Genomic DNA, 124,354 nt, shown 5'->3' with positions numbered 1-124,354 from the left:
TGTTAAATGGTTTGGCTATGTGCACCATCGAAAGGGATATCTTGGACACTATTGATCTTAATACCGTTCTCGATGATTTTGCATCAAGAAATGTCCGAAGAAATATATTTATATAAAAAGCAATGAATATGACGAAATTCTATTTTTTGTCAAGGTAATCATATTAGTTCTAAAAGTACAAATATATTGCTTTTTAATCTACATTGTTTCTCGCTATTGATAATTATCAGACATATTAATTTTAAATATTGATTTCCCTTTACAAACAAAAATAGCCTATATATTATAGACTAGAGAGGTCATCGCGACGAGCTCGCCAGAGGGCCCTCGAAATCGTAGGGCCGGCGCTGCATGCCAGTGCCATTGGAGGGCATGGCATCAACAAGTCCCCAGGATTCTTTCTTTCTTTGGAGCTCAGCAGCGCGCCGCGTCAAGATTTGGAGGAGACGAATTGAAACGGGACGGGACGGAGGTGCCGACGGACGGCACGGGTGTTGGATGTCAAAAGATTCTTTCTTTGCACTCACTTGTATTGTATGGCTGCCAAGTTGGGAGTTTGAGAATACTATGAAGGATACAGTCAGATTACTATAATCACCAGCAACATCAGCGAGCAGTAGTCGAGCACGTACCCTACCCCCGAAGACGTCGACGGAATCTAAATCCCAGACTATCCCATGGGAGATTTTGTTGATAAGAGTTTGATGCGACGAGTACACCAACTAACTTTATTTGGTCGTTCAACACGTATGTATATATATACTAGTATAATACTGTTGGAGATTAGCTGACTTGCTCAGTTGCTCCCATCCTTAATCCTTAACAGTAGTAGTACACCTTTGCACCCCCGCGATCTTTAAAGCGAGTTTAAGTACACCGAATGTCGGCTCTTGTTGCCTGTCATCAGAGCGGCACTGACAGGTGTTGATCGCCTGATCGCGCTGTCTGTCCACCAACCCAACTGCGTACGACGCCTAGCCCACTCCGCTCTCCCTCTCCTCTCCTGCAGATGGAATAATGACACCTGTGGCCTCGCAAAAAGGCGTCGCGATCGAAAGGGACTCGTTCGGTCACTGCCGTTGATCACCGTCTCGCTGTGCTGTGCAGTGTGCACTGCTGTGAAGGAGGGCCTCCTGAGGGAGAAAAAATCTCTGCCATTGCATTCGGCATGTGGTGGTCGGAGCTCCGGCCACCTGGGGGCGTAAAAGTCTGACAGCGACGGTGTACAGGTCTTCAGCGCTAATCCCTGTCCTGTGGTCTGTGGGTTTATCTTGCGGCGGCCCGTCCAAAGCCTTGTTTAATTTCCAAAAAAATTTACAAAATTTTGTACCATAACATCGAATATTGCGGTACATAAATAAAATATTAAATATAGATAAAAATAATAACTAATTGTAAAGTTTATCTATAATTTGCGAGATTAATCTTTTGAGCTAGTTAGTCTATGGTTAGATAATATTTGTTAACTACAAACGAAAATACTATAGTATGCAATTTTGTAAAAAAAAAATAAAACTAAACAAGGTCCAAAGTTTCCGGGACCTCACCGCGGTCCAGATTTGCAGGATACGCAGCGGTACGCACACCAGGAGTGTGGACTACCCCGATCACGATCACGAATTCACGATCACAAGGTACCACCACAGATCCGAGGGCACGAGATCTTTTTTCCATGTGGTTTCAGTGGTTTCCAACTGACAGTCTGACACCGTGATCGCTGCAATCGTAGCGATTGTCCTTCTGACTTGTCGAGTACCCTTTCGCGATGTCAATTCAAACCATATAGCACGAGAGCTCTAACTCTGTCATTGCTTTTTTTTTATTGGGACCAGAATTATGTAGCATCATGTAATCTTCAAACAACTTATCAGACATTTTGTATAATAAATTGTAACTCATAATTCTTTAATTTATGCATTGTAAGAAAGCAATGCTACGAGTTGTATAACAAAAGCAACTCATACAAATGATGGTGCAAAATCTACTTTAATACTTCTGAACTATAGCTTATGTAGCATCATGTAAGGGAGAATCCCTGTTGCGTAGCCACGAGTCTAGCAAACGTCATCGAGTCTTGGGGCAGCATCCTCCTAGTGGTATATAGAGCAGCTCCAACATTTTTGGTAAATAACTTTTTATCTATAATTTTTTTAGTAAAATAAGAAAAAAAACTCTCTCCAACAGTTTGGTTTATCAATTCTCCATATTTTTCAACTTAGCATATCTTCCTGTCTAGCATGCAAATATATGCGCAGGTTTCATGTCTAGCATCAACGCTCTTCTCGGATGTGGAGGAGGGCCGTACCCAACGGTGACGCTCAACTCATAGGTTGCAATGTTGCTCTTAGCTTGCTTATAGACCATTTATGTAATGTTAGGTTTGAAATTGTTTGCTAGGACGGTTGTTCTTAGTTTGCTAGGACTGTAAGCAGAGGTTGAACCAGGAGGCTAGCAGGGGCGTGCCCCCCAACGCAGTACTAAGGGGGTGTTTGGGACTGTTTCACAATCTCTGCTCCACAAACTCCACCGTGGAGCAGCTCCACAAAAAACTGGAGTTTGTGGAGTACCTCTTTAGGTGCTCTCACAACTCCACGCTTTTTCGTCGAACTGAGTGCGTGAAGTTGAAACCGTTTGGCTAAAAAACGTGAAGCGGGAGCTGAAAAACGTGGAGCAGAGCAGTCCCAAACACCCCCTAAATACATTCATTTTCACAGCATAACAATACATCAAATTAACCATTTTTATGATAATTTTATAATTTTTCTTTATAAATACTAAATACATATGTAAACATTTTGTAAAAGACTTTTTTTATTATAATTTCTGCATTGCTGTAGGGGTGTTCCCTCCTTAAAAAAATTGTTGAGAATGTTTCACATTTAGATATGTTATTATATTTGTTCGGTCCCTTTAATTAAAATGGCTGGTTTCGCCTTTGACTGTAAGAGTAGGGTGTTTGGTAGAAGCACGTTGCTTGTATGGTTGAACTCTTCTTCTTAAATGATATGTAAATTTTCTGTGTATTCAAGAAAAAAACATGTTGCATTAGAAATGCGCGGGGGCATGAGGGTTAGAAAATTGAGGCAGGTGTAAGGAGTTGGTAGTGAATTTTGAAACAATCAAGGGATAATGGGATCTTTGGAAATTGAGTGATATACTCATCTTGAAAGAACATTCATGCATACGACTATGGCCTTGTTTACTTGGAAAAAAATTTGTAAAATAGGAATAGTAGTACTTTCGTTTATATTTGACAAATATTGTTCAATTATGGACTAACTAAGCTCAAAAGATTCGTCTCGTCAATTCCGACCAAACTGTGCAATTAGTTTTTATTTTCATCTATATTTAATACTTCATACATACGTCTAAAGATTCGATGTGACGGAAGAATCTGAAAAATTTTGCAAAATTTTTGCGAACTAAACAAGGCCTATGAAAAAAAAATATGAAAAGGGTACACATGATGCAAAAGCTCCGATGCTGCCATGCATCTCAAAATCATCATCATGGATTCTGGAAAATATGGCTAGGAGATCGAGAGATCATCGGCCCATATGGCCGGCCATGGCCTGTGGTGGAGTGGAGGAATGCTAGGGTGGGACGGGACGGGACGGGAGGAAGGAGGCAGGGAGCAGGGAGATAAGTTGGGAGCTGGCGGTGAATAGAAAAACTAGATACGCAATCTTCCCCGTATCTCCCACACCCCCCGACCCCGTTCCGCCTCCCTCTCTCTCCGCGGGCGGCCGCCCCCACCGCAGACCCAACCGCATCTCCGCCCCGGCGCCCCCCACCGCTCTTACAAATACGCGACCCACCCCACCTCGACCGTCTCTTTCTCGCATCGCCGCGCCGCTCCGCTCCGCTCGGCTCCCTCCCGTCCGTTCGTCGCCGTCGCCTCGCGGTCGCGCCACCGCCGACGCGCTCCGTCCTCCTCGCCACCCTCGTAAGTCGCTGCCACCTCCTCCCCCAATCGCACCCCCTTCCCCTCCCCTCACCTCCCGTCCGAATCGCCGCCACGCCGCGCCGGTTGGCCTCCCCACGTGCGGTGGCAATCCGGACTTCCGGAGCGATTCGGGTCGGAGGGCGTCCGCGGATCAATCTATCTCGCGCGGCGTCGCCGTGGAAATGGGTGTTGGGTTTGTGCGCAGGCTGACGACGGGCCCATGTGATTTTGCTGCGGTGCAGGGTTGCTGCCCGGGCCGGCCAGGCGGGAGGAGCAGATGGGGGTGTATCTCAGCACGCCCAAGACGGACAAGCTCTCCGCCGATGGAGAGAACAGCCGCGTCCGCTTCGGCCTCTCGTCCATGCAGGGGTGGCGGACCACCATGGAGGACGCGGTGAGTTGCTTCCGCTTCCCTTCGCGGCTTCCGATTGGGTTGGAATGGGATTGCCTCCGCGATTGCTGTTCCGTTCCGTGCTGGCACAGCTGGGATGGGAATGATTTGAGGGCGAGATGCGTCTGTGCCTGTGCGAATTTGTGGCTGCCTAGTGTCCGATGCGCGATCCTGTTATTATGTGTCTATAGATTTGCATGATGAACCAAGTGACCAATTGTTGTCTCCCATGGTCAACCTAGAATAAACCATGTCGTGATTTGATCGGCCAATGGTGTCCCTCTCTATTATAAGCAAAAAGCCTGAGTGGTCTGTTGCATTCGCATTGGGACCTCACTACTAGTGCTGATGGATTGATTCTCAGTTGATTTATGACGAAAGCTGGCACACACCAGCTTGTTTACATCGTTTTGAATGGATCATTAGCATGTCTACTCTGCTTTAAAAGCTTATGATCTCTCGTGCATTGTGTTGCAGCATGCTGCGTTTCCAGACCTTGATGACTGCACATCCTTTTTTGGTGTTTATGATGGCCATGGTGGTAAGTCGTGATTATTTCCTATTCAGGTTATGATATTGGCTTCATCTGTACTGATCATTTGGTGAATGAATCTGCATTGTTTTGAGCTTAACGAGGAGTGTGTTTATTGGATTCACATCATCTATGTTCTGTCATCTGATCCTGTTAATAGTTAGATATTGATGCTTAAATTCTATGTATGATTGAAGGTCCTAAATTCAGTATTGCTTCTATGTGGACATGGATGGTAAGATACCACAGCAACATTGCTGTGGTCCATGAAGTGTGCTGATCTTCTTTTGTGTGTGTGCTTAGCAACAGTGCATATGTAATCAACCAGTGATGAATGTAGACATAATGCCTGGCGGAGAAGTGTTATGTGCATGCTTCTTGGAAGCACTTACTATAAGATATTGTCATTAACTGTTTGAATAATATCAAATGGATAACAACTAGCATTGATTTTGGTCTTATTCTGAAATATAGTTGACCAAAAAAAATACTAAGCTCCTAGTGTGGCAGTAATGAATCAAAATATACATGTCTGCTCTATTGAGTTGCTCTAGCTGTGAGTAAGCACTGTAAATATCACTTGTCAATGGACACATGTGCCTTTTTTTTTAATTCCTGTCTAGCTATGCTTCATATGAGTATTCGTTCTTCTCTGGTAGAATGACATAATACCCCGTTTTTACTTCAGGAAAAGGCGTATCAAAATTCTGTGCGAGGCATTTGCATAAACAAGTGCTTATAAATGATGCAAATTCATCCGGTGATTTGCCGGCTTCTGTCCATAAAGCTTTCTTAAGGTAAGTTTCTTGCTTCTTGTTTAGAATGAAGTCAGTTTTGTAAAATTGACACACTTTTTTGTTGGTTTAGTGGGTCTTAATGACATTTGGATCTTTCAGGATGGATGAGATGATGAAAGGGCAGAGGGGTTGGAGAGAACTAACTGAGTTGGGAGATAAGGGAAACAAGATCTCAGGTATGCTAGAGGGCATAATATGGCCTCCCAAGGGTGGTGATTCAGATAAGATAGAGGAAGATTGGGATAATGAGGAGGTAAAACATCTGTTCTGTTTTCCATCATGAAACAATACTTTTCTGGTGCATGAAAATTCCAGTCATTACATTTTTTGGAGTGGGGCTCTGAAATATTTTTAGAATACACATTTCATGGGTAATAAAGCTTTTTCTACGCTTAGAGCTATCTCTTCCAGCTTACTCTCTTCTATATTAGATATATTAGATATCTTTAAACTATAAAGGTAAAATGAATTGAATCATTACTGAAGGTTCTTGCATCTTAGGTCCAGGTTAGGCATCAGTAGATATGGTTCCCATCTGTTCAGCTGGCTATAATGCTGAACATGTCTAATGAGCTGGGGCGGATCCAGGAATGGGATAAGCCATGCTAATGAGCTTAGGCTATTCGCGGTGACAACTGGCAACTATAGTGTACAACATTTTTGTACCATTATTTCCATGTACCCTATCCAAAGTCCTTTTGTATAATTAAATGGAAATGTTGTTTTAGTATGGGTATTAGGCCTTGTTTAGTTCACGCCAAAACCCAAAAACTTTTCAAAATTCCCCGTCACATCGAATCTTGCGTCACATGCATGGAACATTAAATATAGATAAAAAATAACTAATTGCACAGTTTGTATGTAATTTGCGAGACGAATCTTTTGAGTCTAGTTAGTCCGTGGTTGAACAATAATCGACAAATAAAATGAAAGTGCTACAGTATCCAAAAACTTTTCACCTCCCCAACTAAACAAGGCCTTACTTTCGTGTACCATAGTTTCTTTCTTTCATTTTTGGGTTAAATTCAAGTAAACTCAGTGTATCTGTTTTAACGAAATTACTATATCAGGGTCCAAATTCGAATTTTCCTGGACCAACATCTGGAAGCACAGCTTGTGTGGCTGTCATAAGAAATGATCAGCTAATTGTTGCAAATGCTGGGGATTCGCGGTGTGTTATCTCACGGAAGGGTCAGGTACTTTAGATTTTCTAAACATGGTTTTAGTTCTATTGCCAAACATAAATCATAATACTAGAATATGTTTTGCTTACTCATCTGCTGTGCAGGCTTACAATTTGTCAACAGATCACAAACCAGATCTTGAGGGAGAGAAAGAGAGGATTTTGGGTGCTGGCGGATTTGTTGTTGCCGGACGGGTCAATGGAAGTTTGAACTTATCTAGGGCAATAGGTATTTACTCTTCTTCAAGCGGAAATTATTGTGTTGTTACATGCAGCCTTACTTATTTTCGTCTACTAGGTGACATGGAACTGAAGCAAAATGAACTTCTGCCGGCCGAGAGGCAAATCGTGACAGCTGAACCCGAATTAAAAACAGTGTGTTTTGGCGGCCCCTTTCTATCAGTATTTTTTTTCTTGAAATCTTGAACAAAACTTACTAAGGGTTGCTTTGGCTTCTGATCAGGTCCAGCTCTCAGAGGATGACGAATTCATTGTTTTAGCTTGTGATGGAATTTGGTATGATTTATATTTCTCTACTGAATGTAAATTTGCTATAACTCAATTGTTTTCTTATACTCGTATACGTTTGCATTCATTTTTTTGTGTCATTACTAGAATAAACAAACTATCTGCTTGAGGGACAGAATCCTTGAAGAGAGGATGCCACAATTGGCTTCCTCAGTTTTCATGTGTTATAACTCTGGGGAAAAGATAATGAAATCACTCTTTTGCCATGGCTGTGTATGTAGTGCTACAGGAACAATTCTTAGGACGTTTACCAATCAATAGATCATAGAAAACCCTGAATACACAATTTTAACTAGCCAACAATGTTCTTTGGGCAAAAATCATCTTATTGACCATGAAACTATTTACCTTGAAAATGTTATTCAGCCCAACCAAACAACGATGAGTTTTGGAATCCAGACTGAAGCAAAGCTTAGTGCATTAGCAGCTGTGAACCTTAAGTAAATAGAACACAGTAACTTGTTATACAGATACTGTTTCAAATAAGTAACAGCATGTGTGTATTTAATCTGTATTTGTGATGCCACCCATCTAATTTGAGTTTGAATTAATCTCTTGGAAGTACTCCCTCTGTCCTGAAATTTAAGTTTTGCCCCAAGCCATCTTAAGTTGCGAGAGAAGTGTATACTCCCTCTATTCCAAATTGTAAAACGTTTTGGCTTTTCTAGATACATTGCTTTTACTATGCATCTAGACAGTGTATATCTAAGTGTGTAACAAAAGCTACGTATCTAGAAAAGCTAAAACGTCTTATAGTTTGGGATGGAGGAAGTACTATATAAACTTGGTCAGACTAAGGACAACTCAAATCCCTTATTTCAGGGCGGAGGAAGTAACTCGCAAAACAGAGTTTGCAGTTGCTGATATGCAACTAAGTAAAATAGAACACTGCAAATTGTCATACAGATATTGTATCAAATAAGTAAACAGCTTGTGTATCTAATCTGTACTTGTGGTGCCACACATCTAATTTGGATTTGTCCTAATCTCTTGGAAATAGCTCGCACACCAGGGTTTGCAGTTGCTGATATGTAACTGCCAATTTTAGCATACTTCTGACTGTTGATGGATATATGTATGTTGTATCCATATCGTATACAATTTAATGAAATTCTAACCCGGGAATGCTTATTTGTTTTGCCTACATTAGCTAGATAGTTAGATCAATACGAAAGCCATGTCTGTACGACAGGCTTTAGGTTGGAAAACTGACAATTTGGTTACAAGTATCCATGCTGGCAGGGATAATTTTGGCATCAGCACTTTGATTTTAGATTTAGTTGGTGAACTTCATTTGTGCTGTCTACTCTGCTTATTGTATTATTGTTATTGAACAATTTTTCTTATTACAGGGATTGCATGTCAAGTCAAGAAGTAGTTGATTTTGTACATAAACAGCTAAAGACTGTAAGTGGAGTGCATTGCTGTGTTTGATACCTTTACGCTTCAAATTTGTTCCCTCATCAGCCTAATAACTTAACAGGAGGATAAGCTATCCAGTGTGTGTGAGAAGATGCTCAACCGCTGTGTGGCACCTACATCTGGTGGTGAAGGATGTGATAACATGACCGTTATTGTGGTTCAGTTCAAGAAACCAGCTTCAGCTGTTGCCACTTCCAGCACCGAGCAATCTTCTGCCACTGCAGAAGAGATGCGGCCCAAGTAAGTTTTCCTTGGACTGAAGCTATTACACTACCAGTGTTTGAAATCTCAGCCTTGTGAAATTCCAAGTTCCTCTTTCAGAATTTGAGCCCTTGCCTTTGTGAACAGCGAGCTGGATGGCCCAGACAACCCCCCGAAGTAGGCGTAAGTGGCACACCGTGCTGTGGAGCTCTAACCGGTGGATGATAGACAAAAAGGATAGTGAGTGGTGTATATAAGAAAAGGGATTCTATTCGACAATCTCTTATAGGGTTTGTTCCTTCCTTCTTTCTAGTGTTCAGAGCCGTCGCAACCTGTAATACATGGCATGTTGGTTCATAAACTGGGGTTTTGTGAAATGCATTGATGAGTTGTCAGAAAGTTAGCTTGGCTTCTCAAAATCGCTTGGCGGTGGCACAGGATTGTTTGAATCAGTAGTAAATTCTTAGCTTAGCATTACTCATGACAAGCAGATTTACTTGCAGAGGAGTTAAAAAACACAAATGACATGGCGACAAAAGCAAACCACAAAATACTACAGTAGAACAATGCTCAGAGAATGCTTGGAATAAAGCTCCTAGCAGATAGCAGACACTGCGGCGACTGCGAGCGTCGCCAGCCACGCGGCGCTCCTGGCCCCAAGCGCCGCCGCGGCGGCCTCTTCCTGTGCGCCGGTGCCCCCACGGGTGCTGGAGCCCTTGGAGGTGGCGTTGTGCGGGAGCGGGTGGACGGTGATGGCGACCTTCATGCCTTGCAGGCAGAAGCCGTTGCCGCAGATGAAGTAGTAGCGGCGGGCCTCGGGGAGCGGGATGAAGTCCTTGCCGGAGGTCCAGTTGCCGGCGACCCCGGCCATGGTGCAGTTGTCGTACCCCGTCTCGTTCACCTCGAACACGTTGTGCGTCCCCTTCTGGTACCGGAACGCTGCACAGCAACATTGCGGCGGCGTTAGCAGCATTCAGGGCTCCAAATGGAAGCTCAGCAGCTCTGCTCACTATGGAATGGATCTAATGCGGCAGGGGGGGCAGCCAGCAGGGCGAAGAGCTGCTTGTTTGGAGAGCTTTACAGATGAGGTCTCCGACGTAGAAGGTCTGGTTGCCGGACCAGAGGGAGTAGTTGATGTTGGGGTTCCACCCATGGTTGGCGCCCACGATGTGGTCCGTGCCCGCGGACGGACCAAGCGCGAAGCCGGCAAGCACCGCGACGACCAGGAGCCACGACATTGCGGCTGCGGGCGAGCTCCGCGTCAGGGAGACGGCCGTGGTTCCGTGAGCACAAGAGCGAAGAGGACCAGTGGAAGTGGTGTCAGGCACGAGGAGACGAGGACGAGGAGTATGGTTTTGCTGCGGAGTGTGACCCACTTTTTGTTGGGATATACCACGGATTCGGGATTTCAGCAGATTTGGCGGGAATTGAGTCCCTTGTACGCAGTGGCTGCCTGCTGATTTGGCGGGAATTTTGAGTCCCTTGTACGCGCCATGACTGGCTGCCTGCTGTCTGGCTCCCTGGCCAGGCCCCAGCGAAGTCTGAGACAGAGCAGGTGCGCCATTCACTCTCTGAGTCACAGGTCGCAGCTGGAAATCGCGGCAAAGAGGAATGCAGCAAGCATGGCATCTGCCGAACCCGAGAGAGAAGCAACTCCAGCAGGTTTCTCCATACCATGCTTGGCCAGTTTGGCATGGGCTCTCACAGTCACAGGTCGCAGCTAGAGATCGCCACAAAGAGGAATACAGCAGGCATGGCATCTGCCGAACCCGAGAGAGAAGCAACTCGCAGGTTTCTCCATATGACCATACCAACAATATGGTTGGCCAGTTTGGCATGGCTCTGGGCCTCTGGCAGCAGCTTCTAAACAACACTTCAAAAAGGCACACACTTGAGGAGAAACCATGTTTGTGCCAAACAAGCCCTTAATTTCGTTTCCCTTTGGTGCACAACAAATGAGCATTGCTGGAACAAAGATTTTTGCAAGTTCAAGCGCCAGCTCTGGTTTCTAAGCCAACTGAGGTTACATTCTTGCCAATTGCCATCAGGGTATTTCATACTGGTCCTGGAGCCTTACAGTAATTCACCAGTACAAGCATACCGGTCATAATGAATTGAATTTATATAGAGCCCCACAAAAAATGTCAAAAGGTACAGCCTCATCACAATGTGTTTACCCTTATACTTTTTCTCAGTTTCAAATCACTAAAGTGTATAATCTGACAACAACAAAACATAAACCATTCATAAACTAAACCCTAAAAAGTAACCCTTTTTTTTCCTGAATCTTAAAAGGGGGGTAATTCCCCAATCCACATTAATCATACAATTCTCTTGTCTCCATCACTGAACATGTGACATGTGCTATTCTGTCATATTGGCACCTAATCGATCTTCACTGACGAGTAAATCAACCTAGTGAACCAGAAGCAGGCACAGAAACCAATTGTGCCAGTGAGCACAAAGAAGGCATAGGAGGCGAGAAGCATGTAGCCGAAGTACAAGATGCCAGACACCAGCTTAGTAATCTGCAGTTTCGTGAAGAAGTAGAAAGCAGCATACAGGAAGAGATACAGGGCAGAGGATCCTGAGGTAAGGTAAGACCTCCACCACCACATGTAGTCCTCACTGCAGAGCTGGAAATAGCAGAGCACAATTGTGATCTCGGCACAGGTGATGATAAGGATCACAAACACAAGGAAGAGGAAGCCAAAGATGTAATAGAACTGGTGCAGCCAGATGGAGGTGAGGATGAAGAAGAGTTCAATGAAAACTGCTCCAAATGGAAGGACCCCACCGATCAGAATAGTGAAAAGCGGATTCATGTACCAAGCCTGCTCAGGGATCTGCCGTGGAATCTTGTTTGTCTTGACTGGAGCTTCCATGGCAGGTTTCTTGAACCCAAGATAGCTCCCAACAAAGACAAGGGGTACTGAGATGCCAAACCAGAGGAGGACCAAGGCAAACATTGTGGTGAAAGGAACAGCACCAGATGACTTCTCCCCCCATATAAGAGCATTCAAGATGAAGAAAATAACAAATGCAACCCCAGGAAACAGGAAAGCCGTTTGCAGTGTAATCTTCTTCCACTCTGAACCTTTGAACATCTTGTAGAGGCGTGAAGAAGAATAGCCAGCAAGCAGCCCCATCAAAACCCAGACAAGAAGCATTGCAGTCATCAGTCCTCCCCGGTTTGATGGAGAAAGGAAACCCAACACAGCGAAGATCATTGTAACTAGGAGCATGCCAAAGAATTGGACGCCAGTGCCAACATAAACACAGAGTAAGTCAGAGTAGGTTGGAGGACGGAACACATCCCCATGAACAAGCTTCCAGCCTGTTTCCTCTTGTGCTTCTTCTTGAGTTTCAAGCTGATTGTATCTAGAGATATCTCTGTAGAGGGTGCGAAGCATTATCATGGCAACCATGCCAGATAGGAAAAGCACGATCATGAGAGAGTTCACGATAGAAAACCAGTGAATCTGATCATCAGTCATCAACAGGTAGGTGTCCCATCGAGATGCCCACTTGATCTCACTCTCCTGCAAAATTAGTGGAGGTTCCATTAAAATCATCACAAATAAACATTCGAAGAGTACACTGCAGCAGCTAAACTAAGCAATTCTTAACCCTAGTCTCGTACCTCAAAATGAACATCATATGTGAATATGATTTCCTTGTCAGTTTCAACTTCCTGAGGATTATCAGAGTTTGTTACAAATTTGCTCGCATGAGGATCACAAGTGCTCAAGCGAGTGTCTACACCATTCCATTTATCATCAACCTGATGCTTGACACTGTCAACATATGTAACAAAATACCTTAGGTCCATTTCATAAATAACAAGAAGAATAAAATCCTGCCAAACAGAGTTAGAAGTAAACCTGTGTGGGTTGACCTCAAATCCCACTATTCTAGAAAGTCCTGAATTTTCATCCCTGTGATACTTCACCGCAAATGACAAATGGTTGTGGATGAAGTATTTCTCATCCTTAGTCTGAAAAAAAAGCATTTGTGTATTGAGAATTTATTAGTCCAGAGTCCAGACAAATAGATAAAGGATTCCAACAAAGAATTAAAGATTGCATGCATAAAAGAAAAGGTAAACATTAACAGAGCATAAGGACTTACTCCAGAATACAGGCCTTTAAGACCAACATGATATCCACCTTGATAAGCAATACTGTTCTTATCTTGCCTTTTAACAGGAACAACAAGCGGGAGGTTGTCTAGAATCCTGTGATGCAATTTATATAAGGTATAGGAAATTAATGTGTCAACTTAAGTATAACACTACCCACATAGGTTCATAGTCCTTACATGTTCACTCGATATTCATCCTCTATCTTTTCCTTGAGCTCTTTGGCTTCTTTCTCACCGATCTTCGCTTTGCAGACAATCTGACACATCTTGGGCTCTCCCATTTTGAACTATACCCCAAATAACAAGCAGAAGTAAACATTTTACACGATGCACATACCCGAGGACAAAACCTCAATCTGTTATGTCATATAAGGTACTAACCACATAAGGAGAGTTCTCAATGCGATCACCACGAAGAACCTCACCAAGATTTTCGGCACTGTCGATTATGGTATCTGGCTTGCAGAATGGAAGGGAGTAATATGTGTACGGGAGTTGAGTCTTGATAGATGTCAACTTATTCACCTTCACTGGAAGCAGATCACCCTGTGGACAAATTTAAAGCGTGAATAAAATGCTATCATATCAGTAATCACGAAATGACACTACTTTGTTATAGGATTACACAGCGAATGCCATTCCTTTGCCATGAGTGATCCTCTACAAGATACCTTATTACATGATCTAGCACCTCATTTAGGATTTAGGGGTTGACACCAATTTAAACTATGGTGTAGGTCCTGCCACAGCTCCAGCACCTGCCTAAGCTGCCTTGCTTCGCCATTTTGAGGAGAGATAAAAAAAGGAGAAGCAGGAGCTCCACCAAACGGGAGCTGAAGCAGAAACTACCAAAGTCTAAGCTTCTACCTAACCTTCGGATCAAGGACCATCATCTGGGAGACAGATTCAAGTTATCTATATGGTGTACAAATACAAAATGGCATGCGTTGACTTTTCCATGCAGGGCACAATTCTGATCACATCAAAATCTAGCGGTTATTTTTCAGATGAGGACAAAGATCACAACAGCACATAGAAAGGCTGCAAAAGTGCGCGAATTGAGGTGCAGCATGTGAATCCCAAGCCCAGCGATGGAACCATGCTAACAGAACCGGATGAACGAATCGAGGACTCTGCAAACCACACACGAAACCCTCGAGCTGGATCTGCGGATACCATCCCCTGTACCGGCACCCCGCACCCCGTTGACTAGATCCAGCTCCGAACACGAACACAGTTACACAAGCACTCCAAGGTGCACCAAGGTGGGGAAGGGAATCGCAGGGACCCAACAAACCTTGGCGAAATCGCTCGGGGCGACGCCAGGGAGGTAGAACCCGGCGGCCGGCGCGGCGACGGCGAGCAGGACCGCGAGCGCCGCGGCCCACCGGAGCATCGCCGGCGTCCGCATCGGTGATGGGGCGGGAGAATCACCGCCCGGTGCCGGTGGGAGGGTAAGCTCCCGAGATCTGCGCGGCGAGGCGGTGGGTGGGGGTGATGGCTCGCAGGCTCGGCGTGGCGCGCGAGGTCGGGTCTCGGGGTGGGTGGAGACGACGACGCGCGGCGCGCTGCGAGGAGGAAGCTTCGGGTGACGGGTGGATCTTCCGGGGGTTTTTATTGATAAATAGTTTATTGACGCTTAGGTCCCTGGTTAAACGTTTAATTGCTCGGATGGTGTCGGTTAGTTTGGTCCCAGTTTGACTTTGATCCACGTGCGAGGCGCGAGGGAGGTGGTGCTTTGTCTGACGTGACCCGGTAGTTCGGGACGCGGTAATTTTTTGATGTGGCACAAAGGCCTTGTTTAGTTTAAAAAAAATTCAAAATTTCCCGTCACATCGAATCTTGTAACACATGTATGAAATATTAAATGTAGACAAAAACAAATACTAATTACACAATTTAACTGTAATTCGCAAGATGAATCTTTTGAGTCTAGTTAGTCTATGATTAGACAATATTTGTCACAAACAAACGAAAGTGCTACAGTAGCGAAAACCAAAAATTTTTCCAAACTGAACAAGGCCAAAGTACGATTCTCTAAGCGCTTCTATTTTGATTTTTTTAGCCCAAAAAAGATCTAACAGTTTGGTGAAAGTGCTAGCTTTTAAAATAAAATAATATCAAATATTCTCTAATTAGCTTGTAAGTTTCCGTAGTCGAGATGAACTTTATATCCGTTCTTCATCACATTTTTTTGGTAGGTATGAGTAAATTGGACGCAAAGGTAAATTAAGAAAATAGAGAGAGAGACAAAGAAATTAGTAAAAAGGATTTGGTTGGGTAATTTTTCTTGAAAGGTTAGAAATAATTCAGGGTTCTAATACAAAGGTCGTATAGAAAGCTAATATAGGAAATTATTGAAGAGAAAAATAATTGGGTTCTTATTTTCAACTCACTAAACTTATTTGTTTAATGAGTAAATTAAAGAAAACATCTCGAACTGCTCTTCTATGGGACGTGATAAGTTTTCTTAGTTTCTTCCCAATGTTAATATGATTTTTTTAAAAAAAAATACCAATGCGTCAGTAGCTTGAAGATAATAAGAGGGTGCGTAGTTTTTTTTCCATTTGATGAAGCTTGATAGTGAACCTATCACTGATAAAACTGTTTTTAGTGTTGAAAAGGATATGGCAGATGTATCATTCCACAAAACAAAGACTAATGATACATGTTTTTAGTATTACCTACCGTCGTAATAGTTCTTCATCTTTAAGTTCCATTCGAATTAACATTTGTTTTATGCCGTAAAAAACAAGAAGAGCAATGTTTTTCACTCACACCTCTTCTCCTTGTCCCCCCCACCCCCTATGGCGCATCTTTATCTGTCTAACCATGCTTACATGTCCAACTAATGTTAGATATATAACATAAAAAAAAACTAGCTGCCTACTGCCTAGTTTGAAATGAATATAGGACACAACGGATGGTTAACTACAATCAGCTAGACACTTGGCACAGGCACAAATATTACCAAGTTTAAATGGCTAGGGGTGAATTTAGTTGCAGATTCGATAAAAATAAACAAATTTCTTAATAAAATATTATTCATCCTAAATTTTAAGTGCATCACTAAATAAAATGGACCTGGAAATGGTGCTTAACAATATATACTCATTGGAAAAAGTCTACATAATCCCCCAAACTATCTAGGGTGGACTACTTTATCCTCTGAACTATAATACCAGATATTTAACCCCCTAAACTTTCAAAATCGGTCAAATAACCTCCTCGAGTGGTTTTGGAGAGTGGTTTTATTTTTTCTTTTTTTATTTATTTTTGCTAAATCTTTAAGAAATCATAATAAATCGTAGAAAAATCATAAAATAAAAAATTCAATTTTGTTGGACTCCTAATGAGTAGATCTACACAGTGAATATATAATATGGTATATTTTAGTACAATTTTTTTTGTTGTACCTTTAAATCTATATTTTTCTGTAATTAATTCGAATAATTTATATATGTAGTTTCTATGGTTCAATTGTGGTAAATTTTTTATGGTGGGCTCATTATTATATGCTTGAACTATGGTAAAAATTTCATACTCATTGGATCACGTATAACTTAGTTATAGATAATGAGACCACCATAAAAAATTCTCCACAATCGGACCATAAAGACTGCATATATTAATTATTCAAATTAATTACAAAAAAATATAGATTTAAAGCTCCTACAAAAACTATATACTAAAGTGTACCATATTATATATTTAGTGTAGATCTACTCATCAGGAGTCTAGCAAAATTAAAATTTTCATTTTATGATTTTCTATGATTTATTATGATTTTTCAAAGATTCAACAGAAATAAATAAAAAAAGAAAAATACAAAACCACCATCCAAAACCACTCGAGGGGGTTATTTGACTGGTTTTGAAAGTTGGGCTAGAATATCCGGTTTTATTTTTCGGGGATGAAGTAGTCTACGTTTAGAGAGTTATGTAGACTTTTTTCCTATACTCATTGGTTACTTTAGTGGAAATATATGTGGAACCAATCCTCTAGTCTAAGGCCTTGTTTAGTTCTCAAAAAATTTTGTAAATTTTTTCAGATTCTCTGTCACATCGAATCTTTAGACGCATGCATGGAGTATTAAATATAGAAAAAATAAAAACTAAATGCACAGTTTGGCCGGAATTGACGAGACAAATCTCTTAAGCCTAGTTAGTGCATGATTGGACAATATCTGTCAAATACAAACGAAAGTACTACGGTATCGATTTCCTAACAAATTTTGGAACTACCGAAATCCAAAAAGTTTTCAAGATTCCCTATCACATCGAATCTTGCGGCACATGCATGAAGCATTAAATATAGACGAAAACAAAACTAATTACACAGTTTGTCTGTAAATCACGAGACGAATCTTTTGATCCTAGTTAGTTTATAATTGGATAATATTTGTCAAATAAAAATGAAAGTGATACTGTAGCAAAATTCGAAATTTTTTCGAAACTAAACATGGCCAAGGCCTAAGTTTTAGTATAATCTCTTTTCCCTCTTGGTCAAGCAAGGAATCTCTTTAAGCGGTCAGAACAAGTTGCTAATCCAGCGATCATTGGTGCCTTTAAGCTTCCCGGTACATATGAGTCCTTCACTTGGATTTGTTTTAAACGAGACAAAATAACACAAATATCATAACCTTGGGACAATTTTTAAGTAGTACGCTATTTGGAAAAGAATATAATTCTAACATAAATATTAAATAAGTGTATTTACATTTGCTATGAGATATTATCTTTATAGTATACCTATTTTGGTGTAATAAACACTAATATTTCATTTATATATTTCATCAAACTTTAAACATTTTAGAATGTATTTTTTAGTTTATCTCTGAGTACATCAGTTTTCTATAATGGAGGCAAGAAAATTAACGAGATTTGTACCAGGAATTTCCTTGGCTCGCAGTGCGGTCTACTCGCTCGTGGCTCGTGGTTGCCGAGCGGCACCGCACGATGGGGCGCACCCGCAGCAGTTGCCCACCCCACCAGCACACTACCGCGCGCCTGGCCTGACCTCTCCCCCAAAACCGAAGTGGATCTCGGCCAGTTGCCGGCCAGCCAGCGAGCCGCCCACCTCCTGCGACCGGACCACTCCCTGCGACTGCGAATATCCCGCCCGCGCCGCCCGGTCGCCTCCGCAAGCACCGCACCGCATCGCATCGCTGCCGAGCTCCTTCCCCAGAAACCCAGCCCAACCCCTCCGCTTCCAGATCCCTCCACCACCTGCCGCCCCAGATCCCGATCCGCCGGCCCGCCGCTGCCGCCGCCGCGTCGGCCGCGGCCATGGCGGCCGATCCCCTGCTCGCGCTCCTCGCGGGCGCGCTGCTCGCCGCGGCGCTCGCCGCAGCCGCGGCGGCGGCCCCGTCGTGCCCGCACACCAACCTGACGGCCAACTTCTCCGCCGACCTCACCATGCTGCAGCACCAGCTCCGCGGCACGGTGCGCCTGGCCGACGACGGCAAGTGCGCGCTCGAGCTCACCCGCTTCGACCTCCTCGCCGCCTCCCCCTCCGCGCGCTTCTGGGCCGCCGACGGCCCCGCCATGGCCGACCTCGCCGCCGGCCGCGCCTTCTCGCCGCTCCCGCTCAACAAAACCTTCCGGAACGCCTCCCTCGAGCTCCCCTTCGCCCGCCCGCTCCCGCGCCTCCTCGCGCTCTACGACCCCGACACCTCCTCCGACTTCGGCCACGTCTTCCTCCCCAACGGCACGGGCCCCGACCTCGATACCGCCGCCGATCCGGCGCCCACCATGTTTGACAACTGCATCCCTCTCTCCGAGACGGAGACCTACCGGCTCCGCTGGACGCTGAATGCATCCGCCGGCACCGTCGAGATCGGCCTCGAGGCGGCCGTGGGCTCCGAGTACTACATGGCGTTCGGGTGGACGGACCCCAAGGCCAACTCCCCCGCGATGATCCACGCCGATGTCGTTGTCGCCGGCTTCACGGAGGAAGGTACCCCATTTGCCGAGGATTATTACATAAGCGACTACACTGAGTGCACGCTGGGGAAGGAGGACTCGCCCGTGTCAGGGGTTTGCCCAGATAAGGCCTATGAGGACGGGAAGAACGATTCAATCCTGGTGTATGGCCACCGGCGGGATGGAGTGTCCTTCGTGAGGTATGTGAGGAAGCTTGATGCTGAGGATGCCAAGTATGATGTGCCAGTGGGTGCCACGGAGGAGATGGCGGTGCTTTGGTCCATTGGTAAGTTGCGGCCACCGGACACAATGCACCCGCACTACCTCCCACAGAACCATGGGGGGCCAAGGGACACAACCTTTGGGTTTGCCCGGTTGAATTTGTCTGAGACGGTGGACAATTGCCTTGGACCGTTGGATGCTGACAATAAGGAGGATCAGGAGAGGATCATTGCCGATCGCAAGACACCACTTGTGGTGACATCTGCTCCAGCCGTGCGCTACCCAAACCCACCAAACCCTGACAAGGTGCTTTACATCAACAAGAAGGAGGCGCCGCTGCTAAAGGTTGAGAGGGGTGTGCCAGTGAAGTTCTCAGTGCAGGCTGGGCATGACGTGGCACTCTATATCACTTCAGATCCCATTGGTGGTAATGCTACGCTGAGGAACAAAACAGAGGTCATATATGCTGGTGGGCCTGATGCTCATGGTGTCCTAGCAACCCCAAAAGAGCTTGTTTGGTTGCCTGATCGAAATACGCCTGACCTAGTCTATTACCAGTCACTGTATGACCAGAAGATGGGATGGAAGGTTCAAGTGGTTGATGGAGGCCTTAGCGACATGTATAATAACAGTGTTATTTTGGATGATCAACAGGTTACTTTGTTTTGGACTCTCTCCACAGATTATAAATCTATATCTATAGCAGCCCGAGGTGAGAAGAAAAGTGGATATCTTGCTATTGGGTTTGGGAGTGGGATGGTGAATAGCTTCACCTATGTTGCTTGGGTGGGCAATGATGGTGTTGGGCGAGTGAAAACTTATTGGATTGATGGAAAGAGTGCAACAGGTATCCACCCAACATCTGAGAACATCACATTTGTCCGGTGTAAGTCAGAAAATGGCATTATTACATTTGAATTTACTCGCCCTCTTAACCCTTCTTGTACCGGGAAGGTAGAATGCAAGAACATCATTGATCCAACTACACCCCTTAAGGTTGTCTGGGCCATGGGTGCAAGCTGGTCGGGAGATGATCTGACAGACAGTAACATGCATTCAGTCACAAGCAGTCGGCCAATACGTGTTCTGTTGTTGAGAGGTTCAGCTGAGGCAGAACAGGATTTGCGTCCTGTCCTGGCTGTTCATGGGTTTATGATGTTTGTTGCCTGGGGTATCTTGCTTCCTGGTGGAACAATGGCTGCCCGGTATTTGAAGAGCTTGAAAGGAGATGGGTGGTTCCAGATACATGTCTATCTGCAGTATTCAGGAATTTCTATAATGTTTCTTGGCGTCCTTTTTGCTGCAGCTGAGCTACGTGGCTTCTTTGTCAGCTCAGTGCATGTTAAGTTTGGTGTGCTGGCCCTATTACTGGCAGTTTTGCAGCCACTTAATGCTAAATTTCGGCCTAGTAAGCCAGCTAATGGGGAGGTTCCATCTCGCAATCGAATCCTATGGGAGTACCTGCATGTTATCACAGGGAGGTCGGCAATTATTGTAGGAATCGTTGCGCTTTTCACAGGAATGAAGCATTTAGGCCATAGGTATGACAGTGAGAATGTAGAGGAGCTCACTTGGGCCTTAATGCTGTGGGTGCTTTCAGTTATCGTTGTTGTGCTGTGCTTGGAATATAAGGAGGTCAAAAGAAGGATCAGTGACAGAAGCGCCAGAGGGCACTGGGTATTAGGCAACACCGAGGAAGATGATTCAGTTGATCTTTTGCATCCTGATGGTACAGCTAGGAATTCCGAATCTAGCGCTGGAGTAATGGAGGTGCAGCTTGAACCTCTCACTAGATGATGTAGATCAATCTGTCAGATACAAATACACCCGTTCCATATTTTCTTATACGGATAATAGGTCCACTGGCATGGAATTTTCTGGTTCAGAGGAGGCTGAGCTGCAATTCTGATGGTTGTTTTGTTATAGCAGAATGGTTCCAGTCTAGATAAGATGTTCAAATTCTGTCATAATTTCGTGCATCACACTGTTTACATTGTATAGTGTACATTTTTGACAATAGACAGGTATAATTTGTCACGTTGTCCTAGCGATTCTTTTTACTATTCAGATTTATAGAGGAAAAGAATTAATTGAGGTGCTCATTGCAATTCACAGCAGCAATGTGTGTTGGGTCTTGTTTTTTCAAGAGGGAATGCCATGACTTCTGTATCATATCCTATCCATTGAGAAATTCGATTTGTTAATCCTGAAATGAAGCTGATTTGTTAATCCTGAAATGAAGCAAAAATAGGTTGATGTACTACAGGAAGATTGTTTTCGCTTAGTGTCTCCAGATGTAAAATGTACTTGAAATACCCCCAAATCCTTCTCCACAAGCATTGGAGCTCAGTTCCATATGATGGCAATGGCAGTACGCCTTTTTGGTGCCACAGATGAGATGTATTGATTCTTTGCGAGTTGCAAAAGAAGATATTTCTGCATTCCTCCAGTTTGGCGCGTATCATTGTTTTGCGTGCGCGCTGAATTCGTTCGTGTTGACCCCGGATTCCAGTTCTAGTTTGTGAACAGGCCTTGAGGTTCCAGCTGCACTTTTGCTACTTCAAGGCCATCGGCTGTGCAGCTGATGCACTCTGCTGCTTTTGCCGCGGAGGCCGGGAGGGTGTGAAGTGGCGGAACCAACAAAGAAGGAGACCGGAGACGGACGGAGCGCCGTGCCGTGCCGTGCGCGGTGGTTCCGGTTCCCGGAATCCCGGCTTCCCGTGTCGGTGCGGGTAGGCTGGCGTGGCGGGTGGCGGCATCGGCCGTTAGCGCAGGCGAGACACGAGACCGCCCGGCGCCCGCCTTCGCCTGCGTCACTGGCACTGCGTGTGGGAGACCTGCGGGGCAAGCCAATGCTTTCCGATTTTGGACAGAACAGCGTCGTCTCACATGGGCGCGTGCACCACGCCGGCCAAGGCAGGTGGGTGGTGAGCAATGGTTTTCTCGTGCGCTACCGCCCCCTCCTGATCGGTTGCCTGACCAAACACGCCGGAGCGGTCAACGAAACGCGGAAAGGATGGATATCGGTTGCGTCTGCGATACAACCTTAGTTTAGTTCGTGAAAATTTTAGAATTTAGCTAAAGATTATGTAATCATAAATTCAAAAGATTCGTCTCGCAAATTACAGGTAAATTGTATAATTAGTTATTTTTTTTATCTATATTTAATGTTTCTTGCATGCGTCCAAAGATTTGATATAATGAGAAATCTTGAAAAAAATTTAGAACTAAACAAGGTCTAAACATCTATAACAAATAACTTTCCAGTATTAAAAAAAGAAAAATTCCCTTCTTAGTTTCTTTTTTGGTCCGTCTGTCCCTTCACTTCTCTGAGCATAAAAATCCTGATCGACTACTACTGCAAATAGTGGTATGTGATGAATTAAGCGAACTTATTATTTTTTTCCATGATCTGAAATCAAGATTGTTTTATTTTCCGTGATATAAAATCACGATCCATACAAATACTCACTCTGCTGCAACACACGAGCATAAAAATGAGAAAAATTCCACTCCAAATTTTCGTCCGTCACTGTCTCTCTCCAGGTCTCTCCGTCCCTCCACTCTCGCGAGCATATTGAATTTTAGTGATAAAAGCCTTACCTGGTTCCCATGCGTAACTTATCTATGACCATGCTCGTTTATGAGTTAGAATAGTATAGAGTTTGATTTTATAAATGTATTGAAACAGATGTACTGCCTGTCATTTGTTGCAATGTACGGGCAAAGAATTAATATAATCATGTATAGATTTCTCGATGAGGCGTATGTGGAGACACAAAGACCCAGTGGCGAAGCTAGAGCAAATTGGAGGGGGGTGCACGTAGCTTGTGGGTGCATAGACATCTTCTGTAGGGGTACATATATGGTGAAATTTTGGATCTAATCACTGTTTTTATAAATTTTGGGGGGTGCATTTGCACCCCCTAATTATTTTCCTAAAAAGTTTTGCAAAATTTTTCAGATTCTCCGTCACATTCAATGTTTAGACGTATGCATAGAGTATTAAATATAGATGAAAATAAAAACTAATTGCACAGTTTGGTCGAAATTGACGAGACGAATCTTTTGAGCCTAGTTAATCTATGATTAAACAATATTTATCAAATACAAACGAAAATGCTACCGTGTCGATTTTGTAAAAAATTTTTTTACTAAACAAGGCCGTAGCTTCGCCACTGCAAGGACCCACAACAGAGGGACCCCGTCCGTCCGTCCGTCCGTGCACGCATACGCGCAGGACCACCAACTCACACCAACCATGTCCATTATAGTCAGAGCGTGGACTTGCATCTGGTTGAGCTTTCGAGTCACAAAGCCCAGGGAATTGCAGTTGCAGGCAGCAGGCAGTGGAGCATGGACAAGGAAGGCGGCGGCCACCATCACCACCACACCATCCGAGTCCCATCCCCAACCCCAGGTCCGATTCCTGATTCATCCGCTCTCCTCGCTTCCTCCCAGCACAAATTCAGCCATCTCTTCTAGGGTTTGAATTATTCTCGTATCACCTCCCCGAACCAGGGCTCTGCTCTGCGTGGTTTGGGGCTTCAACTTGATCGTCTCGCTGGTTGCTGTTTTTCCTGTAGTTTCTAGCGCAAAGAGTCTCAAAGATAGTTGGATTCTGCTGAATGGCTACATCCAGCAGTTTCTATGGGCAACGGGCATTTTTTTTGTTCCCCTTTAATTTTGAGTTCTCAGTGGCATGGGAATCGCGATTTGAGTGCACACACACCTCCCCTTTTTTTTTTTGGAACTTTTTCTTATTTCAGTTAAATAAACTCACTAAGCAGACCCTGAAACATGTTGTCCCGCAGAAGAATAATTTGTTATTGCCGTACACGGATGATTGGAAGTGATTCGGCATTTTCCCCCAACGACCACGTGGAACAACATATATTATAATATATTCGTGTGAACAATATGATACTACGTACGTACTATAGGTTTTTTTTTCAGAACCTAAATAATATCATGAAACTCAATCCCTGTTTCTACCTTCCAATTTATGTACACATCTTATGAAATATCTTAGTTGTGTTTCAAACTCTTCGCAAGAGGCGAAAGACTTCAGTTACCTGAAGTTTGCCACAAACTCTGAATATATCCTAATTCTGAACTGACCAAATCAGTCCATATGTTCATTCCTTCTCAAACCACACTCATCACTGTAATTCGTAGCAATGCTGGACTATACATCATAGAACTGGTCATCAGTAATTACTAGAACCAAGAAATCTGGAACTTCCTGTTTTTTCTCCTTTTTTTATTTTGCCAGCGTCTCTGAATTTCCAGTTTCCTTTGCTGTGTCTAATAGATAATAATATAGCAATGGGGGAGGAGACCTCGCAGGCAAATGGCTCAACGACGACGTCGCTGAGACGGAAAGCGGCCGAGGTGATCGCCACCTCCCTGGAGACGTACCGGAGCAAGCCGTTCTCCTTCTGGTTACTCCTGTTCCTGAGCAGCGGCGCCATGCTCACCGCGTTCCCGGCGTCGAGCCTGCTCTCGCGGCTCTACTACACCGACGGCGGGCAGAGCAAGTGGATTCTGTCGTGGGCGGCCGTCGCCGGCTGGCCCCTGCCCGCGCTGCTCCTGCTGCCGCTCTACGCCCTCGGCAAGGCGTCGCCGACGCCGCTGTCGCTGACGCTGTGCTTCTGGTACGCGCTCCTCGGCTTCCTCAGCGCCGCCGACAACCTTATGTACGCGTGGGCGTACGCGTACCTCCCGGCGTCCACGGCGTCGCTCGTCGCGGCGTCGTCGCTCGCGTTCTCGGCGCTCTTCGGCCGCGCCATCGCCAAGAACACGCTGAACATGTCCTCGCTCAACGCCGTCGTGGTGATCACGGCGGGCGTGGTGATCGTCGCGCTGGACTCCGGGTCGGACAGGCCCCCCGGCGTCACGCCGCGCCAGTACGCGCTCGGCTTTGTCCTGGACGTGCTCGGGTCGGCGCTCCACGGCCTCATATTCGCGCTCTCGGAGCTCGTCTTCGCCAGGGTCCTCGGCAGGCGCTCCTTCCACGTGGTGCTGGAGCAGCAGGCGGCCGTGTCGCTCTGCGCGTTCGCCTTCACCTCCGCGGGGCTCGCCGTCGCCGAGGGCTTCCCGGCGATGCGGCGCGAGGCGGCGCGGTTTGCGCACGGTGGCGAGGCCGCGTACGCGAACGTGATGGTGTGGACGGCGGTCACGTTCCAGCTGGGCGTCCTCGGCGGCACCGGCGTGCTGTTCCTGGCGTCCACCGTACTCGCCGGAGTGCTGAACGCTGTCAGGGTGCCCCTCACGAGCATCGCCGCGGTGATCTGGTTCCATGACCCCATGAGCGGGTTCAAGATCTTGGCTCTGGTCATCACTGTGTGGGGGTTCGCGTCCTACATGGTTGGCCACTCCTCTGTTAGAAAAACGTCAAGAAGTTGATATATTACCTTTGAGTAATGTGTTTGGTTTTCGTCTTAATGAAACACGGGCCCTAAACCCCGTTCGCGAAAAACAGTAAGGCTTTGTTTGGATGTAGTCGGATTCACATCAATCCACATGTATTGGGGTGGGTTGGAGTGGAACCTAAATTCCACCCCAATCCACTCCAACACATGTGGATTGAGGTGAATCCGACAACATCCAAACAAAGCCTAATGTGTTTGGTTGGGGACATGGCAATGGCCAAGTGAGACACAATATCCCATTTCATTTTGGTGTTTGGTTAGAGAAGTGGGGGTCGCAGGCTCGCAGCCCCATGGCCATCAGCCTCCTGCTCGCGCCCACTCCTCTCTCCCGCACAGCTGAGCCAAGCGGCCGCACAACTGTGCCTAGGTGACCGCACCCGCTCTTGCACCGACAACGACGACAATGCCTGGGCAGCCACGTCTCCCAGCCATGGTAAAGGGAATTTTCTTAGATAAATATTTTTTTGAATAGATTAAAAGATGAGTTGAATTTAAGTCCTAATCGAATTCAACACAAGATTATTCCACTCATTTTATATTTTATCTAAATAAAACCCTAACTCTATCTTCTCTCATGGCATTTTTATGATTTTTCTGTGTTTTTCTATGAATTTTAGATTTTTGCAAAAAGAAAAGGAAAATCGAAATGAAAAAGGATAAAAGGTCCGCCATGGACCAGATTCGGCCCACTCGGTCCAGGCTGGATCTGAGGCCCATCAGGAAGAGGCCCATGCAAAAAAAGGAAAAAAAAAGGAAGTTTTGCAACAGGAGCCCTAGGTTTTGCCAAAATCCATTTTGACCTTTTCTTTTTCTCCTGCACTTGTACACCATGGACCCAATTCTTGTTTCTATTCCTTCCCCATTCTCCATCTTCACAAAATCCGAAAAACACATAGGTGCTCCAAGCCTGCGGCATGGGATTCGAAATATCTAGAACCCGAACGTCCGGAGCACGCCTCGCATCCGGACGCCCCTCAAACCGCTTAGCCCTCGCGTGCACTTCCCGAACCTGACACGCGCGCATGTTCCTAGCCTAGTCCGAGGTGCGCCCCACAACCTGCCACGTTCGCCCCACGCGTGACCAGCACGCCCCAAATGTCCCCTAGCCACAACACCTGCGCGATGAGCACGTCCTAGCACCCTTGGCCACAGCAATTGCATCTGTTGCCCCCTAGCACCTCCGTCCACTAGGCCCCTAGCGAGCCATGCGCTCTCGTCCGCCCGACTTGCCCCTCTTTGACCTAACAACATAAAAAACTTAAATATAACACTTGCAACAACACAGAACAACCGCTGCAACATTAGGTTGAAGGGACTGAAATATTTGGAACATATTATTGCAACATTACTATGAAGTGTATGAAACAATAATCGATTAAAAACACTTGCAAATAACATAGAATAACTGCTACAACATAGGATTGGAGCAATTTAGGCATATAAAAACATCCAGATCAGAAACGATTGCAACATTGTGTAGAAACAGGTGAAACAGTTTGAACAAAAGTGTTGTTGCAACAATCCTTTGAAACACTTGCAACATATCAACAAAAAGTGCGAATATCCTGATCTACTTTTGTAATATCCATTGATTCTACTACAACATACCTTTGAAGTTCTAAAACAATTGAAAGATACAATTGCAACATTGGACGAGAGAAGAGAGCGTGGTGTGGGGAGCGCCATGGCTGCCAGATCTGCAGGCGTCGAGAGCTCCTTGTGGGGAGGACGCCGGTGAGGGGAGAGGGAGGGGCGCCGCTGAGGTAGGGAAGGAGCACGCTGGGGTGCAGGAAAGAGCCACCATAGAGGAGGACGCGAGGGTCAGGGAAGAAGCAGCTTTAGCGAGGGCGACGCCACGTGAGCAGCTCAAGAGGGGTGCGCCAATGAATGACTCGTTGCTACCGTGAGTGGGGGCGCATGGCTCGGGCGGGGGCGGCGCCGGCGCCGGCGAGCGGCTCGAGAGGGAGTGGCAATGAGCGTCTCATTGCTATTCGAGCAGGGGGCGCACCGCATAGAGTTGGCCGTGCGATGGTGGCAAGTGGGTGAGGATAAGGCACGACGTCTGAACTCTGGATGGGAAATGACGCAAACCAATGGAGGAGCGCGAGCCACGTCTGAAGATGAAGTCACGGATCGGACACCCGATATATATATATCATTAGCCTATGGGATTGGATCCATGTCCACAGAGGAGCACCATCAAAAGTAGCATTCTGAATGTTTTACTTCTCCTTGCTAGAAATGCAGAACAGACAGCAGATAAAGTGAACACGCACCTTGTAATTTAAGCACGGTGTCACATAGAGCACAAATTAAACTAAATCAGCAGTAGCGCACATCCTCTAGAGAGCCACCAGCCATATTCTCTGAGTTAGGAGTCCGAAAGTTTTGACATTTTCACTTGTATGAAACCTATTAAGACAACAGAATAGTCCACAATCAGCACCATTTTGACAGAATAATGGGTTGTTTTCAGAACTTAGACTTAGATTCTTGCAGCAGAAAAACATTGCACATAAATTTGTAATATAGAACCTGATGCTTATCTACAACTTATTTTTTTTGAGGTTTCAAGTTCAACCAATCACACAGTAGACTGCTAAGGCATATTTTAATAACACATTTCCTCCTAAGCCTCTACATCTAAAATTTTGCTGCACACGAGATGTAGCCTGAACTGAACATGCTGCCTACCATCCAAAATTCCTCCTAATTATCATGCAAATCTAGTAGGGTAAATGGCAAATTAACAAGCCTATGAGGCATAACCAGTAGACCACTTATAAGTATGCACGAGTATACCAATGATGCCAGATCTAGAACAACAATTAACTAGACAACACAACCTCAATCTACAGACAGAGAGGAGAGGACCAAAAGGGGGGGCGTGATTGCTTATCTCGCTAGGGTTTCGACCCAGCATGTCTTTGAGACCCATCGTCTCCTCTCAGGCGACCTGTGAGAGCCGCCGACACTCATCCGTGACTTGTGCATGGGAGACGCGTCCTGGGAGGGAGGGGATCTTCCTGGGAGGGAGGGAGACCGACGACCTCGTGTGCCCTTTGCCTCGACCGGCGATCTGTAGAGGTAGTAAGGTACGGTGGGCTGCAGCGGCTGTGGCAATGAAGGAGCGGCGACGGTGGATGCGGCGGCGGCTATTCCCTAAAGGAGCCACGAGGAGCACAGGAGTGAAGTATGTGAGACCTTTAGGGTTTCGTTCAGTGGATGAGGCTTAAGTATGAGCCAACTTTTTTCTACCAACATCTCCTGGCCGTTCATCTTAGAGATCGATGGATCACATTCATTAGGGTTTTGTAAATCTGGCCATATGACAGAAGCCCATGGGCTACTGCTGGGCTAAATTGTTATAGGCTGATGAATCAAGTTTTGCTATTATTTCCAAACTAAATTTATTTTATATTTGTTTAATAAACAATTCAAAGTTTGAATTTTAAAATATGAGAATTTCGAAAAAAAAGTTTTGGGATGGTAAATGATTTGAAATGAAAAGGTTGTAAGCAATAAATTGAAAACTCTTTGAGATCTACAACTTTTGTTTTGGTCAATTCTCTTGGTTCAAATAATTTAAATTTTGAATTTTAAAATATTAGAACTTTAGACAAGATTTTGGGCAGTAAATGATTTCAAATGGAAAAGTCATCAACAACAAAGTTGTAGAGATCACCAAGATCTATAACTTTTATTTTGGTAATTTTTTCATCTGACATAATTAGAATAAAGTGGTAGTATACATCTACAAATGGATACATCTCTCGTATAGTTTCACATAACTAATGGGAGATGTATTATTTGTGAATAATGTAGATTACCACCTCGTTAAAAAAGTTTAATGTAATGCTGATATACCAAAAAAATATTGTCATACAAGTTTATAGATTTTTATAACCAAGTTTACATATTATTATATTGATTCAATGGTAATTCAATAAATAATTACAATAATTACTAAATTTGGTTAGAATTCTTCAAATTGACACAACAACATATTTTGGATCCATAAGCATTGTATAAAAATTTCACACAATTTTAATAAAATGGGACTATACATCCTTCACATGTAGAACCATCTCTCACTTAGTCACCTGACTTTTTACAGTTTACTCTTCACATGTAAAATCCTGTAGCAACGCGCGGGGAATTCACCGAGTTCCTAATATGACGGAAGGAAAAACAAAATAATATAGTGGAAGAGTAATTTATGCATGCAGATATTAGGTGATGATTTTCCCTTCCATCCAAATTCCAGGACAAATAAAGTCAGATAGCCCTATTGCATACAATTCGAAAGTTGTCTTATTGGCTAGCTCGCACGCTTTGGAAGCAAGAGGGCACATGTTCGAACCCCCTTATACACCTGTTTTTTTGATTGGTTTTTCCCCCACCATCCCGGTAGCATATAGAAGTCAGAACGCTTAAATAACAAGGTTCAAGACCCAACGCCACATATTTTATATACCAGTTTTCCTTTTTTTTTAATGTTTTTTTTCTTTCCATCCAGACTCTATAGAACAAATAAATTCAGAATGCTGCAGCGGGCACCATAAAACGATGGTCCATTTGGTTTACTACTCATCTAAGCCTTGTTTAGTTCCAAAATATTTTGTAAAATCGACACTGTAGCTTTTTCGTTTGTATTTGACAAATATTGTTCAATCATAGACTAACTAGGCTCAAAAGATTCGTCTCGTCAATTTCGACCAAACTGTGCAATTAGTTTTTATTTTTGTCTATATTTAATACTTCATGCATGTGTCTAAAGATTCGATGTGACGGGGAATCTGAAAAATTTTGCAAAATTTTTTTGGAACTAAACAAGGCCTAGTTTACCATACCAAAAGAGCATGTGTTCAAAGCTCGTCAAAATCCCATTTTTTGCTTTTCTTTTTTGAAAATTTTCCCATCAATCCTAAGACTTAGAGTTGACGTGGATGGAAAAAGTTCACCTAGAACCAGCAGCTATGTAGAATAAGAGAATATTTTGTAAAAAAATTATAGTAGTCCTATATTTTTTATGACGATCAACTATTGTCATGATCTATCATCGCAAAGGCCATGCTGAGTATACTGTGACGACGTTTATGACGAACACACAGCTTGGTCACAGACAGTTGTCATCATATGAACAATCGTCATAAACAGTCTCTGTTTATGACAAATAGATGCTCTGTTATCTGACAATCGTCATAGAAGCCCAGATTTCTTGTAGTGATATATCATTAGCCTATGGGATTGGATCCATGTCCACAGAGGGCGTGCGGGGGCGTGGGGGCGTACGGCGTTGAAGCCCATTTGCAAGATGATCCAAAGAGACTTAATGATGTCGAAATCATACATGGGTACAAAATATTTAGTGCATAATGCATGGTTGAACTTTCTTAGCCGGGGACACAAATCGTGGGGTGTACCGAGCTTTATTTTGAGTGTCCCTTCATTGTGTAGATCGAAGATAAAGAAATATTTGTTTCTAGATATAACAAGAAAAATAAACGAAAAAAAACGACGCTCGAATGGAGCACGTACGAAATAAACGATGAATCACATGACTCTCGGACTTGTTGGCCGGTGGGAAATAATGCCATCACTGCACATGTTACATCGAAAATGAGCGCGTAAATATATAGTCGTCACTTGTTACTAAAGTCAGCAACGCAAACTATGGAAGTTGATTGCCTCGCACAGCGTGTTGTCTTTTGCTTGCTTGTCTTGCGAAAAAGCAGGTTCGGACGTTACAATGCTCCGCCGCCGCGAGTTTCTCTTTGCGAAACTATCAAAGAGAGATGATTACGCATGCATGTGCACACCCGTGACCCACCCAGCTAGCTAGCCGAGATCGATCTCGAGAGGCCGGGTCGAGTTGATCGAAACGATATAGATGATATGCTCGGAGATGCAAATATCCTTGGTTTGTTTACACATGCAGTCTGGTTGCTTTCAGACTCCCTCGGCTGTTGTCCAGTGTACTATAAATCCTGCCCCCCTTGGCTAACGGCTCTGCGCTGTAACCGGATCGCCGGATCCTCTTGAGCCTCGCTCGACACAAGCTCTGCGCCCAAACGATAGTCACTGGAGAGCAAGCAACGACTTTTATTGCCTCATTTCAGATCGTCTATATATTCCGTTATTGCCCTATACAGAGGTAATAAGCAGGCATGCATGCATGTAATAAGGTCACGCCAATCCGAGGTATAATTAGTATTGTATGCATATATGGTATCATCATGAGTTAAATTTGATATGAAGATATGCAGGCGCCGTCTCAGTACGTCTTGTTCGGGTATTTAGACCAACCGTCTCTGAATTATATAAGACGGATCTAGATATCGACCGTCTCAAATAATTAGTCATCACAGACAGATATACTGTGAACGACTAAATCAGCGACGGTGTACTTATTTTAACCGTCGCAAAACGTTTTTCTGTGACGGGTCGTACAAGCCGTCTCTGAAGCACCCGTCATCTTTGTACATATCTGTACTAGTGACAGCTTCTTTGAAAAGCGTCTCTCTCTCAGAATGAAGTGCAAATAATTTATAATTTAGAGTGAAGGAAGTACTACTTAATTATTTTACGAACGATGATGATGGTTCACAAATGCCAATTGCCATTCCTTCTCATTGGCGCTTGTGTGGATCCAATGCAAGTGTTCCAGGCGGTCACGGTCACGTGATGGGTGGTATATTTTGAACTCGCAATCTGTTGAAATGAATTGGCTAACTGGATCGCCATAAGTTTACTCCGTCACGATTTATTTACTTCATAATTTTAAAAAACACATCTGAGAAATCTATGGTGCTAAGAACGTAACGGAGAGAAAGAGGGAACTCGCTGGAACACAAGAGAGAGATATAAGCATCGTGTTCTCCGAAGCCCGCCGGATTTCACTAAGCTCTCCACAGATTTGTCCTAAGTGACCACGAAAAACTGATTTATGAAAGACAATATTTTTCATAGACTAGCAAACAAGTCTGTGCATTACGAGGGAAGCCAACATGTATAGTATATAGGAATCGGGATTTGGTATCATCGCAGATTATAACTTCGGATCATATATATGATATACAGTAAAACACGAACTAGTATACAAATCGGACTTCGTATTCCATCATTAATTATTAAACGCGAGTTGTTATAACTTGTACCGTATGTATATAAATTCGGGTCACGTATGAGACATGGAGGACATGATGATTGATGAGTGTAGTTTGGAAAGTAAAAAGAAAAAAAATGACGGAAGAAACTCTCCACTACTCGATATAGCCTTGTTTTTTATAGCGTTTGTAACCATGTCAACAAACCGATATAGCCTTTTGTGATAGGAGGAACGAAGCATTATATCTTTTCTCCCCCTGTAGAGACAAACAATGCAATTTCCTCTCTTGCATCGCATCCCATTGGACCCTGATCATGGGACACGCCTACAGTACCCTATACGTGGAGTATATATATCTCCCGACTCAATACCTCGTGCCCCTCCCCCACTCTCTGCAACTGCAATAATCAACAAGCCATTCCTCTGCTTTTTTCTGGTGTAAGCCTAAATAAGCAAAGTGAATAAAGTCATAACCCCCCCTAATCAATGGACGGCTACTCTGCTCTGGCCATGGTTATCGTCGGCCTTGCCTTTGGCGAAACCCTCTGGATGGATCATCTCGTGCCGCCGCCGTTCTACGTGATCGCCTCCGCCGTGTTCACGTGCGCGGCCTTCTTCCTCGGCGTGGCATCGATCCACGCTAGAGCTGCCGCTGTGTTCCGTCTTCAGAGGTTCCTAGTCACGACGGCGACAGCTGCCTCCATGGCTGCTGTCGTCGCCCGGTGCGTGGCCCCTGGCCCTGGCGCGTGTGAATAAGACGAGCAGTGCGGACGACGCACGCACGCACGGACGTCTACTGAAGCAAGATAGCCTGATAAGTGTGTACTGCACTCCGATCCGCTGTTGTCATCGGGAATCATCCTCTTTTACCTGCTGAACTATACTCCTGCATGTGTCTTTCGTTTTCTTTTCGTCAGTCAGTATATATGGCATGCATGCAGAGACGTAGATATATATGTCTCGTTCGTATAGTATATGCATGAAAATTAAAGGGCAGCATGCATACAGGTCATCAGAGTGAATTGCGGCGATAAGTTGGCCAGCCCGTGTGTAGTGCTGTAGACTGTAGTGTTGTCTGTTGTGTGGTGACGCGTGTCTCGCAGCTTCACTAGCTTGCGTATATAGGCGATCTGTTGTAAGCTGTTTATACTAAGTGAAATATTATACATGCATGTCATATCGTATAATGTGAAATCATAACCATGTAACAATCTGAAGTTTACTCTTTTATATAGTACTTCCACCGTTTCGAACTGTACCCTCTCTGTTTCCTCAAAGCTTCAATACCTAAAATCCATCGTCAATCAAACTTTTTTAAATTTGATCAATATTATAGAAAAAACATCAGTATTTATGACATAAAATGAGTATCTTATAAAAATATATTATATAGTAAATCTAATAGTAGATCTAATTGATATATGCCTGATCCGTTTGATATGATAAATCTTTTTATTTTGTAACTTTGGACATGATATAATTTGTTCAGATCAAACTGCCATGACAGTATTGTTCATTTGGCTGATAAGTCATGGCAGAAAGTATTGTTGGCTGATTTATTGTGATAGAAAAACATTGCTGATAAAATAATAGGTAAGTGAAGAAATTCAAATAAAAATGGTAGAAAACTAATAGCCATTTTGCTTTATCAATATTTTTAGAATTACAAAATCATCACAAAGTAGATATTAAATTATTTTTGTATATAACATATAGACAAGGGTAGCTCATAAAAATAATATAATTACAATAAATATTTAATAATTAAATAATATCAACTAATCAATCAATACTATGTTTATATAAGTATTTATCATGAAATTATAAATTCTATAAATAATTTACATCATAAATAAATAAAATAAAGTATTTAATTTACATCAACAAATATATGATATTTAAACTAAATTAAACTATTCTTTATGTATCATTAATAAATTTAAATTAATACTAAAATTTATTTATAGATATACTATTAAATGATTTTAATGCATCATTAGTAATAATGAAGTAAATAATTGGTCACTCGTTATGGAAAGAAAAATTTTAAATTGGTTCATACCTTATTTTCATTGTAGATACACATACTGTCGGATATTGTCAAATATGAATTTAGAATCGGATAGAGAAAAATACTGAAAAACAAATTCTGATATACCCATTTAGTTACCATATTAGAAACAAATACAAATACAGGTATCCATATGACAAGTTTTAATATCGGATAATTCAGATATCCATTTCGATTTTCCATCCTTATCTCTAAGTTTGGGCTTAGAAAAGTACTCATCAGACGGTTTGTAGCCACAAAAAGATATGCACCGAACAATCCTATACAACTAGGAAAACAAAGAAGAGAAAGGAGCGCATTAGGCAAACAATCCTATTGCGCCTGCTAAGACTAGAGAAAGAGAACTTTGTTGGAAGGTCTGCATGGGACAAAGATCTTAGGCGTCAAATAGTCTGGTCCGTTGAAACAATAAAGAAGAGTATAAACACAGACAATCCGCACAATAGAGGAGGAAGAACAATGGAGTGGAAGCACCTGCACCTCAAACTTGTCCAGTTGTGACTGATGAGCAAGAGGAAAAAGGTGAATGACTGTCTAGGGAAGATGAAGGCAACTGTTAATATTGCAACATTTGTGGGTGAATAATGAGAGGAATCTTCTTAGATATTGGAGTCGTACAAGTTGCAAGTTGCATTGTTGGAGGTGGAGTTACTGGTGATGGTGTTTCAAGGATGCATTAGGTTGCTCTTCGTGAAGCAACAAGGTCGTTAACTCGAGTCTGGAGTACATGATGGTTCCACACGACAAGCTTCAAGTTCGCACATACTCGCCAAGGTGGAGATTATTGAGAAATGTGTCAAATATTTTTGTAGTAAATTTGGACTTATGTTGTAATTAGCAATAGTGGGTACATTAGGTATAACTAAGTGTTGGGCACTTGTAAGCCGACCTGTCTACAAAAGAGAAAGGGATGTACTTATAACAAAAAGAAAAGGTGACAGACGATGCCCCGGACAGCCGGTGTCGTGGTTTCAAGGAGGAACATTCATAGGCAATGCCCTACGGACATAAGCTTTGGCCGAACCTCGTTACTATATCTCAAGTCCACGGTTTGTTGTGTGATATTCTATATGATGATGGCCTATGTAGATTCAAGTAATCACTTTCAAATCAGATGTTAGTATCGCAACAATTTACATAATTTGTATCACATGACTCGTGAGTTGTGACCAACAAAACAATATTCAGTGTAACCCTTGTTTCTTTATTATTGTCAACAACCATATCGACACATCTGTGATGACTTTTTTTGACCGAATCAGTAGGGAAGTCACCTACCTATATTTGTTTTGCTTTGTCTATTAAATGAAAGAATGTTATGTACAGCACGGAGAAAGAGGAAAAACAGAAGGCATCTAGGCCCAAAAGGAAAAAAGGCAGCGGGAGAGGTCGCAGGTGGGCGGCGGCAGGCCGGAGACATTGTAGAGGTCGGCGTCCGGGTAGAGGTAGTCGTCGATGGAGAGCTCAGCGATGGTGCGCGCGTCCTCGCCGTACATGACGAGCGCGAGCAGGAAGAAGGCGGCGGCAAGCGTGGTCACCGGGGAGCGCCGCGCCGACGCGAGGATGGTGCGCGCGGAGGCGGCGAGTGGGGCGAGGAGGCCCGCGGCGGCGGGGCGGGGCGACGACTTGGGGGCTGAGGTAGTGGTGGTTGGGAGCGCGGGGTCGGAGGTGGTGGAGGTGGAGGTGGGTGGCGGTGTCTTGGCCATGGCGTCAGTTGGTGAGTGGGTGGGTCGCCATAGTCAAACTCACTGCTGGCGGCGACGTTCGCTTCCCAGCGAACGCGCGAAGGAAACAGACTCACCACGCGAGGCCGCGCGTGAGATTTGGCGACGGAATCCGCCGCGCGGAGAACTGGACGCGCGGAACAAAGTTTTGGCAAGTTAAGGATTTTGGCAACTGTGAATAGCAAATTGTTGGAGAACATTTTTTGCAACTTTTGCCAAATTTTGTAGTATACCAAGTGGAATAGCAAACTCTTGGAGATGCTCTAAGCCGACCTGTCTACAAAAGAGAAAGGGATGTACTTATAACAAAAAGAAAAGGTGACAGACGATGCCCCGGGCAGCCGGTGTCGTGGTTTCAAGGAGGAGCATTCATAGGCAATGCCCTACGGACATAAGCTTTGGCTGAACCTCGTTACTATATCTCGAGTCCACGGTTTGTTGTGTGATATTCTATATGATGATGGCCTATGTAGATTCAAGTAATCACTTTCAAATCAGATGTTAGTATCGCAACAATTTACATAATGTGTATCACATGACTCGTGAGTTGTGACCAACAAAACAATATTCAGTGTAACCCTTGTTTCTTTATTATTGTCAACAACCATATCGACACATCTGTGATGACTTTTTTTGACCGAATCAGTAGGGAAGTCACCTACCTATATTTGTTTTGCTTTGTCTATTAAATGAAAGAATGTTATGTACAGCAGGGAGAAAGAGGAAAAACAGAAGGCATCTAGGCCTAAAAGGAAAAAGGCCGCGGGAGAGGTCGCAGGTGGGCGGCGGCAGGCCGGAGACGTTGTAGAGGTCGGCGTCCGGGTAGAGGTAGTCGTTGATGGAGAGCTCGGCGATGGTGCGCGCGTCCTCGCCGTATATGACGAGCGCGAGCAGGAAGAAGGCGGCGGCAAGCGTGGTCACCGGGGAGCGCCGCGCCGACGCGAGGATGGTGCGCGCGGAGGCGGCGAGTGGGGCGAGGAGGCCCGCGGCGGCGGGGCGGGGCGACGACTTGGGGGCTGAGGTAGTGGTGGTTGGGAGCGCGGGGTCGGAGGTGGAGGTGGAGGTGGAGGTGGGCGGCGGTGTCTTGGCCATGGCGTCAGTTGGTGAGTGGGTGGGTCGCCATAGTCAAACTCACTGCTGGCGGCGACGTTCACTTCCCAGCGAACGCGCGAAGGAAACAAACTCACCAGGCGAGGCCGCGCGTGAGATTTGGCGACGGAATCCGCCGCGCGGAGAACTGGACGCGCGGAACAAAGTTTTGGCAAGTTAAGGATTTTGGCAACTGTGAATAGCAAATTGTTGGAACGTTTTTTGTAACTTTTGCCAAATTTTGTAGTATACCAAGTGGAATAGCAAACTCTTAGAAATGCTCTAAGCCGACCTGTCTACAAAAGAGAAAGGGATGTACTTATAACAAAAAGAAAAAAGAAAAGGTGACAGAACGATGCTCCGGGCAGCCGGTGTCGTGGTTTCAAGGAGGAACATTCATAGGCAATGCCCTACGGACATAAGCTTTGGCCGAACCTCGTTACTATATCTCGAGTCCACGGTTTGTTGTGTGATATTCTATATGATGATGGCCTATGTAGATTCAAGTAATCACTTTCAAATCAGATGTTAGTATCGTAACAATTTACATAATGTGTATCACATGACTCGTGAGTTGTGACCAACAAAACAATATTCAGTGTAACCCTTGTTTCTTTATTATTGTCAACAACCATATCGACACATTTGTGATGACTTTTTTTGACCGAATCAGTAGGGAAGTCACCTACCTATATTTGTTTTGCTTTGTCTATTAAATGAAAGACTGTTATGTACAACAGGGAGAAAGAGGAAAAACAGAAGGCATCTAGGCCCAAAAGGAAAAAAACGGGGAAAATACATCATAAGTGACTATCTCCCCATAAATTGAGCTCTACTTGCTTCGCAGGTCTAGCCTGCCTATTCACGTGTTTGAAAAGTCATAGTTGAAAGTAACTTCGCTAATTTATTATGAGAGAAAAATATTATTGGTTGGTAGAAGACGTATGGCTTATCCAGTGGTGGTAGATTCAGGTTCCATGTAATATCAATCAAGTTCCAACAAGAGTGACTGAATGAGCACCGGAAGAAAAGATGGAAACTTGTTTCTTCCTGACCACTGTTGCATAGCACACAGTTGTAATCATCCAACTGCATGTTCTTCCTTCGCAGGAGATTTCTAGTATTAAGTTTGTCTCTCAACAGGAGCAGGGACGAAGCCAGAAAAAAATTTAGGGGGGCTGAGCAAAAGTTCTACATCGACTTAGCTCTACTATTATCGCTCTTAAATATACATTAATTATGAAGTTCACAAAATATATTAAAAAATAAAGTTCTTAGTCCACCCTACCTTATAAATTTATTTATATCTAAAATTAAAAGGGGACACTAGAAATACCGCTGCTGGCCAGCAGCGGTAGGGGGCTGGAGCCTCCCTAGCCCCGCTGCTGGCTTCGTCGCTGAACAGGAGCCAAAAGAAGAATATGTGGTGACTTTGTCGACTTTGAGATCTACTTATGTCGAGTATTTTTTTTTTCATATGCTCTGTATTACTGCTTCTAGATACAGCTTACATGACATGTCGCGGTATACTTATTATGTCTGCCTACCCGTAGCATTTGTTTACATAGTTGACAGTAGTATGATTTACTAAATATGCATGTAAACAAAATCTGGTAGCTAGAGAGTAACATGCATATTTCCAACAATCTGTCCACCCCTTTATTTCGTTCGAGTAGAGCAGATCTGTTAATTCTTAGGAAAATATAACCTAGTGTCCCAGAAGGCCAGAATCTAGGCTAACTTTATATCATCATTATATTATTGGAGACGTTGAGCACGAGGCAATTATGTACTCCTATTTGCCACAGAATTGCAATTTGTTTTTTTTTTAAAAAAGGATTGCAAGTTTTCTTTGAACCCATATCACGGTAACTAGCAGCTAGGGAAATCATAACGTCAGCCACATGGACGCTCTGATCGGCCTCAAAAGACTGTCAAACCGCATGTTGTGATGCAGTGTCAGTTCTTGTCAACTGTCAAACCGAGTGCATGTTGTGATGGACCGCAGCTGCAAATTAGTGTAGGCTCTGCTCGGGCAGATTAATCGAACCCTTCCAAGTTTTGCCAAGATTAACTAATTCCAAGAAGCTTCTGCTTTGCATCTGAAAGAAAACTACATGCTGAACATGAAAACTCACAATCGGTTGCGTAAAGATTTTTTAGCTGAATGCACCCAGGTAAAACGAACGGGGCACAGACGGATCAGAAACTCATTTCTGCGCCGTGGCTTGGTAAATTAAAAAAGCTATGAAGCCGGCCGGCCGATAGGCGACGAGATTTGCTGGTAACAACAAAGATGAAAACATTGAGGATTGTGATGGAATGTACTATAAACAAACGAGGTCTCCTCGGACTTGGCTCCTCCGTTGTTTTTAGAGATAGATGCTTTGGATTTGCACATACCTCCATTAAGTTTAGGCCTTGTTTAGTTCACCTCCAAAACCAAAAATTTTTCAAGATTCTCCATCACATTAAATCTTGTGGCACACGCATGGAGCATTATATATATATACGAAAACAAAAACTAATTGCACAGTTTGCTTGTAAATCATGAGACGAATCTTTTAAACCTAGTTACTTTATAATTGGACGATATTTGTCAAATAAAAATAAAAGTGCTACAATGTCCAAATCTAAAAACTTTTTCGATCTAAACAAGACCTTAATATAAGATTTATGGAATAGAAATGCTAAGGTTATGTATCTGCATCTAAAATAACACAAAGCTACGGTGGTGCGCCCGGGTTCAACATCGGTCGTCACGAATACAGAGCTCTTGTCCTGACGGCTGACGCTACTCCATTCCGTCAAACGCATGGTCCCTGTTGCTTTCCTGTCAGCGTAAATTAGGCGTGTCTGCCCATCCCATATCCGCATCCACTGCATATATATGGTCGCCCTCGTCGTGGAACTTTAGCTTCCCCCTGCACTCGACCCTCCATATGGTCACCTTGTGGTGCCCGATGGCATGGTGTGGACAGCGGTGGAAGCCTGGAAGGATGCTTCGGGAGAATTGGAGAAGGGGTTGAGGAGCAAGAGCACATACTCAACATTGGTAGGGCACCGAGGGCGAACGGCACCTTTCGGTAATACTACTGTAGAGTTTTTACTTTGTTCATTCTTATCTCAATCTTCTGCAGAGATAGCTACTTCTGCATTGCGCCCGTCAGGAAGCTCATCAGACGCAACGCGCGCAACGAGCCTGCGGACGCCAGGGTGGACGACGGCCCAGGCATCACATGCGGTCATGCACTCACGCGGCCGCGCCAGCCGTGTCGTCGGGCTACTGCGAGGCTCCCTGCTCCTCACGCTGTGAGCAAGCCGGCCTTATTTAGTTTCCACTTAAAAACTTTTTATCTCATGTTATCAAATATTACATATAACATTAAAGTGAAATTTTACAGTGCTTGAAAATAATAAGAGCCCTTCATCTAGCAAGATCTAACGATTTTAAAATTGAAAGTACCGATTGGAAGGAACTTAAGTGAGGGACCGGAACCTAAAATAACTAGGCCTGAAACCTATTTCTAATTTAATATAGGAAGGACATAATAGTAATTAGGATTCTCCATCTTGATTGCCATCAGTGTTGCCGACGCACGTATAGTACATGACTTCTGTCATGGCCTGGGCACCGCCTCATGCTCCTAGATGCGTATGACTTCATCGCCATGGGCTCATATGGAACTACAAGGAGGTGATATCGTCGCATGCGGCCTTGGCAGACACAACCACAAGAACCTGGACTTGCTGAGTTGGGATCGACTATAATCTGCCTTCCAATTGAGCTCGCTTTCTGTCCACGATGGTTGGGTGCAGGTGGTTCATTTTGTCGGTCAGAGCCTAGTCTGTGCCATGCCACCGTACGTCCATGGTGATCCTCAATTCCTCATCACATCAGCGGCTTCCTCCTAGCAGCCCCACTACTCACTCCATGCAGGTCCATGGCAGTCGAACAACAACAAGTGGAAGCCAGACGGCGGGATCGCAGCACCCGTGGTGTCCGACCTGTTGCAGGAGCAGGACAACAGTTCGCTTCGGTGGGCATGCGCGCGCCACCGCCAGTGGCGCTGCTGGTGCTTGACGGTCGGAGAGGTGGCGGGAAGAGGAGAAGGACTAAATTACCCTTCAGTAAAATAAATTAATTTTCGTAATTAGTAGGTGCGGTAAATATTTTTCACCAGAGAAACCGATAGTTCCTCTCAAGCACCGTAACAAAGCTCAACACTAAATATAGATAAATAAACTAACTAATAATTACATAATTTGTGTAAGACGAATTTTTTAAGTCTAATGAATTCATGATTTGAAACTAATTACTATAGTTACAAATATGGTACGGTACCTGAAAAAATTAATTTCCCACAAACTAATCAAGAGGCGAGCTGCTTCTCTCTTGCATGCTCGCCAGCACGGGTGGAGCTACGCAGCGTCACCATATGTGACTACCCGTTGACGCTTTCCCTCCTCCTCATGCGCCTGGCCTGTGTCCATGTGCGACTACCCACTGATGAGTGGATCCCCTGTGTTATTGTTTGGATTGATCCTGGAGTGGAAGCCAAATGTTGGCCCGATAAAAATAGCGGATTGTGGTATTACTGTGCAGCACCTCATTGTTGCCGTTGATGTAAGATGCGGATCAACGTGCAGCTGCTGGAGTTCGACCACAGACTGCGGGCTGCAAAAAGGACCAGCCGACCGACGCGCTGCAGGATCTCAGCTTTGATGGGTGCAGTTTTCGTGCTTCCGCACGGCGTCTACTTCGGGCTGGCAAAACCAAAAATGGTGGAGGCCGTAGGACGGCATACAAATCCGAGGCTGGCAGCAGTCGGAATCGAAGCCGGAGCAGGCCGGATTCAAACTCGCCGCGTCCAGCCGGCGAGCCGCGCGTCATTTTACGCCGCCCTGAACAAGGAGTCACACAAGGTGTTTCGATTTTGGGGACTGGCCGAACAGGCATTTGTACCGTTATATTTATGCAGTGTACTAGTACTCTCTCCATATCGTAATTAGAAGTCGTTTTGGACATATTGTAATTACCAAGGAGTCAATAATTAGGATGGATTTTTCCTTGTCTACCCCTATTAAAATAGGGCTGCGGATGCATTCTATCTTAGAATCCTTGTGGTTAGTGCATTGAGTTTTTAGTTGTGCGAGGTGAGTTCGAAACCTGGCGTCCGGGGGCCAGCAGCGTCCAGCACATCGCTAATTACTCCTCGCACGAGAGCAGCGCATGCGTCGCAGCGCGGGAGCCTAAGCACCAGAGGCAATGACGTCTAAAGTATACGTTCAGCCAGAGAACGACTTCTTTTCTTCAACTTAGTTCCAAGTACAGAACGACTTGTAAATATGATCGTTGATAATAATAATATAGAAAATGATTCCCTAGTAAGAAAAATTATGAAAGAATTTTAGTCTGCCTCGCCCGTATCTGTTTTGCGTGGAAATCAAGGAATACAAATAATTTTAATCATCGCGGAGATATATATAGGAGCTGCCGGCCCGCCCATGTGTCTTGAAATTATCTGAACAATGCTTAGAGAAAACCGCCAGGCGAAAGGATCGGAGCAATGTTACACTAGGGAAGGAGAGCGCACCAAACCTAACGCCATATATATAGACACGCTGGGGGCTGAGACACCAAAGGTCCAATCTCAGCAATATTAATATTCGTGTTATCTAAGCAAGACTTCTTTCGTTTTTTTATAAGTAGTATTTTTTTTTGTTAGCCAACAATATTGACACGCGCTGGGCCAAGGCACCAAGGTCCATGTCAATAATATTCTAAAAAATAAGGTCCATGCCAATAATATTAATTCATGTTATATGCCGAACCATTCATTTGGAAAAACCGAAAGCCAAAAGTAGAGGCCAAGGTACGAAAATTGTAATATACGGAAACAACTCCTTGGTACTAAATAATGGCCATTTCCTTCTACTACATTTCGGTCACTGCCATGTATGTTAAGTGCCTAATTTCTGCGTTAACATTGATTAAGTCATTCAGGTCTGCACCGATTCAATTATTCAAAGGAACGTGCGGTACAGTGCTAACCACGTGTCCACGTAAATGTAATTGCCCGAACAAAAGGTTGTGTGTCCTGATATAAACAAGATCGGAGTGTGGCAGCTGGGCATCAGGGCATGAGAGTGTGCACTTGTTCTCTAATGAATTAGTACCATGTCATTTATAGTACTATATATATGTATATGTCATGTATGTTGTGTGATTACATATGTGGTGAGAGTTTAAATTACCTTTAAAGCATGTTCTTTGGTCTGAAAGTATTATTCGTTGATTTGTTATGAGAGAAAAACATAGTTAAAGGACTGTTATATTGGACAAATAAGCTCAAGCGAACAAGATGATCCCCACTATGCACTTACTCCGTAATTCCTAGTTATTATGTTTAACCCCTGCGTTGTGCAATGTGTATATTTAATCCTTTCCTTCTGTTCTGTACAAACCAGTCATTTTTTGTTACAGAAAAACGACACACATTTCCTTCTGTTTTATATAAACCGCGTCCACCCGGGAGCTCTCCACCTGGCCAAGCCCACAGCACACCCCTCATCGGTCCGAGCCAACAGTACGTCCCGCGCGAGACGCGGCCCCGCAGGCCCGCACGAATGGCCAACCAGGGAGAGATGCTGCCTAACCACCAGCACCAGGTGGACGCCAACGTCCAAGCAGGCCACGCCGCACGCGTGCTGATGCTGCTAGGAGCAGCCGCCGTCGTCTCAACCGTGTACAACTGCAACGCCGACGCCGACGCCGACGCCTCGCAGGTCTTCATTGCTATCATCGGTTTCCTTGCCTGGCTGCTCGGTGTCTGCCTCCTTTGGTTGGTGTTACCGTTTCGCTGGAACTGAGGCTGTTTGGTTCCAAGCCTCTCAGGCAAGGATCTGTGCCTGGGTAGAAGGCGGTGACCAGTGAAGCAGGCGGTGGCGGTATGCTTTACCGTGCTTTTATTATGCTGGCCTAAGCTTGTTCGCTTATAAGCTGTACTTTTTTTTGTCAGCCAACAGTGTTTTTCTCTCATAATAAATCAGCGAACAGTATTTTCAGCTATAACTTTTCAAACCAGCGAACAAGCTTCCCTCGGTACCCTGTCTTTCAAAGCATGTACTATTATGTCCAACTTGTATAATGTAACAACACTCTATGGGTGTTAATGTAGTACTATTTATGTTCACCTGGTATATAAGTGTTATTTAGTATTTGGTTAAACTTGCATCGTCAGTTATGCTCTGAGGGTGTCAATGTTAAATGGGCTGAGAAGGTAGAAAATCATATGTCGACTGGCAACAACTAAAGACCCTGGTTAGGACGCACCCAAGGCCACCCCCCACTACCGCAGGCTCTGCCCCATCACTGTTGGTTCCACATAAATTGTCTTATAGATTTGGGATTGAGATTTTGATTCTTCTTTTGTCTAATAAAATGTTAAATGTGATGTACAACTATAGTATAAGTTTTTTTTGTGGATCTATAATATAAGTTGGTGCCAACAATCTAGACGTTAAGCCTCAGTTTCGCCGGCCCAATCAGCCCAGGATAGTTGAGGTCCGGGCATGAAGCGTTAGCAGGATATATACCAGGCTTATGTAAATTAAAGCCCATCCTAACTTGCCAACAAGACTCATCAACGTTGGACCGTGACACAAATAGTCAATCGCCACGAAAGAGTCTATATTAGCTTCCTGAACTCTCACAAACGTTTGTCTTGACTCCAAAATCAGACAAACATTTTCCTCAACTTTTAAAACTGTTCATATTACCTCTCTAACCGGGACATTTTTAAGGTGGTTTTGTTTTATTTTTTTTATTTTGGCTAAAATCATAGAAAAAACATAAAATAGAAAGTCTAATTTTATTGGGCTCAACATGTGTAGATCTACACATTTAACATATAATATAATATAATATAATTTAGTACAAATTTTTTGCTATAGCCTTAGATCTATGCTTTTATGTAATTAAATAGAATAATTTGTAGTTGTAGTTTCTATAGTCCAATTGTGATAAACTTTTTATGGAGAGCTAACTATTGTATGCTTAAATTGTAAAAATTTCATACTCATTAGATCAAGTATAACTTAGTTATAAATTTATTTATATTTAACAAGCATATAAATATAAATAAATTTATAACTTAGCTATACATGATCCAATGAGTATGAAATTTTTACTATAGTTCATACAATAATTAGCTCAGCTTAAAAAATTCATCACAATTGGACCATTAAAATTGCAACTATGAATTATTCCAAATATAGAAAAGCATAAATCTAAAGCCAAAGCAAAAAATTTATACTAAAGTATCATATTATATATTCACTTTCATCTACTTATATGAAGTCAAAAAAAATTAAAGTTTCCATTTTATGATATTTTTATGATTTACTATGATTTCAAAGATTTAGTCAAAATAAATAAAAAAAAATAAAAAACAAAACCGTCTTCAAAACTGCTTCTAACAGGACTAGATAGATAAGATGAATGATTTTAAAAGTTGAGAAAGATATTTTATCTGGTTTTGAAAATTAGGAAAAAAAAATGAACAAAGTTGAGAGAGGTAATATAATCTTTTTCCAACGGCCAACTGTGCACGCAATGGGCTGCCGAACGGGCACAGCCGCAGAGGCATTGCTGGTCTAGCCCAACGACGAAACTACGTGGGCCCGTCGTCACAAAGAGACCATCGGTCCGCATCCCGCATCCTGCAGAGGCAAAGCGTCGAACAAATGGCGTGCGCGATCCTCCGCCGCGCGCGCTCTATCACCGCCGCCGGCGCCCACGCGACCCCCCGACTCGCCGCAGCCTTCGCTTCCACTTCCTCCTCGTCCTCCGTCGTCGCGCCTCTGCGTTCCCCACTAGATGACCGCCTTCTCCGCCTCCTCCGTTCCGAGATCACATACCTCGCGGAGCGTCGCCCTCCCTACCCGGTAAGGCAGTAATTCCCTCCCTCCCCCTTCCCCGCGCACGATTGACGCCCCACGTCCTCTGCAAACACCGCTCACGGCTTCCTCCTCTTCGTGCAGCTGCCGAGTAGCTTCAAGTCGTTCGCCGTGGAGGACCGCCCGGGGGAGCAGTGGGTGCGCCTCCGCGCCACGCGCACCAGCGCGGGAGCTGGAGCCGAGGAGGTGAAGGTCGAGGCCACCATGTTCGACGGCGCCGCTGAGCCTGTCCCCGACGACGCGCCCCTCTTCCGCCGCGTCGAGTCGCTGGAACGCGGGCCCCGCCTCCACCTCAGCCTCATCGTCGAGGTCACCCGGGGCGACCGCGTCCTCGGCTTCATCTGCTCCGCCTGGCCCGACGACCTCGCCGTCCGCCACGTGCTCACCCTCAGGGCTGGCGGCAGTGCCGGTCGTGGTGGGCGAGATTTCGAGTATGGAATTACTGCGCGGTGCAGTGAAGTGAGTGTCCAGCAGTTTGTTCGTTCGTTTCCTGAGGTTTGTATGATTTGGTTCACAGGAAACTGGGGGCTGAGGAGAGGGAAGCGGTGACGAAATTCTTGAAGGAGAGGGAGGTGGACGACGAGCTCGCCGGATTCTTGCACGACTACATGGCAAACAAGGAGAAGATGGAACTGCTCCGGTGGTTGAAGACTATCGAATCATTCCTTATCAAGGTGTAGGATAAGAGCGCACACAGCAGGTAATGTGGGCGATGAATATGAATATCTCCTTGATTGTATGTAAATTTAGAAATGATTTCATGTTAAAGGCCACTTTGTTGGAAAAAGGTCGAAGTATAAATTGCCATGTTTGGTACATGGTCCCAAGTAAGCCCTGAGTGTTGAGGGAGGGGGAAAACAAACAATCCATCTGTATTGTGGGTATCCCCGCTTAGTCTTGGTGGGGACGAGCTAGCAGCTGTTTGGCAGTCACCAGAAATGTTGATGATACAGTATTTTGCTTTGTCTCTATATTTTGTTGAATAATAGACCTAAGAGAGAAATGGAAAGGAAAGTGCAAGTACCTTTGTTGATAAAATTTATACCCACACAGCACCTGTTCTGTAAATTCAAGCTGCTTGTGGGTTTTAACCTCTATAGTGTGTGTAGTTTAGTTTCTGAAAGAAAACAGAATACATGTGGTTCAACAAGACTGTCAAATGATATACAGCCGTTTAACCATGGCCTACCTATGTAATTTTCAGTAGGTTACTGCTGTTAAATTGTTGTAGCCAACCTGTGGCAATCCACAACCAGAAGCCTGGAAAATCTTCAATTTTTCATAACTGGATTGAGGAATTTGATGCAACTATGCACCAGATAACCTGTTTTCTATTTCTATTCTGTATCCACAATAAACCATACTAATCATTAATTGGCGCCCTGAAATCTCTGAACCCTTAACTTGCAGACACACTGATGATGTAAGCGCGGTTACTCCCTGAATTGCGAATGAATAGGCTCCTACGACCGGTGATGGTCTCCTGCAGTCCTGTGATGATCCACCCCTATGTGCTATCTGGCTATTGTATGCTGAAAAATGTTTTTTTTATAATCAGTTTAGATAGCTCAGTGCTCTTGACAAATGTTGATCTGGATATCTTACTGTATTATTATTCTTTGTGATAAGATTGATCTCAACGGTATATCTTTTAAAATATCTCACATTCATTTTTTTAAATTTTCTTTTTTGCAATGCCAAATCTGTTCATTTTGGATTTCCATGGAGTTGTTACGTGCGTGCTAGTGTAATCTGCTCTTCCAAATTCTGATAGTCCAATGTCAAAGGGCCTGCAACGGTTGGATTAAGCGGGGTGAGGGTTCAGACTTCAGAGGTCAGAAGGGCCTCATCACATGGACCTCAATCCAACAGTCGCATATGCAAGGGAAGCTGCCAGTGCCAGGTAGATATTGGGGACAGGCCGCAGGCGTGAGGTGCGTCCTTATGACCTCACTGACAAGTGGGGTCCATCTGCAGATTCAACCCTCCCCTCAACGGCTAGTTTCCACCCCCGCAGCCGTTGGGACAAAAGCCAAACAAAACCAGAGGGACCTCTCTCACCAAACCACACCACCCACCTCTCCTCTCCCTCCAAGAACCATCACTCTGTGACGCTCCCTTGCTCAGCTTCTCGAGAGATCGCCAAAGAAGCGGCGCCGACAGCAAAGCTCTGCGGCGATGGGGTACACGTACACGCCGACGTACTACTCGGGCCTGCAGGACACCATCGCGTCGCTCTGCAAGTCCATCCTGCCCTCCTTCCGCGTGGGCCGGCGGCTCACCGCCGACCAGGCCGCGGCGCGGCGCCACGCCGAGCAGCTCAAGTGGCAGCAGGAGTCCTTCCACCGCATCCTCCACCTCGCGGCGCTCCACCGCGAGGGCATCGTCCCGGCCTCCGACGTCGCCGCCTTCCGCGGCACCATGCTCGCGGCGCTCGTCGCGCCGCCGCAGCACCCCGAGCAGCCCGCGGTGCTCCGCGACAAGCTCCTCTTCCTCCAGGAGCTGCTCTACGCCAAGTGCGTCTCCGCGGCGGAGTACAACGCGTCCAAGGCGCCCCTCGTGCAGCGGCTCGCCGCGTTCGGCGTCGTCGTCGACTGCCCCGACGCCGAGGTCTCGGCCGAGGAGTGGTCTGAGATCGACCTCCGTGACCCGCCGCCTCCCCCCGCTACTGCGGCGGCCTCCGACAAGCCGAAGCACAAGGCCTTCATCACGCCGTGGAAGAGCAGATCCAAGAAGGACCAGGACGTGAACAGCAGCGCATCGAGGCCGCCGCTGGCCCCGGTGGACGCCAACAACGCGTCAGTCCTCATGGCCGAGAGCTCGCCGTCGGAAGCGGTGCCCTCCGGGAAGGCCGAGAAGGGGAAGAGGAGGCATCTGGCGGGGATGTTCCACAGCGGCGGCAATGGCACCGAGAACAAGGAGCCTGCGGGGGAGGAAGGGGTCGACGAGAAAGAGACGGTGAAAGGTAAGAAGAAAAGCTCGTGGGGGTTCGATGGCATCAAGAAGTGGAAGAAAGCTGGTGCCTGTAACAGTGGCGAGGCGGCAGCCACCGGTGAGCAGCCGCAGCGTGCTCCTCCGCGCTCATCCTACAGCGAGTGCCAGCTGGAGGCGAGCCCCATGGCTGCCTCTAGCCCGGATGCCAAGAGGGCCAAGACGAGGCTGCACTCGAACACGGATGATGACTCTGCTTCCGAGCTGCTGCGTGATAAGGTAATGTGAATTGCTGACTCCTCTTCGTCCTGTATAAGCTTTTTCAAGGAGTAGCACTGATAAAGTTACAAAATGCATCTGGAATCACTGAAGGTGCTGGTGGAGAACACAAAGAAAGAGCTCTCAAGGATTCAGGCTGAGCTATCATCTACAAATCGGAACTTGAACTTCTCGTAAGTTGTAGTTCACTCTGTTCTTAGTGAATGTAATTTCTTTCGATCTTCTGTTGATCAAAGATGGTTGACTCTTGGATTTTGTAGCAATCAGCAGATCGAGGCCATCTCAACAAAGCTTCCAGTGGACAAATCTGACCTCAAGCCCTTCTTCCCAAAGTAGATCACACTGGGCCATCCACCATTCAGATTAGGCACATGATTTCTCATAACTGAGATGGTGACATTTTTTTTATTTTTATTTTGCAGGGCATGGTGCGATCAGCATGGGGATGGCGTGATCACCGCCGCTAAGAAAGAGTTCAAGGAGCACGTCGAAGAGATGGAGAAGCAGAGGGACATCACTGACAGTGAGGGCTGGGCTACCTTTGAGGACATCGACCTCGATGACAATTTCAACCCCAGGACCTTCTCTCAGCATCAGTCGGACTCGGTGGTGAAAGGGAAGAAAGTCAATGAAAGCCTCACCAGCAGTTTCACAAATCCCTTCTACAACGAGAAGAACCCGTTCTTGAACACAAACTACAACTGAATGATGTTGGACCCTTTTGCGTTGGGATGTATCAGTTCGTTTTATATTTTCGTTACTGGTATAATGGCATTACTGTACTTAGGGTTCAATTGTTACATTGGACCAGGGTTGCTGTTTATGGCGTAAGAAGTTGTATGATTGGAGCTTGTACGTCCCTTGATTATCCTTGATATCTATGAATGCACATCAGTTTTTTTTTTCCTTTCCCGTTGATCATTTACCCGACATGGAACTTTCGTGTCACATGGACTATACGGTCTTACATACAGCTTCATAACATCTGACTTCACAGTTCTACATACAAATTCCTACAGTTTATATACAGCAGACATGAACTGCAGTCCGAAACAATGAAAAGAAATGTTATATAGACATGTTACGCCACAATGGCACACCGGGAACTAATTGAGGTACCGCCTGCAGTATCTTGATCTACAAAAGCAAGGGATCCTCTGGCCTTCATCTTCCCGGTTGAAGTGGTAATCGTAAGTAATTTCCTCCCCTGGGTTTATGTGCCGTTCTGCAAAGAACATTACCTGGATGAACATAGAAATACCAAGTTGTGAGAACCCTGTGGCTTAACATATATACTCCCTCCGGCCTCCGCTCCAAATTGTAGTTCACTTTGGCTTTGTCAAACTTCTCTAACTTTAACCATGTTTTTATAAAAATATATATATGTCAATATCTACAAGTTCAAATAAATTCTCCATTGAAATATCGCGTGAAAAAACTAATGAAACAAATTTGATGTCGGATGTTATTAGTTTCTTTTACAAACCTAGTCAAAATTAAAGAAGTTTGACTTAGGACAAAACCAAAGTGAATTACTCCCTCAGTCCCAAATTAAATCAACTTCTAACCAAATTTATAGAAAAGAGCAAGGTGATTCCATGAATTTATATTTATTTTGGGATGGAGGGAGTACAATTTAAGTCGGAGGTAGGAGATATTTATTTAGGTTTCTAATGAGGCTGATGCAAGGCATTTAGACTAAAATTTACAATGTGGAAGATAAATTTTATAAGAAAAATAAACAAACATAGGCAAAAGGAGTACCTTCTTTTCATTCCTGATAGAGATTATTTTCGCAACGCAGTTTGGCTGATCCAACAAAGATTGAACGAATTTAATGAATATAAATGCATAAATTAGAATAATAAGCAGTAACTGGATGATTCAGCCCTGTTTGAAACACAAGTTCCATGCACACTAGAATCTGAAAAGTCATCATGTTCCAAGGGGGGTCTAAAGAATGTTCACACACAAGTTATTTACCTGGCATGAATGATTGACGAATCTTGCAATCCCACCTTTGCGGGTGGCATCAACAATGTGCTCCCTGTCAATCTTAAAGAAATAACATGCACTCTTATATTGTTGCCGTTTCCCGGACTGGTATTCGATCTCTCTTTTGTCAGCAACCCGTTGCCCAACAATTTCACCCACATACTCTACAACCTGAAATATTTTTATGCAAGACCTGAGAATGGTTTTATTTGCTAAAGGAAAAGGTCGAAATTACTCCCATGAAGTTTGGCCAAAGTCCAGATAACCCCCTAAACTATCAATTGGTCCGATTTACTACCCTCAACCATCTCAATTGGTCCGATTTGCCCCTTAACAAGATTTATCTTTTTTTTTGTTTCTCCACAGAGAAGTTGAGTTTTAATTTCAGATTTTGTGAAGTGATAATGCATGTCATGATTTATTTTTTTAAAAAAATTACATTATAAATTTTTCAGCGTTATGTTTGATACAATTTTGTATTTCTAGTATTAATTTATTATTAGATGTCCTAACCGGTCAAAATAATAATAAAATATGATGTATATTTGTAACATAAATTCCTCACAGATTTTGGAATTAAAAAAAATCAACTTGGATGTGGAGAAAAAAAAATGGAAACAGATGAAATAGTCGAGGGGACTAAACCAAATGAAAGGCTAGTTTTGGCCTTTGGGGGTTATCTGGAGTCTGGACATATGCCAAACTTGGGGGTAGTAATTTGACTTTTTACTAAATTCCCATATCAGCTGAATTACCATAGAGCCGCGTGGAATAAAGACTGATGTGTAGAGACCAAGTCCATGTATGCCAGATTTGTACACAACCAAATGGTTCCACCCTTTTAACTGCTTGTAATGGATGTACTCCTTCTGAAATGGAAAAATGACATGCATAGAACATTTAGTGCTTTGTCCCAGCAGTTGATTCTGTAAGATTTATCTCCATTCCAAAATGTAAGATGATTTAGTTTTGTCCTTTTTGAACCAGGAAAAACAGCAGGGGAGGCCCCCACTGTTAGATTTTATTAAGACACAAAAACAACCACAGTACAATACAGAAAGGAATCCTCCAGCTATGCCTGAGCAAGGCAGGGGCAGAGCTTGTTTAAGACCAAGTTGTCCCATCCCATCCCCCGCCCCCCCTGTTCGTTTGGTCAAGCTCCACCACTTGTCCCAAGTCATACTTCTCTAAGTTTGACCAAGTTTACGGAAAAATATATTAACATCTAATTACCAAATAAATGCACTATCAAGACATATTTCATGATGGATTTAATGAAATTAATTTGATGGTGTAGAGCACGTGCATTTTTCTACAAACTTGGTCAAAGAGAAGTTTGACTTAGTACGAAACTAAAACATCTTACAATTTTGGAACTGAGGGAGAATGCTGCAAGCTATGATGTGTCACTACAGTATATATACGAAGCTACAGAGTACAATGAAACATAACTGAAAGAAAATACCTGTCCTCTTCCGCAAGGCTTTGAACCATTTATGCGTAACCAAGCATTTATCTGTTCTTGGGAAACACTGAACTCACCACTGTACTCTTCATATTTCTTACGGCTACTATCAAAAAAGCCTTCTCCCTTTCGACCTTTAAAACCCTGTTTCAAATAACACATAGCTATACAGTCATACAGAAAAGCCTTCTCCCTTTCGTATGAGGTATTAAAAAAGTATTACCTCTGTACGTGCAATAGAAATGTTCAAAAAGTATTACCTCTGTACGTGCACATGTCCAATTGTTGCTTCTCAAGTATTCTTTCTTAGGATCAACGTGACTAGAAAAATCAATGGTGTGATCCATGCATCGCCCATAAAAGCCAACATTTTCATTGTGCTCACCTTCAGGCTCACTTTGCAGCAAACCCTGTTGAGATATAACAAGCAAACACGGACATGGAAAATATAAACTCCACAAATGTAATATTAGATGCAACCATTGAGTCGCAGACATTTTCTCTCTTTTTTCTGCGAGTACGAAATTGAAGATCTGAGAAATTACAAAAGGTCCAACTATGGTTTTACAACCAAACAGAAAAAAAAAACAGAATGCTGAGAAAAAGAAACAGGAACCTTTTTGTTACTATTGGAAAGCACATGACTTGTATCATCCTAAAGAATCATGCTGCATGGAAACTATGTACAACAAAACACCCCCCTTATTCCTTGCATTGCTTGAAGAACATGCAGAGAATTTCAGGCATTCTGTGTTTACATAATATAGAATATACAAAAACAATAAGTTGTAACCGAAGTTTCAAACCATTTCCTATGAGTGTGCAGTAAGTAAAGGTGAGGGACATTTTTAGCAAAAAGAAAAAAAAGTATATGCACAGATATCATACCCTCTGATGTGCACACCAAGCATGAAAGAGTACCGAACAATTTACATCTCGGCACTTGATAAATGAGCCCCCAGTTCTGTCACATATTGAACATGCCTGATGAAAAAAAAATTGCAACAGTCAAGGTAAAGAAAAAGTTTATTAAGGGCCTGTTTGGATCCTATGAATAACCAATATCTAGAAAGTGCTTCTCATTTTATTATTAGATTATTTTCCAATTCCTTTCAATTCCTGGGAACCAAACATGGCCTTAGGGTAATTCCATGGTCAAAATATGCATGTATGGAACTCACAGTATTTCTCTTGGCAGGTGAAGCACCTGAAACATCAAAAGCGCTCATTGTGGTGGCATTTGGGCATTTTGTGCCAGGTGTCCACAGCCCGCAGACCATGTGAACCCACTGCATTGTTCGTGGTCCAAGTAAACTCGAATTGTGTTTAACAGAGGTCCAGGAATTGCTGGTGATGTTCTCCGCATTCATAATGCTATCCCCATGTGCACTGTCTACTGCATTTCGCGAGCCTGTTGCAAACAAAATGTTCAAAGCTTGTTGATTTGGAAGCTCAAGTTATGTTCGACACCTTCCCCATGTAAATACTCACTTGTACACTCACTGCTTGCATTTCCTAAGGAATCAACATAATTTTCTGATCTTTCTGTAGTCATCAAACCTTTGAGCAAACTTTTCAGAATGTTCTTGGTTTTCAGTGCCCTTGTCATAGCTCCACCTCCATAACCACACAGCACACAGACCTGGAAACAGATGCAATGAGAGACTGGTAGGCTGAACAAACTTTTTGTTCCTTAGAAACAATTATTCTCTATGTGATGGATTTTAGGTAAACCAAAGGTAGGCTGTATCATGAGGGTCTGAGTAAAAAAATGTTGTAACATGAACAAATGTTTTCCCTAAGGCAAGACGGTACAGGAATGGCCGACCACTAGAAAATGCTTGCAAAGTTTCAGTTAAGGTAGTTGGGTCCACAGTTCAGATCAATAAGGCACAGTCGCACAGATGCATTTAAACATAACCAAAGTCGATAGAATAAACTTTGTGCTTCTTTAATATAATAATATGCAGCTCGCCTGCATGTTTGAGGGAAAAAAAAAAACTCTGGCCACGGAGTAAAAAGAACGCAGTGGGAAAAAAAAAACACTGCATCCATGTAGACAGCTCCTTTTCCTTTTCCTGAAATCAAATCTGCGGATCAAGCAGACTGGAGATTTACTGATATATTATAAAGAAACTTGCCACTTTTGTAAAGTAACAACAGTTAGGAATATTGTTGGTACTGGTGAAAGAAATGACTAATTCCCTAATTATATTCTTTCCAGATACCATATTCGGATACTCCCGAGTTCCAGTGTCAAAAAATTATTGTCGGGAAGCACCATATCTAGGTCCATTTGCAGGAAGAACCATCAAATGATTTTTGTTTTTAAGCAGCACGCTGAGCTCATAAATCATTGTGACATGGCATTTCCTTGGCTTTATTTCCTAAGGACAGCAAGAATGGGGAATATAATTTTTTTAGGTAGTATATACTCAAAGCAAAGAAATCAATGTGCATAATTAGCGATGAAGAAGATGAACTGGAGAAGCCATTGCACATATGACACGTTATGCTAAATAAATCACCACAAGGATGCATTCACTAATCTATCTCGTGACATACTAAATGCTTAAATAAATTATTTTCTGAAAATGATTTTGCTTACTGTGTTCATGGTATTAGCCTTGCAGGGTCTGCAAAACCATTGACCTCTAGGAACTTTTAGAACACCATAGCAGGCTTGGTGCACCTACAGAAAATACAGTCCTCTATAAATATGCGGTAATACTAGGGCACAGGTACAGAGTAGTATGAAATACTTTGATATAACACTTGCTGCACTCTATCAATCGATTGCAAGGCTCCAGGTCTGAGATCGCACAAACACAGCATGAAGCATCTGAGTTGAGCCTTCCACTGTATCTGCATAAGATATTAAGCAGAATTTGTCAGATCAGTTAGTGATGAAAGAAATTAGATAAACATAGGGTGTTCTCCCAAGAATGTATCCTTTCTTGGAAAATAAATATATAAGATGCATATAATGGAACCACAACCTCGTAGCATTCACTTCCTGGGCTAGCGCAGCATTGTCTTTGTCACTGCCAGAATAGCATGTCGATTTGCTTCTGAACTTCTTATGCCTCCTAATCCTAGTAAGGGATACACTTGTTCTTCGATTCTTAGTTCCTGTACATAGTTGGAATACTAGGTTAGTAAAATAAAAGTGCTGTTTACTAGTGCATCCTGATACATTTTTTATGTACAAAATACATCTGTTGCTCATGTGAATAGTTAATACATAATCTAAGGTATGTAATTTTTCAGTGAAAACAAAAGAGCAGCAGTTATGTGGCATAAATCGGTTGTGTTATGCTGTTTCAAGGGAAAAAAGGTTTCTTACCAGTTCTGTAAGTCGTTGAAAAAATAATAATTTAACTGTTTACTACATGGTGAACCACAATCAATCTTTTTTTTTCCTGAAATGACTTCAAAGTTTCTAAAAATACTAAAAAGTGCTAACTACAGAGCATATAGAGAAACATCTTCCATCTTATGGAACATAATTGGTTTCACTAATATACAGCCAAGCATACTATGGTACTTTTCTCGTACCATTACTTGATGATGATATTGACAGGTGATTTGTTTCCACATCTGTTAGACCAAGAGGGCCATCTTCTCCAATAACTGAAATGAGATGCCTTTTCATATTCCTAGTATTCTAAGAGAAAATCAAAGCAAGCTACATGCTCAAACTAGTTGAAAAGAATGTTCTCGAACCATACCACTAGATGTTCTTTTGCGGTGAGCCACATGTGACCTCAAATCATTAGATGAATACCTACTCCTTTTGTAATCCTGCAGTTCATATTCAGCTTGTGGACTGCAATTTTCATCATCAACAGAATACTTATCTATAGAATAATCTGAGCTGTTCACAGAACAATCTGAGCTTTTCTCCTCATACAAGTGGGTGCTTTCTGTCTTGCAGAGTTTAACGGCATGGCATCTCTTAGCCTTTTTAAGAACCAGACTGAGAGGAACAATTTTGGGAGATTTCCGGTTATCATTTGTAATCCCTGTAGCAATTAAACTAGAATCAATCCCACCACTCCCACTGCAAGTACCTTCACTGTTAGTGTTAGGTTCATTAACAATGCAATTCAGAGACACATATTTAGGCAGTTTGCGGACAAATGCTCGACTCCCTTCCTGGTGATGCTTTGTTCTATCTGGAGTGCTCATATCCTCTACTTGCCTTTTTCTATCAGAGGAATTTAATCCACCAAGAAAATTGCCCTTGGCATCTGGTTGCTCATCACTTTCGAAAAAATTGTTCTGGCTGTGAAGCCGTTTCACAGGCTTATTCAGATGCATAATAGGATGTTTCCGCTTGGTTCTCAACACCCTGCAAGAAAATGAGTTAACCTCATTTTGTGGTTGATAACCCCCCTTTTGGGTCGACTGGGAACTAGCTCTAGTACAATCATCTGATTCAGAACCTTTAACAGGGCACCTCAACGTTCTAGTCTTTTTTGGCAGTTCAAAACAATGCTCCTCTTTATCCTTTTCTTCCAGTCTCCTTCCCTCAGAAATATGATTACATTTGCGCTTCACTCTAGATGGGCCCAGCTCAGATTTGGCAAAACTATTCAGGGGTTCTTCACATCCTGTACTTGTAGGAACATAGCTGGATGCTGAACATTTCTCAATTCTTGATCCTTCATCACATAGATTTTTATGTTTGCTATGTTTAGCAGTAGAGGAGGATATATTGTTAAATTCAGGTGACGTCTGAAACTTTGTTACTATAATGCTTGACGATCCAGATGAGAAACCAAAATTTGGCTGTCCTTTAGATACTACAGAATCTCTATAGGCATCCTTTGTCTCTGCTACAGCTTTGGATGAACTGTCATCGGCCACTGAGGCTTCAGATACATTCTCCAGTCTCTCCGGTATAGCAATGGAAGGCTGGTTCATTACTTTATCGGAGGCATCTTTACAATGAGAAGTTTGAGACAAGTTTCTTACAGCTATTTTATTGCTTAAGCATTGGCATGTTAACTTCTCGTTCTCCCCCAGTGTGCAGCATCTGGTAGGCATTTGCAGCTGATGTTTGCCTTTAGGTGCAGCATGAGCTGTTTGATCAATTCTGACATCACAGTGTTTTGTAAAGCCACAACTAGACAAACATTTTGGGACTACAGAGTAGCAGCATCTTCCATTGCAACAAGAACCTCGTTCTTTTGTATTAAGAGCATCAAATAGAGAGTGTTTTGTTAAGCTATCTGCTGCATGTCCCATAGAACTGTAATAAACAGAAGTACATGAATAGAAGCATGGAGATAGGTACAGAAGCACATTCATGAGGTCTGAAATATGATGCAAATGTGGCTATGGTAAAAGAACTAAGTGCAGTAACATTAAAAACCAAGATTTAAGTACTAAGAGAATTATACTGTTTCCTGATCCAAATTAGAAGTCCATTAGGACATCGAGACGGTCTCCAATATTTCATATTGACTAGCAATTTAAATGGAAACTGCTTTAATTTTTCATGACAAATCTAATAACATCGATTTATGTCAATTTATATTATGTTTTAGATATGGATGGCTAAAATTAAAAAGATTTGACTGACAAAAATCCTAAATGAACTTTGGGATCAGATCAAGTACAGAGTACAAAATGGTAAAACAATAGTTGCAAAAAAGGGAAGGAAAAAAAGAAAGACAACCCAGATAGATCCTTATTGCAAAGCGTTGTGGCATCTTAGTCTGGCACAGATGCTACAGTAATATATCCTTGCAATCAGAAAAAATCAGGAAGGATCACAGCTCAGAATGGATATTATAATTTGAATTGAAGGATGGAAAAAGTGTGCCAGACCCCTGAACTATTAAAGCATCTCCAAGTCCAAGAGTTCCCATATCCAACATTTAAAGTCAGAATTAAGGTTTATACAACAAAAATCGCCCTCCAACAATCCCCCTATCCGAATTTGGGGTGATATGTTGTCTACCTTGTATGTTATATGGGATAGGGGAACTGTTAGAGGAGAGAAGTATTTAGAGGGGATTTTTTTTAGGATGCCCCTATATCAGAATACAGGGGAATTACATTTAGGATGGCTTGTGGAGATGACCTTAGGGTGACTCTAAACCCCTAAACTATAAAACTTTCACAAATAATTTAAATCAAATTATGGTATGTAAGCTGCTAGAATAAATAATTAGATGTTATATAAAATGAGGAAAAAAAAACAAATAACCAGAAAAAGGCAGGAATTGATCACAACCATAATATTGCATCTTGGTAACAATCATGGTGCTAAAACATTGATGGCAATAACCAGCAAGAATAGCAACAAGGAAAACAGAAGGATCAAATAAACCAGTTTACCTTCTGCAGTGCAGTCCATCAATGGGACATGAGTAACAGGAAGACTGCAAGATGTATTCCCGAGAACATAATGATGATCTTTGTGTAAAAGTGGAGCAAGCACAAAATTCATCTAGCCCTGAAACAAAAAAAAAGAAAAGGTGTTACAATGAATTAAGACATGGAAACATTTAAACAATTGTCCATCATAGAAACAAACATTATAGACAAAGAAAGCAACCTTCAAGAGTAGGCTTATTGGCTAGAACTGGACCAACATCACTAGAAAAATGAGTTCTGCACAAGTGACCAGGTATAAAACCAAGCTTGGAAACTTCTTCCTGAATTTTGCAACAGCATCCACAAATCGATTTTCCCGGTGTTGACTGATCATTTTGGCAAAAGCTAGGTAGAAGCTCCCGAGAAGAACAGCAAGATTTCCCATTCTCGCAGCTGATTTTTGCAAAAGCTCTCAAACTTCTATGTGTGCAGTCATCAACTCGCTCAAAAGTACCATGGCCCGGGGCCTGCACAAAATGCATGGATTATAGAAAAGTAACAAAGAACAACCGTTTTGATGGATGTGCTTGTTGTTGCTTCTGCTATGTGCAACAAGGTCAACTTACCATTTTGTCATAGAAAAAGGGAATCCCAATCTCACCATGTGCAACCTGATGGGATTTATTACCCATGTGAGTGCAGCTCATGCAATTTGCATGACATGAAACTCTTGCAGAAATTTTCGAGATTCCAGTGTTAGGTTGACTAGGCAGCAAATGTGACAGGGAATCACCATGAACCAAATGTTCCTGACTCTTAGGATGGGATGCATCTTGAGGATTATATCCAGAAGCCGCTGAAAGAGAAATGCCCTCTGATCTCCTTTTCATATGAACAATGGCTGAGGTCAACTTTGAGTGATTGTCATTAGCCGCCCTTGTTTCAATCTGTCTAGTGGCACTTTCTGGATGATCAGAACCACATGCAACATCCAGGGCCTTAGGAAGATAGTGCTCATTACTGTTGAGAATGTCATCGATGGGTTCAGGTGTATTATTCCTCTCAAGGTGTGAAAGAAATAATGAGATAAATGAATTCTTGGATGTGTCATCCGTAAGCTCATCACCTTCAGAATGCTTCGTGCCATTAACAACTTCAAGTGGTCGCTTCTTATTTCCAGTACTAATGGATGGTTCATTATGTTCAGATAGACTTTTGTTGATCTTTGTTGCTTGCTTTGGACAAGGATCTGCACCGCATGATCATGGTGTTACATGTCATGTCATATGTGTTCCACAAGCAGAAAATGCCTCAAGTCTCAAAGAATGTGCACATATAATTATGGATCAAATCAGATGTTTCTACTATGATGCTCCAAATCATACAAAAAAAAAAGTCGATATATATCAATAAAAAAAACTAACAGTTCCTAATTGTCACCTTTGAATTTGATACTTACAAAGTCTTGGCATGGCGAAGCAGAGACAAAATTGTAGATGCTTTTTTGATAATTATCCTAGTCAGCTTCTAATGTTGTACCTTTGAATAACAATGCACAAAGAAAATAATGAAAGAAGCACAATAAGAAAGGTAAGCTCACTCTGATTTATCGGTGGCCTATGTGTCTGAGGTTTCTGAAATTCAATCATCATTGACTGCCCCAATGGGAAAAGAGGAGTCATAGATTGATGATAAGAAGATTGCCCAAGCTTTAATTCAGTGTTTGAAGCATTGCTCACCGTGTCCTGGAATGTTTTATGGGGGAAATTTGGTTTGCACGCCCTATTATCATGGTTCAGAACTCCTGTAGAACGTGGCATAGGATTACAAAAGGATGCATCAAAGTTTTTCTCCAAACGGATTCCATAACTATGGGCCAAATGATTTCCATTGTAATGTCTTCCCATGCTTGCTTCAAAGTGTGAGCTTCCACTAGGAGTGGTAAGCGGGTTCAAGTCCAACGCATGAACTGGATGGTTTTTAGCGAGCCCTAAATTCATCGTAGCGGAATTCTGAAGCAAAGCAGAGTTCTTTGTAAAAGCTTCGCGCACATCAACATTCTTTCTGTAATATGTTTCATCTGACCCGTTTACTAGCTTCTCAACATTAGTGCGTCCTCCACCCTCAATGGACAGATCACCGGAATAAGCTGGTTTGTTCATAGATCCAGTGATTTTTCCATATCTACCAAATAACCCCATTTTTCCTGTTCCGCTGTTTCTTGATGCAAGACTTTTCAATATGTGTTCTTCTGGAAAACTTTTCATACATGCCCATTCCGGCCAATCCCACCTGGTGTTAGCAATAGATCCTCCCACCTAGATACATACAAAAGGGCGGAAATGTAATGACAGCTCTGCATAAATGTTTGAACTCCAACAAAAAAGGTTGTTCATAACGTGTACATGACTGGTCATGCTGGAACTGGGCATGTGAAGAAAACATATTTCCCTAAGCTTTGTTTTGTCCATCCAGAGACAAAAATGTCTGAAATAAAAAGATGTGCAGGAAGAGCAAATTCATTGTTGTAGTAAGTCTTTTACATGTGTAATATTTTGCAACTAATTCATGGACAAAGGGTATTTAGTTCTATTAATATGTAACTTGGACCAATCAAACTAAAACAGATGGGACCACGGCTGGATGTAATACTCACCCCTATGTCGCAAAAAAAAAAAAAAAAAAAATACTCACCCCTATGCAGAATTTGAACCATTGTGCAATACTCATGCCATTCTCCACACGGACAATTTCACCAGCATTTTCTGGAGTTCCTCCAGCATGCTGTAACAAGCATATGCAAGTACAAAACATCATTTTTTCAGGCATAAAGTGGATAACTTTACCAGCAGAAAAATAAATAGCCAGAGTGTTCAAATGTGGAGCAAAAAAATAGTTAGGACAATCCTTTAGCACCTCACAGAATTTAGCTACAGACATTCGCAACCGATGACACAAGCAAATGACTCCGAAAAGCCCAGCTTCACCCAGAAAGAACTCTCCACCTATTCAAGCACCATGGGCATGTCAGAAGAATTCAACAATGCATGTCAAGTAAGGATAATTGATTTAGGAAACAGCATCAAGATATTGCTACTAAGTATCAACCAATAGTAATCTCAACATTTCTCACTTTTACCAAACAGATTGCTATTAAAATGCTGAAAGCAGGAACATTGTCCAATAGCTGGGTACAAATGTTTTAATTGCACACAACTAATCATGCATATTCAAATGGTTGCTTGAGTCTTGAGGACATTCCAGGTATAGATTTTGGATGTGGCAAAAAATGCTCAATAATGTAACTTTGTAGCCATTTAAAAGACTACCTCCACAGTGATACTGTGGTAGTCAAGTCAGGTTGTAACAACATTGGAAGTTGAACCCACCAACATTCAGACAGGCGACACGAATACGATCACCAGGCAGTGTAGGATGCTGATGAGTAATCGATTTGAATGGCAATTTCTGCAGTGCATGCACGCTTGAGTCCGGAAACTGCACACCACCATTTGCTATTCCTGCAAGTTGAAATTGTCGTGAATGGTCAGATCACAGGAAAGCTACAATTGCGGACATCTAGTCATTGCCTCCAAATTCAATAGAACCTTACCTTGGTTAGCCAAACTTTCCCCGGTAAAAGCACCCATTCCATTAGCACTTTTGTTCAGGAAAAGTGCTCCAACAGAGGACTGCTCATTGCTACTGCTAGCTGACAATCCATGTCTCGGATACTTGGGCAGAGTGGCGGCACTGCTGGGCGGAGCAGCCCGAGTAAGATCAATGATATCAGCAGCAGCATTGCTCGCATTTGCCCGAGTAAGGTCCGGCGCAAGACCGAAAGTGGAATAGCTCCCCGGAACTTGAGCAAGCAACTCATTGCTCGGCCCCGCTCTCGTAGGCAGGCTGGATTGCGAGGTCGAATGGTTTGCGACCAGCTGCTCTGGCGCTGCTGCCGCTCGGCCGGCCGCCGCGGCCTCCTGCGCGGCGAAGGGGCGGAGCAGGTGGCGCAGAGTGACGCCGTCCATCTGCATTTACACGCACGGTATGTATAACGCCATGTTCGGTAGCGGCAACGTATGAGCACTCGGAAATGGAACGGCTAAGACAACCCCGTATGGCAGCATTTCAACTCCAAAATCGCGAACACGCCATTCGCGAGCCACCGCGAAAGCACCTCCCGAACTGTTTAGGTGTCGAACACGAACAGAAAACCGCTCCTAAACCCCCCCGCATTAAACGATCGAACCCAAAAATCCCCACCGAGATGCGCACGAGGGACGTACCTGGCTCGGCAGCGATGGCACCGGCGCAGCGGGGGCCGCCGGCGGAGGCCACCGCGAGGGCCACGACGCGCCGTCCATGGCGCGGCGCCGCGGCAGCGAGGGGAGTGGTTCAGTTCAGTCGGTGGTTGGTGACTGGCAAAGTGGCAACCGCAGATGAGGGAGGGGAGGGGAGGGGAGGATGAGAATGCGAGGGGTGAAAAGTGATTTCGCAAGCGTGGGGTAGGTACTAGTACTGCCGGGCTGCTGGCGTGGGGCTGGGGACGTGGAGTAATGGGGTAAGCTGCGGTCGCGCAGCGGCGGGTACAGTGCCGCACTGCAGCAGCGTGGGGGGTGGTGGGGACGCATGGCGCTTTGGTCGGGCTGGCTTTTGATTGTATTGTCGCGTCAGGCGCTCAGGCCAGGGTTCGCAGTGGTTCTTGTCTCCATGGACCTCGTCCATTGGACGGCCTGATAGCAGGCCGGCGAATCGCCGCCGGTGACGCCTGACGCGCTGCGGCGCACCGGCCGACAGTGGTGTCAGCGGTCTAAGCACTGATTGATTCCCACTGTCTTCTTTCATCAGTGATGTGTGTGTGGTCCTACTTTTGCACCGGAGCTACTCTTTCTGTTCTAAAAAAAAATAACATTTTGACTTTTATATTTGACTATTTATTTTATTAAAAAATTTATATAAATTATAAAATAAATTAATTATAAGTAAAGTATCTCTAATAATAAAATAAGTCTTAATAAAATATATAATATTTATATAAAAATTTTGAATAAAATAAATGATCAAATAAGATATCTAAAATTCAAGAAGTCCATAACTATCATTTTTTATCCGAGATGTTAAAGTTTAATAATAATATATTATTTTTTATTTTATTTAATAATTAGTATTTAATTATATATTACTTAAGAAAAATATCTCGTAAATTATGGAGAGTTAAAGTTTAATAACTACACCAACCACCTAGGTTCATGTAGACCCAGTGCAGCAACCATTCTTACGCAGTGCCATGGGCCCACGGCACGAGGAGCGGGCCCGGTAACAGTTCAAGGGCGTAGTATACGAACCCGAACAAGTGTCTTCAAAGACCCGGGTTTTCCATAAACCGTGCAGGATTATAGATCGGTTGCTGGTGCGCAGGTCCCACCAGCAGTGACACGTTGCCCACAATCGATCGAGACTGTGAACTTGTTTGGATTTTATTTTCTTTACAAAAGGACTCAAAATATATTAGAGCAACTCCAACAGATATGCTATCCATATTATCTAGGCTATTTTTATATTTTTAAAGCAAAAATTAAACTCCAACAGGTGTGCTATCTGGTTTGCTAAAATAGCAAGTTTGCTATTCTAAATTTTTGCTTGTCATATATAGCATGTCGTCCTCACTAGCTATCCTATACAAAGATTGTTGTGGAACTCTATGTTTTGGAAAAAGTTTTTTATTTTACACAATGGCTAAATCTTGTAGTTTAGAATATAATTTTAACTAGTCTCTTGGAGATGCTCTTGAGCATTTATATACGAGTAAAACCAGAGTACAAACTTCTGGAGTTCCATCCCAGTGACCTGTAGTCGTGGCTAGGGATACGGTAGTATTTTCTCCGTCTAAAAAGAATATTATTTTACAATTTCAGACACCTTCTTTTGACTATTTGTTTTATTTATTTTTTATATAAATATTATATTTTATTAATACTTATTTTATTATGACAGATACTTTACTGATATTTTATTTATTTTATAATTAAAAATGAATAAAACAAACAGTCAAACAAGATATTTAAAAATTAAAATGATATTTTTATTGAGATGGAGGGAGGACACATTATTGTCGATAGAAGAGGAAGTGGAATTCGAGAGGCTAGTCACATCATTGGCTTGCTAAATGGGTTCCTTTAGCAACTCCAACAGCTTGACTATTCTTGTTATGAAGACTATTTTAGAATTTACATAATAAAAGGTAGACTCCAACAGATATACTATCTAGTGTTGTAAAATAGAAAGTTGGCTATTCCTTGATTTTTGCTGGCCATATATAGCTAACCACAGACACAAGCTATATGATTTTATAAAATAGCATGACTGTTGTGGATCTCTTCTTTTTTAAGAAGTTTTCTACTCTACAAAACGGCTAAACAATAGAATTTGGCTACTAATTTTAAGTCTTGTTTAGTTCACCCCAAAACCAAAAAGTTTTCAAGATTCCCCGTCACATCAAATCTTGCGGCACATGCATAGAGCATTAAATATAGACAAAAATAAAAACTAATTGCACAGTTTGCCTGTAAACCACGAGATGAATCTTTTTGAGTCGTCCATGATTACACAATGTTTGTCAAATAAAAACAAAAATGCTACAGTACCTCGAACCAAAAATTTTTGCGAACTAAACAAGGCCTTAGCCAAGCTCTTGAGTTGCTCTTAGCACACGCTAGGCTTCATGCATTGTTGTCACCCTCTTCATTATCCACTTGTATATGTGATGTTCAGGGGCGGAGCTTCCCATATGGCAAGGTATGGCACTTGCCATACCTCAATTTCTCAGCAATTCTCCCTTCTAAATCGTCCTCCACCGTGAACGTTTGGAAGAGATCGCGAGCTGCTGGTCTGAAGTGCTACGAGAGGAAGAACAGAACGTTTTTGAGCGTATATATAATTTGTCGAGAACCTGCTCGCGATCGATCCGATCATCCTTTGGGCGTCGCCCTGCACTCCGCTGTTCTGCACATCGTGCCTCACTGCCTTGTTGAGTTCCAGTCAATCATCAGACATCAGTCGATCTATCCCTAATTCCTAGCTCCATGGCTTATCGGTCGTATGCCCGTATTTGCGTCTAAGGACTACGCCAGGAGCTAGGAGGCAAGAACACAATACCCACGGCCCTTGTCCCCTGTCCAATTCCAGCAGCCCATCAGGATAAGCTAATTTGATTTTTTTCATTTATTTATTTAATTTTAATTGCTGGTTTGGTTTTTAAAAAAACTGCGGACAGAGCTCACTGCTCAGGTCATACCACGAGAAGCTTGCACTTGTTAGTTGATTATAATTTACGAAGCATATTGATTTAGTGAACATAATTAACTAAACATGGATCAAAGGAAAAGGCAAGAGCAATATCTAAAGATCCAAAACAAGATGTACATATTGTAATCTTGTAGGTGGCCAATTTAAATTAATTGCAATTTCTACTTTTAATACAGTTTTATCTATATATATATATATATATATATATATATATATATATATATATATTATTCATATGTTCAATGTTCTTGTTCATATATTCCATACTTGACGAATGAAAATCAATTCATTTTGTATGTATATTTGTAAATTTTAGTTTAATTTGAAATCTTATGCTACCTACCTTGATACTTCGCCACACCTTAATTTAGTTCCTTCCTCCGCCACTGGTGATGTTCCTTTTCTTTATTGTTGTTGTAGCAATTGTCTCCTAAACAAGTATGTTCCTCGTTACTCTTTCCGGCAGCCCGACCATTTTAAGGGTTTGTTTGATTCACCCCTTGTAACTAATCTTTAATCACTTTTAGTCACTAAAATATCAAACATGTTCACTAAATTTAATGGTTTTAATGACCAAAAAGTAATTAAAAGTGACTAAAATATACATAAGACAACTATTTTATTGGGTAAATAAATAAAAGTCATTAAACTTTAGTAGGTGAAACCAAACAGACCCTAATTCTAATTGCTTCTCTATCTCGCTTGTCCTAAATCATACAAACTTAACATTGAAAACTGCTAGTGTATTACACGTGATTATGTGAAGGTAATATTAGCGAGTGATTTTTTTAACAGCATGAGAAAAAAATAGGTTTCACAACTTGCCACCTTTTTATTTTTCTTAGAATTAAATATCATTAATAGTTATTTTAGTAACTCCGGAAGCCTCTTTGTATCTTCCTATATCAATAGTAACATAGATTTTTTATGAAAAATACTCACAACTATTGTTTTAGTCAAATATCCAAATATCTACAACTTCTATTCTAGATTTCTACTAAGACTGTCTCTAACAGCATAGGCATTAGGAAACCCAAACCCAAAATGCATGATTCACAAGGAAAAATCATCCTCCAACAGAGTAGGCAAACCAATAGCTATTTTTGCGTGGGAGGAGAGAGGGAACCCAAATATGCGTCGCCAATCTCCACGACACAAATCTCTGGCGCACGGCAAGAAAGACTTTAGCGGGCCGCGACCGGCACAGCCAGGCGAATCCGCGGCGGGGCACAACCAGCTCGGCGAGGAGAGGCCGGCGTGGCGAGGTGAGACCAACACGGCGAGGAGACGCCGGCACGGCGAGGCGGATCCGCGGCGGGATGCATCTAGCTTGGTGAGGAGGAGCTGCGACGGGTAGGGGCCGGCGAGGCGAGGCGGGGCAAATCCTCGGTTAGCTCGGCAAGGAGAGGCTGACGCAGCGCAGCGGGTCGGTGGCTCCTTTTGTGGTTGTCCATTGCAGATGCTTTTGCCTTGCTTGTTGCCTTCACTGTTGGAGAACGCGGGTTTTGGGTGGCCAACCTTTTTCCTGTACATGACCCAAATGAACGAATGGGTATCGTGTATAGGTGAGGGCTGTTAGAGACAGTCTAACCAAATACGAAGAGTGGTAATGCCTCTTCAGTGTACACGAGATATTGAAAAGTTATTGACTTTATTTGAAGTTGGTGAAGAAAATCAACAAACTGCCTCCAAAATCCAAATGGATTTGATTCTCTTGCTGTTTTTTTTTCCGCGCTTCCGCTCCCTATGCCCTTTATACATAAAATTAGAATCAATCAATTGAGTGTGAGTTTGTGGGAAATCCCGTTGACCCCCCAGTTGTGTTTACCCTTCATCTTGTCCTTGTACTCAGCAACGCCTACACTTATATCTTCCTCCTTCTCCGCGTGTAGCGCTCGTGCCTCCTTCACGTGCCGCTTCCTTCCCTCATGTGAGCACCCGCACCTTCCTCCTCCTTCGTGCTTGCTTGTGGTTGAAGGGTTAGGGCTAAACACAAGTTTGAAGCATCGGGTGCTAGATCAAAATTGTTTCATTGGCACACCGCCGTCCGAAGCAACACAGTCTTGTTGGTCGATGCTGAAGTTATTGCACGAGTGACACAACTTCGACGAGTTAACTTGCAATCAACTTCGTGAAAAAGGCCCGCCGCTGATGAACGCGTGGACGACCTCCTCACACTCCCTCCTTGCCGAGCTCCGTCTCGGCCTTTCTCTTGTCGAGCTCTACTGACCCTAAAGGAGAAGCTTATTTATATTATTTTTCTCCGAAAATCTAGCTTATTAATAGAATAACTTTACCAATTAGAGCAATTGGAGTATGATAAGTTATAAAAAACAGTTTTGTTTAAATAACTATCTAAATCAATTTAGAGCGTGAGTTTAAAGAAAACTATTGTATAGGATTACGCTGAATAGAAGTCAATGTCTCAATGAGAAACACAGGGTTCCCACAAAATTGAGCTAATCGGAAGGCTATCCACAATCCCTGGTCGGCTGGTCCTCAGCTCCTCGCGCGTACCCTGCCGCTAGCCCGCTACTACCCAGAAAGATGGCGGCGGCGATGGCCAGGCGTGCCGCTGGCCTTCTCCCTCTCCTCCTCCTCTCTTCGCGGTCCGGTGCTCGCATAGCCCTCCACCGGGCGGTATCCCAGATCCCTCCGCCTCGCTCCTATCGCCTACTCTCGCAGCAAGCCAATCCCTCCCCATCCTCATCATTCTCCGCCTCCGCATCCGCATCGAATGGCACGGCTGCAGAGAGAACCCGGGAGCTGCATCTGTACAACACAAAGTCGCGGAAAAAGGAGCAGTTTCGGCCGCGTGATCCAGGCGGGGAGGTCGGCATGTACGTCTGCGGCGTCACTCCCTACGACGACAGTCACATCGGCCATGCCCGCGCATACGTAGCCTTTGACGTCCTCTACAGGTTTCCCTCCCCCTATGGTTCATGATTCGGTTATTTCCTGCAACTGCGAGCTCTGTTAATCTGACGGCACACTTGATTCATTCACTGGAGATAATGTATTGTAGATTCGTAGTTCTAGTGCAGTCTTAAAAACTTGCGGGGCTGCCTAAGCACATAATATATTTATTGAGCGAACTGATGATTGGCATGATTTCCATTGAAAGTGATATACGTTTGTATGCTTTGAGTCGTTTGTTACTCCTGCTCTAAAGAAGCTGGGCTGTCCACATTAACATTCAGTTGGCAATTGCCTATTTGTGTTTTAACGGGCTTGGTTCAGGATAAACACCACAGTGACATGGCTAAAGCACCTCGAAATCTCTGTTCTGTTATCTTATCAACTTACATATTTCCATTGCATTCTTAGGAAATATTTGCATATGCTTACTGTACTGCCTTGATAGGTACTTGCGCTATTTGGACTATGAAGTTCGCTATGTTCGGAACTTCACCGACATTGATGACAAGGTGACTTTCAGGCAAATTTGTTTCCAAATATATGTGAAGCTGAGTTACCTGTTTCTGATATAGAAATGGAGTTGCAGTTATTATTTCTAACATCTTTGCTGTTTACAAGATATTGAAAATCATAGCTTTATTGTCTACAAAAATTGCATTGTCCTGAATTTAAATTAGACAAGACAGAGATCTCGTTTGAATGTTCACACATTATGAAACATTTGATGTCATGTTTTTTTGTTCTGGATTTAACTAGATATCTTTATTTGTATTATTTTCTTCTGAAACTGTATTAAGCTATTTTACATAGAAAACTAGAATGAAATATTTAAACACGATTTGCTAATCTGCACAGGAGACCTGAGTTGCACTTCTGGAATTCTGTAGATAATTGCAAGAGCAAATCAGCTGGGGGAAGATCCTTTTAGCTTAAGCAAAAGGTTCTCTGATGACTTCCTGTCAGACATGGCCAATCTTCAATGTTTACCACCATCTGTGGAGCCCCGTGTTTCAGATCATATTCATGAGATTATAAATATGATTAAACAGGTATTTATACTTGATGTTGTGTGATTATGCAGTTTCTTTTTGCTATCCTCTTGTGAAAATTATTTACTGATTTCCGTACCAGGCTCGATTGGAGGTTTGATCTCAGATTGGTTGGAAGTTCCTTGCTTTCACATAATTTAGTTCGGATCGAATTACATATGCTATTAAGCTGACAATAGTTAAATGTTTGCTTTTCTGTGGCCCTGACTTGTCAATCCATTATAGGTTTCATGTAAAAATGACACCCAATCCCAAGCTGGTTTATTAGCATTGTTAGTGCAATTTACGAATTTGTTATGTGGTTAAGTGGTAATCTCTCAAGTTGAAAAAGTTGCACAATGCTGTGTCCATGTTTATATGCAAGTTTTCAATGTGATCATGTCATATTTATGCAGTTGTGAACATAAAGAACATCATGTTTGATTCTATTGATGTAAGATATGTACTGTTAATGATTAATATATATAGTCTTTAGTGTTTTCATACTGTGTCTGACTCTCATTTTGATCTGTTCACATACCTAAAACAGCTCACAAAGTGCTATTGTACAGATATTGAATTCCTGTTCTTTTGGTACTATTTCTTTTTGCACTATGTTACTTGACTTATTTTTTATTTGAGCAGATCCTTGATAATAGTTGCGCATATGTAGTGGGTGGGGATGTTTATTTCTCTGTAGAAAATTTTCCTGAGTACGGAGAATTGTCTGGTCGGAAACTAGATGATAATAGAGCTGGTGAAAGGGTTGCTGTTGATGAGAGGAAGAGAAATCCAGCTGATTTTGCTCTATGGAAGGTACAAGATGTCCCAAATGCTAGTATGCAACACCCTTTGTATTCCATTCCTGTGGAAATGATTTAGTTCAACATCAATTAGTTTATTTCACGTTAACTGCAGGCCGCAAAAGATGGGGAGCCATGGTGGGATAGCCCGTGGGGCCCAGGAAGGCCAGGATGGCACATCGAATGCAGTGCCATGAGTGCGCATTATTTGGGTCATTCTTTTGACATACATGGTGGTGGGGAGGATCTCATCTTTCCACACCATGAGAATGAGATTGCTCAGAGCCGTGCAGCATGTTGTGACAGTACCATAAATTACTGGATACACAACGGTTTTGTCAATGTAAATAGCCAAAAGATGTCTAAATCACTTGGTAATTTTGTCACCATACGGAAGGTGAAAGCAATGTTCCAATTTTCCTCAAACTCAAGTAATGACTGTACCTTTGCTTGCTCAAAGACTGCCATTTTCCTCAGGTTATAGAGATGTACCATCCGCTGGCTTTGAGAATGTTCTTACTTGGCACACACTACAGGTCCCCAATTAACTACACAATAGAACAACTCAATGTTGCATCAGACAGATTGTACTACACATATCAGGTATGCTCTATATCTATATGATCGTGCTGGTTCTTAGTCTGATATAACTATGTTGCATAAACATCTTGCTTGGCAACTGTTTTTCTGATGCATCCTTTTTTTTTCTGGCAAGTGAACGGTTTAGGGATTAGGGACTTAGGGTAGTGTGTAGATAATCCAAAAGTCCAAAACTCTTGTGTTGTCTATGTCAAGTAGACCATAGTACAAACTCTTGTGCTCTCAAAAAAAAAAAAAAGTAGACCATAGTACATGGCTATTTTTGGCAGCCGAGATCCCAAGGCTAAAGCACACCTCTGCATACCCTAGGTGATGATGCTGCGGAAAGAAGGAAAACCCCACTAGACCTTATGTCGTCATGCATGAAATGTAGTAATCCTGCCTGACTTGCCTGGGTTGTTTGGTGGCAACATCTGGAAGCAAAGTAGTGGTCACAAACTAGAGCTACCCTATTTTCTAATTTTAAAGCAAAGTTTTGAATATTCAAAATGACTGATAATTTTGACCTAGCTTCCATGGACCAAAGAAAAGCTGAGATGCAAATAATCAATTCTTTGTTTTATATTGAACCTCTTGCTTTCTCCTAGCTGATTCCTAGTGCTCACATATTAGTCCATGATTTAGAATTAGTAAATGCTGCCACAATTTTCTTCCTCCACATGTTTTCCAATGTCACTTTTGATAGTGGTGGCTCAGAATACATGGGACTACGGTAATAGTGGCACACTTGGTCTGATTTTGCTGGATTGCTCCCTACTACAGATTCTTGCTAAATAAGAGTTTTTACAATGCATAGTTCTGATTCATGCCTGTTGATTGAGAAGTTGCTTGTGTTTGCCTCTGAGAAGTTGCTTATGTTTGTTCGACAACTCAGAAGTTAGGGACTTCAGTTTTTGGTGGAACTGAGAGTTGTATTTCACAGTTATTTCTGTTTCATAAGAGGTTGGTTCAGTGCCATAACTTCTTCTAATCAAAAGGTTCACATGAATATTTTGTATCCACAGACCTTGCGTGATTGTGAAGAGAGTTGTCAGCAGCAAGGAAGCAACACTGGAAATTCATTGCCTCCTAATACCTTAAATTACATCCAAAAACTTCATGATGAATTTGAGACCTCAATGTCAGATGATCTTCACACTTCAGTGGCATTGGCTGCTATTTCTGAGCCATTGAAAGTTATGAATGATCTGTTGCACACTCGTAAGGTAAATTTATGAACAAATGGAGATACAGTTCATTTGTATTCAGACTGTGTAAATTGTACCATTCTCGTTCTCATGCAAATGGCAAAAACTATCTAACTTGTTTTGACCTACGCCTGGCATTTAAATAGGGAAAGAAGCAGGACAAAAGGTTGGAAGCTCTTTCTGCCTTAGACGAGAAAATAAGAGTAGTGCTCTCTGTTCTAGGATTGCTACCTTCAAGTTATCATGAGGTGAGTGCAATGTTCTATTAACACTGTCAAATTAGTTTCAATATTATCAGTAAGTTTACAGTAGACCTATTCATGGGGACTCCAGCCCAGCCCCAAAGCCAGCTGAAGCTCAACTCAACAGTCGCACTGGGTGGATTGGGCTTATTTTCCAGCCCACATAAAAAAAAAACAGGCAGCCAGGCTTGGGTTCCCGTTTTGACATGTGGGCACTGAAGCATGAAAAGGCTAGCCCAGCCTGAAAAAAGATAGCATTTACGGGTGGGCTTCAGCTTCAAAGTTTGGGGGTTTTCACCAGTTTTTCTAAAGCCTAGCCTGGCCTGGCTGCCACATTTGTTCTGCAGCTAGTTTTGGTGCAGAACAAACCTCTGTATCGTAGTACTTCATGATGGCTATTTTGTAGACTCAATTCTGTAAACTCCTGGTATTAGGATTTAGGAAAGATGAATGTGTCACAGTAAAAATGCGACAAAAGCCTACCTATTAGATGTATTCAACTTTTAACACACAGAGTCAGCCTAAGTTTAGCATCCAGTTCAGCTGCCCTTTTCTAGCTGTTTCTGAAGTTATTTAAATTAGATTCTCCTTGATGAATGAAAGAAGGGAAATGAAACTTATGTTAGCAAAATAACTGCATATAGATACAAGTTTTGAGCAGCGCATGCAAGTGCAGCCAGGAAACTTTTCAGAAGTAATTTGGATTGCAGGCTAGTAATTCCATCCAATTTGTACACTGTCATGTAGTTAAGCTGACACTTTTACAAGCACCTTTCACTTGCATAACTTGTTCCATTAATGCTACTAATGAGCTTCTACTCTCAGGCTTTGCAACAGCTGCGGGATAAAGCACTAAGACGAGCTTCCATCACTGAGGAGCTTGTGCTGCAGAAGATTGAAGAGAGGACTGCAGCAAGGAAGGCGAAGCAGTATGAAAAATCCGATGAGATCCGGAAAGAATTGGCTGCTGTTGGAATTGCCCTCATGGATGGCCCCAACGGAACAACTTGGAGACCATCTTTGCCTCTTTCAGAGGAAGCTGTGGTTGCGAAAACATGATCTGCGCACAAAATTCCAGTGCGACCCGTGGACACCAGTTCTAGTCGGTAAATCATGGGTTTGCTACATCGTGCTACTTTTTGTGACGAAGAAACCAACGGAGTTCCTGAGAAATCATATTGTTTGCACAATTCTCTGCTCCCATTAGAGCTACAATAGTTATATGATCATATTCGGTAAAAAAAAGATGTCCGATTTTGGTTTTCACTTTGCACCGAGTCCTTGCCTAACGATTGAAATTTAACATGACAGCCTTTACTACAAGTTCTGTGAATGATATTGCCGAATATTTTAACTAATACAATACCATTTTCCTTTGAGTCCAAGAAACAGTTGTTAACAAACCAGCGAATAGTATTTTGAACATGGCCACATAAGATTGTCTGCATTAGCTTGTACTCCTTCCGTTCCAAAGTACTTCGAACAGGGCCTTGTCTGCATTAGCTTGTACTCTTTCCATTTTAAATTATAAGTAGTGACTATTTTTTTATCTATTTTGTTATATATTTAGATATATTATTATACTTAGATGCATAATAAAATAGTACCAAAAATGTCAAAGTGACTTATAATTTGGAATGTAGGGAGTATTTAGTTTTATTAGACAATGCCATTACTAGTTTGTATCTGTTTATTAGGCAATGCAGATTCGCAGAGAATTGCCTGCATTGCATTAGCTTATATCCGGACTTATTAGGCATTGCAGGTTTGCAACATTAGCTTAAACCCAGACTTTTTTAGGCAGTGTTGTCGCAAATACGGTAACGGTACTGTTTGCTTGCTTCATGGTTGCTGTCGATTGCGTTCTATTTTCGTTTTCTTCCGGTGAGGGTAGCATGTGGGGATGCCAGCGAGGCAAGCAGCGGCCACGTGGCGTCACTAGGTAGACGAACACGTGGGCCCCTGTGTGGCCCACGTGCCACGGCAACCACACACTCTTGGCTTCGTGCTCTCCTCTCCGCCGCGCAACTCTAGAGACAGAGTTCAAAGCGCAACAGTTGCGCACCCTTTTTCCTCTTCTCGTGGCCGCTCGATATACTGGCACTGCTCGCCAGAGCACGCACGAGTTCGAACACCACGCTCCACGCCCCTTGCTCGCAGCTCGCTCCACGACATGACGGCCTCGGCGCTGCAGGCCGAGCGCCACCTGCTCCTCCTCGGTAGCGGCCGCCACCGGCCCCTCCTCCGCATGCTCCCGCCACGCCCACGCGTGCCCCTCCCGCACCGGCGCCGCAGCTGGCCCCGGGCCGTGAGGGTGTCACCCGGCGACGGCGGGGGCGCGGGAGGGTTCGCGAGCGCCGTGGAGAAGCGCTCGATTCCGGGGATAGTTGGGGAGGAGGAGCATGGAGCGACGGGAGAGGAGGAGTTGGAAGGGGAAGTGGCCGGGGCTTTGGAGCTGAAGTGGCCGCCGTGGGAGGGGTTGGCCGAGCGGTACAAGCTCATCGGCGCGACCTCGCTCGCCTTCGTCATCTGCAACATGGACAAGGTGACTCATCCTGTTTGTCTCACATGTGGACGGTTCCGTCCTTGGCAGTTGCCAGTTGGCACGCACGGGATGACAAGCTGACAGCCGGCTAATTGCACTGATACGATTTTCCTCTATGATATTTTGAGCTGCTAGAACTAAAACGATTGTATGGATTCGAGTTGTTGATCTGCTATAGCTTTGCTCATGTAAAACTACGGTTTATGGTTTAGTAGCAAGTGTCACCAATGTCATTTATCGGATGTTCATTGGGAATTTGGGTGGCAACTGGCATAATGATTCTACACTATGTGGTTACTGTTTCCTTTTTCCTCTGGGTTTCCTTTAGATAACTTTAGCTGAAGTCTACTGATGAAATATTCTTTGTGATTGCAGCTTGCCCTAAGGAAACGTGCCATATCTGACTGTCACATTTTCGGGGCTCGTTTTGGCAATCATTTGCATCACTAGTACAAACATGTAACCTTCACTGGGGGCCAACAGGGTTTTTAGGCATTTCCTAACGAGCATGAAATTGTTTGAAGAAATGAAATTGCTATTTACAGTTTAATGCACTCTTCTTCACGTGTCATGTTTATGTAGTTCTATAAAAGCTTTTATGAATGCTCGGTCCATCATCCTTTCCTGAGGAGCATCTATTCATTGCAGTATTCTAGTTTTGCAGGTTAACTTGAGTATCGCAATTATTCCAATGTCACATCAATATGGTTGGAACTCGTCAACTGCTGGCTTAGTTCAGTCCTCATTCTTTTGGGGTTATGCGTTGAGTCAACTACCAGGAGGATGGCTGGCAAAATTGTTTGGCGGAAGGTTTGTTTAGGGTAACCAAATCATCTGGAATATTTACGAATGCAGAGTGCCTATGTTTATGAAATACTGATATAATAATCACAATTGCTACTGTATGGTTCATAAGCTGAACATATCCTTATTTGTTTTACCCCTTTCCAGGATGAAAATACCTTTATATTACCATCACAACTAAAAACAGATGAATTTTGATCAAATTTTACTCCTACAATACACATAATGTCTATTTATCTATTTTTTGCTGATTGTAGGAAAGTGCTTGAGGTCGGTGTTGTGACATGGTCTTTGGCCACTGCTATAGTTCCTGTTGTAGCAGGGTTTATGCCAGGGCTTGTCTTGTCAAGGATCCTGGTAACCTACTTACCAAAAGTCTCGGCTCAGGGACTGTTGATCCGAAATTTGCGCTACTTATTGTGCTCTTGTATTCATTAAACTGTTCTGTATCTCATTATTTCCTTGTCAATGCATCCCTCGAAGTGAGAGAATGGGGGTTGTATTGAGTAATATAGTTAACATTAATATAGATATTGAGCACAAGCGGCCGCTCGAAATGTAGTTCTTCATGAAGAACCTAATTCCGTGCATATGGGCACATTTATAACTACCTCCATCCCAAAAAGAATGCCATTCTATTTTTGGGTAACTTTCTAGAGAAGAGTATTAACATTTATGATACCAAATAGGTATACTATAAAAACATATTTCATGATGAATCCAATGGGTACTAATTTGGTATCATAAATATTGGTCTTTGTTATATAAGTTTGGTCAAACTTATGACAGTTTAACTTAGGACCAAGTTAGAATGACATTCTTTTGGGACAGATGTATTTAACAAAGATAATTACAAGAAGTGTTGAAACTCCCAGAGCTAAGTATTGCAAAGAGATAGTGAAATAACACGTTACCATGCAGAAGCATTATGACATGCTGATATCCATAATTCCGCATAAATTCTGGAGCATTCACATTTGAGCACAGTGTCCAGTCATCGCATCTTGTTTACCTGTACTTCGGGTGTGTTAACTTGAACAAAAACATTTTACCATCTTTATTTTGTTTGCATTTATTCTTTGTTAATTGTGTTCGATGCTGCTAGGTAGGCATTGGAGAAGGTGTTTCACCATCAGCTGCTACAGATTTAATTGCTAGGTAAGATCTTATCCTAGTTTGGTTCCTTTCTTGACATTTATTGTTGGGACTTCCCTTAGCACAACATGTGTCAATTTTGTTTTCTACATAGTGGTGGTTCTAAATTCTAGCACAATATGGCAGCTTCTGTACTGGCATTTTCCCCCATGCTCCTCTTTTAATATTTAGAGTATGAAATTTTCCATAGCTACTTGTGCAGAGTCGGATGATGGCTACATTTGTCAATCACATTAATTTTTATTATAATTCACACTGTTTCATATGACATACAAATTTGGCATTTTGCAAGAGTAGTTTGAAACTTCAGGCTTTCGTTGGCACTCACATGCAGGTCCATTCCCTTGCAAGAGCGGTCAAGAGCAGTTGCTGTTGTCTTTGGTGGTTTGAGCTTTGGAAGTGTCTTAGGGTATGTTGTATTAAGATATATGGTTATTTTCTGAAATTAATAAAATATTCCTTAATTGAAAAAAATATACATGGTGCCCAATATTTTCATGATCCTTTATGCAACAATTTACATACTTCCATGTACGTGCTAATGCATGTAAAACGCTGAATTCAATTAAATTGGATTTTTTTTCCATCTGTGTTGGGCTCTAAACAGTAGCTTACATACTTTCTTTAGTAACAAGATACCCCGCGCGTTGCTGTGGGATTACGAAAAAATTAGAATAAAATTAAATGGAGATGATGTGGATAGCTTGCATTAAGAAGTTGGAAATTAGTGGGACGACATGGCTATTAGTGGGAGATGTTGTGGATAGTTAATGGGGGGTGATGTGGATAGTTTGCATGTTGAGATAGATTTGTAGTGGGGACTAGCATTATAAGAGATATAGGTTGATGGTAGTACTGTTTTGTCCTTGTAAGTATAAAGCTTTAAAAAGTATTTCCTGCTCTAACTTGTTACGTATTTGGATGTAAACTTAGAAGAATGCAGTAAAAGATTTATTTAGAAAGATAAAATACTAAATCTTTTTCTCGTGAACTGCTTGAGACTGTTCTTCTGGTTTCATTTGTTTCATTCTTCAAGGCACATGGATGAAGTGCAATTTTGTCATCCTTAGTATGATGGAAAATTTGGTTGTTTTCTGTATCATTTCAAATCTTGATAACTGAGCAAGAGTCAAGACCTTCTTAATGACCAGATGTTAACTTTTTTCTTGTTTATCAGAACAATATTGCCCTACAACTGTACGGGCTCCCTTAAAGTCCTGGGTCCAACTATTATTATGCAGGGCCTGGGCCACGGTCCTTCTATTGGCTGTTCGCTTAGGAACCCCCTTGTGCAAATTAGGCGCTAGTTCAGCCATGGTATGCCCATCCAACCACCTGTCTGACCAAAACAATATTTTCTCTCCATTTCCGACTATGGCATCAACTGCAACATGGAATAGAGCCCTGGCCTTATGAGGGACCGTAATAGGAAGGCCAGCCCAAGGTCTGTCATCATCTGTCTTTTGTGCCCACAGCCACCGGATCTTAAGAGCGCATCCAATACTTTCAGATTTGGGATATGGTAGATGGCTTCATGTTGCATCCTGAAACTCCAGACCAGTTTAGATGGAAATTTTCACAGGATGGTTCCTACAGCAGTAAATCGGCCTACGCTGCACTTTTTGAAGGATCCATCAAGTTTGGCTCGTGGAGAAGAATCTGGAAAACTTGGGCTCCTCCGCGATGCAAGTTTTTTATCTGGCTAGTCTTTCACAACAAGGTTTGGACAGCTGACCGTTTAGCTAGGAGGAATCTTCCTCATCCTGAGGCTTGTCCACTGTGTGATCAGGAGGATGAATCAATAAATCATTTGCTAGTGGGCTGCGCCTTTGCTAGACAAGTTTGGGCTATGGTTTTGCAACAGTTAGGGCTGCTGCAGTTGGCTCCACAACCTACTTCAACCCGTTTCTCAGGATGGTGGAAGAAGACAACTGCTGCTGTCCCAAAGGAGGCGCGTAAAGGTCTCAACTCCTTGATTATTTTGGTGGCTTGGGAGATTTGGAAGCAATTCTTGTGTTTTTGATAATAGGAGGCCAAGTATTCAGGAAGTCCTTTGGGCTATCAGCTCAGAGGGAGGTCTCTGGTGCTCAGCAGGGAACTCCAAACTCCAGGAATTGGTTGTTAGGTTGCTGCCTGTTGGGGCTTAAGGCATGGAGGTTTTTTGGGTCGTTCCCTGTTCTTAGAGTGGCGTTTCTGTATCCTAGTGGCTGGTGTGGGGTGTGTGAGTTTTTGGGTGTGTGAGTTGGGTCTCTTGACCCATGTAACTTTTTCCTCTATCTTAATGAAATGACGCGCAGTTCTCCTGCGCTGTTCGAGAAAAAAAATATTGCCCTACAATTGTCTGTATGACTATGCAGCTTGAAGTAATAGCAGAAACTTTGCTACAGTTAATGTTTTACCCGTTTTATTATATTGCAGACTCCTGTTTGCCCCTCCCATCATTCAGAACCTTGGCTGGGAGTCTGTCTTTTACATATTTGGCCTTCTTGGGATTGTTTGGTAAGCAGATATTTCTATGTAGGTACCAAATAATCTATTGTGAGTGAACTTTATTTTCTGTTTTGTCTGCAGGTGCTTAGGATTTGAATCTCTTAAAGTGCAACGGTTCGGTGACAAAGAAGGCATATTAAGTAAGTGCTGATCTGTCTAACTGTCCTTATGATATCAGGCGCCATGATAGAAATATTTTCTTAGAATTTTTTATTAGTTTTTTTCTCAAACACACAGGAGAACTGTGCATCATTATAGTAAGAAGAAAGGAGTCTAGATGACTCGTACACCCCTATATGGCCAAAGAACTTTCAAAAAGGATTCGCCAACAAATCTTAACCATAACCAACGACCATGAGCTAAACAATTATGGCCATCTGCTACGGAGCCCTTTGGCACCTGCCATACACCATAACATTGTCTCATCTCTAATATCCCACAAGATGGCAGCAAGATTAGGAGAAACCCCCTAAAAAATACAGCCATTCTTATGAGATAAATTGGGAACCTTCTGTAAAGCATGACACCACCATTCTGTAAACTTGTAGTTCTCCAAGCCTGGAGCTAAGTGCTGCAGCCCAACAATTGATAGCACTAAAAACCACACACTCTCAAATACCCAAGAAGTGAGTAAATGTTACACCTTCTCTTCCTCTTGATCGCACAATGGGCAGCGCTCCGGATGATCAAGTCCATGACACGACAAACGATCAGCCATCCAACAACGGTTTAAGGAGGCCAACCAAACAAAGAATTTGCATGAGGTGGAGCCCAGGTCTTCGATATTTACCTCCATGGCCCAAATTCCACTGATCCCACAAATATGGCAGTAAGCTGACTTTGTTGTGAACTCACTGGATGGCATCCATATGCTGGTCATCTACTCCAGGACTGAGCTCAATCCTGATTAGAGGGTCCCAAAGTTGGAGGTATTCAGATAATGCCTCCGCTGACACCTCTAATGTCACAAATGCAGGTGTTATCTCTTAGGGCCCCGTTTACTTTCTTCAGTTAGCAATTCTTTTTCTCACATATGCACAAAGAGTAGGTGCAAGGTCAGGTAAGGATTTTCCATGTAGCCACTTGTTGCTCCAACAAAGACTTATGTTGCCATCCCCAACAATAGATGTGATGAAGATGGAGAACAGAGCAAATGCATTCGGATCACTTGGATATTGAGATGGAGAACAGAGCAAATGCATTGGATGCACTTGGGTATCTAGACCAGCCCATGGTTGGTCAGGTTGGGTCTTTTTAAGCCGCAACCATCTCATTCGCAATGCCCATCCAAGGATCTCTAAATCAAGAATTCCCATACCTCCCAGATCAATTCTGAAAGTCATGGGCTCCTCCCAAATGCAAGGTGTTCGTATGGCAAGCGATTAGAAATAAGTGCTGGAGACATTGCAGCATATCCTTATTAATTGTGTTTTGCTAGGTATTTTGGTATAATTCCGTAGCCCCTCTTGGGCTTGAGCGCACTGTACCTAGAAGGAACAAGAAAAGCTTCGCTGATTGTTGCAGAAAAGCAAACAAAAAAAATTGCGAAGGCCCAAAGAAAAGGTTTTAACAGTATGGCGATCCTGGGATCATGGACCTTGTGGCTTCACAGGAATGGAGGAGCTTTTGACGGTGCAACTCCTTCCCTAGCAAAGGCACAACATTCCTTCAAAGAGGAATTGAGTCTTTGGTGCTTCGCTGGTGCTCGAAAACTTCAGAAGCTAGTTTTTGGTTGTGGAGAGGTGCTAGTGTAAGTGTCTAGACAGGTCAGGTCGTTTCTTCCTTATAAAATGGGGTTGAGTGCTGTATGGTGTTTTTTTCCTTACAACCTTCCTCTTATCTCATAGGCGAGGCATAGAGGTTGCCTTATATGGGACTTCTATCCCCTTTCTTTCTTTATAATATAAATATACACAGCTCTCCTGCATGTTCGAGAAAAAAATTAGTGTCTTGACCCGCTCCCAAGCAACAATACAATGGCCTCCATTGGCCTCTTTGCGGCCTTTCCATAGAAAAGCTCTTTGAATCTTACCAACTGCTTTAATTGCCCATTTAGGGAATTCCAATGCTATGGGCTGATACATTGGAATAGCTGTGAGCACTGAACGGTTGAGGGTGGCCGATGCATCATACTTGGTTTCCATCTAGGTAACTTATCAGCAATCTTGTCAATTATTGCACAGAAATCTGCCTTAAAAAGTTTGCTGACAGAGAGTGGAAGACCAAGATACTTGCAGGGGAATTCTTGCATTTTGCATGGAAGGCCTCTTGCACAACTTCAATATCTTGGTGCTCTGCATTGGATTGGACTCACGAAACATTTAGAAATGCTAGTAACCAGACCTGATGCCTCACCAAAGACATGGAGAATTTCCTTGATCAAGTTTCTGCTAGTTACTATCTGTATTCGCATCTCCTGCGTATTTGAGAAAAAAAAAAGTCGTGTTTGGAGTAAAAACTTCTACTCTTGGGTCATTACATGAAGGACTACCTCCTCAAAGGTCCATGTATCAAGTTGATTTTATGCACTAACCAAGATGGTTTGCATGATTATACTTATTCTGGTTTGCACTATCTTTGACTTCATTTTTAATAGAGGGTATTCTATATGATCACTGTTGACTACCCTTTGAGCTTAATTGTGTTATCTAAAAGTATGTTTTTAACTATCACCCCATGCTTGTTACACTTCACTCATATAATCAGTCCAAACATTATAAAAGTTACTTCTACTCTGCAGACCTTGGACAAAGTTCTACTGGATCTGATGGTCTTATCTCATCCGCCATGTCTTCGGAATCATCACACTCGTCATTGGAAGATCTGCAAAATTCACTAAAGGTTGTTTTCTGCCAACCGAAACCACACTGTACTATATTTTCAGGGATCAAGTCACAGAACTGTTATCAAGTTCTGACATTGATGAAAAATTTTAAAAAATGAGTTCCATAGTCAAGGTAGAATAACCAATGTAATTCAGTGTCCATTTCATCTCATCTGTGACGTTATCTTCCTAACAAGTTGGCGTCAACACACTGTACTTGCAATGAAGCGAACTTTTAGTCTGAGAAGAACAAAATCTAATTCGACTATGTGCCAATGAAGTTTATCACACTATCAAAAAATCTTGTTATGCAATATTGCAATGTAAACATCTTACAAAATGGACGCAATGTTTTCTGTATAAAGATTGTTTATGTTTTATAAATGTTGCCAATATAGCAGGCTCATTACTTTTTCTGTAGGATGTGCCTTGGGGAGCATTTTTCAAAAGCAAGGCAGTGTGGGCAATGATATATGCACACTTTTGTGGAAGTTGGGGGCATTATACTTGTTTGTCTTGGCTACCAACGTTCTTTAGGTTTGGTACCTTGCATTTCCCTCCTAAAGTTACTTTATAGTACTTAGAGAAAGGGACCATTGTTGAGATCAGATATCATGAATTTACAGCACATTGTTGTAGTTTTTCTCATCACTATTGGTACATTTGATGTTATATGTCAGTCTATAGCATGACCTGTTACCCGATCTATAAATGTAGGGAAGTGTTAAATGTTTCTGTATGGTCATCATTAATCATTACGTTGTGTCAAATATTTGTAACAATAGCTTCTTACTGACCCCCCCCCCCTCCCCACCTCTTCTTACACAGTGAGGAGCTGAACCTGAACTTGACAGAAGCAGCATGGGTATGTACATGCTTTCTTTCTTAAGTTATATTAATAAGGCCTCATATTGAAAGACCCACCCTCATTAGGCGATCTTGATTTGCTATTGTTTTTCGTTGATATCTAGCTTTTACTCCAGCCTCACGTAGTGCTTTTGAATTCACATTTTCTTCCCTCTAGGTGTCAGTCCTTCCTCCTTTGGGTTCAATGATCATTACATCTATTGCAGCACCTTTTGCAGACAACTTGATATCAAATGGAGTTGACACCACGAAGGTAAAGCATTCACTTTTTTTATTTGACCTCCACTTGAGGTGGTTGTTTATGCCTTTGTTGCAGAGTGTTAAACCTCCGCTGTGTAGTTACTATGGTTGGCATTTAGATTTTAGAGAATAGTGATGGGGGGCTGATGCTAGAGAAAGCAAGAGGGGCTGGTAGTAGCAGCTGGAAGGAAGTAAGGTGATACTTCACTTGTGTTTTTTTAGAATATGCAGGAAAGTGCATATCTATGTATGAAGAAGAAGGTTGTCTCAAAATGGATTATAACGCGGGGTGTGAGGTGCACACTTACATGATCTGATGAGGTAGAAATAAGCTGAACACTAGTACAAGCGTTTGACAAGTGGGAACTGGAGCTAGAACTAATTGAATCTGTGCTGCCCCACCTCTGTTTAACTAGACATGTCCTCGACGCGCCCTCTTAAACTTCACTAGTACTACTAGTACAGTGCCCTTGATTGACTACCGTGTGCCAGTCCCTGCTGCTTGCAGCAAACTCTAGTACTCTCTAGACTCCCAAATTGCTTCTGTTGGCTTCCTCAAGTGGAAGTCCAATATAGTCTATAGAGGTTGTATAACCCTGACAATTCTCAGGAGTGAACATAATATATGCTGTGTGATAACTCATAATAGCATTTTCAGTTAGTTCATAGAATAAAAATTGCTGATCTACTGAAAAAATTGAATATGCTGCTTAAATTCTGTAGGTACGAAAAATTTGCCAAACAATTGCCTTTGTGTCACCTGCGACATTCATGATGCTTTCCTCTGTGGATCTTGGACTGCCTCCTTGGGAAATTGTTGCTTTTCTTACAAGTGGTCTAGCACTCTCTAGCTTCGCATTGTCAGGTCATGTTGTTAAAATTGCAATCAAAATTCCATTTTTTGCATGGTTCTGAGGTCCAAACCTAAATATTTTGGTTGTTAAACAGGGCTTTATTGCACACATCAAGATATCTCTCGTGAATATGCAAGCATTCTCCTGGTATGTCATTAAAGTTCCGTCTTGTCAGTTTTTCAGTATTTATCTTCTTTATAAGAGAAAAGGGAACGTAACATTCTTTCACCTAGGTTCTTAAGAGGATGACACTAACAGTTTGTACTCTTTAGGTTCCATCATGAGTGATTGTTATTTATTTGTTTCCTTCATGCTCTAGGGAATCACAAACACTGTAGGCGCTGTGCCAGGAATTGTAGGCATTGCACTGACAGGCTTTCTGCTTGATTCAACTCATTCTTGGAGTGTATGACATCAATCCATCTTCATAAGTTATATTTCATTTTATGAATCACTCTGATCGCCATAATGGTACTGCTTTGTGTGCAGATATCACTCTTTGTGCCTTCTATCTTCTTTTACTTAACTGGTACTGCTGTATGGTTAGCATTTGCAAGCAGTGAGCCCCAGGATTTTTCCAAGTCAGAACCTGAGTCATGAATCGTGATGTATGGCTCTCTGCACAGAAGGATCGTTTCAGAAGGAAAATTCGTTTTTTTAGTCTAGGCAAAAGAATGGAACTCTAGGGCAGGGAATAGATGTTATGTTCCTTTTCAGTCAGTTGCAGATAAGAGGAGCTTACGCGTATATAGTATAATAGTAGGCTTTTTTCTGGTTATTTTTCACATTTTGATATGATTTTGGAAGGGAAAGAGGACTGTGTTTGTCATGAAGGGGAATGTGTGCCGTCAGGCCGTTTGTAGTATGTCACTTTCTTCAAGTGTTTTTTTTTTACTTTCAACAGTACAATTTTAGTTAAATACCTTTTCAGTTACTGATGATGGCTTACTTGCGTAGTCCGATCACTAATGCTCAAACTGTATTACTGCGTAGTCCGATCACTAATGATCAAATAGTGTAATACTGCAATCTATAACTAATGCCCTTTAGATGTTGTAAAGTCTTACTCCCTCTCTCCCATTAAAAATGACGTTTTAGCCTCTGTGTCATCTTATTTGACCCTTCGTCTTTATTTAATTTTTTATGAATATTATCTATTTTTTATAACTTATTTTAACATTAGAAATATTTTAATAATAAAATATTTACTTTGTAATTTGTAAAAAAATAAATATCTAAAAGTAACAACGTCACTTGACAGAGGTGGTACTGCTGTTGTCCCGGTCAGACACCTCGAACCGAGTGCAGTTCAAACCTGTAGTCCAATCACTGGTGTAATTAGATAAAAGGACCCCAACAATAGTAACCATAAATTTGGATAATGGTTCGTAGTATACATGTCAAAAAGCACAATGCATGATGCTGGAAGCACATTACAAGATGCTCCAGCATCAATTCTGGCCTAGCCTAATCTTCTCAGTAACAGACATAGCATCACATACAATCCAAGCCTAACCTTTTCAGCAACAACATAGCATCACATACAATCCAAGCCTGAGGTGAGCAACAGAATAAAATTGAATGCAATCACAGTTCCAAAGTAAAAATCGAGAACACACAATTTAAGACTACATGCACAGTGAAGAAAACAAGATAATGATTCATCAGAGGTCAAATTTTCCTAAACTACGATACCACGACAAGCAACAAGCTACATTGGTCCCAAAGCTGTTCCATGATCTAAACAACCCAACTAACAGCATGGAGAAGCTGAGGTGAATCCATGGAAGAGCAAATCACTTCTTCTTCTTGGAAGGGGGCTGGTCTTCCTCATCTTCGTCATCCTCCTCATCGTCATCCTCATCGTCATCCTCATCTTCATCATCGCCATCATCATCACCATCCTCATCATCATCGTCGTCATCACTCCCTCCTTCACCATTAGCCTCAGGATCATCATCTTCATCATCGTCGTCACCCCCATCTTCTTCTCCGGAGAAATCCTCTTCAGCATCATCGTCGTCATCACCACCCTCTTCATCCTCATCTTCATCATCGTCATCATCATCGTCATCTGATCCATCCTTATTTTCAGGGACATTTTCAGATTTGATTCTTTCAGATAATAACCTTGAAAACACAATCAAAATCATCCATTACGTTTTTATCCAACTTAAGTCGTAGAGCAAATATTTAAAAAGAGAAATAAGAAGTTTACTTGTATATTGCCCGTTGGTCTTCATTATATATTTCATCTCCACCATTTACAGTTTGAACCTAAGAAAGCACAGAGCACAGGCCAACGTTAGAAGGAAAAGATGAAATAAACAAAGTAAAACATATTTCGCAAAATACTCCAAAAAAATAAATAAAGCAATCAGATATATAGGTGTGAATCATCGGTTAATAACTACAAAAGGAAAAAAATAGAGAAAGAAAGAGCACCTAAGAAAGCATCAGCACAGAGCACAGAGCACAAGCCAACGTTAGAAGGAAAAGATGAAGTTAACAAAGCAAAGAATATTTCACAACATACTCCACAAAAAAATAAATAAAGCAATCAGATATATAGGTGAGAATCATCCGTCAACAACTAAAAAGAAAAATAAAGTGAAAGAAAGAGCAGTAACCAAGGTGGCACATTTAGAAAGTCTAGGGGGGCAGCAAAATTATCTGGGGTTTCTGGCTTAGAAATTTCTAAGTACATGAGAGCTTGTGGCAACTTGAGACTTGAGAATGAAGACAGCCCTCTAAAACCTAACTAATGTTGATGAACAGATCAGTTCCATGTGTGCATTTTTCAATTTGTGCCAGCACTGCCCCAATCAATAAATTACTCTAGAAGTGCCCCAATCAATAAATTACTCTAGAAGTGCCCCAATCAATAAATTACTCTAGACGTGCCCCAATCAATAAATTACTCACAACCTAAAAAAATCCTCAATAAATTACTCACAACCTAAAAAAAAATCCTCAGGCACAATCAACTAGTACCCGATACAACAGTGACCTCACAAATTGTGAGTGACAGTAGCTTTCGACAGGGTGAAGTATTTGACTGATCTAGTGTTCATTGTGCTTTTTAAGTTAAATTTGTAAATGTAACTAACCAGATCTGCTTAGATCTACTCGAAAAAAAACTATATGCTACCCAAGACACACACATAAAAAGAGGGCCAAAATTCTCCAACATTGCCTAACAGTGAATGAATTAGATCTGTAGACTCGAATATTAAAAAATCAGTAAAACGCACAATAGCTCTATTAGCAGAGCAATCACAGGTTAATGCAGGGGCGGATCTAGTAAAGAGACATGGGTGTACACATGTACACCCAATAATTTTTGCGAAAGTTAGAAGTTAGTAGCCATCAAATCAGGGGCGGATCTAGTAAATGGGCATGGGTGTACACATAAACACCCATTTTTTTTTGCAAAAAGTTAGAAGTTAGTAGGCATCAATAGCCAAGTAGTAGGTTACAGTTTGAGAACTCACCTGGTGGGCGCTCATCGCCGGCGAAGAGGTAGGCAAAGGCCTCACCACCTGGGGTAGGGCGGCGGCGGTAGTCCACCCAGTCATCGCAGACAGAGAGGGCGGAGGGCCGCAGGTACGGCGGCGCCTGTGCGGGTGCGGGGTGCGAGAGTGAGCGGGTGCAGGAGGGAGCGGCGGCGCCTGTGCGGGAGTGAGCGGGAGCGAGCGGGCTGCGGCACGGGAGGTGAAGAGGGAGGAGAAGAAGAGTCAGTGGGCCGCGCTTGGTGGGCTTCTATTACATATACTAGGGTTACAGGTCAATGGGCCGCGCCTGGGGGGCCTTTTTCACTGGATGGGATACATTTCGGGTCCCCGAAGGGCACACGGGGGAGAGTTAAAACCCGCGCCACCCCGCTCCGTTTCGGTACCCCAACCTGCAAACCTGGGCCGAGATCTGGACCCATCCTTGGTCTGAAACTCACGGGTTTCGGGTCCAGACCCGCCGCGCCCTGCTGCTAGTTGGATTTATATTAATCCACATGCCCAGTCCACACCAATACATATGGGTTGAAGTGAATCTGACAACATCTAAACAAGGTCTTAGGTGGGCGAAGGTTGGGATCGAGATGTTCTTTTATTAATTTGCTATATACTTTATCTTAAGTTTTTTTATACATACTCCCTCCATCTTAAATTGTAAGTCATTCTAATAATCTTGGAGAGTCAAAGCATTTTCACGTTTGACCAAAATTATAGAGAGAAATACTAAAATTTGTAACGTAAAGTGAGTATACTATGAAAATATAATTAAAGAAGAATCTAATGATACTTAGTTGGTATCATAATAATAATAATTTTATCATATAAGTTTGGTCAAACTTAGAAAAGTTTGACTCTCCAAGATTCTTGGAATGACTTACAATTTGGAATGGAGGGAGTAGTTCATAAGCCATATCGTCCCCATCTATTTCTCTAAAATATTTTATTTGATCATGGCAAAAGTGACCATGTTAAGAAAGTTTATCTTTAGTGGCGAGGTAACTAAAAATATATTGGTTTATTGGCCATCTTTTTTATTTAATTGATAGGCACAATAAAACAATTAAAGCCTAATAATAATATGTATACACCTCTAAAGACTACATGATTTGTCCTAATAAGAAGTTAAACCTCCAATACGTCGTTTGGAACCTCGAGTCAGCTCGTAATCGAGGAGAAAGAAAAAACATATTATATGCTCATTCCTAGGCATATGGAAGCGATCAAAGGAATAAAAATAGAATGCAACCATCACTTACTTGTTGGGTTGTTCTATTGGATTTAACTAAAAGCTAAGGTCGAAAATTTCACTTGTGAACTATGTGTTCCTTTCCCGTCCATAAAGCGGGCCTCAGTTGCTGTTTTTGTGTGGGCTGTGCAGGCTTGTATTAGGACTTTAGGAGAGAGAGCAAAGACGGCCAGCAGCCATTGGATCACGAATGAATGGCATCGGTCGTATATAAAGTCACTTGTTACTTTTCTTAACAACTACTCCCTCCGTCCCTAAAAGAGTATCGTTTTAGGTTTTCATGTCACAACTTTGACTCAATTTGTAGAAGATATGTGCAATATTTATATCTCTAAATAAATTTGTTAAAAAACTAGACTTAATCTTTCCAATGATACTAATTATGTATTATAAATATTAATATTTTTTATTATATATTTAGTTAAAGTTATTTTTTGAAAAATGCAAACAACATTTATTTTGGGACGGAGGGAGTGTAGAGATTGCACCAGATGGCCTAAACCCACATGCTAGCTGGCCTCGTGCTAGCAAATACATCAAGCAACTACTGTGAAAGCACCTAGTGGTTTCTTCAAGCAGTAGTCAGTAGTCACCAATTCCGCATCGGTCTAGGAGTTCCGAATAAGAGCTTGTTTGCTTGAAGTTATCTCCAAACCAGTCAGCCATTCAATGATATTTTTTTCATAATAAATAAGATAATATTGCTTTTAGCCATAACTTTTCTAGTTAAATTTGTCCGACATCAGAGGTGGAAGCCCCTCGAACATATCTCCTACATCAGAGGTGGAAGCCCCTCGAACATATCATGTAAAAAATGGGCACAGATAAAAGTGACCCTGGAACAAACCAAAACTTTTCCACATGCAAGTGAACTCTCTCTCGGAGGACGCTAGCTTGTAAAGTTCACTGCCCCCTTCATCGTGAAACCTTTAATCCCACCGCTCTTCATCGCGAGGACGGGCACAAGAACGTCATCGCGAGGACGGGCACAAGAACGACCAGCCTAGCAGGTACAGCTACTTGTCTCTCAACAGCAACAGACTGAGCTTCAGATGGATGGTGCCCAGAAGACGCGCAAGAGACTTCTGTACTCTGCTGCAATTTTGCTGATACCTCCCAACCCCAAACCTCTCCAGCCCAAGCTTGGTGAGCACAGAGCACGGGATGCATCTCATCTGTGCGCTGCGGATGTGGACGTTTATCAGTGTTCTGTGACTTTGAGTGCCTTCTCATGCTACCAAGTATTTATGCAATGCCCTCTCCTTCATGGTATGACATGTGAACCCAAACTCACCAAACTCTGCTGCAACAAACAGCCAACAACCCAAGGGATAATAAACTGCATACATCGAATTAAACCTCACCCAGACCACGGTAGCTGTATATACATATATATCTCTCAAATACACTATTCTCATGAAATCCTTGATGGAGCATAAAGGCAAAAGCAGCTCAACATGAACATACTATGCCTTTTCTTTTTCTTTTTCTTTTCTTTTCATTCTTTCAAGCTTAAACGACAACGAATTCTAAATGTGACTGTAGTACAAGCCTAACTGGGTTTGCACATTGTGTTGCAGAACAGATAAAATACCACAAAGCAAGAGGAGGATACGACCAATCCCATCCTCCAACGATGGACTACCATGTCACAATCATATGAATATGAATCACTAATTCAATAACAAAAGCACAGCTTCCTGTGCGTTACATAGCAAACCTGACCAAAACAAGAACTAGCGAATGCAAATCGCAGAGGGCTACCAGCCTTGTGAAAAGAATAGGCTTGTGTATGAATTGCTTCACAACCAGGAAGCAGACTCTTTCATGTATAAAAAAAATGCAACATAACAAATCCATGTGTATCCCATGCAGCAATTGACCTGCAGAGTGAAATCAATTAGAAAATTCAGTAAGGGCAGACACATATCATCTGACTTGAATTACAAAGATCATGGGCTCATGGCACAAACAATGAATTGTAGTCTGGTAGTAAAACTGTACAAAGGAACACCAAACTGGTGTTGGACTCCACAAATCCACAACCTTTTAAGATGTTCTGAGCTGCTTCAAGCAAACATGCTTAAGTTTACTTTAAGTCCACCTTAAAAAAAATTATATTCAGAGTTCACACCAGTGGAAAAATTTGCCTACTACCTAGGTTGAAGTCCCTAAAACAGATCATCGAAACTGTAAAACTGGTAGTCGCCTATAAAATTATTTTACATAGCAGTGACCAGATCGATGATACAGTGTTTCCCCTTTGAAGGCACAATCAGAAAGCAATGAAGTTCATATACCAAGGGATGTGAATTTAATCAGTAAGTACTAACATGTATTGATGATAAAAGTGGAAACAGCACCAATGGAATCCTAGTGCTTGAATATGTTAGGAAAATTTCTTCTTGGAAAAAAAAGAACAAACTTGTTGCACCACAATCAAATCACTTCTACAGCTATCTTCAAATCAAAGCAAAGTACATCAACCGCTTCCCAAACCACATGGCATGGAAAAGATCTAGTCACAAACATTTGACCTTAGAAAGTGCAAGGATGCAGATAAAGGAAAAAAATCAATGAATATCATAATGCACACTGCATCCTCATATGAATAAAACTAATCTATTACAAGATAAACATGCAGTTATTGTACTCACCAAAAAGAGAAAAGTGGCACTGATAAAAAAAGCCTTGAAATTCAATACGCTATAGAGCAGCTTCATGAGTACTATATATGTTCAAGTGCAGTATGCAATTGTGGAACCCTTCGCCTAAATAATGGCTCAAGACGAAAGGATGGAACACCACGCAGCCACCGTTTAATGTCATACATTTCATTCCAGGCTTGAACAATTTCATCAATCTTGAAGCCCAAACCTACAAAGAAATTGGACAATCATAGTTAATACTTAATACTTTCTCCACTGTTTTTGAACATTCAAGGATGACTTTGAATAATAAGGGTGGGATTTGGAAACATTCAGCATAGCATACAATCCTCAGCCACTAACGTCAATGATTGTGCTATGCAATCATCATTTGCACAATGTTTTTAAGAGAAAATATGCTGAACGTGATTTAACAGTTAATGAATGTGCTACATAATAATATTTTAAACAATGATAATAGGTGAACTCCCAAATGTCAAGGTCCAATAATTAATCTAACAAGCTCAGTGTGACTACTATAAAGGATTCACAAAATAAATGGTAGTCAGCACAATTCAATTAACACTTTGCATAATAATCCCTTTATAGTTCTAGTATTCTCCAGCAAAATCAACAATGTAGTTCTCACGCCAAAAGTAGACAAAAATAAAGCAGTAAATTTCTCTTACCATCTTGGGCAGTTTCATTGGCGCAGTGGTTTTTCACCAGCACAGCAATATCTGTAGCAGAAGCTCCCCCAAGTTTAAACTTTTCAATAGCTGCCATCAGACAATCCTCCCACATTGGAAGACCTAATTTAAATTCCACAACTGAACGCTCATAGAGGAGCATACCCCATAAAATGTTTATCTGAGACCTCAAATTGGAAGCCTGTTCAGCCGCGTCATCAGTGGACACATCCTTGATATACTCCTCCAAGCCCATCTTCTCTAGCACAACATTCTCCTGGCTAGGTTTAGATCGATTCTTCAGACGCTGTTCTTCCATTAACTCCCACATCTCTATACCCTTCTCAATGTTATCCTCGGCTTTATTGAAGAGCTCCAGGATTTCGGAAGAACAGCTGTCCAAATCTGCGTTACTACCAATTGCATAGTACCATGACAGTTTTGCTTGTTCAAACTGCTGATGTGCAAGTGCAAGGAAACCTTCAAAAAAGTCTGGTTTGGCCTTCACGGCATCTTCATATCTCTTTCCAGCCTTATTGTATTCGTCCCTTGCCCATTCATATGCTTCCTTCACCTGCTCAAGCACCAATTCTCTTGGGGAGTCCCCTGATAGCAGCAACCTCTTCCTGGCTCGGGACATGTGAACATTACCCCAGTGGAAAAATGCAAGTGCTGCCATCTCCTGGAAGTTTCCCTCAGCAAGATTAAACACCTCCTGGGCTTCTTCAGTAGTAATAGTGTCCTCAATTGCCTCAGTGTAGAGCTTCATACTAACCTCATGGAGGTCCAGGTACTCATCAGAGCTAATCCCAACATGGTTCTTGAAAAGCCGAGCGAATTGCACAATCCAATCATCAATACAAGTCACCGTGCTCCTGTCCTCATCCTGCCGATTGCTTCTGATACTCCCATTATCCGAAGCACTGTTTACATTTCTCTCCAATGGCCCACTATTGGTGTCATCAACATAAGGTTCATGCTCTGGATTGGCCTCGGTAACATACAGCCGAAGTGAGCTCCCAGCCTCAGCCAAGTCCTCAGCCCATTTCAGCTCATCCTGGTTGGTGATTGTCACAAGATCACCCTCCTTGTCCTTGTACTTGACAAGAACAGCCTTGAGCCCAGGAAACTTGCTCCGGACGGCCTCGCGCAGCTGTGCCATGCTGCAGCTCGCCGGCACCTGAGCCCACCTTATGTCCTCCCCAAACACAAGTTTCACCTGCCTTGGCTGCTCCTCCACTTCCTCCTCTTTGACAGCTTCCGCAATCTTCTGTTCATCGACCTCCTCCACAGCAGCAGCCGCAGCCTTGGCAGCAAACTTCCGTCCTCCCCTTTTCTTGCGCGGCTTCTGCTTGGGCGCAGCGGCCACTACCTCCTCCGGCGTGGGCATGATCTCCTTGTCGTCCAACACAATCCCCTTCTCCTCCATGGATTTCTTCACCCTGTCGGCCACATCCAGCGCAGTGAGGTTGTTGGGCTCCAGAACGAGCACCTTGTTGACGTCCCTGCAGGCGAGGTCGAGCCTGCCCAGCGCCTCGAAGCAGCGCGCCCGCTTGAGCAGCGCCTTGGTGTACTTGGGCGACGTCTCGAGCGCGACGTTGCACTCGTTGATGGCGCGGTAGTAGTCGGGCGGGCTCATCTGCATGTAGCAGGCGGCGATGTTGCTGTGGAGGTAGGCGACATCGGGGTGCGCCCGGGGCAGCAGCTTGATGGCCTTGTCGTAGTTGAGCAGCGCGCGGTCGTAGTCCCGGCGCTGGAAGAGCTTGTTGCCCTCCTCCTTGTGCTCCTGCGCCATGTCCGTAAAGAGGGTCTCGTCGCCGTCGAGGACCTTGGAGCCGGACCGCTCCAGCGACGCCGACTTGCCCCCATGGTCCCCGGACTTGCCGCCGCCGCCGGAGGCCCTCTTCTTCTTCAGCGACGGCTTGCCCATCTCCGGCAACAAACCTACAACCAAAAGGTTACTCCTTTACCCTCTTCTCGCAATCACCAAACGCCGCCTCGAATCCTCAAGAAACTCCCAAATTCGACGGAACCAAGGTGGAATTCGACAGAAATCTCACCTTTCTCCTGTCAAACCTTGCCAAACGGACCAACTGAAAGCAACAATTCAAGAGCGCCGCTCCTCTCAAAACCCGACAGGAAGCAACCAAATCCCCAGCAAGCCTGGAGGAAGGGGAGGGGGAGAAAGAAAACCCAACTACCCCAAGTCAAAGCAAGCGAAGGACAGGACGGAAACCAACAAGGCAGCGAAGACGCTCGGAGCAGGGAATCTCCCTCTCTCGTGCGTGCGGCTGGGGATTGACGAATTGTTGGGATGCGTGGAATGGAATAAACGAACAAACTGCACGTACTACGCTTAACGGCTCAACAAGCAAGGGAAATGAACAGCAAGGCAGCAGTCTTTCTGTAGCTAGCCTTAAGCTTCTGGTCTACTAATCCTTTTCTTTCCGCTGGCGTGCTCTCGTGGAGCAGGTGCTAAAGAACGAGAAAGGAAGGGTCAGGCGGGCAGTGCTCCACTAATCTTTTTTTTGATTAGCGTGTGCGGTTGGTTTCCGGGAACGGCGACGCCGCTGCGGGTATACGGGACCTGGTCGGCGTCGGCGGGCGCGTGTGGTGACAGCCAAGTCGCGGGCGCCGCCAGCCGGCCGATGCGCTGGGTGTTGGCGGTGCGTGTGGCTGTGGTGTGGAAGCAACAACGGTGGACGGTGGTTGGCGCCGGGCTGCCGATTGTGACATTGCCCAAACGGGGCCGCCCTGCGTCAGCCGTCAGCGTCCTGGGCTCATGGCCTGACCTGATTATATTAAAAGTTAAACGCGCGCTAAACCGCCGCCGCCACCCGAGGATTAGGTTAGGGTTTCCCGCCTCGGCTGCGTCGCGTTCACTCTCTTTCACTGCCGGGCCAGGCCGGGCCTCCCATGGCCAAATGGGAGATTTTGTAAGCTTCCTGGGTCGACTCGTACGAATGGGCCGGAATAGGTCCATTTGTGGCCCACGTGCACCCTGACTCTTGACTGGCTGAGCCCCTCCTCCGTGACGTGCGTCGACCAATCAGCGCGTGCCATGTCAGACTCGCGGCTCTCACCGACGGGCGGGTCCCAGCCCGTCAAGGGGGATCTGAACGGGCCAACTTCTCTCTCTTCCGTAAGCACTTCCCGAGGAAACGAAGACAGAGGGAAGGAAACTGCAGTGAAGTCGCCGGCGCCGCCGCGACAGGAGGAAGGAGAAGGAGCGGCAGCGGCAGAGGCAGGCCCGGCGATCTCGGCTGCTGCGGCGCGGTAAGGGAGGGAGCGGAGCCGCGACAGGATGCACTCCTTTGGGCACCGCGCCAACGCGGTGGCAACGTTCGGGGTCACCATACTGGCCGCGATGTGCTTCGCCGCCTCCTTCTCCGACAACTTCAACACCCCGACACCCACCGCCTCCGTCAAGGTACCGCATCCCTCTCCCCTGCCCCCACCCCGTCTCTCTCAATCCCGTCGAGCCTGCCTGGCTGCGTTGTGTCCGATCTCCGCCGGCGTACCTATCTTAATTTGTGAGTTCGAGCGTGGGCGGCTCGATCTGCTTGTACAATCTTCATGTGTCATGCTAATGGGATCCCCATCGTTTGGGTTACACAGATCTTGAATATAAACTGGTTCCAGAAGGAGGCCAACGGCAACGACGAGGTAACTCATATCCGTATCCTTTTTTTGTTTGCAAATTAGTCAAACCTAGCATCAGACTAGTTGTGTCAGATATGTGCCTCGAATTTGTAACGATTAATTTCTTTTGTTCGTTCAGGTTAGCATGACGCTGAACATTTCGGCAGACCTTTCATCTCTTTTCACGTGGAACACAAAACAGGTAATTTCTATTTCTGGTACTTGATACCCTTTCCCCTCATGTTCCAGTTTCCACATCATTACTAAGTTTTTCTGCACTAGAAAGTATGGTTTTAGAAAAGTAACTGAAGAGGAATCCTTGAGCACATGAAGTACTCTCTCGTTGCTGTCTGGGTCTTTGAATGACAATTTGAGCCTGAGTTTTGGTTAACTGTATTACAGTGTTCTCATTTGTTGCAGAATGATCTATTATAAGAAATATAATGGAAATTTGCCACAGAAAATTTCAGTGTATTATAATACATCTGTGCAACTGAATTTCTAATGCACCTGATCTATTAGTGCTGTTCAAGCGAAACTTTAGAAGGTTCTTGCTTCTGTCTGCTTAACTTTACTTTCGCTGCATGACTGTAGGTGTTTGTTTTTGTGGCAGCAGAGTATGAGACTCCACAGAATGCTTTGAATCAAGTAAGTCTGTCGATTGTTATTCTTGAGTCAATATATTACTTGTGATTGGGCGATTATTATAGTGGCTCATATATGATTATCAGTTACAATAAGCCTGCATCAATTGTCCATAGAGGCATGAATTTTCTGCTTGGTACTGCATTGCAATAGCCAATATCATGCAATTGCCACTTGCTTGAGGGTTGCAGTAATGATGTCATATAGCTTTCTTCTTGGTCTGTCCTTCAACATAAGTTGGGACTTGGGAGTTGTGGCAGACAGATATAGTGGTTTTGGAAAGCGAATTTACTTTGCTGTGTGGTTGTGCCAAATCTTTCTAAGCTATACAATTTGACCTAGCCCATTAGCCTTTTACATGTGTTGTTGATGGGTTTTTTTTTCTTCACATGTATATGTAAATCTAGGTGAACTACAGTTGAAGTATATATCAGGGAAAAACTCAAGTCTGTTAGCTTAATTAATCCATGTCCTTCTAGAGCCAGCTAGCTAATAAATCTGATCGAAGGAACTTCAAAATAACATTTTAGAACAAGATAGACAGTGTTCTTGATGTTAGCTTTATAATTTGCATAATTACTGCTGGTTTTCCAAATTTTCGGCTAGTAACTTGACACTATGCTCTATATATTTATGTGATATATACTCTTGGACTTAATGGATACCTGTACCACTTTGTTATTTGCACAATTACTGTTGGTTTTCTGAACTTTGGGTGAGCAACTCGAGACTATATTTTTTTTATGTGATACAATCTTATGACTTCATAGAGAGAATGTGGACATAGCATGGTGGTAGCACTTCCAAGTGAGCTGCCAACCACGGCTTGAACCCTGGTTCTCACAAAAAGAACCCCCTTGTTGTGTATTCCCTGTGGTCCTGGCATGGTAGCTAGTAAAGCTTTAGCTTGCAGATAGTAGCTGACTTTCAGGGTCTTTTCTTGACCTAAGTGCAATGCCTATGAAATGTCTATCCCCTTGGTTCAATATTATTTTTATGACTATGGATATCTATACCAGTAGTCCAGTATGATGTCTGTTGCCCTATTGAATGATTTTTGTTGCCTTCTGAGGTTCTGTTATATTTCAGATTTTCTCTTACAACTATATTGTAAGTGTATTTGGATTATGTGACAGGTTTCTCTTTGGGATGGTATTATACCTGCAAAGGAGCATGCCAAGTTTTTGATCCATACCACAAACAAGTACAGATTTATTGACCAGGCAAGCACATTACATAGATCGAATGCTAGTTCAGTCTATAAAATTTTGTCATTGGGACTGATGTACTTTGGTATTATTCTGAAATTTTTATGAATAAGGGTCTTTTCCATTTTCTGTATATGTATTTTGAGCCAGGGATCTACTTATAATTGTTCATGATGCTGAACCATGCAAACAAGTTTATGTTTTTACATGGCTTTCAGCCTACTCAATAGAAATTCCAAATCTACGTAAATTCTGGTAGAACAGTATTGGGTCCAGACCCACACCCATTTCCCATGTGGTCGTTCGTTCTTGACATTAATTTTGGGTTGGTATATAAGTACAGGTTGACCATTACTGGTGTACTGAGTATTCTTTGATATCAATATCCTTTATTTGTGTTAGGATAGGTTTGTACTGGCCTACGTTCTGTTCATTACTTCGATCAATGTGCACATGCTGTACTTTGCAACTACCAAAAAGTTATTATGTACTGCGTCATATGATTCTTCGGAGATTGCATTGAATGGTTGATTAATGACTTGTTTTTATCTCATTACAGGGAAGCAATCTAAAGGGCAAGGAATTCAACTTAACAATGCACTGGCACATTATGCCAAAGACTGGCAAGATGTTTGCAGATAAGATAGTCATGACAGGCTATCGGCTCCCTGAGCAGTACAGATAGTCAGGGAGATCATGAACAGGAGTGGAGGCCTGCAAGAAGTGTTAGTGGCAGTGGCATAGCTGATCCTGAGCTTTTTGTTCTAATCTAAGTGGAACATGTAATCTTATAAGCATCTACTTAAGCTGAACCAGGCGAAACAAAGTTGTTATTTGAGGAGATATATGTATTGTTCAACTTTGCTTTGCCTATAAAATGTTGATTCTGAACTTGAAATTGTTTGTTGGTCTGAAACTGTATTGCAATCGCGGAGCACTATATTTGGAAGTTTATTTTTCCATGCTCTTTTCCCCCGCTGGAAAAGCCCAAGGTTGATTGATTCTTGTATGTAGAGCCTTTCATGGATGCCAATTGTTGTCAGGTTTATGGAATCTGTAGAGACGGGCTAGCTGCTGGTAGCAGAGCAGCATCCGGTTGATGCCGGTGGCAAGGTCACGGGGGTTGCTACGGTGCACGTCCAAAAACGGAGAGCCTTGTTATGCAGAAACAGAAGGAGACCTTGTTACGCAGAAACAGATGGTTGATTGCCGCCTCGTACTTGTTACGCAGAAACAGAATCAGATCGTTGATGATTGGCGCCTAGTATAGGTGGTCGTCTGCCCTTGTTGTAGCCTTAGGGATGAAAACGAGCAGGAAAAAAAAATCTTCCGTCTTTTATTCTATACAGTATATATTTGGAAGCAGGATCAGATCAGTACAGAGATGGACAAAGTAATCGGTCTAATATATACTGACTTAGCATGCCAGGTGCTAACATGTTAACATGCATAATCGTTGATTAGTAGATTTATGTTAAAATAGCGCAAGGATATGTAATTGTTAAGCATATCCGTATATATTGCAAAATTGAATAAAAATAAGTTTATTCATATGGAAACGTGATCCTACAACGAATCACAACTGCCCTAACTACCAGAGTTTCTTTGCTAGAGTTAAGGTGTTAAGTGGAGAAACAATCTCCTGCCGGTGGGACAGAACAAACGACTACTACAGCACCAAAAACGATTGGATCATCACAGACAAGATTGTAGATTCAGATTGGGTCAGCCTGCCTGACGATTGCATCTACTTTGTTAACAACGCTGCTGAAGATGACAAATACGAACCAGCTGACAACATATGAGTGAGTATACTGAAACGGCCAAACCCGTTGAGTACATGGCGCCGCCGCCAAGCACTGTCCTCAACTTCAAACGCCATCACAGATTCACAATGTTGGCTTTCTCTGTATTTGTCGAAAGTGACCGCACTGTGAAATATCATGCCGGTTTGTGGCTTTGTGCTGTCCTCGCTTGATGTCCTTTTAGTGCTAGCTATATAGGCCCTAATTGGGCTGGGCTTTTTCAGTCATTGCAGTGGGCTTTTTGGCAGGCCAGTGTAACACAGGCCGTGATTATCAATGGAACTCATCAAAATATGACCCGCTTGCTGCTGATGGCGTGTGTTATGTAGTCTGTAGAACTTTAGGCCACTTGGGGACGCGAGTACTCCAATTGATTGTTTTGGATACCTATTTAAGTTCATTTACCTTTATTGACTAGTTTTTATGCTTCTTTATACAATGTTTTAGGTATTAGGACATCCGACGACTTGAAGGAAAATAAAATCTCATCACCTACTCAAATCGTCACCAGGTAGGCCTTGTTTAGTTACACCTGAAATTCAAAAACTTTTTAAGATTCTCTATCATATCAAATCTTGTGGTATATGTATAAAACATTAATTATAGATAAAAAAACTAATTATATAGTTTATCTGTAATTTACGAGACGAATCTTTAAAACTAATTAGTCTATGTTTGGACAATAATTATTAAATACAAACAAAAGTATTACACTACTAAAAAAACTTTTCACTTCAGGAACTAAACAAGACCGTAGTCTCTGAGTGTACACCCTACAGGTAGAGCAAACAGTACAGTGTCAGAAGAGTAGATGACCATGGATGGCTCGGCACTGCATTCTGCGTGTTTCCTTACCTGTCGACGGGAAGATTTTCAGAATTTCATCTGACACTAATATCACTAACTGCTCTATTATTCCGAATGGTAATAAGTTGTTTAACTTTATCATTCTAAAATAAACTTTTCGAGTGGCTGCCGAGAGAGTGTTTATACTGTTCAAGACACAGAGAAAGACGCCCGGACACGTTGGACGCGAATAATCCACGTTGGCGCGTGGGGATAGGTGGGCGAGGACAAGGCGCGTGGGCCCGGACTGCGTGAGCAGTAGCCCTGCATGCGTGCAGCCTTGCAAGAGGTGCAGGAGTTGAACAATGCTGCAGCGGAAGAGACAGGGAGATCAAATAAAGGCGGGAGCGGAGCAGGTGAGCCCAAGCGGTTCAGTCCAATCCAGACAGCAACGCGAGAAGAACATCCCATCCGAATCCCTATGAGCCCGGACGGTCGATGGACCCCTAGCGCCTTTTGAGCGCAACAAAAGGGAATCGCTTTTAAGGCCTGTTTAGTTCCAAAAAATTTTGCAAAATTGATACTGTAGCACTTTCGTTTGTATTTGACAAATATTGTCCAATCATGGACTAATTAGACTCAAAAGATTCGTTTCGTCAATTTCGACCAAACTGTGTAATTAGTTTTTATTTTCGTCTATATTTAATACTCCATGCATGCGTCTAAAGATTCGATGTGACGGAGAATCTGAAAAATTTTGCAAAATTTTTTGGAAACTAAACAAGGCCTAATTTAATTTTTCCTCTTCATATATAGCATGCATGCCTTGTCCTCCAGCTCCAGTGTTCTTTACATTTTCCTCGCTCTTCCATTATGCATCCACTCACTGCTGACTGCCTTGTATTGTATGCAAGAGTTCTGAATTTCTGATTGAAGAATTAGAGCCAAATATTTGACAACCTTGACTAACCTACGGTCTGACTATTTGACAAGTTTAACCATATATATATCGACGGCTTTTGAGTATTTTTATTTCCTCTTTTCTTTGTTGATATGCTTTTGTTATCTATGAATACATGATCAGCAAAGCTCCTGCCATTGTTTTCAAAACATATCATTAGATTTATCTGAGACATATAAATGTCTGGCTTAGACGATAGAAATGCTATCTTCTTGGAAAGAGGTAGCATTTAGAAGCGGTGATGTATCTAACTAACCTGGCATATATATGCAATTATGCATGCATGTATGCCACTCCAAAGTACAGAACTTCAGACAGACTCCTCTCTCATGACTTAGTTCCCTACATGTAGGAGACAGATCGAGAGCACACATGCATGGTGGTGTTTGCAATTTGCATGACCTTAGCAACAGTTCATAGGAACATGAGCCATGTATCTTTTTGGTGAGGGAAATCGAATGAGGGGCAGGAAAGTTGCAATTGATTACACTGGTTGGGTGGGCCATTACATCTTTTTCGGTACGGTACCACAGTCATCTTTCTTTGGCTTCTTCTTGGTTGGCATCATCGAACACTACCCAATCATGCATCATTATCAACTTATCATCTCTCATCCTTTACACATTTATGGTATTTAATTAGCGCGCTAGTATTATATGCTATCCCTTTAGGGCTAATGTGTAAACTCAAATCTCTTTAGGATCGGTGAAAATTTTAATTTAAATAATTATTTAGTTTATCATAAAAGGTTTTTCCATCCCTGGTGTACCTCCCTTTGCTTTTCAAATTAGCCCTTATTGTATTACTCTCCCTTTGCTTCGACGCTTGTCTTAATTTAAACCTTTTAAAATCTAACCAGATTTATAAAAAAAAGCATCAAGACTTATGACACCAAATTAGTATCTAGTGCCTCTGTTCTAAATTATAATCCGTTCCAATTTTTTTGAAGAGTCAACACATTTTATGTTTGACCAAAATATTTACATGTGCTAGTAGGATGTGCTAGTGGATACTGACGTGGACAGCTTGCGTGGTGTGATATAGATATACATGTGCAATGATTAAAGATGGCAACGAGCAAGAAATATCCGCGTGCCCGCGGGCACCCGACCCGTCAGACGCGGATACGGGCGTCACTTTGTGCCCGCGAGCACGGGCGCGGGCACACAGTTGTGCCCAGCGGGCAAAGATATACGGGCAAGAGAATACCTTGCCCGCACCCGCAAATCCGCCAAACCCGCACTGACAAGTGGGGTCACTTAAAAAGAGGTATATATTCTTCAAATTAGGGTTTCTTTCTCCCAAATTGCCGTCCCCAGCAGCCGACTAGCGGCCGCCGCCGCCACTCGCGCGACCCTCTCCTCGCCATCCCCAGTGCATGTTGCTCCCCTCCTCACCGTCACAACTCACAAGCCATGCGGCTCTAGCTCTGCTCTCCTCCACTCGGTCGCATGCGCGGGCTCTGCTCTCCTCCACTCGGTCGCGTGAGCGGTCGCATGCTGCTCCTGCTCTTTCTCCACTCACGGCGACCGGAGACACCCACTGCCACAGACCCTCGCCGTCACCCACGCGACTCGACTTTTGCTCCTCCACTCGTGGCGGCTGCGTCGCGCCTCCCTACTTGCGCCGTGGTCAAGTTGCTCTGCACCGGGTTACTTCACGCCGGCGCACATCCTCGTCCTCGTCAAGCTGCCTTCCTCGTCCAGTTGCCTTTCGCCGCCAGATCTGGCGGGCACGCGGGCACGCCCGCGGGCAAGGAATGCCCGCGGATGGCGGGCGCGGGGACAGGATGGCGCCCGCGACGGATGACGGGCGCGGATACGGGCACACAAGTTTGCTCGCGGGTGCGGGCATGCGGCACTAGTATCCGCGGGCATTGTGCCCGTTGCCATTTTTAGCAATGATGTACTCATTTAAGAAATATGTGTTTGTTGTCTAATTGTCTATGTCAATATGTAGCCACATGTTTGGGCATGTGTGTTCAATTGTGCAACTTTGTGCATACCTCAAGCTAACATTGGATGCAAATGTTGTACATATGACAATGCGTCCAAAGTTGTACAAGGTTTATCAACCTTGAATATCGAGCCCAACATATATCATCATAGTTTCATTTGAAATGAGTGAGATATCATAGGTAGCAAAAATTTAATGGACACAATACTAGTAACCACCAGTATCCAAAGAATATAAAGTCGCGCACTTTTTTAGCGCAAAATCACGCGCTACGTGGCCGACAAGATTCAAATCTGTAACCTCCCTCTCGCACATAGCCTCCTCTACTACTCTATCAATCACTCATTTATGTCTATATTAGAGTTTAGTTCCCCACGTATTATCCTAAACCGAGCATACATTGATTAGTTCTCCAGTCCATAGACATAGTACTTCATTCCTCTATCTCCTATTTAATTATTTGAAGCATAAGGAAAACACCATACATGAGCCTGGGCATTTGGGTTACCCGATTTTTTCGGGTCGGGTAATTCGGGTAATGAAAATTGTTACCCGATATTAGTCCCGAAAAAACACTACCCGCAATTTCGGGTACCCGATAATTTGGGTTTGGGTTCGGGTATTCCCGATTTACCCAAATTTTCAAAAAACAACACACTACACAAAATTTCAATAGCAATTTATATATAATTTCAGCAGCAATTTGTATAGAATTTTAATAGCAATTTGATAAGTTCTAATATTTAACTAACAACACATGATAAATACAAAGATTTAGACAAATATTTGGATAATTCAGGTAGTTCGGGTACCGGGGGATATTACCCGAATTACCCAAACTAATTTCGGGTAATCAAAATCGCTATCCGAATTTAGGATCGGGTACCTCGGGTTCGGGTCCGAGTAATTCGGGTACGGGTAATGGGTATCGGGTAATTTGTCCAGGCTACGTCTCCTACCCTGTGTCTACTAGTTTTGACTGCAAATCATGGCAACCATCCATGGCCATATATACTATGTGCATTGGAAAGTGTTCATAAAAGTAGTGGTAATGTATAACAAGAAGACATCAACTATACTACATATATGCTCGTGTGTGCATACAAATGTACACAAGCAGCCAACACGACATGTAACGTTGTTGCAGAGTCAATCCCCAGCTTGTGCACCATACCCCTGCACCTGTGGCTGGCAAAAGCGATCTAGGCATATATGCTGTGTCGCTTCTACTTGACCTCCGGGATCATCATCATCTCTGGGCCGCCGGCCGGGTCCCTTTCCCCAGCACGGAATATGTCGCGCGCCAACATCATGCGTGCGTGGATGCGTGCCCTCTGCTTGCGAGAAGGAATATTCATCATCCCAGCTAGCTAGCTAGGGCAGGGGCACAGACAAGACGTCGCATGTCTTGCTATATGGCCCTACATATGTGAATATTTCCACGTTCCATGTCTCTTGTTATTAATTTATGATGACACGAGCTTGTGTTGAACCGTACACGGGCCGGCCGGAGGCGACGACCACGTACTACTCCTATCTTCCATTCCTTTCTCGTGAATGTCTAGCGTATATATATAGCAGCAGCTGTCAGATGATATACTCCAGGTCATCAATCATATGAGAGTGACGACGTCCGAGCTGAAACCAAGATGGTTACCCATCTTCGGGTTCATCATCATCACTAGTATAGTAGTAGTTGAGAGCAACGTGTGCATGTATATATATGGTACGTGCGTACGTACGTACGGACTCAGTGAGAGGCTGGAATAATTGAACTAGTAACCACCACGTGCCAACAATGTACTACCATCCATGCAAAAGCAGAAAAATAGTACTGTTGCTGAGGCCACTTTAGTACACTTATTCTCTTTTCAGGCTATACATGCAGTTCTGTTACATACTACTGTAGTGCTGTTGATCTGCTGCATGCTTTAAACAACTAATAGGCAGATAGAGCACAAATGCAAGCAGTGCCATTTTGCGCTACAAAATAAAGGCCGGGCCGGGGGCCTCTGCCTGCACAGTGCACCACAGTAGGATCGAACAGTACATCACGCACTTTCCTTGTTGTGTGATCGAGACCGGCCTGGGATATGCACGTACGCATGCACGCACCCGCTAGCTACCAATGCAAGGAAGCAATCAGCATGTCGTCGCTGTGGCACTACAGGTGAGTGTGCTGCGGCAGGGCCGGCCTTTAAACGGGCACGCCGTACGTCGGTACTTGCCCGATGAACAGCAGGCCAGCTGGAGATGGCCCGGGCCGGGAAAACAAACGCAGACATCTCGATTGCACTTAGGAATTTAGGATCGGCGGCAGGCCGGCAGCTGATCGGTTGAGGAGACAGATGCATGGATTGATCGATCCATCCGATCCGATCCATATCTATCTATATATATCCATATATATCAAGAAATTGGTTGTATCTATCTATCTATCTATCTATCTATCTATCTATCTATCTATCTATCTATTTTATTTTATTTTTATTATTAAAATCGAAGCATTTCTTTCAATCCACCTTAACCTTTTTTTCACTTCCTAAACTACCTCTGTATGTGGTTCCTTTTTCTAGTCCCACTTGTTTACTTTTTCAAATTGTCCTCACATTCTTTATATCTTGTATGTAACACGAATTCATATATCTCTATCTTTATCTCTATCTCTATCTCTATCTCTATCAATTCTATTTTAATATTAAAGGTTGAATCGTTTCTTCTAATCCACCTTAGCCTTTTTACTTCCTAAACTATACCTCTGTATGAGTTCCTTTCTTTTACCCCGCTTGTTTACTTGTCAAACTATCCCCGTGCCCTTTATATCTTGTAACACGCATCCATATATTTCTACCAATATACCTATATCTTTATCTATTCTATTCTATTCTATTCTATTCTATTCTATTCTATTCTATTCTATTCTATTCTATTCTTTTCTTTTCTTTTCTTTTCTTTTCTTTTCTTTTCTTTTCTATTTTTAATATTAAAGATTGAAGCATTTCTTCTAATCCACCTTAGCCTTTTTACTTAAAAAATGGGCTCCACCTTCGAAATATATGGAATAAAATGTTGGTTCTTTAATACAGTTTTGACTCGACCTTCCAAAAAAAGATAAAATTTTGGCTCTGTAATGTTAGGCATGAGCGTGGGTTACAAACAAGATAGAGACCAAAGAAACGTGAGAGCTTGTGTGACGTAAAAAAAGGCGGGCAAAAGAATAGGTATATATAACAGTTAATGAATTACATGGTTTGGTGTTTTATTCTATGTTGGTGTCATCTATTCTAATTTATTTATAGAATATGACTCAATACCATATGTAGATGATGTTGATCTAACTTGTATGGACATGTTTTATCTTAGAATCGGACTCCACACGATGCACCGATGCATCATCAACTTTATTTTGTGGATACTCTCTACCATGCACGGATGTAGATTTCCCTTCCATAAACATTATATATTTTAATATTATGTATATAATATATACAGATTATTCTAATATATTCATAAGGTGTTAACTACTTGGTTAAATAGAAAAGATTTTGTCAAACATCACATAAAACATCTGTTTTGTTGGTATGCATTTGATCTTCTACTATGGAGATCTTGGTTCCCTCACTTGGCTTTTATTTTTAGCTCACTGGGATTTCCTGTGGGTGCTCGTTGGGACTTTTGATATATAAAAAAGAACTTGCTGTGGGACTTCCGATGAAAAAAGTGAGGACGGATGGAACACGGAAGCCAGAAACACACGTCTAGCATGATAGACTCTTTAATTAATATTAGGTATAGATATGAATTTTAGCGTTTTTCACATGTTTGTAGGTAGTTGCTGGGACTTCCGAATGTGTGTGGTTGCTATCACTAAGTATTTTGATAAAAAATAGGAATCCCGAATGTGGGATGAAAAAAAATGAGGACGTAACACGGAAGCCAGACAGAAAAAGTATATAGATACGACTATGGGTAGGAAGAGCACACGACATACTCTTTAATATTAGATATAGATATAAATATAGATATATCCTAATATTGCTGAGATTTTAGCATTTCTTTAATGCGTGTTGGTGGTCGCTAGTTCTTCCGAGTGGGTCAAAATACGAAAGCCAGGAAGGGACAAGCAGAACAAAAGGAAACAAATAGGTAGGTAGAAAAAAAACAAAGCCTGATAGAAATTCTATTTTTTTAGTATTAGATTATATATATAAATATATATATATATATATATATATATATATATATATATATATATATATATATTAATATGCTGAGACGATTTTGCTTGTCCCTCACATGTCTTTGCTAGGATGGAGCGTGTAGGTAAAGCTGCATAATGCCAGATTTTGTTTTTAGCTTTGTTTAGTTGACAAAAGATTCTAAGATTTATCGTTACATCGAATTTTTGGACGCATATATAAAATATTAAATATAGATAAAATAAACAACTAATTATATAGTTATATAATTTATGAGACGAATATTTTAAGTCTATATAGTTTATAATGGAATAATAATTATTAAATATAAATGAAAGTACTTTACTAGCCAAAACTAAATTTTTTTCCGTAACTAAACAATGCTGGGATCTCGCTCGTCCCTCACACAGCCTTGCTAGGATGGATCGTGTAGGCAAAAGTGCATGCATGCCAGATTTTGCCCTTTTCGTTTGTATATTGGGAACTGCATACTACCACGAGTATATACTAGTAGTGTAATAATTGGTAAAAAAAAAAAGAAACAATCGTACGTACGTAACGATGATTGCTAACTCTCGGATCCAGAAAAACCGCGCACGTACGCGTATCGCGCAGTATATATATACGCCGCCCTGGAGTTTTTCTTTCTTTCTTTTTTGATTTCCGCCCTGGATCGAGTTGCCGAGTTCGATCGAGGGCCTGGGAGAAACGATCGAGTACGCCGGCCGCGCGCGCGCGCACGCGCACGTATGTCCCAGCACGGTGGACGGGTCACGGGTGGGAGCGGCTACCTGCAGCCGCGCCCGCGCGCGCGTCAAGCACGTTACATGCGGTGCCGTGTGGGCGTGTCGCGTCACCGTCGTCGCGTATGGTCGGTGTTTAGACTTTGGACGACGAACCAAGTAGCCTGCGTCGCCCACGCGCGTGCAGCACGCAGGCACGTATTGTATACACGCGTGCATCCTGGCGCGGCACTCAAAATCGAAAGGCCGGCCGCCCCGGTCCGCCGGTTGAGATGCGTGCGGCGGGCGTGGCTGAAACGTACAAAATCAACGACAGCGACGTGTATGGATGGGGTGGGTGCGTAAACGTAACGTACGGGCGCTTCCATCCGGATTAACCCGTTAAGCAATATAGAATAGCAGTTAACTAGAGCGCGGCAGGCAAGCAACACAACCCTGCAGGTTTCTTTCGGTAAGAACGCGCGCGCAGTGACGGCGGTGCAGTCAACGTAATTAACAAACCCCTATGTATCCCCCAACATTTTAAAATCTTTGGATAGAAGCGATCCATCAAATAATAATCCGTCTCGCTAAAGTTACCATCAATCAGGTGCCCTGTCGCCTGCCAGTCGATCATACAAGCACACGGATACATTCTGTAAATATGTTAATTATTAGTAGTAGATATATAGAATCATCTATAGTGAATCGAAAGCAAATATTATTATGTTATATATGCAGAATGATTTACCGTGCACGAACCAAAGTTTTACGGAAGTGGCCGAAACTGATTGTTTACACACAAAGAAGCATAGGTGGAATCTTCACATTCTCGTCATGAAAGCGAACATTCCATCGCGTCACATGCATGTATACTCTGTTCGTTCTAAACTATAAGTGAAAACGACTTATAATTTAGTATGGAGAGAGTACCAATCAACCGATCTTTTATGGATGCGTATCTTGATTTGCCACCACAGACTTAAAGTTGTTGCCCCCTGCTGCTACCTAAGAAACCAAAACCTCCAATGTCACCATGGTCAGCACTCGATCCACGACCTCCTCTTGAGACATTTTATTTTCCTCAGGCCCAGACTCAAAGTAGCGCTTCATTAGCTGCTCAAAGGATGCTTGACATCATGCTAGACAAATAAAGGTGTATAGATAAGCAAAAGGATATGGAAGAGAAAAGCATAAAGAATAGGAAAATTGGACAGAATGTGAGATACAAGGCTTTAGGCATCATCTAGCCACATCATATCAGAACTTCTGACATCGGTTGCAACTTTGGATCTAGCGTGGGATGAACCCTAATCCTTGGACCTCGCAATCTGATCAACACAAATCAAATCCACGGGAAAGAGACAAGTTCTAGGCATCAAGACAAGGGCATAGCTTGAAGGTGAGGGGCGATGTATGTGTGTGTATGTGTGTGTGAGAGAGAGGGGGGGCAAAGGTGTATCTGTTTAAGATTAGGTCTTTCACTAGAGAAAAAATCTACTTGGTCAATGGCTACATAACTGGACCATGACATTAATCAGCCGGTGAAAGGTCCTTAATGTCACCTAGAGGAGGGGAATAGGTGTTTCTAAAAAATGACATGGATTAGTAATGTGCGGAACTTCTGCGTACAATGACGTGGAATCACCTCACAACACATAGAAGCTTAAAGAACAAGTCACCGAGAGTTCTAGCTCAAACTAAACTTGTAGTTGTAGTTAGAGATGTTGAAAGGTCCTAATATGGCTAGAGGGGGGGTGAATAGCCTATTTAAAAATTATGCAAACTCACTAGAGCAAGAGGTTAGTAAATAACAAAGCAAAACTTTTTGCTCTAGCTCTAATGGGGTGTTTGCAAGCCACCTATCCAATAATTCTAGTTGATAAGATCACTAGGCACACAAGAGCTATGTCACTACAAGCTACACTAGTGAACTATGCTACACAAGACAAAGTAAGTAACTAAACTAATTACACTACTTTGCGGTAAGTAAATGGAGAGGATGAGATATTTATACCGCCGTGTAGGGGATGAACCAATCACCAATATATGAACAATCAAGCACCGAGAGAATACCAATCAAACACAATTGAGACACCGATTTTTCTCAAGAGATTCACGTGCTTGCCGGCACGCTACGTCCCCGTTGTGTCGACCAACACTTGATGGTTTGGTGGCTAAGAGGTGTAGCACGAACCTCGTCCTCACTAGGATACCGCGAGAACCTACCCACAAGTGAGGTAGCTCAATGACATGAGCAATCCACTAGAGTTATCTTTCGTCTCTCTGCCGAGGAAGGTACAAAACCCCTCTCAATCATCGAGAGATGGCCACGAACAATCACCAACTCGTGTCAATACTCCTCCGTTGCTCCAAGCCGTCTAGGTGGCAGCAACCACCAAGAGTAACAGAAAAACCATAGCCAAATCAATCCCCAAGTGCCACTAGATGCAATCACTCAACCAAATACATTTGGAATCACTCCCAATCTAAAGATGGTTAATCTATAAAGGAGATGAGTGAGAGGTGTTTGCTTAGGTTCACAAGGATGTCAAGTATGCTAGAATACCAAGAGTGTGAGCCCCAAGCCGGCCAACAACAAGTTATAAGCCCCTCAAACAAAATAGAGCCGTTGGCTCTTTCACAGGGCAGAACACGCGGTCATCGGTCGTGCAGTAGGTGACCACCGGACGCTTGAACCCTGCGTCTAGTGTTCAGAAGACAGCCACATGTCCCCCAACTTGAATCTCGCACGTCGATCTCTAACGGTCACTTCCAAACCACCGGACGCGGTCAAGTGGGTACCGAACGCGTCCGGTGCACACCAAACCCTTACGCAGAGAGGGTATTTTTCGTGCGGGGTCACCGAACATGCACCACTAAACGCTCTCTGGCGTCCGACGCTCTGTGTCAGAAACGCTTGCTTGCATAATTGCTAACTTCATACCACACCGGACGCACCAACAGTGTCCGGACAGCGTTCGATGCTGAGCGTCTGATGCACCCTTCAACTCTGCTAGAAACGAGAGTGCACCAGACACACAGGATCAGCGTCCGATGCCTCCGAGGCCAGCGTTCAGTGAGTGTTTTTCCAGTGAAAAACTTTCCACCGGCGCAATAGAAAATATGTGTTTCATTTTCTCAAAAATGCCAAACCCTCTCTACCCTTCAAACTCCACCTCCTTCTTAAAGTGTGCCAACACCACCATGTGTGTACCAACATGTGCAAGTGTGTTAGCATTTTCACAAATAGTTTCTTTGAGGAAGTTATGTTAGCTCACTAGGTTTTAAATGCATGCACAAGAACAATGACACCTAGTGTCACTCGATAACCGCTTAGCCAAAGAATTATCCTCTTTATAGTACGGCTATCTATCCTAAATGTGATCACACCCTCTTTGGTGTCTTGATCACCAAAACTAAAACCCTAAGCAATACTTTTGCTTTGATCTCCATAGGGTTTTATTTTTCTCTTTCTTCTTTTCTAAGTTGAGCACTTGATCATCTTGTGGTCATCACCATCATCACCATGATCATCACTTGCTTCCATCACTTGACATGTACCAACCTCATTAAGTCTACACACACTTAGTATAGAGGTTAGTTCTAGGGTTTCATCAATTATCCAAAACCAAACTAGGGCTTTCATATATCTAGTCTTGTAGCAAGTCCACGAAGTACCTACACTCACGAACATACACAACCAAGTAGATCGAGTGAAAAGAAAATATTGTAATTCAAAACTAAAGAGAGACAAGTGATTTGTTTTGCTAATGTCCAAGTTCCCACTTGAACCCTACATATCGGTTAGGGTTGTGGTGAATAACTCACAAAGCTTGCGCTCGTGCCTAGTCTCTGTCGACCACTATCCTTATCTTCCTTTGATGATCTTTTCCCTTGCAGGGGAAAGATCACAACCCTCACAAACTTTCCCTCAGCTCACCACAGCCATGAGAACTCACTAGGTGATGCCTAGTTGTCTAGGAGGCTTCCCCTCCAAGAGTAACAAATGCTTCACGAAGTATAACAAAGCTTGACAAGTGCTAAAAGTTTGGCTTGCTTGCAGTTGCCCTTTAACTCCAAATCTATCACCTAACACTTAATTTCACACTTCACTCCACCCTCACTAGTGTTGGGGATAGGTCTCATAAGGCTTGAAAGGCTCTAACAATCACCAACACACTAGTAGCATACCCTAGGACCATGGGATGGGTATATATAGCCACACCACCAAAACTAGCTGATGGAGCTCTAAAACTAGCCATTGTGACTTGTGGAGTGTGGAACATCTGTGTCGTGGAATCTTCGCATAATTTCATATAACTTCTCCATCCTCAGAAAATAGCATGGTCTAGCTCATCAGAAACAACATAACTTTAAGCTCTAAAACTCCATTTTTAGTGATGTGGGACTTTTCACAAAGCTTATTCTAAGGGATATCCAACCCAACCAAGAACAAGCCCTAATATCAACAAGTGCAAGTGTTGTGCCATATATTTATATGACTGCTGACAGTTGTTAAGTCAAATATAAACCATCATATTACTTATATTTATTCTTAAAATCAATCATCACATAGGTATAGTGGTTTAAACTAAGTATTTCCATAAGTTTTGGTGAACATGTTAATTGTTGATAGTCACTAAACATCAATTATAAACCATCAACCAAAAAAGAAAAGGATGAATATAATAAAATATCAACATAGAATAGGGAGTTATCTATCAGAATTCCACAGTTTTGGTTTATCACTATTTTCCAAGGATGTTTCCAGAAAATAGCCAAAGATATGGAGGACATCGGGCTAAAAAGCATATTCCACCGTGACACCAAGTTTAGAAGATTCTAGAAGATATGAGAAGGCATGCCACCAAAGGTAGGGCCCACCTGGCATTGAGCCAGGTCAGCCGACTAGGGGGCTAGGGCAGCTGACCTAACCTGGCCCCACCAGGTAGCAGGTTTTTCTCACATCGCTCCAGTGATATAGGGTTTCAATCTCCACCATCCTTTCAAGTCAGTTTGATCCAAAGATCCACGTTCATCCCACCAGGCTATAAATACAAGGCCCCCTCCCTCAAATCAAAGCATTATCTTCTGGTTTGAAATCCTAATTCCATTTCTACATCAAGAGTTCCTTGAGTTAGTGGAAGCTTTGGCCTGTCGGTGGCTCCTCGCTGGCTTGTACTTACAGGATCAAGTTCCACCAACCCTTGAGCTTGCTTTTGACAGTCTTTTGGTATTCAACTTATAATTCAAGTATGTTCGTTGTTATTATTATTCTTCTGGTTCATAATTCTTTCGAGTGCTTTAATCTATAGGACCCTATAGATTAAGGTAGTAATTCTAGGTGTAGGCGTGGTGCTTAGACCTAGGTTGCTTGTGGATGCACCCTACATTCTGGATAAGTGGTAGTTTGTGAGGGTGACTTTATAGCTTTGTTGATTCTTATATAGTCCACCTCCTGTCTATAGTGGCACATAGGACATGGTTGCCAAGTTAAAGTTATCTTATATGGTGCTTTCTCTTGAGTAATGTCCCTAACCTAAGTAGTAATATACATAACTTATAAGGTTACAACTAGACGACCCTAGTGACCTCCTTTATTATCCCTATCGTCTTCATCCTCTTTGCTATCTCAGGGGTTAAGTACAGACTTAGTTAGTATCACACATCTTCCCTATGGTAAAATATAAATAACGATACTCTAGAATACTCCCAGGTGAAGTGCTACATCGGTATACTATCTGTGCGCTTGCGGATGTTTCTTGTGTGTATTTAATTTATACCAACATTAATGCAGGAGGGTTTATCTATAAAAAAAATATTAGCCATATTACATCAACCAATCAAGATCATTCACCATGAAACCGACTCCATTCTACTCCATGACATGTGGGACCCTAAATTGAAGAAGATTCACAATGAAGGGAGCTTAGGGTGTGAAAGGATCAAGATGCCCAAGAGGGGGGGGGGGTGAATTGGGCTTCTCTAAAAATTTAAGCAACCTATAAGCTCCAATTCAACCCCTTGTGCCTAGTGTGACTTAGAGAGCTACCGGATAAAAGTTTTGCAACCTAGTTCCAATCCTATTCTAGCATGGCAATTCTAAGAAAGTAAAAGCACAAAGTAAATGCTAGAAAGTAAAGGAGTAGTGGAAGAAAATGCTCGGCGATGTTTTGCCGAGGTATCGGAGAGTCGCCACTCTCCACTAGTCCTCGTTGGAGCACCCGCGCAAGGGTCTTGCTCCCCCTTGGTCCGCGCAAGGACCAAGTGCTCTCTACGGGCTGATTCTTCGACACTCCGTCGCGGTGAATCGCCCAAAAACCGCTCACAAGCTTGACACGAGCCACCAACAAGAACTCCGGATGATCTTCGTGCCTCCAATCACCACCGAACCGTCTAGGTGATGGCGATCACCAAGAGTAACAAGCAAAGAACTCTCACTTGACCCAAACAAGGCACTAGAGAGTGGTGGATGCACACTTGACTCTTGGAACTCACTAGAGGAGGATTCTCTCAAGAATTCACTCAAAACTCAATCCTCTCTAAGCTCTTTGCAACTCTCTTGCTCCACAACAAGTTTCTCTGATGTTCAAATGGGCAAGAGAGGTCTCATGGATGAGGTGGAGAAGTATAAATACTATCCACGAAGTCCAAAGGTCGACCAACCGTTTTCCACTGAAAACGGGGTCACCGGACGCACATTATGTTGCACCGGACGCACTGCACCGAGCGTCCGGTGCTTCATAACGGCTACCTGCTCTTTTCTCTGACAGGTCACCGGACGCTAACTCTCAGCGTCCGGTGCACCGTCTGGTGCTCGGGGAAACTTTACATGCTCCCTGCGCATGGGACCGGACGCTACCCAGCGCGTCCGGTGCTAGCGTCCGGTGCTCAGGGGAACTTTGCAAGCTCCCTGGGTAAGGGACCGGACGCTGCCCGGTGCGTCTGGTGCCAGCGTCCGGTGCCTAACCCTAAGCACCAAACTGCTCCAACGGCTAAGGACCTCACCGGACGCACTCACAGAGCGTCCGGTGCCCCTTTGGGCACCCAAACTTCGTCGAAACGCGATCGCTCCAACCCGAAGTTTGTTCCTCTCGATCTAAGGACTATCTCTGAGCTGCCTAGTGCTAGGTTTACCAAGTGTGCATCACACCTAAACCTAAAGCCTTGCCTAAGTCAAGCTACTAGATCAAAGCCCCTCTTAATAGTACGGTCAAAGGAAAACAAGGTCCTAAACTACTCTAAGTGCCCTTCTTCACCATATGGCACTTAGACCTAGTCTAGTCTTGACGATGTCCATCCATCCTTTGAAAACCGAAACGATTTCCACTATTAAGTAGGCATGTACGTCCCTGTCCATCGAGTACCTATATACCATGACCTTACCTATGACTTTGCCTCTGCAAAACACACGTTAGTCATAGTAATCAATAATGTCATTAATCACCGAAATCACTAGGGGCCTAGATGCTCTTTCAATCTCCCCCTTTTTGGTGATTGATGACAACCTCGAGCATGAAAAGAGTTGAGGTTTTCAAAGTGACTTGGTTTCAATAAGCATATTACAATAAGAATAAAGGGATTAGTAATGCTTATATCAACCAAGTCCAATACCCTGCATCCAAATATGTGAGAGGTATACGACAGGATATAAACACTAGGCTCATAAGTACATCGGAGTAGACACGCGGAAGCAAAAAGTAATATGAGCCAAACACATGACAATAAGATATCACATTAAGCACAAATCATGTCTCATAACCATAGTATCTCACACAAGTGCAATGCATTAAAGTAAACATGATGCATGATGGAGTAGCAGTAGCACACATAGCACAAGTATCTCAAAAGAATGAACTCCCTCTCTAGCTCCCCCTAACTTCTAACTCTCCTAAACAACTTTCTCTCCCCCTTTGGCATCAAGCGCCAAAAACCTAAGAAGACGGCGGAGGAGGCGGAGCTGTAGAGTCCCTCGGCGCGGCCACGAAACGAGCTGCATCATCTGAAGTGTCGGCCGTCGAGGCGGAGGAGGTGGAGTGACCCTCTGAAGCTGCAGGTGCTGGAGAAGCGGTCCTGGTCTGCTCTGGCGCTATCACAGGCTGTGCTGGCTGCTCAAGTCCGACAGACGAAGCTGGCACGGACTCGGTCGCTGTAGCTGTCGTCTCTGGAACGGTAGTAGACGGTGCAAGCTGCTCGGACGACGCTACTGACGACGACAGAAGCTCTGTAGTGGTAACTAGCGCCGTAAAGACTGCAGGAGCCTGCAGAGGAGGAGGCGTAGGATCACCAGTCAGAGCACTGTAGGTGAAGCTGAGGTGCGGATCTGTCTGCGAGTCCCACACAAGCTGTGACGCTGAAGCTGACTGAGGGGTGAAGCCTGAGCGGAGAGGGGTAAACTGCGGTATCTGCTCAAAGCCTGAAGAGATAGCACCCTGAGAGACCTGGTGCTGTGGCGTCGAAAACGGCTGACTCTGAGCTGGTAGCTGGAGCGGCTGCTGTGACGGGCTCTGAGTCTGGGGCGCAGGAGTAGGGGGCCTGACGGACGACGTGCCTGGGAGCTGTATCTGCGGTAGCTGAATCCCGGAGGCGGCCATGAGAGCGGCCATCATCGCGGTCTGCTGGGCCTGGAAAGCAAGCTGCTGCTCCTGAAAGGTGAGAAGCTGACGCTGGAGCTCATCCTGCCTGGCCTGCATGGCTGCATTGATGGCAGCCTGATCCCTGTCGCGCCTCGCCTGCTCCTCAGCTGCACGGCGCTGATCTGCCCTCATCCCCTCTAGAATAGCAAGCAGGGCAGGGTCTGAAGCACTCGAAGAACCGCCTGCCTCGTGGTCGTGAGCTCTGGGAGGAAGGTCAGTCACTGGCGGCTGATAGTCGTCGTCTGAACTGTCTGAGGCGAAGTCAAACTCGCCCTCTGCCTCTGCATCGGCAAACGCCCCAATAGCTATATCCTGCTGCTCCTCTGTCTCTGCAACAGTTGCTGTACTACGAGTGCCCCTAGGAGAAGGTGGGGGCACTGGTCCACGTGGAGCACGAGGAGGAGGTGCACCGCGAAGGTCGTGGTGCGCTCTCAACATCTGCTGGGGGTCGTAGTGGGGGAAGACGGTGTCGGACTCTGTCAACTCCCTCTGCAAGTGAGCTGGCAGGGGCAGTGGCCTAGCACGAAGTATAAGTAGAGTGATCCAATGTGCATACGGCAACTGACGTCGTCCCCTGAAGCTCTCTGAGATGGTGTCCTCTATCTCTGAGACAATCAGATCCCACAAGTCAAACTCTGTCTGGGAGATGAGGTGAGCAACTAACCACTGCTGGATGCGAGTAAACCCGTCTCTGTAGCCTGTCCTGGGGAGAAGAGTCTTCCTCAACACGAAGTCAAGGATCCTGGCTGGGCGTGTCAAGTCACCCACTGTCCTGCTGGAGCCCTCCCCAAAAGGTGCACGGAAGCATGGAGCCACGAAGTCGACTGGTGGTATCTCACCACCGTGAGGACGACGAGGGGGATCCACGTTCCCGTAGCACAACTGGTGAATCCTGGTGGGAGAGGCTCGCAGTCCAAGCACCTGTCTGGCCAACTGTGCTGTCACTCTGTAGTCGGTCCCTGCCAATGCGTAGTGGATATAACTGTGATCTGGAGAAATCCACACTGACGCATAGAACTCTCGAACCCACTGCTCACAATAAGTACCGGGGAGCGCTAGCAGCTCTGGGAGACCGTGGAGGTAAGTGAAATACTGCCGAATATCTGCCCCTACCACGTTCCCGAGAATTTCTAGGTCAATCACCCTATGCTCCCTGAACTGTGACTGAGAACGAACCAATGCCTCGTGAATGTCCTCCTGGACTACTGTGTAGAAGCGGACACTGGCTCTGGGATCCCTGGCAGCTGGAAACCAAGTCGGAAACGGAACGAACCGCAGCTGCTGGATCTCTCTGGCTGACACAAGAGTGAGATCCCTGTGGATCCTGACTGGCCTCTGGTGGGAAGCTGGAGTGCCTCTAGCCGGAGTGGCACGAGCTGTGGAGGTGGACTGACCCTGCGTACCAGTCCGGGGAGTAGCCTGAGTACGAGCACGAGTCGACCTCCGCAGTGTCTGCTCCTGCTCCTGTCCCTCTGCTGGACCCTCTGCCTGGGTCTCTGTCTCAGTGTCCGGACCCTCTGCCTGGGTCTGTGTCTCAGTGTCCGAACCCTCCTGAGCCGGATCCCTAGCCACGAGCCTGACCCTCTGTCCTCCAATCGTCACGGTGCCTGGAGGGGATCCATGAAACGCCTCTGCCTCAAGCACTGCACGCCTCTGACGTGGCGTAAGATCATCCCCAATCCTCAAAGCACCTGCTCGACCACCTCTCTCTGCAGCCTCTGCTGCTGCTGCCACTGCCTCTGCGACCTCTGCATCTCTGTCACTGGCCTTGCGCTTCTTGGTGGCCAGCTTCTTTCCCTTGCCTTTCTCTGCCACTGATAGGCGACGAGGAGGATCACCTCCACCATCGCCTCTTGGGGAACCTCCGGAGCCAGCTGTCGGACCACTGACGTTCTTGGTGCGAGCCATTGCGAAACAAGTGTCCGACAAACAACCGACTAACAAAGGAGATTAACGCGGATCCACGGACGAGACGCGTTCCGAAAAGGATGTCACGATCAAAAGCCGCTGGAGAACACGAGCCAACTCCTCAAGGTGCTACATGGGGAGAATGGATTGAATCGTCGTCAAGAACAACAATTAGATCCATTCACGCAAAGATTCGAACACCTTAAGGGCATGAAGCAAAAGGCTCACCCAATCCCTTGAAAGGCTCCGCGAGATTGAATCCACGCGAAGAGACGAGGAAAAGGAAGAGGCTCGAGGAGATCTGGCACGGGGAGGAGCTCCGAGGACGCCGGAGGAAGGAGATCCTGGAGGCGGTGCTGTTCACGGTGACTAGGGCACAGGAGTCGCTCGGGCGAGATTTGGGAGAGAAGAAGGAAACCGCCCACGAAACCCTCTGGGCGCGGGCTTTATGCGCCCGCCGCGGGGTCCCCGGACGCACTTTATGTGGCATCGGACGCGTCCGGTGACCACCGGACTCATGCGCAGAGAGGTTTGCATTTTGGTTTTGCACCGGACGATGGGCACCGGACGCTGGCTTTAGCGTCCGGTGCTTTGAGTTACGCCTGGTGAGCACCGGACGCATCACACCGGACGCTGCAGGAATACTGTTCCTGCGTCCGGTGCGTGCAATCTGGCACACTTACCGCACCGGACGCTCAGAGGCAGCGTCCGGTGCATCGTCCGGTGCTCCTCTGAGCACTTTTCCAAATAAGCACCACGTCCGAGTTTGACCCAACCAAGTTCCATCTTCAAAAGCACACAAGTAAACACCAAATGGAACTGGTATGAGTGACATCTCTCAAACCCTCAAATTTTCACAAATATTTAGCCATAGGCGTAGTAGTTTTTATGAAGGTAGTTTGAGAAAAATCACCAAGGAGCATCGTATGGCCATAAAGCTAGGGGTTTAAATCATAATGAGCTTTGAATGCTCCCCCTATCTATGGACGAACACAGCGGATGCTCAACAAATAACCGAAAAGAAACGATCAACTAACAAGCATGCACATGATATGAGTTGTAATGCAATACTTGAGAGAAAACTAATGCTTGTCAAGTTTGATCCAAGGTTAAGCTTTTTCACACACACAAGGGGGTTATCTTAACTATGTTATACAAGCCCTACATGCAAGTTATATTTTTAGTTTTAATATGCATGATATGCAAAGCAAAAGTTATTTACAAGATTCAACACACAACTTTTATCTTTTAGTGAAGTTGGATAGGTCAAGCACATTAAGTTCATTTCTCAACATACAAAACCTAGCTTCATCTAGGGGTTTTGTGAAGATATCCGCCAATTGTTTTTCCGTTCCCACATTCTCTAGGGATATATCACCTTTAGCAACGTGATCCCTAAGGAAGTGGTGGCGGATGTCAATATGTTTTGTGCGGGTGTGTTGAACCGGGTTGTTTGCAAGTTTTACGGCATTTTCGTTGTCACACAACAAAGGTACTTTGTCTAGTACTACTCCATAGTCTAGCAAAGTTTGTTTCATGTAGAGTATTTGTGCACAACAAGCACCGGCGGCTATGTATTCCGCCTCGGCCGTTGACAAAGCAACACTATTTTGTTTCTTTGACATCCAAGAGACAAGAGATCTACCTAGGAAGTGGCACCCTCCGGATGTGCTTTTTCTGTCAATCCGGCACCCGGCATAATCCGAATCGGAATAGCCTACAAGTTGGAATCTTGCACCTTTGGGATACCACAAGCCTAGGCAAGGTGTGTATTTTAGATACCTAAGAATTCTCTTGACCGCAATCAAGTGAGATTCCATAGGCATTGCTTGATACCTTGCACACATACACACACTAAACATTATATCGGGCCTAGATGCGGTGAGGTAGAGTAGACTTCCTATCATGGAGCGATAGAGAGTCTTGTCAATAGGGTTACCTCCCTCATCCAAGTCGAGATGCCCATTTGATGCCATGGGAGTCTTGATTGGCTTGCAATCCATCATCTTGAACCTCTTGAGAAGATCTTGAGTGTACTTCTCTTGGGAGATAAATACTCCTTCCTTCATTGCTTGACTTGAAATCCTAGGAAGAAGGATAGCTCGCCAATCATGGACATCTCAAACTCCTTGGACATCAAATCACCAAATTCCTTGCAAAAATCTTCATTAGTAGAGCCAAAAATAATATCATCAACATAAACTTGGCAAATAAAGATTTCCCCATTCATTTTCTTGGTGAAGAGTGTTGTGTCAACTTTTCCAATCTTGAAGCCCTTCTCAATGAGGAAGTCCCTAAGCCTCTCATACCAAGCTCTAGGAGCTTGCTTGAGACCATAGAGTGCCTTGGACAACCGGTAGACATGCTTGGGGTACCTAGGGTCTTCAAAACCGGGTGGTTGCTCAACATAGACAAGCTCATTAATATAACCATTTAAAAAGGCACTTTTCACATCCATTTGAAATAATTTGATATCATGACTTGATGCATATGCAAGTAGGATACGGATTGCTTCAAGTCTTGCCACCGGTGCAAAGGTTTCACCGAAGTCAAGACCTTCCACTTGTGAAAAGCCTTTTGCCACAAGTCTTGCCTTGTTGCGCACCACTTTGCCTTGATCATCCTTCTTGTTCCGGAAGACCCACTTTGTTCCAATCACTCTTGCATCTTTGGGTCGCTCTTCAAGTGTCCATACTTGGTTGCGAGAGAAGTTGTTCAACTCCTCTTGCATGGCCATGATCCAATCCGCATCACGAAGAGCTTCCTCTATAGTCTTTGGTTCATCTTCAAGAGACACAAAAGCGTGATGTTCAATAAATAAAGCATGTCTAGAACGAGTAGTTACACCACGTGATGGACTCCCGATGATGAGATCTTGAGAGTGATCTTGGAGGAGATGTGATGTTCTTCTTGGTGCCACTTGAGGGGTTGGTTGGGGAGGATCAACATCTTGTGCTTGTGCCACCGCTTGCTCATGAGTGACTTGGGTGTCTTCATGAGCATCTCTCACATCCTTGTCTTCATCTTGTGGACCTTGTGAGGTGGATGGTGGCTCAATGACTTGCACATCATCATCATCTTCTTTAGGCTTGATGTCTCCCACCGGCATGTTTTTCATGGCATCCCTCAATGGTTCACCACCTACATCATCAAGATTATCACTTGCTCCTTGGGAGCCATTAGTTTCATCAAATTCAACATCAAATGTTTCTTCAACCATATTTGTGGCATGGTTAAAGACCCTATATGCTTTGGACTTTGATGAATAGCCAACCAAGTAGCCAATGTCACATCTTCTTTGGAACTTTCCCAAGTGTTGGCGCTTCTTGTAGATGTAGCACTTGCACCCAAACACTCTAAAGAATGAGACATCGGGCTTCTTCCCATTGAGCAACTCATATGGTGTCTTCTCTAGGAACTTATGTGGAAAGAGCCGGTTTGAAGCATAGCATGCCGTATTGATTGCCTCGGCCCACATCTTCTCCGAAGTGTTGTACTCATCTAGCATTGTTCTTGCCAAGGTGATCAATGTCCGGTTCTTTCTTTCTACAACCCCATTTTGTTGTGGTGTGTATGTTGAGGAGAACTCATGCTTGATTCCCACTTCATCACAATATTCTTCAATGTTGGTGTTGTCAAACTCTTTGCCATTGTCACTTCTAATTTTCTTGATCTTCACATCAAATTGATTTTGGGCATTCTTTGCAAACTTCTTGAATATTGATGCAACTTCGGCCTTGTCTTGCAAGAAGAATGTCCAAGTGTACCGGGAGAAATCATCAACTATGACCAAACAATATTTGTTGCCTCCAAGACTAGCATATGTGGTTGGTCCAAACAAGTCCATGTGAAGTAGCTCAAGCACTCTTGAAGTAGAGAGATAGGCTTTGGTTGGATGAGTGTTTGCAACTTGTTTGCCCGCTTGACATGCACTACAAAGCTTGTCCTTTTCAAATGTCACATCCTTCAAGCCTCTAATCAATTCTTTCTTCATCAACTTCTTGAGTGTGCCCATTCCAACATGTGCTAACCTTCTATGCCACAACCACCCAAGAGAGGTCTTGGTGAATAAGCAAGTCTTGACATTAACTTCATTGGATGAGAAGTCAACCACATATAAGTTGTTGTGCCGGAAGCCTTTGAATATCACTTCATTGTCATCTTCCTTGGTCACAATTACTTCCTTCTTCTTGAATAGGCATTCAAATCCAAGGTCACATAATTGTCCAACCGAGAGCAAATTGAA

The 124,354-nt window shown here is 43.3% G+C and overlaps 15 protein-coding genes across 25 annotated transcripts; 8 read left to right on the top strand and 7 right to left on the bottom strand.

The window, feature by feature from the left end:
- On the top strand, positions 3,687–9,403 carry LOC8074196 (probable protein phosphatase 2C 70). Of its 2 annotated transcripts, none has more exons than XM_002462777.2 (12): positions 3,687–3,946; positions 4,189–4,340; positions 4,815–4,878; positions 5,558–5,666; positions 5,766–5,919; positions 6,737–6,862; positions 6,955–7,078; positions 7,148–7,224; positions 7,313–7,365; positions 8,730–8,784; positions 8,861–9,039; positions 9,148–9,403. In XM_002462777.2, exons 2-12 carry the CDS (start codon positions 4,224–4,226, stop codon positions 9,179–9,181), a joined length of 1,092 nt encoding a protein of 363 aa, XP_002462822.2. In that variant the 5' UTR covers positions 3,687–3,946; positions 4,189–4,223; the 3' UTR covers positions 9,182–9,403. The 2 variants fall into 2 exon arrangements, with proteins under 2 accessions (XP_002462822.2, XP_021309394.1); XM_021453719.1 differs by having other exon boundaries at positions 3,688–3,946; positions 9,121–9,403.
- LOC8074195 lies at positions 9,444–10,926 on the bottom strand. Its single transcript, XM_002460606.2, has 2 exons — positions 10,082–10,926; positions 9,444–9,939 (listed from the first exon to the last, which is right to left on the bottom strand). The coding sequence occupies exons 1-2, from the start codon at positions 10,836–10,838 to the stop codon at positions 9,596–9,598; spliced, it is 1,101 nt and encodes a 366-aa protein (XP_002460651.1). The 5' UTR covers positions 10,839–10,926; the 3' UTR covers positions 9,444–9,595.
- Positions 11,074–14,731, bottom strand: LOC8077251 (transmembrane 9 superfamily member 9). Its single transcript, XM_002460605.2, has 7 exons — positions 14,441–14,731; positions 13,525–13,689; positions 13,321–13,430; positions 13,132–13,237; positions 12,885–12,997; positions 12,644–12,797; positions 11,074–12,542 (listed from the first exon to the last, which is right to left on the bottom strand). The coding sequence occupies exons 1-7, from the start codon at positions 14,552–14,554 to the stop codon at positions 11,385–11,387; spliced, it is 1,920 nt and encodes a 639-aa protein (XP_002460650.1). The 5' UTR covers positions 14,555–14,731; the 3' UTR covers positions 11,074–11,384.
- Positions 18,133–21,505, top strand: LOC8077250 (cytochrome b561, DM13 and DOMON domain-containing protein At5g54830). The gene has a single exon (XM_002462776.2). The coding sequence runs from the start codon at positions 18,432–18,434 to the stop codon at positions 21,084–21,086; it is 2,655 nt and encodes an 884-aa protein (XP_002462821.1). The 5' UTR covers positions 18,133–18,431; the 3' UTR covers positions 21,087–21,505.
- LOC8074194 (probable purine permease 5) lies at positions 23,539–25,736 on the top strand. 3 transcript variants are annotated; one of them, XM_021452841.1, is made up of 2 exons: positions 23,539–23,709; positions 24,639–25,736. In XM_021452841.1, exons 1-2 carry the CDS (start codon positions 23,551–23,553, stop codon positions 25,695–25,697), a joined length of 1,218 nt encoding a protein of 405 aa, XP_021308516.1. In that variant the 5' UTR covers positions 23,539–23,550; the 3' UTR covers positions 25,698–25,736. The 3 variants fall into 3 exon arrangements, with proteins under 3 accessions (XP_021308516.1, XP_021308517.1, XP_002462820.2); XM_021452842.1 differs by having other exon boundaries at positions 23,554–23,709; positions 24,604–25,736; XM_002462775.2 differs by lacking the exon at positions 23,539–23,709 and adding an exon at positions 23,716–24,502 and having other exon boundaries at positions 24,604–25,736.
- LOC8077249 lies at positions 36,261–36,611 on the bottom strand. The gene has a single exon (XM_002460604.1). It carries the CDS (start codon positions 36,609–36,611, stop codon positions 36,261–36,263), a length of 351 nt encoding a protein of 116 aa, XP_002460649.1.
- Positions 37,284–37,721, bottom strand: LOC110432771. Its single transcript, XM_021453583.1, has one exon. The coding sequence runs from the start codon at positions 37,719–37,721 to the stop codon at positions 37,284–37,286; it is 438 nt and encodes a 145-aa protein (XP_021309258.1).
- Positions 46,376–48,336, top strand: LOC8077248 (uncharacterized protein At2g39795, mitochondrial). 2 transcript variants are annotated; one of them, XM_021452673.1, is made up of 4 exons: positions 46,381–46,667; positions 46,764–47,110; positions 47,197–47,379; positions 48,090–48,336. In XM_021452673.1, exons 1-3 carry the CDS (start codon positions 46,467–46,469, stop codon positions 47,357–47,359), a joined length of 711 nt encoding a protein of 236 aa, XP_021308348.1. In that variant the 5' UTR covers positions 46,381–46,466; the 3' UTR covers positions 47,360–47,379; positions 48,090–48,336. The 2 variants fall into 2 exon arrangements, with proteins under 2 accessions (XP_021308349.1, XP_021308348.1); XM_021452674.1 differs by lacking the exon at positions 48,090–48,336 and having other exon boundaries at positions 46,376–46,667; positions 47,197–47,717.
- LOC8074193 lies at positions 48,502–50,795 on the top strand. Its single transcript, XM_002462773.2, has 4 exons — positions 48,502–49,889; positions 49,983–50,062; positions 50,150–50,221; positions 50,312–50,795. The coding sequence occupies exons 1-4, from the start codon at positions 48,858–48,860 to the stop codon at positions 50,592–50,594; spliced, it is 1,467 nt and encodes a 488-aa protein (XP_002462818.1). The 5' UTR covers positions 48,502–48,857; the 3' UTR covers positions 50,595–50,795.
- LOC8074192 lies at positions 50,785–64,127 on the bottom strand. 5 transcript variants are annotated; one of them, XM_021452671.1, is made up of 24 exons: positions 63,966–64,127; positions 63,293–63,707; positions 63,069–63,200; positions 62,596–62,684; positions 62,374–62,463; positions 61,419–61,997; positions 61,280–61,334; positions 60,306–60,928; positions 59,921–60,206; positions 59,701–59,818; positions 57,081–58,606; positions 56,908–56,982; positions 56,349–56,481; positions 56,112–56,214; positions 55,958–56,041; positions 54,841–54,991; positions 54,531–54,760; positions 54,238–54,333; positions 53,610–53,759; positions 53,350–53,493; positions 52,640–52,753; positions 51,873–52,055; positions 51,654–51,698; positions 50,785–51,130 (listed from the first exon to the last, which is right to left on the bottom strand). In XM_021452671.1, the coding sequence occupies exons 1-24, from the start codon at positions 64,041–64,043 to the stop codon at positions 50,996–50,998; spliced, it is 5,634 nt and encodes a 1,877-aa protein (XP_021308346.1). In that variant the 5' UTR covers positions 64,044–64,127; the 3' UTR covers positions 50,785–50,995. The 5 variants fall into 5 exon arrangements, with proteins under 5 accessions (XP_021308346.1, XP_021308344.1, XP_021308343.1 ...); XM_021452669.1 differs by having other exon boundaries at positions 54,853–54,991; positions 61,280–61,997; XM_021452668.1 differs by having other exon boundaries at positions 61,280–61,997; positions 63,966–64,126.
- LOC8077246 (cysteine--tRNA ligase, chloroplastic/mitochondrial) lies at positions 69,444–75,126 on the top strand. 2 transcript variants are annotated; one of them, XM_002462772.2, is made up of 9 exons: positions 69,444–69,905; positions 70,349–70,412; positions 70,791–70,952; positions 71,577–71,747; positions 71,850–72,131; positions 72,212–72,337; positions 73,339–73,539; positions 73,668–73,769; positions 74,589–75,126. In XM_002462772.2, the coding sequence occupies exons 1-9, from the start codon at positions 69,532–69,534 to the stop codon at positions 74,820–74,822; spliced, it is 1,716 nt and encodes a 571-aa protein (XP_002462817.1). In that variant the 5' UTR covers positions 69,444–69,531; the 3' UTR covers positions 74,823–75,126. The 2 variants fall into 2 exon arrangements, with proteins under 2 accessions (XP_002462817.1, XP_021309841.1); XM_021454166.1 differs by having other exon boundaries at positions 69,829–69,905; positions 70,759–70,952.
- On the top strand, positions 75,434–86,478 carry LOC8074191 (probable anion transporter 5, chloroplastic). Of its 2 annotated transcripts, XM_021454167.1 has the most exons (15): positions 75,637–76,308; positions 76,973–77,118; positions 77,370–77,469; positions 78,218–78,270; positions 78,602–78,676; positions 80,686–80,766; positions 80,839–80,897; positions 83,498–83,598; positions 84,003–84,118; positions 84,410–84,446; positions 84,606–84,701; positions 85,412–85,553; positions 85,637–85,689; positions 85,862–85,948; positions 86,032–86,478. In XM_021454167.1, exons 1-15 carry the CDS (start codon positions 75,937–75,939, stop codon positions 86,140–86,142), a joined length of 1,629 nt encoding a protein of 542 aa, XP_021309842.1. In that variant the 5' UTR covers positions 75,637–75,936; the 3' UTR covers positions 86,143–86,478. The 2 variants fall into 2 exon arrangements, 1 of the variants encoding a protein (XP_021309842.1); XR_002450236.1 differs by lacking the exon at positions 85,412–85,553 and having other exon boundaries at positions 75,434–76,308.
- On the bottom strand, positions 87,080–89,279 carry LOC8074190 (prostatic spermine-binding protein). Its single transcript, XM_021454168.1, has 3 exons — positions 89,037–89,279; positions 87,761–87,819; positions 87,080–87,672 (listed from the first exon to the last, which is right to left on the bottom strand). Exons 1-3 carry the CDS (start codon positions 89,118–89,120, stop codon positions 87,339–87,341), a joined length of 477 nt encoding a protein of 158 aa, XP_021309843.1. The 5' UTR covers positions 89,121–89,279; the 3' UTR covers positions 87,080–87,338.
- Positions 91,633–96,381, bottom strand: LOC8077245 (protein PHOX1). The gene is made up of 4 exons (XM_002460600.2): positions 95,698–96,381; positions 93,638–95,581; positions 92,958–93,177; positions 91,633–92,183 (listed from the first exon to the last, which is right to left on the bottom strand). The coding sequence occupies exons 2-3, from the start codon at positions 95,565–95,567 to the stop codon at positions 93,029–93,031; spliced, it is 2,079 nt and encodes a 692-aa protein (XP_002460645.1). The 5' UTR covers positions 95,568–95,581; positions 95,698–96,381; the 3' UTR covers positions 91,633–92,183; positions 92,958–93,028.
- On the top strand, positions 96,734–100,086 carry LOC8077244 (signal peptidase complex subunit 3B). Its single transcript, XM_002462770.2, has 6 exons — positions 96,734–97,067; positions 97,256–97,303; positions 97,419–97,481; positions 97,874–97,927; positions 99,061–99,147; positions 99,692–100,086. The coding sequence occupies exons 1-6, from the start codon at positions 96,942–96,944 to the stop codon at positions 99,815–99,817; spliced, it is 504 nt and encodes a 167-aa protein (XP_002462815.1). The 5' UTR covers positions 96,734–96,941; the 3' UTR covers positions 99,818–100,086.

Source organism: Sorghum bicolor, chromosome 2, assembly GCF_000003195.3.
Source record: "Sorghum bicolor cultivar BTx623 chromosome 2, Sorghum_bicolor_NCBIv3, whole genome shotgun sequence".
Lineage (NCBI taxonomy): Eukaryota > Viridiplantae > Streptophyta > Magnoliopsida > Poales > Poaceae > Sorghum > Sorghum bicolor.
Note: the sequence above shows the minus strand (reverse complement) of the source record. Positions and strands in the feature narration are given on the sequence as shown.

Excerpts from the sequence above, each read along its gene's own strand:
- LOC8074196 (XM_002462777.2), top strand. The coding sequence starts at position 4,224 with ATGGGGGTGTATCTCAGCACGCCCAAGACGGACAAGCTCTCCGCCGAT. Across the intron at positions 7,366-8,729 it reads TTAGCTTGTGATGGAATTTG|GGATTGCATGTCAAGTCAAG; the intron begins GTATGATTTATA and ends TTCTTATTACAG. Across the intron at positions 8,785-8,860 it reads TACATAAACAGCTAAAGACT|GAGGATAAGCTATCCAGTGT; the intron begins GTAAGTGGAGTG and ends ATAACTTAACAG.
- LOC8074195 (XM_002460606.2), bottom strand. The coding sequence starts at position 10,838 with ATGCCAAACTGGCCAACCATATTGTTGGTATGGTCATATGGAGAAACC. Across the intron at positions 9,940-10,081 it reads CTACGTCGGAGACCTCATCT|CGTTCCGGTACCAGAAGGGG; the intron begins GTAAAGCTCTCC and ends GTTGCTGTGCAG.
- LOC8077251 (XM_002460605.2), bottom strand. The coding sequence starts at position 14,554 with ATGCGGACGCCGGCGATGCTCCGGTGGGCCGCGGCGCTCGCGGTCCTG. Across the intron at positions 13,690-14,440 it reads CCCCGAGCGATTTCGCCAAG|GGTGATCTGCTTCCAGTGAA; the intron begins GTTTGTTGGGTC and ends ATTTGTCCACAG. Across the intron at positions 12,543-12,643 it reads CATATGATGTTCATTTTGAG|GAGAGTGAGATCAAGTGGGC; the intron begins GTACGAGACTAG and ends CTAATTTTGCAG.
- LOC8077250 (XM_002462776.2), top strand. The coding sequence starts at position 18,432 with ATGGCGGCCGATCCCCTGCTCGCGCTCCTCGCGGGCGCGCTGCTCGCC.
- LOC8074194 (XM_021452841.1), top strand. The coding sequence starts at position 23,551 with ATGTCCATTATAGTCAGAGCGTGGACTTGCATCTGGTTGAGCTTTCGA. Across the intron at positions 23,710-24,638 it reads AGTCCCATCCCCAACCCCAG|GCAAATGGCTCAACGACGAC; the intron begins GTCCGATTCCTG and ends GAGACCTCGCAG.
- LOC8077249 (XM_002460604.1), bottom strand. The coding sequence starts at position 36,611 with ATGGCCAAGACACCGCCACCCACCTCCACCTCCACCACCTCCGACCCC.
- LOC110432771 (XM_021453583.1), bottom strand. The coding sequence starts at position 37,721 with ATGGCCAAGACACCGCCGCCCACCTCCACCTCCACCTCCACCTCCGAC.
- LOC8077248 (XM_021452673.1), top strand. The coding sequence starts at position 46,467 with ATGGCGTGCGCGATCCTCCGCCGCGCGCGCTCTATCACCGCCGCCGGC. Across the intron at positions 46,668-46,763 it reads AGCGTCGCCCTCCCTACCCG|CTGCCGAGTAGCTTCAAGTC; the intron begins GTAAGGCAGTAA and ends CTCTTCGTGCAG. Across the intron at positions 47,111-47,196 it reads CGTGGTGGGCGAGATTTCGA|GAAACTGGGGGCTGAGGAGA; the intron begins GTATGGAATTAC and ends TTTGGTTCACAG.
- LOC8074193 (XM_002462773.2), top strand. The coding sequence starts at position 48,858 with ATGGGGTACACGTACACGCCGACGTACTACTCGGGCCTGCAGGACACC. Across the intron at positions 49,890-49,982 it reads CCGAGCTGCTGCGTGATAAG|GTGCTGGTGGAGAACACAAA; the intron begins GTAATGTGAATT and ends GAATCACTGAAG. Across the intron at positions 50,222-50,311 it reads CTCAAGCCCTTCTTCCCAAA|GGCATGGTGCGATCAGCATG; the intron begins GTAGATCACACT and ends TTTATTTTGCAG.
- LOC8074192 (XM_021452668.1), bottom strand. The coding sequence starts at position 64,043 with ATGGACGGCGCGTCGTGGCCCTCGCGGTGGCCTCCGCCGGCGGCCCCC. Across the intron at positions 52,754-53,349 it reads AGCCTTGCGGAAGAGGACAG|AAGGAGTACATCCATTACAA; the intron begins GTATTTTCTTTC and ends TTTCCATTTCAG. Across the intron at positions 51,131-51,653 it reads CTATCAGGAATGAAAAGAAG|GTAATGTTCTTTGCAGAACG; the intron begins GTACTCCTTTTG and ends ATGTTCATCCAG.
- LOC8077246 (XM_002462772.2), top strand. The coding sequence starts at position 69,532 with ATGGCGGCGGCGATGGCCAGGCGTGCCGCTGGCCTTCTCCCTCTCCTC. Across the intron at positions 71,748-71,849 it reads CTGATTTTGCTCTATGGAAG|GCCGCAAAAGATGGGGAGCC; the intron begins GTACAAGATGTC and ends CGTTAACTGCAG. Across the intron at positions 73,540-73,667 it reads ATCTGTTGCACACTCGTAAG|GGAAAGAAGCAGGACAAAAG; the intron begins GTAAATTTATGA and ends GCATTTAAATAG.
- LOC8074191 (XM_021454167.1), top strand. The coding sequence starts at position 75,937 with ATGACGGCCTCGGCGCTGCAGGCCGAGCGCCACCTGCTCCTCCTCGGT. Across the intron at positions 80,898-83,497 it reads TGACAAAGAAGGCATATTAA|ACCTTGGACAAAGTTCTACT; the intron begins GTAAGTGCTGAT and ends TCTACTCTGCAG. Across the intron at positions 84,447-84,605 it reads ACTTGACAGAAGCAGCATGG|GTGTCAGTCCTTCCTCCTTT; the intron begins GTATGTACATGC and ends TCTTCCCTCTAG.
- LOC8074190 (XM_021454168.1), bottom strand. The coding sequence starts at position 89,120 with ATGACTGGGTGGACTACCGCCGCCGCCCTACCCCAGGTGGTGAGGCCT. Across the intron at positions 87,820-89,036 it reads CGGCGATGAGCGCCCACCAG|GTTCAAACTGTAAATGGTGG; the intron begins GTGAGTTCTCAA and ends GTGCTTTCTTAG. Across the intron at positions 87,673-87,760 it reads GACCAACGGGCAATATACAA|GTTATTATCTGAAAGAATCA; the intron begins GTAAACTTCTTA and ends TGTGTTTTCAAG.
- LOC8077245 (XM_002460600.2), bottom strand. The coding sequence starts at position 95,567 with ATGGGCAAGCCGTCGCTGAAGAAGAAGAGGGCCTCCGGCGGCGGCGGC. Across the intron at positions 93,178-93,637 it reads CAATGAAACTGCCCAAGATG|GTTTGGGCTTCAAGATTGAT; the intron begins GTAAGAGAAATT and ends ATTTCTTTGTAG.
- LOC8077244 (XM_002462770.2), top strand. The coding sequence starts at position 96,942 with ATGCACTCCTTTGGGCACCGCGCCAACGCGGTGGCAACGTTCGGGGTC. Across the intron at positions 97,304-97,418 it reads AGGCCAACGGCAACGACGAG|GTTAGCATGACGCTGAACAT; the intron begins GTAACTCATATC and ends TTGTTCGTTCAG. Across the intron at positions 99,148-99,691 it reads AGTACAGATTTATTGACCAG|GGAAGCAATCTAAAGGGCAA; the intron begins GCAAGCACATTA and ends ATCTCATTACAG.